This window comes from Molothrus aeneus, chromosome 2 (genome assembly GCF_037042795.1).
Source record: "Molothrus aeneus isolate 106 chromosome 2, BPBGC_Maene_1.0, whole genome shotgun sequence".
Classification (NCBI taxonomy): Eukaryota; Metazoa; Chordata; class Aves; order Passeriformes; family Icteridae; genus Molothrus; species Molothrus aeneus.
The window spans coordinates 52,007,705-52,129,600 of NC_089647.1; the positions used below are offsets into that span (position 1 = coordinate 52,007,705).

Here is a 121,896-nt window from a genome sequence, read left to right on the forward strand (position 1 = left end):
AGCATTTCTGTACACCGTGTTCCACCTGGAGCACGGGAAGAGGAGCTCACTGTGACCCTGTCACAGCATCATATTTAGGCACAATCACACTCTGCTGCCATGAAGGAGGTGAGGGAGGGAGCGGGGAGCTGAAAACTCTCGTTTAGTGCCAGCTGAAGCAGTAAGTGACAAAATTCAGGTTTCCACCCACTTCTTTCTAAATTTGACATTTTGCAGCTATCATTTTCTACAAATCTGAGGAAAACGTACTTTTAGGAATAGCAGCACAACTCTAGCCCATAAAACTCTTAGAATTCACGTCACTTTATTGATAAATGTGCCAAACAGCAATGCAGGCAGCTAAGAGAGAACATCAGTAAGAGTACAGTAAAGGTCAGTGCAACAGGACTGCAGGAGGGACAACACAGTGATTGTTATGACAACAAAAATACTCAGATGCACCTTAAAGTCTTTGTTCAAGGGTGAATCTGTTATCATTCCAAAAAATATGTGATTAACTCCATTTCAGTAAGGGATGTATACACCTCTATTTAATCTCCCCTTAAGCAGAGATAAAGAATACTTTTATTAGGTCAACTGTCTCTTTAGTGTAGCTACTACCTGGCACATGGCAAAGCAAATGCAGGAGAGACCAGAGAGCAAACTAGGCTGAGAACTTACCTGCTGTTTGTCAGTTTTGTCATGGATAGTTCTTGAATAGATAAAATCCAGTGGCAGAAAGGCAGGTAACTAATGAAACTAATGAAAATGCTGCACAGATGGAGTGACCTGCAGTCAGGTGGTGTGTGGGGTTTGAGGCTAAGACATGCTCCACAGCCCAAGGGTCCTTGGAGAGCCATGAGGGGCTGTTCCCCAGTCTCCCACTGAACTGTGGAACAGCTCAGTGCTCCATGGAAGGAAACAGGGCCCAGGGACTGACCATGCAGCAGATCATTAAAGCTGGGGCAGAGGGATCCAGACATCATTTCACTGTTCTGGTTAATCACTCTGTGCAAAGTGCAATAGCTAATCATGAGAAATAGGGAAGAAGCCATCTCAAAATGTTAAACCACCTGGCAACTGAAGGACAGGAAGGAATATTCAGGACCCATAAGAAAGCAAAGAAACACATATCCAAATCTACTAGATGAAGAGTTGCATATTGCTTCCCCATTATTTCGTGTATCTTTCTAAGGGAAGTTTTCAATCACATCTGTTCCACTAATTTAAGTTAAATTTAGTTAAATTAAATTGAAGTTAAATTAAATTGAGTTAGCTCAAAACTGCATTTCTCAATTATAAAATTATTTTTCACAAAAAAATAATACAAACAATAAGGTGAAGGGAGAGGAAATGTGTAATCCCAAACTGCAGCTCCTGGAAACAGATGGAGCTGAAGATGACTTCAAGGAGAAGAATCAGACTCTTCTGCACCTGGAGACCTCAGCAAAGTAGAGGCATTGTAGCAGTGTCCTACCACTGCTGCTTCATGTGGCAACAAGAGTTTGTGTTTCCTCTGCTCTGCTGCAGCTCCAGCTGCAAGGGTGGGTGATCCTGTGATGCACATCTGCCAGGGCTCCATCAGTGCTAACACACCTAATGGTTGTATGAAACACTTCCCATCCTGGCCAGAAGCAATTTTACGAAGGTGTAGATTGGAGTTTTGTCCTCCACTTGGCATTTATCCTGCCTCAAATGGAGTAAGATTTTTTTTTAAAGGCAAATATGTTTCCTCAGTCGAAAAAAATACTATAGTCAGAATTTTGTACAAGCTTATAGATGTTGCCAGACAAAGCCTTACCAAGATCACAAGATTTGTGTAGCAGAATTCAGAATTTTCTGTCTGGCTACATACTACTCTATGTTGCAAGGTCCCAATATATCTGGGACTTCCAGATGCTCTGAAAATAAAATAGTATACTTAAAATACTTAAAATAGCAATATTCTTCAATAAAGCTACCAGTGCTACTAATTATATTGCTATTCTATCAATACTCCAACTGGTTATTAGTACCATTACTTATGAAAGTAAAGTAATAATAAGCCAGACTGACCTAAAACTGAATTTTAAAATGGAGATTCCTGAAATCTCTTGCATTTTAAGCAGTTTGCTGAACAAATCGATGCTAGTCTGTGAAGAAGCAGCTCATTTGCTAACAAGTCATCAGAAAGGCTGACAAAATTCAGTACATGGAGCATTACTGTATTTGTAATAATTCCAAAGGACAGTATCTGGATAAACAGGTTTAAGCCTATCCTTATTGTACCCTTTTCTGAAAAATAGATCAAAATTGTCTCCTTTGGTAGCTAAAAGTAGGTGCATTCTAGGGTTTAAAAAATATAGTATTGACCTAGACAGTCCAAATGTAAGTTGAAGTCAACACTGAGAGGTGCCCAAGGCAAAACCTCAGACCTAAATAACTCCAATTTCAAGAAGTTCTAAGTCAGGTTCATATAGATGCTTCACATAAAAGGGAGGTGCTCTCTGAGCTTCCTTTGTCCTGAGGACTTCCATAGTCCTGCCAATGGTGACATGCAGGTTGCACCTATGTACCAGGCAACCCTCCCCATCATCTGCACCACCAGGATGGTTTCTGGCTTGCTTTTGGCTCTCAGCCACCAGCCCTCAGGCTGGCTCAAGAGCTGTCTGTGTTGTGGAGGTCCCTGAAAAGGAGAGTGCTGCTCTCAGGGGTGACCTTACATGGCAGGGACCTGTGTGTCCCCTGTGTCCCCCACCTGTCTGTCTCTGCAGAAATGAGTTCCATGATGTGAAGACCTGCTCAGACCTTCCCTTTTGTTGTTGCCGCTGCTTCTTTGGAGGAGTGTGGGAGAAGTCAACACTCATGTATGAAAACAGAACTCACTTTATATTACATCAGTAGCCTATTGACATGGAACAGCACAGTAAGCTTTCTTGCTGATAAATAAAAATGATTAGTTTAACTGATGGTTGTGTATTCATCATTCTTGATACCCAGTAAACATTCTGGTTGTCAAGCAGGTAATATCTGACACATCTGCCCTGTTGTTTATCTCTCAGGCTACACTAACTCAAGCACCTCATCCTTGTCTTCATTCTTTGCCCACCCTCTCAAAAGGTCTGATTGATAGTATGGCTATATTTGCATATTTGTTATGTTTGGTTTTTTAATTCCAACAGTACTAGTCTAATAGTGGAGTTCTGAAAACTTCTAAAACCCCCAGCTTACACTTAGTACCATTGTTAATTCCAACCATTTGCTACCTGCTAATATAATAAACACATGCTTAGGGTTATATTCAGACTACCTAAAATAGCCTTAACACTCCAGCTTTGGAGTCAAAGCTCAGGGAGACAGGAGCAGTTTGGCTTGGCTCCCCACAGAGCCTTTGGAGACAAATAGTCACAGTGTCCACATTAAGCACTGTGTAAGTACTGGTTAGAGAACACAGCCCCTATATCTCTGTTGGCTGGACAAAAAGCCAGCTCTGTAGCCCTGCAGAACCAGTGGCTTTTTCAGCTTTCTGTTCCCTTGAATTTAGGATTTGTATGTAAGTGCAACTCATGTGAGGCTCTCTAAAAAGCAGACAGGGTACTCCTTGAAGGGTCCCATTCAGAGCGAGTAGAATTTTAGCTAAGTTTGTATCTAGAATCATTAAAGCCTGTCTGGCACTTATAAAACCTTTTCAGAGCAATTTAGAGAATTTACTCAAGCTGCTGAGTGCCATCTTGCTACATTATTGGCATAGATTCAGAAGTCAAACAGTTCTTATGTGATCATGGCAATTTCTGATTAATTAAACTATGTTCTTTACATACAAAAGTACATGAAACCTGACTCCAACCTCAGCTTTCAGCTTTCACAATCAACAAGTACAAAACTGTGATTCTTCCCTCTTCCACCAAGATTTAATGAATTTCCTTTTGGAACTGTTAAATGCAAGAACAGCAACTGAAATATGAACCTTATAATAAGATTGCTTTATACACTCATTACTTCAGCAAAAACTGGAAGGAACACAGGCAAAAACAGAGAAGATTTTCAGTTCTGAGTCTCACTTGCAATTGGATTTCAGACTCCCAAAACTGATGCAATGCCACATGCTTTGTCTTGGAATCATTGTTTTTCCAAGCTCTCCCCTCAAAATTGCCACAAGGTATAACATTACCCCAGCCTAAACATGGAAAAGAAGAGACAGAGGAGAACACTGACACTTTTGGGTGATGAGTGGACAACCAGTAGCGTCAATTCAGAAGCAGCAGGTCTGCAGGGCAGACAGGAATAAAGAAGGATGTAGAGCCAAGAGGAAATAGATGGTCCCCACTTCTCCCTGCAGAGGGGAGGCTTTGGATAGCAGTGCAGGAGGAAGGGCATTGTAATTGGCTGAGCTTTTTCATTTAATCAGTAGCAACTCTTATGCTATGTGAGGCTTCACTGACCAAGTGGCCCCTGCCTCTGACATGGGTGATTTCTGCAGGTAGAAAATATACAGGTGTGCACAACTTTGGCTGAGCTCATGTCAGGCAGCTGCTCTGCACAAACCCCACACTAGACCAGGATCCTGGGCTCTTGCTTGCAGCTCACCCAGATGGGTTCAGATCCCAAGGAAATCAGGGAGTCTGAGTAGCATTGGAACCCATGTGTGGTGGGAAACTTACCCTCTCAAGCAAAGTGGAGCATGGATTTTTTTTTAAATTCACCTCTTGTTTTCTCCACTATAAACAGTCCTGCTATTTCCTTTCCAAGGTTCTATCAAAAGTTCCCATGTCTTGATAACTGGACAACATCAAGAGGCAGTAATTGAAAGTGTGTAGCAAAATAGGAAAGACAACTGGGAATGAGAGAATTACAAAAAAGCCTGAGTCTGGAGAAAGAGATGGGGAAAGTTCTTCACATCCCATGACTGACTATGAGACAGATTGCTGAGGGAAAGGCAATGGACAACCTGAGAAAGAGATGTGTTGTATGTGAGAACTGGGCAGATTCATACTGTGCAAAACTTTGCCATCAGACAAGCTGCCCCAGAAGGAGTTTGGCCCTTGGAGCTAATCTGGAGAGATGACCAGGAGCACAACAGAAGATGGGGAATGTCGAAAGGGAAGAAATCCTCAGCAAAGAGAAACAGATGACAAAATAAAAGTGATGCAATGCCAGGTGGGAATCATAAAATCATAGAATGGTTTGGGTTGGAAGGGACTTAAAAACAATCTAGTTCCAATCCCTCTGCCATGAACAGGGATACCTTCCACTAGACCAGGTTAGTTCCAGTCAAAACCAACTGGGGAATTTGCATTGGGAGGTCATTAGAGCACCTGCTAAATGAGGAAGCGGGAATTTGACACAGGAGAATTTACAATGAGGAAAGAAAGCTGGCTGGTCATGGAAGGAAAGATTGGGACAAGCAGCCAGATTTGGCACAGGATGAGGCAGAAGGATATGTTGATCCTGTACACTAAAGTAAGCAGTGCTTCTGAGCCCTTCATCAGGAAGTTAAAGGCTGTGCCAGGAAATAGACACAGAAAATTATTATTAAATTAAAACCCAGAAGGAGCCTTCACACTTGGCCTAATTTGGAAGGGCTGGAATTTGCAGCCTTGGAGTTCTTGTGACATGTTTGGTGCATGTATATGTTTGTACTTTGGGGCACAGGAGGGGTTCAGTCTATTCCATGCCAGAAGCCAAGAGTGCGAAACCAGGGCTTTCCTTCTTAGTGATCTACAGCTTCTGAGTCTTCAGCTGAAAAGTTCATTGGCCTGTCTTGTTTGTGCTCTACATTACAGTACCTAATCTCACATCTGATCAGTTGTCAGACAAGGTTCATCAGAGCTGTCTCATCTCCATTACCTGCCCCCATCCCAGTTTTTCAAGCTTACTAATCCACCAGTTTCTCATTTCTGTGGGAGGAGACCTTGCATCACCTCTACAGGACTGGCTTATTTTTACCTACATTGAATTTCATTGTGCTGTGTTTTCCACATATTTTGAACACTGATATATCTCTTACTTATTGTTTTTCTTTACTCAGTGACACTGGGATAATCACTTTAACTTCCTGGGGACATGTCACCATCATTCATGAGTCACCATTCAGCAGAGTCCTTAGCAGGCCACTCCTTGGGGGTGCAGCTCTGGGAGGCCACCAGATAGCCAGGTGCTGCTGAAGTGGCAGGAGAGCAGACCTGACAGCAGTATTGAGAGGAGGGCAACAGCACATACAGCCACAGCTTTCAGTCCTGCTTCACAAGCAGGACCAAGCTTCTTGTACAGCACCCAGTGGTGTGCAGACACATCCCAACCTGAGCAGAGCACTTTCCCTAGGGCTCCAAGAAATTCCACACAGATTAGGAGTAGTCAAGAAGACTCATTGTTAACACCAAAAAGCTCATGGCATATCAGCCCTTTCCTCTCTTGTTTTCCTCTCCTGTTCTGGTGGAAGCCCTTTTCTTACCCTTCTTCAAAACCCAGCTCCCCAAGCCAAGACCCCCAGCCCATACAGGTAACAGATTTCCGATTCTCATATTTCCCAAACCCCATACTGCTTCACACACAGCCTCAGTGCCTAAATGTCTGCTTTCCAGATCTTCCTACAATTACTTCACAGATGAAGCACTCAGTGCTGACCTCTTTCACAGCCCCTTTCCCTTACTTTCTGAGCCCATCCCTCTCCACATCATCTGAAAACACTGACTCCAACATTCTCTAAATTCCTCACTGAAGTGCTCCAGGGATGGCCACAGAACAGATATCAGAGCCAAACTCGCCATGTTACACAAGACCAAGTTAGCACCTCTGAGGTGATCCTTGCTCAGCCATAACAGCTCCTTTGCTCACCCACATCATTGCTGCACAGGAATGTCTTCTCTATCACTACCTTAGTGTTCCTTAAGTCCATGCAGTCCTAAGAGACTAGGCAGGAGCAGCTGATATCTTCTAGCCACCTCAGAACTAAGACATATGGACAGAATTGCTGATGAATTTTGAGATGTACTATGTGACAGGTGCTTTTGGCTCTGGTTATCTGAAATGAGGGGGAAGAGGTGGAAAGGGTCTCAGATGGAGAGTTTTCTAGTGGAGGTTTAAATATGCCTAGCCATGAATCATTCTTGTCTATGCTGACCACAGAGCATCACATCTGTTGTTTTTATGGTCAAGAAAAATAAAAAAAGAAAATGACTAATACATCCTTATATAGACAAGCCACTTGAGTCAAAAGACTCTAAAGCAGAGTCTGCTAATTGGACAAAACCATGGCTCATAATAGCATTTTAACATTTCTCCTACTTACTGTTTGTCTTTCGGTTACTTACTGAAGGGTGTTAACCTAGAAGTGGTCACCGTGAGGGTTTGAAGTTACAGTAACACCCCATTAAGCAGTACATGGCAAATTTACTTCACACCTGGCTTGTCAGTGGTAGCATTTCACACTCTGAAGGCTGCCAGCCAAGCCAAACAGCAGCAAAGGCATCCACGCAGTGACTGGCAGGTTTACAGCCAGGAAAGCAGGCAACATTGTTCCATCCCTTGAAAAAAGCACAGGGGGTTTCAGGCACAGACTGTGAATCCATCACATTTATATCTGAAACTCAGATACGTCTCCTCTGTCAGCACTCATTGTACATAAATATGTACACATGTGCTCCACGGTGGGCAAAACCACCCAGTGCATGTGACAGGAACAGCATCCGCACTGTCGGAAGCTCAGCACATGGAATCATATCCCAGCAGGGATAAAAGCACAGGATAAAAGCACACACAACACTGGAGCCCTGGAAATAGATCAAGTATTGGCTTGTAGGAGTGAACCTCACCTTCCTTTGCTGTCACTAAGCTGGAGCCTTTGAGGTTTCAGTTGTGCTCTGGGTAATACTTCTGTGCACTCCAGAGCAATCTTCATGGCTGGGTCTGTAGGTTTCAGTCCTCTTTGCCCTTATTCCCTACTGAGACACTTAACAGATTATACCACTGTGGCCTCAAATCTCCTCTGCTACCATTAGACCAGTAAAATTACAGCAAGGCAAGAAAAATATTTCAGTATTCCAGTAGTTGCCCAGTCTCAGTTCCCAAACATCTTCTGAATTTATGCCAGCTGCTTTACATAGGTGCTATTCATGTTTTTATTTATGTATGAAAATGTATTTAACCTGCAGGGTGGGGTTTGCTTCTTGTCCACCAAACAGTGCTGTCTTTAAACATGCAAATTTGATCTGTTTGCAGCATCCAAAATAGAAACATTGCACTAACAGTAATTAGATCAGAGTTTAAAAGGATGAGATCCTCATAAGGCTTTTCCTCAAAGACTTTACAAGCTTAGAGCTTGAATCTAATCTTCAATGTCAGCTGAAAGGGAAGCCGGGGGGTTGATAGAGGGGAACAACCGTATCTGGCATTGGTTGCTATTGGTGAAAAGAAACAAGGGGTTAGTGCTGCAAATAGTTAAATCCATAACATCTTTGAGGAACAGCCACATCCTGGAGGCTCTCCTAAGAATCCCTGCTTCAACAGGACTTTGGTGTATTGTAAAGAAAAAAGCTGGAGTGTTGAGTGCCCTGACATTCTCACCCTTCCTCTTCCTCCAAAGCAGATGTCACTGCAGGCACCCACATTGAGTATGTGGAACATCTTTGGAGAAAAATTTAAAACTTAGGATGTCAAACCAGCCAGATTTACTCTGGCCTGTCTTAATTCAGTCTTCCCAGAGCTTCATTCTCTCTTTTTTTTCTCTCTCTTTTTCATCTTGTTTGTTTCTTCCCTTCTTCCTGCCATACTGATGCCCCTTCTTCCACATTCTATTTCTAAATAGCCCAAATAAGTCACAAAAAACCCTGGTGAATTTGCAATGGTTTTATCATCCATGTTTTACAGGTAGAAAAGTGAGGGACAGAAATATTAGGCACCTGACCAAATCCATTCTAAGAAGTGTGTGTGTCAGGGCACAGGCCCAAGCTGCAAAACCACCTTTCCTGCCTCTATCCATTCATTCACACACAATGTGATTCTTGTTGCAACCAGCTTTCTTTTCTTGCCTCCGGTTGAAATCTTCAGTTTCATTACCCCTCTGCTCCTTAATATTCTTATTTACTTCTTGATCTTTTGTTTTGCTGCTGTCCTCACTTCCATAGGTCTTTATTGGTACCCCAAAACATCCCCTTATGAGGATTCAGTAGATTGAGTCAGAGCTTTGCACTCCCCAGGAAAGCTTTGCATTTAAAAATATGAAAGGCAGCAAGAACTTAAAAGACAATGGCAGATTTATTTCAAACTATAGGGATGGGTTTAAGATACAACTGATTCTTAGAGCCTGGGATTTAATATGGAAGATGAGATGGAAGAAGTAATCCAATTGGTCTAAGTCTTAAATATGGCCCAGATCTGCTTGTAAATTAAAAGTAATAATTATGCATTACTTTTAAAAGCATTTGATTTCATTTTAATGGCCTTTGCAAATTGCATTACTAGATCATTTGTTTACAAAAGTAACACACACATTGATTGCAACAAGTTGTACAGGACATAAAACGGAGTGGAAACACATCCACATGTTTGACAATAATGAACTTCAAATTTCCGTCACATAAGAAGAATAATTTCTTATTTTAAAACCGAAGATCTTTTTGGTCTAAATCTTACAGTTTTAAGAATTGTATTTGTACCAGATGAATGATATAAAAATGCTGGTACACAAATGAATGGATTATAAAGATTCATGAGGCAAACTGCAGTCTATAGCCAGAGGAAGCTAGTCTACTATGAAGCCAGGATCACAACACCATGCTCATGAGCCACGGAGTACATGTGATATTACCCATTGTCTTACCTCTTAACACTCCTCAAATAAGAAGGAAGAATCTGAAATATTTTTTCAGTGTTGCAACAGTGCTTCTTCTGCATTACATTTCACTTCCATTTATTAAGATGGATTATCCACTTCATGCTAAACCCTGACATCCTTTTAGTCGCTAATTAGCTAAATTCCCATCAGACCTGCTGCTACCCAGTTCTGAGATTTGTGTAATCAGTTAGGCCTGGCCTAATCAGAGTGGTTTCATTGTACAATCAACCTCAGAGGTATAAAAGTACATGAACGGATAAGAAAGAAAAAAACCAGAGTGTTACCTCATATTGATTTCAGTGACTCAATGGGAGGTCTGAAAAAAGACTGAGTAAGAGCCAAGGAAATAACCTGATAAAATATTTCTCTTAAGTGTTGGTGGCCCTCTTTTTATTTACTGGAATAGCATTTCTATAAGTTGACAATGTCATCTGTATTGTGCTAATTTCAGTGCATCCAACTTGAAGAGAAGCAACAAATAAAAAGATTAAGTATTCTGTACAGAAGACTAAGGATCTTAGATGTCAAAGCAAAAAAACCACAGTGAAGAATTCTGTTGTTCACTGGTCTTTGTAATGGAAAAGGAGGGGGAAAAAGAGCAGACTATCAAGACTTCACCCCTCACCCCTTTTTCTCCTCTTTCTAACAGCCCCCTGAGGATCATTCATAGAATCACAGAATATCATGAGCTGGAAGGGACCCACAAGGATCATTGAAGTCCATCTCCTGGCTCTGCACAGGACCATCCCCAAGAGTCACACTGGGTGCCTGAGCATTGTCCAAATGCTTCTTGAACCCTGTTAGGGCTGGTGCTGGGACCACTTCTATGTGGAGACTGTTCCAGTGCCTGACAACTCTCTGGGTGAAAAACCTTTTCCTGATACCAAACTTGAGCTTCCCCTGACACAGCTTCAGACCATTGCTGAAGTTCCTGTCACTGGTCACCCCAGAGAAGAAATCAGTGCCTGCCCCTCCTCTTCCCCTCACAAGGAAGTTGCAGACTGGGATGAGCTCTCCCCTCAGTCACCTCATCTCCAGGCTGAACAGACCAAGTGACCTCAACTGCTCCTCATACAGCTTCCTCACCATCCTCATTGTCCTTCTTTGGACGCTCTCAAATAGCTTAATGTCTTTCTTATATTGTGGTGCACAAAACAGCGCTCAAGGTGAGGTAACCCCAGTGCAGAGCAGAGAGGACAATCCTCTCCCTTGACCGGCTGGCCATGCTGTGCCTGGTGCACCCCAGGACAGGGCTGGCCCTCCTGGCTGCCAGGACACTGATAGCTCTGTTCAGCTTGTCACCAAGCAGCACCCCCAGGTACCTTTCCTCAGCACTGCTCTCCAGCCTCTCAATCCCCAGTCTGTCCATACATCCAGGTGTGCCCATCCTAGCTGCAGAATCCAGCACTTTTCCTGTTAAAATTGATATGGTTGGTGATTGCCCAGCCCTCTAAATGGTCAGGGTCTCTCTGCAGGGCCTTTCTTTGAGGAAGTCAACAGCTCCTCCCTGTTTATTGCCATTAGAATTAGCTGAGCCTTGGGGAGCCAGTGGCTTGCACAGTGTGGATGCTTGCCACAGTGTGGATGCTGCATCCAGACCCTGTACAAGTCCAATCTCCCACCCTTCTGTGGGATCTGAAGCAAGACCCCCACAGGAATTTGCCAGGATCACTGCAGCAGGAGAAGGCAGTGTGTACAGACACTGCTGACTGCTGTACTCACAGAAAGGTAGAAAGTTTGGAGGAGGGGTTAGTGAGGCAGAGTAGAGGTTAGGTTTCTGAGAAGATGAGGTCTGGAGGCAGGTAAGAGAAAGGAAGACAAATTATTGAAATGGAAATAATCCAATTAAACTATTAGTGAATTTAAATAAACTTGTGGTTGTTTCATTTTTACAACTGAAAGCTAAGGAAAGGAAAAAAGAAAACCTAACTGAGAATTGCTGTCCTGCTTTACAGATGTGCCATTATACCTGGTGAGTGAAATCAAAGGTAATAGGACCACCACCTTATTCAAGACTAAAAATTCACCCACTAAGTGAAACAGATGTCCTGTTCCCACAGGCCAGCCAGGGTTCTGGGCCCAGATCCAACCAATAACAGAAACAGTAACTTCATTTTTGCTTCTACTTCTCATTTCACTTTTAAATTACAAACAAAGTTTTATACCTTTAGTTTGGTAATTAATCGGATCCCTTAAAATAAGGCCTTTTACATTAAAAAAAAATCTGATATTTATACCAAAAAAAGAAAGCAGTGATATGAAAAAGAATAAAGAATCTAGGAGGTGAGACACTATAATCTCAGTAATGCTAAAAGAGAGAATTTTGTCCATGGCAATGAGATCATGCTCCTATCAGAACTAGGATCAGGTACTTTGTTCAAATCTTTTCTGCTTTACAAAAAAAAAAAAAGTCAACAGCAGTAAGGATGAAAGAGGTAGCGAAGTATCACATGCCAATATATGCTGTCTAAAACAAGCAATAATTCATCTGGACTTCCATCAGACTCCTAAGGGATGTTGTAGCTCAGGCTGTGGCTGCAGGTGAGTAGACATTGTACCCAACAAAAATATATCCTACAGTCAGAATGAGAAAGAAACCTTTCTGCATGTCAAAACATACTTAGTAACTGAACAGAAACATACAGCTATCATGGACTACCTTGCATTAACCATGCAGGCCCCCTCAGTGAGCATGTCAAGATATTTGAAAGAAGTCAGATTTTGCCTTTCTCTCGTCATGGAGTTTTGCCATCTTACTTTTCCAGCCACAGACACTGAATTTCATCCCTATTCTGGTTTGCTTGGCTGCAGCCACCCTGTCACCCATACATCTGTTCAGCATTCTACTGCTGTGTCCTTCACACAAAACAAGCAACAGCAGCAGCTACCTAAAATTAAAAACCAAACAAAATTTCCTCCTGAACTGTGAAGACATATGTATTACACACACAACACAAACTGCGGTATTTACTAAATGACTGTCCTTCACTTCGTCTTGTCTTTACATTTTTTTACCCATATGTCCCAACCCCAATGCCAGATTACTTCACCTGCCACATAAACAGTCTCTGCTCTATTATTCAAGATCACACTTTTGTGCCCTTAAGTTGTCAGAGCCTGCTGGGATGCAATAAAATGTTTTCTTTCTTTCACATATTTTGAAGAAGGGGCTCCTATATAGGAAGATGTGAGATAAATTTCTGTCTCCATCAAGCTCTGCCTTAAATTATGGGTCTAAGGCTCTGGAACACAAAGCCCTCTATATCTGCAAGGTCTGGGTAAGAGGTGAAGGAAAGCTGTAACTTAAATATATTTCAACAGACTATCTCAAAACACATTCTCCAATTATACATCTCTCCCTTAAGCCCTAAAAATGAAATCGTTTGACAGTAACTGAGCTTTCTCTAGTTGCTTTTTTTGATTGCTTTTTCTGGAATTCCACATCCACAGCTAAATTCCTAGGTCTGCATTTTTGAAGATGTCTTTCTAATGATTCAGATTTTTTTTTAAATGAAGCATCATATACAAAGTGTGCTTCTTTATTCTATTTGTTCATTTAATCCTTACACAAGCAAAATACTGGTTCCAATTCCCTGGTTGTAATTTCTTGTTGATTGATTCATTGTTCAGCTATAAGCTCAGTGATCAAAATATTTAGAAGGCTTTCAGGAGGTCATCTAGTAGTGCCCAAAGGCAGAATTGACTATACATCAACAGCTCTTGGCAGCTGCTCGTCCAACCGGTTTTTAAAAACCTCCAGTGATGGAGATTTCATCATTTCCCTAGGCAACCTGTGCCAGAGCATAACTACCCTTATCATTAGAAAGTTTTTCTTCCCAGAAAGTAAGATCATCTACTGGAAGACATATCAGTCACTGAGAAATGCTTTGAGATAACGCTGTGCTGTCATCCAAATCCACCAGGTGCTTACTCAGGCTTAACATTTGGTAAGGAATATGCCATCCTTGAAAGATACAGAAATGTTTTTGAGCCACTCCCTAGACAATAACTGATAGCAACCGATTAAGATTCAATTAGCCATTGGCTCCTTAGTGGCAATAAATATCTCAGTGGCTGCTCCTGGATATCTTCCACACAATGAATAAGAATGAACTGGGAACTACACTTCTCCAAAATATTTAATTCTTAAAGAATAGACATTAAGGGGGGAAAAAATTGCTTGGATCAAATACTGAAAGCATCCAGCCTGTGATGAGATCCAGATGGCATTGTGAAAGATCAGATTAGGCTGGATTAGGCCAAATATATATTCCAAGTAGTTTTGCCAATAAGCAAAAAGAAGCTTCCAAGAAGGCCTACTGAGTTTGCAATTTAAACTGGCACTCCCTGCAACATGATCAAACCACATTAGTGACAGTCAGCCTCATGAATGCATGCTTGTTTCATACATGCCTGTTTTAAAGCAAAAAACTAGAGAGTAGTTGTTTAAGGACACGAGAGAAAGGGCATTTTCAATGGTGTTATGGCTAGCAGCTCTTATTTACTCTCCACATTTCAAGAAGGGAAATGGAGGCCAGGAGAAACCAATCCATTTTGGCTAGTTCAATTTTCCGTGCCTGAGATTCTTGACTTTAAAAAGAAAGAAACAGAGATTAATCTTATTTCTTCATTAAATTTTTTAAGAAAAATATTGAAGCTGTTCTCCTGCTCTATTGAAAAAGCTTTCCATGGTAACCAGATAATGAGAGTTAAAAAAGAAAAAGAAATACAAAAAAAAGCCAAGCAGAAACTCCAAGTCGCAATCACAAACCCTCCATTAAAATTTTATTCTATTCAGTTCCTATCATTCACTTGGTCCCCATCCAAATGGTGGCTGAGCCACCTCCTTTTTTTACTTCCATTATCTGGCAAGAATATCTGCAAGCTCTGTGCTTGTGTGGAGGTTCAAACACGTGCAGAGGCTATGATGTAAAAGAAAATCCTAGAACCCCTAGAATGAAACAGATGGCACATGAAACACTGCAGATGTGAGAACAGATGAACACTGGAGTGGTTTTCAGTGGTCCCATTCTGGACTTCCAGGGGATTTGTGCATGAATTCATCACCTCTGACTCAGGCATGTGATTGAAGAGACTCTTCACCCTTGGTCACCTCATTAGTCAGTGGAAGGAGATAAATATTTCCAGTCCACTCAGGCCCTGTGTTGCTCTCAGAGAGCTCATTCTTCCACCCTTGCAGAAATTTGGAGCATCCAGATTCCTGTATTAGATATTCCCTTTAACAGGCAAATATTAGGTAAGAATGCAATCAGAGTCTACAATTTGGTGGAATGCCAACAGGCCATCTTACCTTGGCAACTTCATGCCTTGTGCAATGTGGGTATATCAGGGGCATGTGAACCTATGCAAGAGCAGGAAGACCTGTAAGTTTTTCTAAGAAATAACCTCTGAGAAAGTTTAGCGCTTGACCCCAGAGCACAAAAAGGGGTTTTCATCCCTTTTAGATTCTCTGTGGCAGGGACGACACAGGAATTCTGTCTCCTCTAGGCTCAGTTGAAAAAAGGCAATGCAAGAAACCAGAGTATTCCCTGTGGACACCAGAACCCCATGGCAAGCCCTCCTCCAGTCTGAGGGCATCTCAGACCACTTCCCCTACAGGACAGCTGTAATCACAAAGGCATGGAGCGTCCAGAGGAACTCTGTCTGATTCTGGTCATATAGTTCCCATCTTGGCAGGCCAAGTGATCAGTTCATTTCTGTAGCTGTGATTAGAATATGTCAGCAAGGTAGGTCCTAGAGCAAAACTGAATATACCAAGCTGAATGTCTGCTTTCTGGCTCTCTTTGTGTTTGTGCACACAGGCATGTCTGCATGTGTCTTTCCCTGTGAATTCCTCACCAAGAACCAAGGGCCTAAAAAGCTGAAATCAAGACTGTGCCAAAATAATGCATCCCAGATTTTAAATCAAACCTCTCATTTTCTGGCAGTAGGAACTTAGTATATTGTTAGTGTTCACACATTGCAGACATGATAATTTAAAAAGGCTTAGGGTTGTCTGCACCCCAGATTCCCTGTCATTTTGCAGCACTGAGGCTTGTGTGCTGGAAAGGCTGTGGCAGCACCCCCTAATCCTTTAAACTCAGCCCTTCCAGCCTACCAACAGCAAGCAGGGTCGATTATGGCTCAGCTTGTGGCTTTTCAGTTGCATGTTAAGCTACCTCTCTTTCACTGTCTCCAGCCTGAGGCTGATATTTTCAGCTGCAGAGTCTCTGGTGTTTACTTCAGGGAGGGGCTGCCAGAAGGACAGCTGCCCTCCTGCCCTGGGGCAGTGTGGACTGGGAGGAAGCAGGAGATCCACTCCATCCTGCAGCCCTGGAGGAGCTGCCCCTGCCTGGCTGGGGAACAAGCACCTGACTGAGCCAAAGAGCTTTCCCTGCTCAGGCTCCCAGGTCTGGGAGCACCTTACCTGTCATCTCCAGCCATTATCCCACAACAGCCACCTCTCCAAAGGATTAAAAGGAGTAGAAACAAGATGTGAATATAGAGAAAGAAGAATGTCCTCACCTCTCCACGATATATTTGCCCAAACAATTAAGTCTATAAGAAGAAAAAAAAATTATAAGAATTCCTTAATCTTAGTTTGGGCATGACTAGTAATTAAGCTAAGTGTTGTATTACCAATATGTACAATGTAATGAGATTCAGTTTATTGGTGATGAACAGAACTAGAAATTATGCTTTGACAGACATACTTAATTTTATTGATTGAAAAATCCAGCTAAATATAATATAACTAATATATAGCTATCAATTGGTCTGTTTTCATGTAACAGCAAAAATTGCCCTTGTACTGCCTGGCAAAAGAAGAAAAAGAAATTACACAAGTTGTCTGTCTCTCTTTTCCCACCATGAAGTCATGCAGAGACATGCATTTTCCTAATATGGGTTAGTTAATAACTCAATTTAGAAAGAATAAGCATGCACACTTTCATGTTGTGCCATGAAAACTTGCTAATTATAAAAATAAATCTGATCAGGCAGGAATTTTGGAGGGTTCAAAGTAGCCAAAAAAAGTCATAATTTCCCAAAAGGGTATGTTGAACAATTAACATTAAGTTATTTTCCTAAATTCTTAGGGAAAACCGTCCTAGCTGCAGGTCTGACACTTTGAGGTAGGTCAGGGCTCTATAGTCCCTTATGGGTTAAAATATATGCAAATTATAAAAAGTACATCCAAAGGGAAGCCAGACAAGTGGGAACTCAAAGATTAATTCATGGGTCTGGTAACTCTGAGCCTCCAGATTCCTCTCCTGCAGATACCAAATCTGTACAAAGCAAAAATCCACTTCATTATTCCATTCTCCCTTTGCTTCTCAAAGAAGACAGGTCAGATAAGGTTGTTCCGTGTGAGATTGCTTTGCTGTTTGATGTAAGGGGCTTGTTCTGGTACCCTTGAATCAGGGATTCATATTAAACATTCATTGCCATCATAATCTTGGCTCAACCAAAACTGCAGGGGTAGTTTATCTTTACCATTGCAATCACAAATAGAAGAGGCTTTATCCTTCTGAAAAGGATCTATCAGCAGTGAAATACAAAAAAAAACCCCAAACCTTTGATGTGTCAGGATCTTCCACCATTCCCGGCTGAGAAGTTTGAAAGGACAGTAGGTTCCTGGCAATATGATATTCAAGCTAAGATTGGCTTCAGGTAATATAAAAATTTTTATTCCTCAGTGATCAAACTGTTGTTGTGATTGGCTGGAATTTGTGTGTTTCCAAAATAAATGACTGACTGCAGGGGATGGTCTAATGGGTGGAGGCTGGTATCCAGTCACAAAGGCGTATCCATTTTTAAATAAAATTATATACTTGTAATTGCACTTTGGCTCTTATTCACAATGAACCAAACCACAATAATTCTCAATAAGACAGTCAACCATCAACTACTGAGCCCCAAACAGCTCAGATTGGGTTTGCCCTGAAGTATTAAGGTCAGGAAATCGCTTCTGCTAAGATGTGATGTTATGAAAATGTTTCAAAATACGAGCATTGGGACATAAGGTCAGCTTTGGGGCAATCTGCCAAGCAGGCTTTGCTTTCAAAGCCTTGCTTCCCACTCACCAGGCCAGGGAGGATCTGATTGGGTGTAGATGTCCCAGTTTATGCAATATCACCCAGCAGAAAACCAAAATGTACGTGTCCCACACTGACTCAGCAGAACAGGGCTACAGGGATGTGGTCCGATGAGGAGGGATCAAGCAAGAGCTCAGGCCACTGGTTCCCCTTTCATGGCCTTTCTCCTCCTAGGCAAACAAACAGTCCACAAGCAGCCATGGTATCCTGGCAGGTACTCAGGATGTTCTGTAGCCCACAGACAGGGCAGTACAGCAGATTTGGGAACACCCAGTCACTACTGACCCCAAAGTGCACCTGTGGATATGGGACCAACTGCCCAGACACGAGAGACCTCTGTGAGCTCAGGGATGCTGATGCATGGGAACCATATCATCCTCCTTCCCTCTTTCTGGGTTGCTTCTTCCCTCTCCCAAACCCACTGTCCCTCTGCCTTTCCCCTGTATCCTGCTCCCACCAGACCCACATCACGAGAGGCATTTCTTAATCTTTTCTCATAGTCCCACTTCCTGCACCTCCCTGCACCTCCTGCACCATTGCAGCTATGAGCTGCAATGTGTGAATGCCAACTTTGACATTTCTCGTTTGTTATGAATTCATGCTCCTTTTTTCTTGAACTTGAGCTCAAACTCAGCTGGTGGGAACAGCTGTCCTCTGTTTTTCCTTTTCAGTTACTTGCTGAGGGACTACCCTTCACATCTGACTCACCACCTCACAGGCAGACCCAGGGGTTGACTTCCTTGTCACCCTGCTTTGAGGTTTCCTGCTTTGATACTGCGAAGAATGAAAAAGAAAAGGCAGAGGGGGGAAAGCCTCTCTTGTTGTAACACCTGGTCACTATCTGCTTGCATGAATAAAAATTGCACTCCTCTTTCTTTTGAGTTGAAGGTGATCAGGATGCTGGATAAGCATCCAGCCAGACTGTGTGGGGAATAAGGAGCTGCAGTTCAGTGTTTGACATACAAGCTGCCATTGGGAGCAGCAGCTCTGCCTGTACACTGCAGGTGTGGGATGTGCTGACCAGCCCACATTGACAGTACTTTGGGATTATCCCTGGATGGCAGAGGGGCTCTGTTACACAGCTCATGGCCCCAGATCTCTTCCACTGGGGTCCCCTACAACAGTACCAGACTCATACAATCATAGAGTATTTCAACTTGGAAAGGACCCGTAAGGATTCAACTCCTTCATCATCCCAGGACTACCTAAAGCTAAACTGTATGACTAAAAGCATTTTTGGGATGGTCCTTGAACTCTTGACGGGTTGGTGCCATGATGCCTTCCCTGGGGAGCCTGCTCCAGTGATTGAGTATTATTAATTTTCATACATTTCTTAAATGAAATTTCTGAAGTAGTGAGGATTTGGCTCTAGCCCAGGTATAGTGCTGTGGCACTATGAGAGGGCCCCTGTTGCATATTCCTGGGGTGACAAGAGGTATGTGGGCACGGCTGAGGACACACAGCCCTCTGAGAGCACAGAGTGACTGTGCAGGGCAAAGGCATGCTGCCCTCCTGGGGGACAACAGGAGCTGCTCCCAGGACTCTGCTGGGACTGTGTCTTGGACTCAGATCACTGACAGATTTCAAAAGAGAGCCTGGGAATAAGTCAAGCTGAAGAGTACAATCATGGCTCCAGTGCCCACAATTCTTTCCTGGCCTTTTGTCTTTAACACCAGGGACATACTCTGTGGGGCCAAGGGCATGGAGAGCCATGTGAACATGCAGCCTTTCTGGGAATATCCAGAGTGGCCTGCCTGCAAGGCTCCTGTCACTGAGAGACAGGAGCCAGCAAGCGTGCAGGATTCATTTCAACCAAACGAGCTGATCCATGGCAGCTGTGTATGGGTCTGTTTTCTGTCTGCAGCAAATGCAAAGAGGGCCTGCCTAAACCACAGTATAAGAGGGGGCTAAGCTGTTCAGATTTCCTCCCATGTGCCAAAGGGTAGGAGCATGCACTCAGTCACTGTGGCCCAGCTGATACTCAATATATTTATTGTGCTACAATATGCTGATCATATGTCTGAGCCTGGAGAAATGATTAACATTTCTGGTTTGATTAAGTGAAGGTCCCTTTTGAAGCTGCAAATGATGCTGCTACGATCTATCAAGCAAATATGTATTTATGAATATTTAAAAATGCTAGTTATGCAAATGTGCACTTAGGGAATTTAAAAACACATGTAATTAATCTCTTTGGGGTTGCTGTGATCTGTTGAGTGAATACATATCCAAGGAGAATAATCAAGTCAATAAGGCAACAATGACTATTGCAGAAGGATACTCAGTTGTATCTCTCTTCTCCACAGATGATGGTAACACACAGTGGTTCTAGAGTAGACTGTCATCTTGTTCTTCAGTCATTTCTCTGTTGCAATAACTCAAGCTGGCTGACAAAGCAATCCCTGCCACAGCCACACTTAATCAGGTGTTAAGTCTCATAACAAAATCATGGCTACAAAAAAGAAAAAGAGTGTGCAGCATCTTTTCTAGGTTAAATGTTTGTGTTTACATCCTTCATTCCACCATTCACTTGGTGAATGTCCTCAAAGATACTCAAAGTCCTCAAAAATACTCAGCTCTTATTTTTTGCAATGCCTGACCCCACAGCACCCCACTCCATGGTGGAATCCTCCTCCCCAAGTGCATGCAATGCCCAGGGAGCATGGATTATCTAAAGAAAGAGATCCTGGAAACCAGCCAGGCTGGGATTCACTAAAGCTAGCAAAGATACAATGGAAAGAGATGGTGCTTAAAACATACAAGGGTTGTTTTCATTATCTAATAGCTCTGCTTCTGTGCTTACTCTGCATCTTGGTCCTCCTGCATCCACACTGCATTTCTATTTCTTCACATCTGGAATCTCTTTTGTAGAATTCAACAAGATAAAACATCAACACAGTAATAACAGGACAGACATAGCCTAAAAGTCTGAATGGATCAGCAGCATGTGTCTCCTGGCCAGTTAGCATTCCCACACTCCAGCTGCCCAGTTGCTCTCTCATGACTAGTACTGAGCCTATCAGTCTGTCCTTGTGGAGCAAACAAATGGCTCTAGGAGCTACACATCATCTCCAGGTTATACTATGTAAAGGACCATTGGGGGAATCTGGCATCTTTGAGATTTCTTTCCATTTTCTTAGTTTGATTGAAATTAGATAAAGGATTTAAAATTCACTGGGTGGGGAAAAAGCAAAAGCATGCATGCAGAATATATTCTCATCCGACTGTTGTATAATTTTCTCAGAAGACGGTATTTTAGAAACTATATTTGCACATAAATCTCCGTGGTTACTTACCTGGTAACTAAGAAAGAATCTGGAGATTGTTCTACCTGATTCATCTCCTCTTAAGCTTTCAGATATTCTGGGGTGTGCTTCTGGCTAGAGCTATTTCACTTCTTCTTCCCTTATCCATGTCAACTAGTAATTGGCTTCATTATCTTCTCAAGAGGGTTTCCATCTGAGGTACAAGAGACTGAGGATCAGATCCTCCTCATAACTCATTTCTGCAGCATTCAAAAACTGAGATTAAGAAAGCCTCACACCATAATTCTCCACAGATTCACCTTGCTACCAAGGAGAAGGATTTCAACCTGATGGAGGAAGCTTTTGACTGTCAGGGTTCCATTCTTTCTGCAGAGGATTCAGTCTGCAGCAGGTCCCCTATCTCTGGGGGCCACTGGCATCTACTGCTAGCTTGTCCATGAAGCCACCAGTCTCTCCTGCCCACGTGCTCCAGCACCTGGGCTCCAACAAAGGCACCCAAGAAACTGTACAACTATTCAATCCTTACACTCACATGGTAATATTGAGCCCCAAATATTGCACACTAACAGCTCTGTATAAGCAGCATAGCTAATTATTTATTTATTTTGCATCTCAACTAAGACAAGCAGTCAATTTCCATCTCCAGACTTGACACAGTAAAACAGAAAGCATAAAAAACCCTTAAATTTTCAGTGACAAAAGTGACAGTGCAGTACAGGTATTCAGAAATAATTCCTTCAAAATCATGGGAGCTGGGTCCATTTTTTCTGGAAGTGAAAGTATATCGGGATCCTCCAGAAGGTACTGAACAGGCCACAAAGCTGGGATAGAGGGGGAGTAAGGGCAATGTTGACCCTCTGGAGATGTCTACAGTAAATCTGGGCTGCATTGAAGCTCACAGTCCACACAGGCCTGAGTACTCTCCATCACACACACTGTAACACAAGCACTCTGCACCTAGGGCAGTCACCCCACCCAGGAACAGGGCTGGCCCCAGAGCAGGCTCAGGAAATGCAAGGGCAGCTGGGTACCAGTGCAGAGCAGCAGATGAGAGTGGGGAGGGTTACATTCACTTAGAAATTCCTTTCCAAAAGCGTGTAAACACAGCACAGACTTCCACAAAACTGATGGTGAAATCTGGACCTGGGCCAGGCTTGTGCAAAGAGGTGAAGCTCAGCCTTTAGGGAACAGTGTTATCTTCACAGACACCTTTATTAGTTACATCTGAATCCATCACTAGCACACTTGTGACCACAGGAACAGCACAGGTACCTCTAAACCCTGCCTGGGAATCTGATGGTGTGAACAGGACTGATGAACTGCAGCATAGTTCAGCAGAACTGACTACAGTTTAGGAAATGGCAGCCTGTTTCTCATTTCAGAAGTCTGTGAGAAAAGGCAAAATCAGGACTATCACGTTCAGCAGTGCACTGACTGATATTTTCATATGCTGAGTTTCAGTAACAAAACCACATCTCTAGTGGAAATATTGACACAAATATGAACAGTGGCACTAAATGCTTTTAGAAAAGCATTTTATTTCTGAGCTTAGGACTTACTGTTTCAAGCAGCCACAACTAGTAGTTCTCATAAGCAAATTAGGTCCAATTATCTGATGTCTAAATTAGAATCCTCTCCCTCCTCAGCTCCATTTGCAGCAATTTTTAGCACAAGAGCAATAACAGTTAAACACACTTACCTAATTATAGATAATGATCTTTATAAAGAGCTGCTAGAATATGCTAAGCATCTTAGCATAAACATACTCATTCATTCCTACAGGAAGATTATGGTAAAGCCTGGTGATCATGGCAAATAGTACCCCTGTGGAAGAAACCTGCTCATTGCAAGACACCATGTTAGTCAAATGACCTGCCTCCTCCCTTTCTTCCATCCCATCAGCTGCAGGTGTTCCTTTCCAGCTCAGAAAGATCTCAGCCCACCCCTAATATCAGCACTTTTGTGGAAAGCATCCTTTATTGCCTCTGATTTGTGGCACTGTCTCTTACTGCTGCCATGAGGCAGGCCAGCTTGGAGACTCATTTTGTCCCAGACCCCACAGTGCTCTCACCCTGTTTAATAAAAATAATGACCAAATTCTTCTGCCAGGGCAGATTAAAGTCACCACTTGACACAAAAGGGCCAGGTTTCCTCAGTATGACTGGGACAGTCAACACAATAAAACTCGAGTTCTGTCCAGTCCTCCTCCTTCCCTTCCTGACATTGCATCCTAGGAGCTCAGGAGCAAATGCTGCTGGCTCCCAAAAGGGACTGTGCCACACTCTCCACCCTTCCCTGCTTGACAAGACCAGTTTCATGTCACAGAGGGAAGCTACTGGAAAGACAAGCTCTCCTCCTGTGACCATGAACTCCCATTGGCATGACTCTGACAAACACCAATGCTGCTGAGAGAGAACTGCCAGGAGCTGAAACAGCCCTTGCACAGCAGAAGCAGCTGCCAAGGCCCTGGGGTGATCCTTTGGCCAGTTTTGGAGGACCCAGATCCTAACATGCTGTCTGGAGCACACACAGTTTTTATGTCTAAGGACCAGGTCTGCAAGCTCTGGGGAAGCAGCAGGCAGAGCAGCAAGAGCATTTCCTCCCTTGCTGCCAGCAAACCTGAAAAACCACAAACTGTGGGGCTGGGAGGGACTGTGGGAGCAACCTCTGCACTGCAGACTGGTCTGGCACCTGCACCTGACACAAGAGCCACCTGAGAGAGATTGTACTACCCAAAAATTTTCCTCCAGAGCGGTCTGCGCTCTTGCAGCTTTGATAGCACTGGGCTCACTCCCCTGAGATTTTATTCCTGCTTTGTATCCCTGTGAAAGAACAAGAGAGGAAGCCTAGTGCAGACCCTGGTCTGCAGTTCTGTGTTCCTGCCCTTTAAATTGCCAGCAGCCACCTCACCATTTTAGGCAATGGCAGTGGCCTGCTGCAGCAAATTAGGCTATCCTGGTCCGAGCAGAAACAGAAATTCCTTCACAGAACATTGTGAGAAGCATCATATGGGGCATGTAAAAGATGTGTTGCCATGATTTGTTGAGGGTCTGATCTCTTGTGACTACAAAAAAGTCACTTCTGTCAGGGGAAACACACAAGGAAGCACCTTTGCTGCTGTCAGGAACAAATGAAGAGGCAGCAATAATAAAAATTAGAAAATGGCCCCATTAAGGCATCAGCTGTTTGATGCTGCTAAATTACAAAGTCTAGTCAGAGAACAACACGGTACAGAAACAAAACTGCTTTGAGAGGCCAAACCCATGCTTGGGAAAAGCAGTAGAGAGAAGCTGGTTACAAAAGAAGTACATCTGGTGAAGGACCTGCTTTTACATGTGGTATACTATCTGTGTGAATATCAGCACATCTGATGCCAGCACCTATGACAAGTTACTGTGCAAAACCTTTTGTAACCCAGAGATGAGGTTGCAAGACTGCTAAGAACACCATCCCAAACCTCAATCCTCTGGGCCAACTCATCTCAGGGCTGCTGCTTGCAGCCTACAGCCAGACTGTCGCCATGTCCCTGCACTAAACTGCCATAAAAAACTGGTTTTGGGAAAGTCACATACTAATAGTGTGCAGAGCAGATGAGTATGTGGCTGGTGTGCTGGGTTCTGAAGACTTCCTGCCTCTTACCCAGGAAGGGCAGGGTCTGCAGGTGTCATCTGAAGTGAAAAATAAAGTGCAGCTCCCAGTGACTTATTCCTAGTTACTGCTTTGGCTTTCAAGGTCTGTGTTAATGAAAGAAACTGAACTGTATTTATATGGAAATACAAATGTCCAGAGGACACATGTGATAGTAGAAAAAAGAAGGACCATATGATTTTGGGCAGGCAGAGTGCAATTCCAGCTGCATGCACACAAAACCCCGTTCTTTGCAGTGATAGAAAAATGGACAGGCCTGTTTCCAGCACCTGAAGATGTGTCTGCAGTGCCTTTGCATGACTGACCAGAAAGCAGACCCCAGGGTTGAGAGATTTTGCACCTCAGCCATCTGCGTGCCACAGGAGCTCTGTGAGAATCCCCCAAGAAGGGCCTCAGCTGGGTGGATTTAACTGAGAAGAAAACAGGCATTTCCTGCTGGTATGAGCACAGCACTGATTCTCTCCTGCACAGCAATCTATTTGTCCCATTTTACATTTAAGAAACAAAGAAACAGAAAAGGGCTGGTTCCCCTGACCTGGAGTCAGGCCTAGGAGCCATCTGAACTGGTGAAGAGCTTGCACCATTTGTTCCCAGGATTCAAGGCTTTCTCTTCAGGGGAACACACCAGAAGAATCAATATTAATAGCATCAGCCAGGAGCTATTCACCTTCAGTACCTGAAACTGCAGATTTTCTGCCAAATGACCTCTGATAAGTGATCTGAAATACTCCATCCAATACAATCTTGAATAAGATGAACTCTTCCACAAAATACTGCCTCTGTATAACTAGGAAATGTGAAGGGCATGTTCTCTTCTGCATACACAGGCCTCTTGCTGCATAGGTCCAATAGGCATTAACAATCCTAGTGTTGATAACTACTTGTCATAGACCTAATCTGGAACAATAATTCTTGCAACTTCCCTGAATAGTTTCAAATTATTCATTACAAAGCTCATTCATGACTTTCAGTTGCTAATCTTTTTTTCCCCCAGCTAATCCTATACTTTTCAGAAAAGATGGTGTGCCTAATTTGTGTTATTACTGCAAGAATTTATTAAAATGGAGCTTTAATAGGATCAAGGCACAGTGGGTCAGGTTCCCACCTCCAAGGACAGAGCTCTAGACCTCAATAATGCCTGTTTTATTGTGCAAAATCTAAACTAGCAAGATGCTTTGCCAGCATTGGGAATGGGCATGAAGTGCTTTCTTTCTCTTATCCTGCCTTTTTCAAAAGAAAAGCAAACACAGCATGTTCTTCTAACTAGCTCAAAGAATAAGGAAGTTGCTCCATAGTGGAACACATCAATGGGCACCATATTTCACCCAGGGACAGATGAGAATTTGGCATTTTTTACAACACTATCAGTGGAGAGGATTAAGTCCTTTTATCTACTTCTAAGCATAGTTTTCCTCTGGTTTAGACAATTAGATTAAATGGACATAAAGGAGCAGAAGCCACAGTGATTTGCAGACTGGTGATGACATCAAATGCAATAGTTCAAACAAGAAGGTGTCCCTGGCTGTGTTGTACTTACCTGTTAAGATGGTCTCATCCTCATTCCCTCCAGGAATCATTCCCTGGCAATGACCTGCTCACCCAAGCTCTGGAGATTCCTTAGCCAGGGAGTAAGGAGCAATATGACCATTTCCATTGCTACACCAAGTGGGAAAGATTGCAAGCAGGGAGAGGAGAGGAGAGGAGAGGAGAGGACAGGACAGGACAGGACAGGACAGGACAGGAGCTGGGGCAGCCCTTGAGAACACCTTAACACCTTAACTGGGGCAGTTCATGTGTGGGCATTGTTTCTGTGATTATAGCTCAAGCATGTTGAGAGACTACATGTGTTCCTCAAGTTCTCAATTTATTTCCTAATTGTCTTGATATGTATTACTTACATGTAAGATTTACTTTTGTGCCTATGTGCAAAGCCTGTTTCCATTAGATGTTGCTACCCTCTGAGGTGCTGAGCTTCAGCCACTTTAATCCACTCAGGAGTTGAGCTGCAATTCACAATGAGCTGGAGGTGATGGTAACTGCATAAACATCAGGAAGAGTGTGTTTTCTTTGCAGCACAAATCACTTCACTCCAAGCTAGGTCTTTGCCAGCCTCACTTACAGAGGTGAAAATATTTTGCCTCTTTGGAAATCTACAAACACAAAAGCATGAGATAAGTGCTAAGTATTAGCTGAGGGATTGTAACACTTCAGAGACATTGCCACCATGATGGAATTTCCTTAGCAATGAGGAAAAGACATTGCTTAGAGTAGAGGAAGAAAATATAATTCCCTTTTGTTCACTCACTGAAAGCATAATTGTAAATCAGCCTTGACCAGATGACATGAGAGGAAGAAATGCTGTTTCCAAAGTTGCTTAGAAATCAGTGTCTAGTACTGACTGCCCCAAACAGTTGTTTTCAAACTGAGGACAGTAAAATTACAGTCCCTGTCATGCACACCAGCAGTGACAGATAATGTAACTAAACAGCTTCTATTCTGCAAATTAAATGCAAAATTAAATGCAAGTGCTCTCAAAGGGATGGGTTTACATTCATTCAGTGATCAGCCACAGGCAAGTGATTACTGAGTGTGTACACTAGAAAAATTCCCTTTCTCTGCAAGCAGGTGGTTTCAGCTGTAGATCCTGTACTGCTGTTTGGAGGTGCACATCCTAAGACCTGTGGTGTTCAGCACTTCTATGCCAATGGGAAGTCTATCCAATTATAATCAATGTGCTTATCATTGTCTGAGTCTGTAAAACACACACACACACACACACACACACACCACGGGCTGGAGGAAATTACCAGCAAGCTATTATAACGATTAAGTAACCGAGCAACCTCTTGATAAGTTCCAAGTAATTTCGTTTCCCCTGGAGCCACACTGTTGAGTCCATAGAGAGAGCAGTGCCAGCCAGACAGTGAGGGTCTGGCAGGGACAGAAGCCATCAGGCAGGTCTGCTCGTGCATGCAGAGTTTCTGGAACATTCACCTCCTTAATCACACGTCCACTGAGCTCGCTTTTTAAAGCTACAATTATGTTACACACTCCTGCCAAAAAAGCACCTGACACATGATGAAATTTTAAAGAATTCTATTTCCTCTCTGACTACAGCACTTGTCCTGCTCCACATTATTTTTCTCGATAACTTCATAGAAAGGCATTCATTTCCTGTAAATAAAGATTTAGGGAGCGAGCACCTGGATGGCAGATTCCAGGTCTGCCAACTTTCTTGTTTTAGAACACTGATTTTCAAGAAACAGGCAACACTCTTCTGAGACAGAGATGCTGACAGATTTCTTTATATTAAAAACTACTTCTTTGTCCAGTCTTGGTAATTAAGAAACCAAGTCTTAAAGATAGGTTGCAATTTAGCTAGGAGCAACCCTGCAGGAGAGCAGCATGGATATGAGCTTCCAGAAAAACCTGGCTTAGCATCTGGAAGTATCTACAGTGCAATGTTCCTCTGACACAAACCCATACAGTACCAGTGCCCAAGTAGCACTACTCCATATGCACAAAAATAACTGCACAGGACCTACATGCAGACCTCTTAGGCAACTTCAAATGCCTCTCACCACACAAAGAAATACCCAAAAGGAGCAACCAAAAGGTTGGAAGGAAGGAAATGGGTATCAAAGTACTGGAGGGGGTCCCTGCTCAGTGAAATCTGGTCCTTAGAAGCATCAGCTCCAGTATTCAAGTGCACCCTCAGGTGCCAGATACTTCTGCAACTCTGATCCTAAACAAACTTCTATTGCTGGGAAATGACATTTTCACAAGTGCTGTCCACATCTTCATCTCTAAAATAATCAGAAGCTAGTCACCCTTTTTTTGAGGGTCAAGTGTTCTACTTATAAATACCTCTTAACTTGCAGGAATATAGCAGCATCCCTGTAACTTACTTCACATTATATGGAACCGTAGCAATGACAGAGCAAAACCTTCTGATTTTAACCACAGCCCATCAGTTAATGTTGCATAGGTAAACATAGTTCAGAGGCAAATTAAGTTTTAATCAAAGGTGATGAGTGTCACTGTGTCATTTTTCTAAATGGGAGAGACGCAAACACCAAAATCCTAAGCTAATGAAATTTTCCATGTTTTCCATGAAAGAAAACATATTTGGCTGTAAAAGTAGATCAGCTCTTTCAAAGAAAGATGTGAGTGGCATTTTTTGCGATGTTATGCTGGCCCACCCACCACCATCACTAAAGCCAAAGGCATGGGGAGACAGCAGCTTATTTCAGTAGAGCAAGGTTAAACCTGGGCTGCCTGCCTTTAAAGACCCAGACCCTGCCCTGAGGGTCCTCCATGTGCAAAGGCTTGGAAAAATCAGGGTCCATATAGCAGAACTTCAAGCAGGAAGGAAGTAGGTGAAAAAGAGACTGCAGTGAGTTTGATGAAAGGGGAACTATCAATCTGTGGAGAAGCTACTAATAGAAAAACTCAGTGAGCAGCCCTGGGTCTGTCTTTAATGTTTTTGTAAGTGACCTTGATATGCAAAGCAAGTGTGCTGCTGGTATTTGCTCATAGCACAAAGGAGATGGGCCCCATTTTTCTAAGAGAGCTTGCAAAGCCAAGAACTGGAGGAGAAGGTGACAGGAGACACTAAAATGGGATGAAATTCAAAGCTACTCAACACAAGATCATATATCTGTGGAGTAACAGTGAGAACTGCCACCCTAAGCTGAGAGCTCATTAACTGGAGATGACTGAGGAGAAGAAGCAGACAGCATTAGTTAATTATAGGATGACTTAAGCTACCAGGTGATGCAACTATGAGAAAAAGCAAACGCGATCCTAGGATATGTCAGCCAAGATATTTCCAGAGAAGACAGGTAGTGGTTGTCAGGACATAAAGCAGTGGTGCAACAAGGAATGGTAATAACATTAAAATGGCTGTACTAGTTCAGGCCAAAGCTTCTCCTAGCCCATTACCCTTTCTTCAACTGTGGCCAGAGTAAGAACAGGAAGAATAAGAATAGGACAAGCACATCTAAGACTTCCTTCTGATACTCTCACAGCCTTGAAACATTTTCAGCTAAGGGGATTTCCTTCGTTAATTGTCGTTTGACTGTTAAGCAACCCACAATAGATTTTTCTTCTAAATTACTATCTATTCATGAGCAAGTGTAAATTTCTTGAATCCACTTTGTCCTTCTGCAAGGACTTCCTTATATTTACTTATCATATGAATAATCACTCCCTTTTTTAATGTTTTGAGCCCATTTTCAAGTAACTTCATAATGTTTCCCCTAATTCTTCTTCAGGATGTCACACAGAGTAGCCAATCCCCATCAACCTTTTCCCAAATTTTGTAATCTTCTGTCACAAGTTCCCAAAAGACCTCTGTTTCAGACCAAACAAGTCCCATATATTCAGTCACTTTGTACCCCTGGTCATTCCTGCTGCCCTGCTTTCATATTAAATAGACCCTTTCTAAGCTAAGGAAAGCAGGACTGCTTTCAAGGTTGGTTAAGTCACACATTATGTCATGAAGATGTGTCCTCCTTCTGCTCCTAATAGTTCCTATAGTTGATGTGGATGGGGATTTTTATTTTGCTTTCTGATGGGTAAAAATCTAGTGTTTGTACGTCTAATCCAGTCATCCATGCCCAATAAATATTATCTTCACCTTGAAGAGGAACTGAAGTACAAAATCAAACTAAGACAATGAGTGACATGAAGAGTCCATTTTTTTAGTTGAATTTAAAGGAAAAATTATGATTCTTCTCTGTACATAATTACTGGGGCTTTTCAGTAATTTTTAAGTCTATTGGGACTGTCTATTAGAACAAAGCCCAGAGACTCTGAAACAGCCTTTCAATAGAAAAGAGGGTAAAAAGCTAAATTAGTTTCAGGATGGGCCAGAGTCAGTTTGTGAAATGTTGGTTACCTGAGGTACTGGGAGATTCAAAACACAGGAAGGCCCCACCTAGGTATGCATTTAATAACAAATGAGGTGTTCTCACCAGCTCCCTCTGTGGCTCTATTTAGGCCTTCCCAAGGGCAATGCTGCTTGCTTTCCTTTTAGGACAGAGTACAATTCTTTGCATACAGGCACCCAGAGATCTACCAAAAGCATTCACAGAGAAGTAAAGGCAGAGAAAGCAAGAAAGACTGTAGAAGGTTGCAAGCCATTACGAGATGAAAAATTAGCTTGAGCAGATAGATGGGAGTAAGAAACCCACATGAATCCTGCTGCAGAGGAATGTGGTGGGAGGAGGAGCAGGCTACATAATCCCTAACCATTTAAATAATTCTATACTTATTAAATAGTTAAATCATTTAAGCAATTATTTATGGATTGACTAATCCCCTCATTTATTGGTCTTTGTGTAGGAAATCTTGGAGTAACCATTACTGCAAATACTGGAGCTTATAACAGGTCAGATAACAGAAGTCTGTAACTAGGCACTAGATAGACAAAAAAAATAACTGATTTGGTTTGGAATAAGAGGCTTTTTGGTAGTTTTTTTGGCTTTTTTTTCACCGATCTCAGCATTTATAAAACGTCAGACTACCACCACACTAAAGAGAAGAGGGAAAAAAAAAGAAGACAGAGCTGCCAGAAGTCTTCAGGATCACTGTCTTACTTATCACTGGATTTATAACTAAAACACTAGAGGATACATGCTGGAAAGCTAACTAGCCGAAGGTATTATTGTATATGCTGGCATAACACAGACACATTTCAGAGAAGCGTAAAGCAACTTTAAGGCATTTCTCTTGGGAAGTCAGAAAACTGGGAGGATCATTTCCATATGCTCTAAGAGGTCCCATCTCACAGGCAGAGAAAGTAAAAGTCTTCTTTACTAAATTGCCAGTAGAGGTGACAGCCCTAATTCAAAAGACTGGTGCAGTGAAACTCTCTTTACCACAGCTGCCAAGCTCTTTAACATTGATTGTAATGTTGTGTTTTAGTGACAAAGTCACCCAGGCAAAACCTACCATCCAGAAGGACAAAGATTAGAAGGTGACTACAGGTAGAGCTTATTAAATAATTTACAACATGAAAATATGAAATAATGTCAATTTTCGATTAGGTGCATGGAAAAATGTGTGTTAAGGTTGTTTAAAATTCTTTTTCCTTTGGTGTATGCAGGTAATGCACAAATCTTTATTTTCTCAATAAAAATATACTTTTCCCATCACAGAAGCACACAAACATGGGTCTGATAATCACTCTGTAATTTTTCTTTCAAGGCTAGATGAGGGGTGTATCACAAAGGCAGCTGCAGAGTTGCAGAGGCAAAGATTCCCACTACCCACCTATAAACACCTCGCAAATGCATAGGCATGGAGATCAGTAGAGCACAATGCAACCTCTCTAAAACACAGTCCAATAAATTAAAATGCTTGAAATCTTGTTTGGAAAAAAACAAAGAACAACAACAACAACAAAAAAACCCTCACAATTTCTGTTCTATTCCCCCTGGGGTTGTGTCATCTCATCATCAAGAATAACAATAAAATCAATTCATTATATTCCATTGAAGGCAGTCTCAGGAGAGAGATCAAAGAATAAGAGGAAATGAAAGCTGACCAACTTTATCACCTTTGGAGTCAGTCCCAAAGATCTCAAATTAATTTAGATTGGCGGGGCAGTGCATAAAAGCTGGCAAGTTCTTTTACCAGTGCACAGCCTCTATACAAACCACTGAAGTGCTGTTATCTCTGGGGCATTTCAGTAAGCCAAACGTTTTTGTGAGTGCTAAGTACTTTTTCCTTTGGCCATTTCAAGTTTATTATCATACACGGGAGGCATATTTTCATGTTTTCCTCTCGAATCCTGCAGGGAGCCATCTGTCTCTCCTGAAAGACCCAGCTGTGACATTTCTGCATGAAAACTCTTCCCCCGTGGGAGGCTGCCGGCCGTCAGCCCTTTGTGCTCCCAGCAGCAGCCCTGACACGCCAGCCACCCTGGAGCACCATCCCAAGTAGACAACAGTGCCCACAGGAGCTGGGAGCTGCCTGCAGCAAACCTGTCTCTCTGCTCAAGAGAGCAATGCAATTCCCTAGAGCTGCAAGTCACAGGGAACTTGCCAAGGTTGCTGCAGCACAGAAACTCTCTGGAAAGGGGCTGTGACCAGAGGGGGCTGCTCACATGGTGAGTGTGGATTCCCCCTCCACTGATTACAGCGTGCAGCACAAAACCTGGCTTCAGCCTCTGTTCCCTCATCCACAACAGGTCCCGGACATTCCTCACCCTGCCATTTATTTTTGTCTCTTTCCTATGAATTTGATCTCAGATGCTTGAGAGCAGCTTTCTGAGCACTAGTTTTCCCTCCGGAGTTTCCTTGCCATGCCTTATTGTATTTCATTTTCAAACCAGATCACTATTTTCCTTTTCAGCCTTTGTTTTAACACCCAGGCCCTAGACAACCAGACATGAGACTGGCTCTGTGCAACTTCTGTCTTATCTCAGGCCAAATTTCACAGCATCTGTGGCACCACATGCCAGAGAGAGAGACATTCTGATAGGCACCTTCCCTTCCGTCACTTCCTTGGCAAATAGCTGTCTCTTGGAAACACCCAGTTAGTCAGTGGATCCCATTAGCCCCAGTGATTCAAAGCTGTGTAATCTGCAGCTGCAGACAGGCACTGCCTTTTTCCTTTCCACTGTATGCAACTCACCAAATGGCATGAAGTTATTTAGCATCTCTGCCCTGGTTTCTTAGCAGCCAGCGATGTGGAGCCTGAGACTACAAGGCTGCAGCATCTCCTTTGAAAAGAGATGTGCTTGATACTTCAACACCTCCTGCGTGAGCCATAGAATGCTTTGAACTGTGTGGTTTAGAGAGGCTTCCAGGTACATAGGCACTCCTCACTGTGTGATCAAGCCCCACCACTGAAGCCAGAGCCCTATGAAAGGACTCTCTTTTCAGCTACTCACCGAAAAGAAAAAAAAAAAGAATTTTAAAAAAAAGAATTCCTCCATTCAGCCTCAGTTCTACATTCAGTAGGAGGTAACATCTCATTAAAAAATTGTATTTTATGGAATAGTTCCTGATCTTCCAATTTTACTTCTTAACTTACCACCTGAGGACTCCCACAAGGGAGTCCCACAGTACAAAGTTTACTATATACGACTATATAGGCCAATTTTGAAAGCTCAGTCATGAAAGAAAGCTGCTCTAAAGAGCTAAGAAAAGATGAATTTACTGCCATCAGAGATCTATACTCTTCATAACTAGTTTGAAAACCAATACTTTCTTTTGCTAGTGCCCCACTGGAGAGCAGCTAATATTTTTGGAGGTTCTCCTTGCCTGTCACTCAGCATAGTGGAAATAGATCATGAATAAGCTTCAGCATGAACTGTGTGCTCCAAAAAGTGAAACTCTGTCTTAAGTCTATCTATTCATCCACAAGCATTCAAATTTGTATGCAAATAAAAAATAAAATAAAGTTGGGAATTTTTTGTAACTGTCTGACCAGCTGTTCCTGGACTTGAATGCGAGGAGTCATTTGTCCCAGTGTAGCTCCTGATGGATAGATCCACATGATCAAAACCACTTTCAAAAGCAAAGTGTAGTCAGGCTGCTGGCAAGCTTAGAGGACAGAAGGAAAGAGAGACAGACGGACTTTTGAGCTGCTTTTCCTGATGGTCAGTTCAGCTGAGTGTCAAAGAACAGCCTAAAGCAGAGATGCTGTCACAGGCGCATGCCAGCCTTGCCTGTAAATAAATAAAAGGCATCATTTTCCTCTGCTATGAACCTGGCACTTTTCACCAACACTAAATTGATTTAAAACCTTCCAGAGGAAAAGCCTCAATGTTTAATTTCTCTGGCTAGCCTTAGATTCTTGGCCCTACTTTTATTTTCCATAACATCCAGTTTATTTTTTTGACATTTGTTATCCTTCAAAAATGCTGTTGTAATTAGATCATGACACTCTACTACTATCTCCAAACTTAAATATTCTCTTTCATTTAAGAGATTTTATGTGTAAATTTCATGAGGTTTTGAACAATGTTATCTTGAAAGTACACTGTGTTCAGAGCCAAGGTGAAAGGAAAATAAACTCACAGAAAATAAAAACCAATTCAAACTTCTACCCCAAAACTCAAATTAAACTCTTTTGATCCTACAGAATAACTTACTTGATTTTATTTATTTTCCCATTCTTCTTTGCTTCCTCTGTTCAGACTGGGAGGGAAGCACTGAAATACTGCATGAAAAAAAACCTCCTTTTTACTGTATTTTCAGCTCAGCAAGGACTGGAAAAATAAAGAGAAAGCAGTGTGGCCTGAAAGTAATCTCTGTTCATTCACCTTAGGAAAGTTGTCTGACTAAGGGCTGTTATGTAACAAATTATCTGAAATATGGATCTGTCTGTTTCAAACTGGTGTGATTCCACAGACTCAACCTAAGGTCACTAGTCCTGCCAAACTCATTGCTCCCCAAATTACTTTGAGTTCAGCCTCACATAGCTCACCATCAAGTAGTTCTCTCTTCTCTTTTTTCCAGAGTGGCTGTGGCTTAAACCAGAAGACTGTTTTCTTTACCCAGTGAAACTCATCTGCTGAGGAAACCTCTCCAAAAAGCAAGCAAACTAAATAGCAATTGGCTTTCAAACATGAAAATTTCATGCTCAGCCCTTGCTTGTCCCCAAGTGCATGTGACTGCCTCAGAGTTTGGCTGGAATCTCCTTCTAACTGCTGGCTACCAGCCTTGAGGGCCCCTTCCCTCACAAGCACCCAGGGACTCATCCATACATTCCCCCCAAGTTTATGTATGGGCCAGAAGCAGGTGCAGGCCTTCACTTGGCAAAACTTCATGACCAATTGCATAAACACACCTTCAAAATGCTGAGTACAAGAGCAAATGAATGCCAGGGGAGGAATCTCTGAGCTGCTCTCAAGCAAGCCCAAGGAAAGAAGAAGGAGGGGGAAAAAATGCAAGAAAAACTATTAGAACCAGATCCAATAAAGTTCACACTGCCTTCGTATACGAATGGCACAAAATTTCTGCAAACCAGGGATCCCACCAAAACAGGGTAGTGTTATACAGAGATCCCAAACAGCAAGAAACTGAGTCTCAGAGGTGGTTCCTTTTACCATAAGTCACATTATGGGGTCCAACCACAACCACCCACAGACTATTTGACCTACCTGATCCTGCTGCTACACAATAGCCCAATGTACTGGATATCACTCAGATTTTATGTTCATGCTGTGGGAGTATAATCTCCATCTAATCTGCTCAAAGTGGCATCTAAATAATGCTTGCCCTTTTGGCTGGATTTCCTTGGAGTTTCAGACCACACTCAGGCTTCCAACTCTCCCATCCCCATCTCAACCACCCCCATCTAATAACAAAACATCAAAAGTCAGCATTTCTAGATGCTAAAAGGACACCAATCATGTTTCTTAACATGCTGAGGAGAGAAGAGACTCTTTTTTACCATTGATGTACTCAACATTAAGGAGCCCAAACCGAGCTCCTGGGACTTGTAAAGCTACAGAGGGTTTAAGGCACTTGGCTTTGGATCAATTGCTAGACATCTATTAATTTGGTGATATTTTTCATGTTGATTGGTAGATTTCAAAGCAGATGGAAGTAACACACCTTTTTGCCACATTTTGTAGGTGAACAGCAGATTTCTTGGTCCTGCCTGTGAATTTGTCCCTCCCATTCCAAAGCTGACTGCCTTTAACATCCAGTCACTGGGGCTCCTTGTCCAAACCATCAGCTGCTCCTCTGAAGCTGCTTCTTCTGCCTGCTCTCTGCATTCCCCCAGTCCAACAGGCATGTTCTGGAGAGTAGCCCTGCAATGAAGAGTTAATGAAAGCCCTGGAGGGCTCACAGGATCCACATGAATGCACCCAGGCTCCCCACAGTGAAACATCTACAGAGTCCCAGTGCTCCATACAGTGATCTCCAGCAGCTCTCGCACAACAGCCTTGTTTTTAGACATGATACCTAGTGCTTATGCTCATGCTTCTTAAACACGTGGGAAATGTTGATTCAGCCTGTACTTAATGTAAAACTTCTTGGAGTATTTAAAAAAAAATCCTCGAGAATGTCATCTAATCATTAGGAAAACTATTTGAGGCAATTTGGGGTCCTTTTCTTTGAGATTTGTGTTGCCCCACAAGGCCAGTTGGCCTCAGAAATGAAGGATCAATTCAGGATCTTTAGGATAAAGCTGTAACTGAAATCCACAGACATTTTTTCTGAAGGGTCAAAAGGAGTGACCATCAAAAGGCTCTTCTGAAGGTCTCCCCTTTAAAACCTCCTTTTCTTAATCCAGTCTAGTCTCTAGAAGCAAACACATGGAAATATCATTAATACCCTTTTCTGCCAAACAGGTTTGTTTCCTTCCTCTGCTGATATCCAGTACAACTCACAGCATAAATTCACCACTGGAAGGAAAGGCTGTGAATGAGTAGGAGTTCCAGAGGTTTCAGCTCCTCTCACCATTTAGGGCACTGGAGTAATCCTTAAAACATGGTTCTACATCTCTCAGTTTGAGGGCCCATTAGAGGGAATCTGATCTCCTCTTGTACTTCTACTCTTCTGAAAAAAGGACTGGGAGGAAATTCATCCAGGCTTAATTCCCCCAGTATAAAACTTGCTGACATTTTGGGTGTTCTAGAAGCAGATCAGAGGGACTGAGTGTGCACTTTGTACAAGTCAACTGAAGTGCAATTCAGGTTTAAAAATGTGTGAAAACAATAGAAGTGCAAAGTTCCTGGGAATGAAACTGACCTCTTTCTTCTACTGTTGAGGGAATTAAAGGGGATGCTCTTTCCAATTAAGGACGGTGGTACAGTCAGTTTGTCCCAGGGTCAAAATGCTCCTCCAGTTTCCGCAAGTACAGGATGGAAAGAATTTCATGAGACATTATCAGAAAGAATTCACAGTGAGATAAACACTTACTTCTTCCATTTGTTTTCATTCAGGCTTGACTTGTCACTAGTAATTATGACAGAGGATGTGATAAATGTCCTTCCAACATTTGTAAGAACAATATACTTTACCTAAACATGAGAACACACAGGAAAAAAAGACTAATCACAAGCTAATTGCTTCTTTCACTAATTGTTACTGCTCTGAGTCACTGTTTCTACATATCGCCTCACTTTTTTTTTCCTTCAGGAGTGAAGCAAAGGGACATTTTAACCTTGCCATGTTTCTTACCTTGAATCTTTTTCTTTTAATGTTATTTATTTTATTTCTCCTTGACAAGAGTTTGTTGATGTTCCAAAACCTACACTTGAATTTCCCAGCCTTCATGAATCGATTTAATAGCTAAGAAGGGGTAAACACCAAAATGGTGTGTTTTCTTTCACCAAAAATGTCCCTCCTGGGGAGATACACATTTTTCATGGAGCTGGAAGGAGCTTGAATGACAATTTAGACCTTTAATTTAGATGCTGTACTCCTCTTTCACCTGCTACTTTTCCAGGGGGTGGAAGAGCTCTTTTCACACAGATAAGACCTGTTCTGCTTTGCTTTCTTACCTCAGAAATGGGTAAAACATCTCGAGCAGATCACCTTCTTACCATTCCTGAAGGAAAAAATAAATACGATAGTTTCAAAGTCTTGACACTTCCTGCTGCCAGGAGAATAAAAATCACACCAACAGCCCTGGAGAGCAGGTGCCATAGGTAGGTGGTGAGGAAAGTGACACAGGCTCTGTTGGAAGACTACAACTGATGAACCAGATACATTTAGAAAAGTTGACATTTCACTGAGTTGAACACTTCCATCATGAACTGCTGTGGTTCTTTCATCAAAATGTCTGTGAAAATAGCAAAACTGAACAAACATTTTGGAGTCTTGTAATTACCAAGGGAGTTTTACAGATGCAGATACTTGTGCTGCTTCTGAGCACATTCTGTAGAGCCACGTGGGCTCTCAAACCCACCATCACACTGTGCAGAAATGGATCCATGTATCATGCTGGACATCTTCAGGGGTTTGGGCTGCTAAGTACAGTTTCTACTCATCTTATTATTTAATATTAAATGACTTCAGATTCTGCAAATAACTGTGTAACTCCAGTGGTAGTGAGTGCTCTCCCATTCTCTGTGGCTTCCTAAAAAGTGCAGGATTCTCAGTGCTATGCAGTAGATTCTCATCAACCTGCTGGATTTACCCCTTGATTAAAATGTACTGTTTCTTAAGTAGGAAACTCAGGTCTGTCATTTACTTAACATTTGAGAAATGTGAGAAGTTCTGTATATTCCACAAACTCTGGGGGAAAAAAGGAAAAAACCTACCAACTACCAACAAATGAGCAGGGGCAAAATAAACAAATTGTTCTTTAGAAGCTGCACAGTCTAACAGTTACACAGCAATTTGGAGTTATTGTCAACAACCCTATTGCCTTGGAGACTGGCTGACGCTGAAGAGAAATATTAGATGGGAAATTAAGGTTAACAAAGGGTTTCCTACTGTTGTTCCTAGTAATATAAGCACTTTACACATCAGTTCTAATTCTGTTGAAGTGGGAAAAAGGAAATGGGAGAAGAAAATTTAAACACGGACCACCCATTAAAATTAGAGGTACCCTGTCCTCAATAAACTCACTTTCCCACCAGAACTGCTGCAGCCTTACTTGCCTTGGCAGACTTGTTTGGAGATAATTTTTTTGATTGCAATTGCTTTAAAGTTCGTGATTTTGCCATTAACCCAAGTTCAGTAGCTGTTTTTCAGCGAGATCTTGCTTCTGCTCAGGTAGAAACATGACATGGCAATGCCCTCAAAGACAGGATAAATTGTTTAACCAAAAGCTAAATGCTGAGAGGCAACGTGCAAGCCTGACAAGCAGGGCCATTGATGCAGTGCTGTCTCAGCACTGCTCACCCCCATGCACACCAAATGTTCCAGCTGAATATGAACTCAAAGCTCTTGATAGCAGCTGTGTTGTGCTTTGCTTTCCAGCAAGACTCTGACGTGAATCAAGTGAAAGACAAAAATTCCCAATTCTCTTACACAGATGCATCAGCAGTAATGAAAATATTTCAAGAGGTCTAGAAATTCATTTCCAGTCAAAGACTGCCTTTTCTGCTCTTTTTCCCAAGTACTGTAATGCTGCCATCTTGCACTGAGAAACCCTCAGGTGTTCATAGATCATACTGCCAAATCCACATTAATGTGAGTGGTTATGGCTCCCACATGCTTGGGAAAAAGAAGCTGGTCACATTGAAGTAGAAGCAGCACAGTATGGCTGCTTAGGGCATCTTTCATCAGGACCCTGAGAAGGAACAAACATTTCCCACGTCAGGATCCTGTCTGAAGAGAAAAGCCTCTCACCCTTCTCATTCACATGGAGAGGAACGTACCCAGCCTTGGACATTGGTCTTCACTGATTACATTTTTCCCTATTCAGTCACTCCCAGCCTCTCCTTCTCTTCAGCCACGGAGGTGACTCTAGCTGTCTTCCCATGCACCTCCCACTTTGCTAAATCCTTCATCCACTTACACTGAATTTCTCAGCCTCCATGCCACTGTTTCTCTCCCCTCTTGCCGCCTTGACCTTGACCTACTGAGCTCCATATAAACCTCCCCATATTTGATAAGACAGCTTTCTCCTCCATACTACTGTGGCATCAGGAAAACCTCATGCACAGGATAGCTGCTGTCCATTCTATTCTCACTTCCAGCAGCTGTCCAGAGCAGCTCAAGACACCACCACAGGAGATGTTTTCCAGCCCACCACAAACGCAGATGCTTTGCAGGGATGGAGTCTGTACATGAGGACATTGCCAGGGCTGGAAGTTGACCAGTGAGGAAGGGGTCTTCAGGAGATTTGAATTTTAAAAAGACCTGCAAGTTTCTACTGTGCAAATCTGTGCAAAATGCATATTTCACATCACTTGTAACTTGAACAAACTCGAAGAGATCTTCAGAGGGATGAAAAAGAGCCATGTTTTATTAAAAAAAACTATTTCCTACAGTATTTTGGATCTCTCCTACAAAGCAGAGGGAAGAATGGAAATAAGACCATTTAAAAAAATCACTAGAGTGATAGTAAATTTTAATTTGTTTTTAATTCTACCTTGAACTCTTCTTTGGGAAAAAAAAATTAAAAAGCTTTTCTGGCCTCATTCTCTTGTTACACTTACCTTGTGGCAGCACACTGCATTGAAAATTTCAGCCTGCCTGGTTGAGCCTTGAGAACGTGAGTAATAATTAAAAACATAATATTGAGCTGCCAGGTATCACAAAACTTTAATGATAACCAAAGCCACCAGCTCCACCTATAATCACATCCTTAAAAGAATAGAAATGAACCAGCCACTTCTAACCTCTTTATGTTCATTATTACTGTGCCTTTCTTTTTTTCCCACCTGCCACTCATGTCCAGCTCCTCCCATCCCAGCCTGAGTATAAAGGGAAAAGAGCAGTCACAGCCTGAGGGCTATGATTGTTTACTGGGACATGCATAGGGAAGATTTCACTACATCTGGCCATTTAATGCTACAGCACATTGTACAGTAACATCGTAATATTTTCAAGCAGCTGTGTAATGCTCTATTCTTTCTGAATCAGTCAAGAGTTTCATTATCTAAATCCATGTGAGAACACAGGAAGCTGTGTTTCCCCAACTCCTGAAATATCTGCCTCAGGAAGGAAGGTATATTGTCTTTTTGATGCCCCTGTTTTGCTTGTGAGGTGGTTCTGTGTGCCTGTTTTGCAACAGCACTATGAAAGCAAACTAATTCAAATCTTCTATGGAAATGCCATGTTTGCTAGACACAGTTTGCATCCTTTTAACTCAAGGGTGACTAGATCTTGAGCATATCTCTAACGTTATCAAAATCTCTATGATCTGAGGAGCTCCGAAGTACGATTGTTGCAGTGTGAGCTGCAGTAGGAAATTAAAAATATGAAAATGATACCCCTGCATTTCAATCACCCCATGTTTTTGTTTTAAGAAAGGGAAATACACTTCCTGAAAATCTTTGGCTAAGCCCGGGACCAGAAAAAAAAAAAAAAAAACCAACAAAAAACAACGAAACAAAAAAAAGCAACCCTAGTTTATCCTTCCTTTTAGTGTGTGAAAAATAATATCTGTGGCAAGGGATGATTTTTATGACCTCTAAAGGCATGAAAGCAGAGCTGAAATAATAATGATTATTTAGACTTCAATCTTCCTTACTCTTAGGCTACACAAATCCTACTCCAGGCACCAGGATTTTGATCTAACTAATAAAAACTAAAGATACAGAGATTCAGCACAATTAGGAAAGCAATACTAAGCAAGTGCAAGTTGCTGACACGATAAATCTCAATTTGCAAGTGTAAATCATCATATTTCTGTGAAGTTCAATTTCTTGAACTTAAAAGGAGCCTAGCTTTATAAGGCTTCAAAATAGCTTTTGGAAATTATGCTCTTTTTTCTACTCTGTGCTCTTCCTTCCCTACCAACAAGAGACACTGTTCAGAGAAGCACTCACACATACATGTACAACGAGACACCAAGTCCCACTAGAGTCAGATGGGAACTGCATTTGAATTTACACCACCCTAAACTACCCCTTCAACTGGGTTCAGACCTGGGAAAATCATCAACAGCAGGCAAAGGAGAGAATTGTCCTGCTCTGCTCTGCACTGGGGCGGCCTCACCTCAAGTGCTGGGGACAGTTTTGGATCCCACAATGTAAGAAAGATATTAAACTGTTAGAGAGAGTCCAAAGGAAGGCTACAAGGATGGTAAAGGTCCTTGAGAGGAGGACGTGTGAGGAGCAGCTGAGGTCACTTGGTGTGTTCAGCCAGGAGACAAGGAGACTGAGCTCATCCCAGTCTGCAGCTTCCTCATGAGGGGAACAGAAGGGACAGGCACCAATCTCCACCCTCACAACCAGTGACAGGACCCGAGGGAGTGGCCTGAAGTTGTGGCAGGGGAGGTTTAGGTTCGATATCAGGAAAAGGTTCTTCACCCACACGGTGGTTGGGCACTGGAACAGCTCCCCAGGGAAGTGGTCACAGCACCAGCCTGACAGAGTTCAAGAGTGTTTGGACAATTCTGTCAGGCACGTGGGGTGCTTCTTGGGGATGGTGCTGTGTAGGGCCAGGAGCTGGATTTGATGATCCTTGTGGGTCCCTTCCAACCCAGAATATTCTGTGATACAATTAATTCCCATGAGCACAGGCAGAAACAAGTGAGCTTTGGGAGAGTTGCCAGCGACTTTCCTTCTGAGCATCTTTTTGGTCACTAGGGAGTAGCAAGGAGGACAGAAAAGTGACCAAGAAACCATGCAAAGCAGATAACTCAGTCCACCAAGGAGACATCTCCCATGACAAAGAGGGATGTGGTCAGAAAAAGTCAATAGGCAGGAAGAATCTTTATACCAGGAAAAGGAACACTGGTGCAGATTGGTACTTGTTCCTGTGATAAGAACACAAGACAGCTGTAAGCAACAGCTTAGCCGAGTGCTCACCAGTAATTCGGGAAATTTTATACTCACCACATCTACTGTTCTCATATTTACTGGTGTGGGAGAGCTGGCATGTTCTAGCAAAGCTAGTGGAAAGGGAAAATGCTTGAAAAAGGTGAAAAGTGGAGTTTTCTTCTTGGGCTCATAAATAAATGCTTTTAGAAAGGCAAGATTTTACTTAAGTTTACAGGATAACTTCTCCCCCTACTACTCATTAGACTGGATAAACATTTCACAGCAACAAAATTAAGTCTAGAAACTGCCCCAGTGGTCTCTGGTAGCCCATATCACTTATTATTTCTCTCTAAACTTGAAAAGACAACTTGATTGTTTTTAAAAGTTCACATATCCATCTTTATACACAGTCAGCATTGGTCTACTGGTATGAAATAGGGAACAAAAACCCTGAAATGTTAAATATAGTGCTTTTGACCCATGTATATGATCAACACAGAAATCCCCAGCAACAATCTATGGTAAGAAATGAAGAACAAAAACACACAAAAGGGTCCTGAATAAGACAGAACAGTTGTTCAGGACTCCTTAATGTATTCTCCCATGGATATATTTGTACTTTATAATTCAGTTTCTCCACTGTCTAATTATCTACAGACAATTTAGTCTTGGGTGGATTATAATAGGTTCTGCTTCAGTTCAGCCAAGACAGAATCATAGATGGTTGGTACAAAGCCAGCAGCAAAGGAGCAGAAGATTGCTGAACTATTTTCAGGGACACTTCTTTTTCTAACCTTCCTATAGTGTGTCCAAACATAAAGTAATCTTACCTTTTTATGTTCAGCACATATCCAGGTCTGAGATAGAAGTTTTTACTTTCCTGCTTAATTCAAATATCACTGAGATGTCAATAATTACCAGTTCACCACTCGTGCAGGGTCCAGATATAGCCTGCCTTCCCACTCTCTGTCCTCCTAGTATCACTGCTTCTGTCCAAGATCAGATGAGACAGACAATGCTTTCTACTGACCAACTTATCTTATGCACAATTAAGCATAAGAGCTTGGCTTTTACTACTTTGCTTCAGCCTCTTTACTTAGGAGGACTGGAACTTGGGGAAAAATTCTCTTTAAGTGCTTTTGAAAATGACAAGTCTACGCTACACAGTTCAACCACTGTGATACTGCTTGTGCCTGGGAATATACTGAAAGAAGAATAAACTGAATTCTAGGAGACCTCCATTATTACAGTGCATTAATACCACAGACTTTAACTTCTCTGTAATTCTTACATGCAGCTTCCTGTAATGTTATAAAGTCCCTATTGTCTTGAACAGAACAGAGACTGGTACTTTCCTCCTTTTTATAACATACTTGACATTTATAATACCATCAAAAGCTTTGAGGTTTTCTGACAGAAGCTCTCAAAGCCTTGCTTCCTGTTCTGATCTACAGGCACACATAAAATTCACAGCAGAGCAATATGTGCACCAGCAAGCTCTCTGTTTCAAAAGCGTTCCTGTGCTTTAGGGTTGTATTTTTTTCACTTTGCCTCTCCCAACATTGCACTATTGGCTGACACTCTATTTAAAAATCAGCGTCAAGGTGGTCTTAAGCTCCTCTTTGGGCAAAGGTAAAATTTCAAAGTATTATCTGCCAGACATCAACTCACTTCAAAGAAGATTTTTGGAGGCCCTGTATAACCTTTCCATTGTCTGGTTTGCTTTTTCCATCACCTCTTCACCAGAGCTAAAATCTGCTTTAGGGTGTTGATGTGGCAATCAACATTCTACATTGTGAGCTGGAAGAGACCCAGGTGGTGCAAGTTTTCACTCTAAATACAAAGGCTCTCCCTGATCCCTCAGTCCTTCTGCCAAACCATGGGAAGAGTCTACCTGATTCACGTACACAGCACGAGTCCAACTTCAGTGGTTCACTCCAGACTTGGAGCCCCTGGCTGGCAAGAACATCCTGCTGCGTAGGTGTTCAGGGTGACATGAGCTTTACCTCCTGCCAGCAGAGACACGCCTGGATCCTCCCACAGAGAGCACCCAAGCTGTTCACAAACAACTATCCTGGAGAGCAAATGTTCCATTCCCTCTACAGGTTTCTCGACATTTTTGAATTTCCTATTGTTCCCAGAGAAGTAACTCCTGGATTATAGCCCTGCTTGGTGGAGCACCTTTCCCTAGAGCTAGGAATATGTTGATTGTGTGAATAATAGAAGGACCTTGGCAATAGCTTCCACCGGATAATATCCATTTCCTCCCACTAAACAACTCCATTTCCATCAAAAAATATCCTTAGAAGGATATTTTTCATTTAGATAGTTGTGCTGCCTCCAAGATCAACCAGTCAGACAGGTCTATAGGTTTATGCCTTTCTCTAATTTTGTTTTTTAGCTGGATACATCCTTATAACCCAAAAGCACAACTAAAAAGCCAATATCCTCAACATCATTAAATCCTTTGCAAAAGATTTAAATTTAAGACAATAAACTAATGTAGTCAGTGGGCTAACATAAGCTAGGTTGGTTTTCGCTATCTAGCTTCTTGCAGAGACTCTGCCAAATTTACTTGGACTGTTTACATTGTAGATGGCCCCTTAATTACCTCTACAAAAATCTAGCAGCACATCTCGGTCCACACCCTTTTTTTACAGCAAACAGCAATGCATTTCAATGCCTCTGAGTGAGTGCTCTGCAATTAAGCCTGTTTTGCAGGAGTCTCTGGGCTGCAAAGAACTAAGGACACTCAATTCTTCCCAGTTCATCCGTAGGTCCTAAGGCAACCACCAAGCAAACCTAGGTCCCTGGATGTCTTTTTTCCATGAAATATTTCAGAGTCATGAGGAGTATAGCAGCAGACTACACCATATCTGGTGGTCTGAGAAGTATTTCAGAGAAAAAAATAGTATGCTGTGATCCTGTTCCCAAGGGAAGATGGGAGATTGTAGTCAGAGGTTGAAGAAAGTGATCTACTCCCAGTTCACAGAAGTGAAGAGCTCACACTGCAAGTGGCAAACCTGATGTGCCAGTGAAACACCAGGGGTACTTACCATTGACTCAGAGATCATTAGGATCCACAAACTGAAATTTAAGTATCACCAGCTTAGGCTTTAATAATAAAGACAGTTCATATACAGCCTAATTTTTTTTGTCTAAACTTTTCATTTTTATGACTCCGCAAACAACAACTTTTCTCACAATCACTGCTCACATCTTAAAGCCAAGTTTCCAAGCTTTCCACCCAGCATTTTCAGGTTACCAAAGGAGGAAAACCTCTAACACTACAAATGTTTTTTTGAGTAGGATAATCAAGACAGTCCAAATGTTTATATTCCTGATTCATTTGTAGCATAACTTCTGTGTCACTACATTCAGAACATTAGTGCTGTGCTAGGCAAGGTACTAGGCAAGCTAAAGACAGACATGCATCAGGACTTGAAAAAGCCTCAGCACTCAAGCGTGAAAGAAAATTGCAAAAGAGGAAGAGCATGGAGAAATTGCAATGTCAAATTAGTACCCCAGGCCATTGGATAAATAAATAGGTCAACCCCTTTCTATCAGTCTGACATTGACCCTAGTAAAATATCAACACGATTGACAAAAGGATTGAGAACTATGTAGAACTACCTATAGATAATGATAATCAACATATTTGTGGAAAATAACTCCTATCAAATAAATTGATGTCCTATAATGTTTTTTTATAGCAGTAATAGGAGTGGTAGAACAGCTTAAATACATATAAAGGATTTTGATGAGCACCAACATTTGCACTGTAAAGACAGAAGATGAAGAAAGCAATGAAGTGTGTGATAAGTTTAATCAAAACTGTATTGTCAAAATATCCATTTCTATTGGCAATGACCATCAAGCAACAGTCTTAAGGGATGCTCCATAGGCAGAGAATCCCCTCAGGCATCCATGGCTCTGACCAATCATGGGTCATGATTTGATAGCAAACTTGCAGTGCTGCACTTTGGCCAAAACACAAATGCAAACTTTGGATCTTTGAGCACATCTGTTCTAAATACAGTATGGAAATCATAGGAATAATGCTGCTTCAGTGCATCTATTTCTGATGTCAAGGGGAACACTGGAAATCAGACAGGACCCCATAGAATGGCCGAGGGGTTTTAAAGATGTGCCTTATGAAGATTACAACCCATCACTCCATTTTTGTCCCCAAAAAGATAAAGAAAGAAAACTTTACCAAGGAGCAGCGATTCATCCACACTATCAAAAATACAAGGACAAGATTCACAGGTTGAAGGCAGAGGCAACTGATGCAGCACCTTCAGGAGGGTTGGTTGCTTTGGATTCCCTTGATAGCCCACAGACAAAAAAAAAGGTTCTTGCAGGATGCAGTTTATCTATCTGAGAAACCTGGTCTAGTGGAAGGTATCCCTGCCCATGTCAGAGGGGTCGGAACCTGATGATCTTTGAGGTCCTTTCCTACCCAAATCATTCCCTGATTTGGTGATTCTATGATTCACCAAGCAGACCCTTACTTTAGGCACAGCAGCAGTTTACATCTAGACAATTAGAGTGGTGAAGAGTCACCAGTTTGTTGACATAATGTTAAAAAAATTAGCAGAGTTAGTTGATACTGTTCATTGATCCCCTGTGAAGTAGTGACAATCTTCCTCAATCTAGAGCAACGGGAGCAACTGCAGAAATATATCCAAAAGGACCATTTAAATTGTTTTGCTCAGTAACTAGATATAAGGTGTTGCCACCAGTTCTTGGTTTGTCCATGCTCTGAGCAAAAATGGAGATTTTTTAAGAGGATACCTACAAATGCTGGCCTAGCATCTCTAATAAAAACATTCACAACTGCTGATTGTTTTTGTGCTCTTCAGGCACTACCTTGGTGAGAAGCAGAGGCCGAAGGAAAGGCAGGAGTTACCTGGGCCAGTTCACATCTTGTGTTGCAACTTTGTGGGAGGGAATGCTTGCTCTTGCTATTGTAAATTAGGGAGAATAATTCCCTCATCTCTGTCTGGGGTGGAGCTGCCCCTGAATTGCACACCTTTGGTTTCTGAAATCCAGCCAAGGGCTATTACAGTCCTATGTGTGGCCAAGAAGCAGACAATCAGCTTAACTTGTCCATGCTAGTTTGGTTCTGGTACTCTCACTGTCCTGGCAGCCCTAGGAACAAAGATAATAGAGCAATGGGTAAAGAAATAGAAAGTGACATGGCTATTTTCAGACTATCAAGTGAAATCTGTTCTCCAGTCCAGCAGAAAACTCAGATTTGTTGGGTCGCTGTTAAACCAATTAAGAACAGCTGCCTAGCAAGAACCCAATCCACTGACAAATGATCGAGCTGACGCATGGAGAGAGGATAGTGTTACTAAGAAAAGTTGCTTAGAGTAGAGGACGTCTGGTCACTTTCTGTAGTGCCAGGTGACAAAACAAAACCAAGAGTCCAAAACTAGAAATTAGCTTAAGCTCCTGTTGTGTTTACCAGCCTAGCTCTTCAAAAGTATCAGGGAATGGCCAAAAGGCTTTTCCAGTTTTCCTGTGCATGGCATTTGTACATACAGATCTCCATTTTATGGTGTGCACAAAGGTGAGAGGGAAGCTCTCGTCTAAGTAAACAGCCCCTATAGGAACAATGTTTAGGCATTCCTATGTGATTTCATCTGAAGAACTCAAAATATTTATAAACTGTCATTAACTAACCTCCCAACATTTCCTGTAAATTACATTTGGGGACATCGTATAGTAGCTCTGGAGTAATTGGATTTTTGTTTGTTTTTTTTTTTTTAATTTTACCAGCCCATTTCAGTTAAAAGTGAGATGGCTGGAAGCTAAACAAATGCTGAAGCTGGGACCTTAAAACTGGAACACATTTCTGGATTTAGCAGCTTAAATTTTCCAACAAATGCAGTTTTATAGCATGAAGTCTCCAAAGCTGAACATCTCAGACTTAAAGACATCAGGCTTAACTTATGCTTAAAGGTCCCTCAGCACCTGATAGTCTTTGCAGCTGCTGAATTTTATTGCTAGAACCAGACAGTTCAAACTGGGGACATCAGCCAGTTTAATAAAAGCACAGCAAAACATCTCAACTGTGACCTATTTCAAGTATCATGTGTTATGGGCATGCTCATGCCTTATCACAAAGCCATGAAAGCCAAAGTTTGGACAGAATGTTGGGCTGGAAACAGCAGCTTGCTACACCTGGTTGTGGAGCACTTGTCCATTACAAGGAGAAGCCCAACTCTCTGACAGTGAAATCCACAGTTACACCAAGCAGAGGCTCAGAAAATTCTAACACTGCACAGACCAAAACCACAGGAAAGTAAAGGCACAAGGAAAAAGTCTCAACCTTCTCCTCCAAACAGAATCTTTTCTTCAAAATTATTGTAAGGTGCTAAGAGTAAATTTGAGCACCAGACTATGGTACAGACAGTCTTACTTTGCACAGATCTACCCATGTCTAAAAGTAAAGGGCCTCCTAGAAATCTTTCTATAATACAAATAAGGCATATGTTTGTTTCTGCTAGTTTCTGTAGGGGCCTAAACTGCAGAGTAGAGCTACCAGAGGGTGGGAAGTGGCTAGAGAGGATATATCATGAATGTCAATATGTCATATGTCATGAACTCTCTCAAATAAATGGGAATGTGGTGGCTAGCATCATAAATGGGGCTAGACCTCTCAGATCAGAATTGAAAAAAGAAGCACTGGGGACTTTCCATGCCAGGAATAAGTTTAGACCCCAAGTCAGACATGCCTTACTGCATTTGTTGGAAAATTTAAGGTGCTACATTCACAGCCATGTTCCAATTTTAAGATTTTGTCTTCAGCATTTGTTTAGTTACAGCCAGGTCACTCTCAACTGAAATGGGTTGGCAACAGGATAAAAAGATGAAATTATTCCAAATTTTCTAGACCAGAAGCACTGTTTGTAGTTTTATAAATCAAATGGACCTGGCTTTGCAGAGAAAAAAAAATTGACCTGTCACAGAAGAAATAATATTTCAAGCATGATCCTCCAGGGCTTTCACAAAAGTGAAAGCTTTCTTGCTTGGTCAGTGCTCACTATCACTTGGGTTCACAGGCACAGTCAGTGGTGTAGGTCTCTACACCTGCCTTTTAGGCTGGATGGTAATGCCTGGGTTCCCCTATGCCCTGCTTTGGAGGGAGTGCTGGCCTAGCACAGCTCCATCTCTTAGCCACAGCTGCTACCTACATAATTTCCACGGCCTCTTTTCTGGCCTGTTATGTTTTGGCTTAATCAGCTCCCTGAGCCTGTTCCTGAGCAGCTCCCCTGCATGGTCAGCAGAAAGGTCAGGATAAGTACCCAGAGTCTCTGAGGCTCTGTAGTCACCAGGTGTGGAGCCACGGATGATGTTGGGTTTGGCTGGAGCTGAAAGGTGTGTCCCAGCTGTTTGTTTTTACAGTTGACTGCTGGTGAGCAGACAACTAACAGCCTCCTCCCAAAACTCAGTATTTGGCTAGATGAATCCCATTTCCAGTTTCCCTAAAGAAAACCAGCCTTGGAAACAGGTCTTTGAGGTGCACATGCACCCATCATTTTCTTGAGATTGTCTACCTACATATCACAAATTCATCTGCTTCACCTCAGCCCTGTGAGTAAATAGGTGATAGATATAGAAGCTGATATAGGAAGCAAAGATATATTTAGCAAAAACTGAGAACAGATTTGATGTCTTGGAAACTAAACCCAGGGTATGTTCCTGCTTGTAGCCCTAGGGATTGAGGAAACATTTTGTTTTTTGAAGACTGCTTTCAGTTCTGAAAAATTCCCATTGCCATCTGCCTCGTTTCGATTCCACTGGTTCCAAGCTTGCACTGACAACATCTCTACCTGACGTCAGACTCTCCCAGTGACTGAAAATGTGCTCACATTTATGGTTCACACCTGACCAGCTATACAAATTCCATTAATGACTTCTCAAGGAGCTGTTTCTCAGCAGCCTGGTGGCCAAATTCTCTCCATATGTAGTCCAGACAATTCATTTTATACAAGACTGTAAATACACTCCATGCTATGACATAGTTATTCATTTAGCTATGAATACCTCCTCCAAGCTCATTGCTTTGGCTTACTTTATCAGCCTTGGCAGAAACACCCCACACTGTCACATTGCACAAACAGGCTGAGAAGCTGCTTTGCCTGGATATGTGACTGAGAAGATGCTCTCCCAGCAATTTTGGCTGGCTCTCTGCACTATAATGACTCTCAGACCAGGTACATCTCGCCCGGCCACTGGTTCAAATGACTGGTAACTCTCCCTCTCTGTTCTGCACTGACCAGCAACTGGGTCTGTCCTTTGCCATTTCTTCATCTGGCCTTCACCTCTCCCAATCTCCTTCCATTCACCTTCCTTCCTTTCTGCAACTCATGTCCTTTTGGTTTTCCTTTGCCTTAGCTTCTTTCTTCCTAAACCTATGAAAGACTTGGATCATAACAATGATTGCCAGCATGCTATTTCATCCATTTATTTTTTTCCCCTTTTCCCAGCCTGTTTCCCTTTTCACAACAAAGACCAGAGACTGCAAAGCAGAAATTACTTCCTGGAGAAGGTTTTTCCAACACTCAGACAGGTGGGACCCCATTCTGCCACATATAGTGCTGATAAGTAGGAGTATAAAACTCTTCAAAGAGTGGAGAACCATAGGAATGTAATAAAAACAGGTACCCAGAAGCCCATCCCTCCTTGATTTCCATCATCTTTCAAAGAATATGTTTATATCTATGCTCCATAACGCTGGATTTCTTTAGGACTGTGTCATATTGAAAGCAAGTTGAGTATTTCTCCACACAAACCTAGGAACTAAGATGTGCCTTGTTCAAATGTATAGATAGATGTGTTTCAGAGTTTTCTATAAGCTAAAAGAGCATGAAGGAATAGATTTTTTTTAAATTTAAATTCACTGATCAGAGCCATATTTTTTTCTTGCCTTGGAAAAAAAGTCAAAATAAGTCATTAAATATGTTCGTATTGGTATATCAGAATCCTTCCTCAAGTGAGAAACAAGCAAATAATTTTCAAATATGGTTAGATATATCTTGACCTTAAAAGAAAACACACTTAGGAATTTTTTTAAATGCTACTGCTGCAAAAAACACAACAGTCCCCTAGAGAACTGGATCATCTTTTCAACAGATAGAGAGCACCCCTAGTAAACACAGATGCTGTTTAACTATGGTTTTCAGTGCCACTGAAGTTAGACATTGCTCTTGCAGCTGCTGAGCACAATTTATTATGTCTGCACCACTAAAGCCTCTAAGAATCTGAACACACAGAATCAGAGATCATCCTCCCTTTCATGAGTATTTTCCAACTGGGTAAACCAAACCCTTAAAAAACCCCATAAAACCAGTGCCACTGTGAGCCCCACATGCAGCCATCAGCAGGGAGGGCTGGGGGCTCTCCATGGGCAGCTCACCGGTGCTTGTGAAGCAGCAGTGACACACCTAAAGCACAGCAGCCTTCGGAGCTGGGGGCAGCCGTGGCTTTGGCAAAGGGATGGGCAAACCTTGGCTGGCCAGGGCTCACGCTCCCCCCTTGCACCGTGGGTAGGAGTCACATTCCAGCAATTAGCACGGCAGCCCCAGGAACGCAGAGCGTGCAGGGCTGGCTGGCTGAGACCCTGCTCCAGCAGATCTGCCAGCTGGATCTCATCCCCTTGGCTGCCAGAAACAGCTTTGTATCATCAATCAGTTAACTAACGCGCAGAAGGCAACTGTGATGTTGGTATGCAATTGCCTCTTAAATTATGGAATTATGAGGCCTTCCTCAGTAAAATTATGAGGAAGCACAGTAAGAGTGAATAAGGAAGCCGTCACAGTCAGCTGTGTTCTGGGTTCCCTTTACCCTGCCAAAGGTAAAAGAAGTCATAACTTCTTCACAAAGCTGCAGTAACTGACTGAGTAAACGCCAGCAGATCATTGCACATGAGGGGAAAAAAAAGCAAATAAAAATAAATTTTAAAAAATAGTTAATACACATCACTTCCAAATTAACTTTATTCAGAGGGATTAGGCTCACATGTTTTACTTTGCATTTGCAATAGCCTGAGAGTATCTGCGCAGCTTCTGGAGTGGGTGGCAGAGAACTTCCTGAAGTTCTCATAATGACCTCAACACCTCTTAACATTGCTAATGGCCAATGCAGTCAAAATAGGGTTCAGGACAAACTAGGAAAATTTTAGGAGAGATATAGAAGCTTTCAGAACCAGTCATGCAAAACTATTGCTTACTACAAACTGTCAGTTGCAAGCTTCTTAGGAAATAGGAATATTTTCATCCTGTTTGGAAAGTGCTCAATACCTTGCGAACACTGCTAATCAAAGCACACAAAAGGAGAGCTGCTAAATAACAGCTGATGCCAATACAAACAGGAAGGAACTCTGGGTGCCCCGGTGCTGACATCGCACCCATCATTTTAAGGGTGTCCCAAAACCACTGCCAAACCTATCACCAAGGAGAAGGTGGGGGAGAAAAGACAGGGAAGAGAGAATGGATCTGCTTGACAATAAAGTCATTATAAAATGCATGGTTCTCAGTTATTCAAATTGAAATACATTAAAAAGTCCAGATTTCAGTCAGTTGAGGTACCAAACATTAAGTTAAACACCTACCAGTTTGCATTAACGGAGGTTTAGGTATCTCCCTTTTCTTTTAAAAGTGGAAATTTAGAGAAAATAACCACTCAGTCTTGAAGAGGAACATACAGAGGTGACAGCTTTCTTAAAAATTCTTTTTGAATGTTTTGAGAACAGTCAGCATTGATCAGACTTCACATTTCAAAGCTTCACAGAGGAAGCAGCTTTGGACACAGATCTAAGGAAAGAAAGCTACGTTTGCAATGCATGTGGTAGTCCATTAGCATTATATTTTCAACACTTGAGTTAAGTCTGTGATTTCCTGCATGTTGACTGGTGAGCTACAGTATAAACTCACTCTCACATAGTGTTTATAGCTGCTGGCATTCAAGACTCAGTTGCAATGTCTCCTCAGCATCTCTTCACATGAAGTCCTATAATGGGTTGCTTTAGCTTCAGGCAAGGTAAGACTTACCTTTCCTTCATCTTTTAGGTCAGCGCTTCTTAATCACTTGCTGAGAGTTAACAAGCCTGCTGGCATTCTGTTAACATCCAAAGGAAAGAGCTCAAACTATAGATCTGGCAAGAAAATGCTGTTCTATCCTCCACTGGAACTCCATTCTGCATCATTAAGACCTTTAAAAAGTGGTAAAGCAGCACATTTCACACACATTTCTCTTCTGGCTGACCTTGGCTATCAGCACTGGAGAGGCCCCTGCTACTGACACACCACTGCTTCTAGACCAGTACTGCTAGGCTCACTGTCCAGCATCACTGCTGAGTATCTCTGAAAGGCTTTCAAATGTGGGCATTTGAAAGGACTTTAACTCCTTACTGGCCAAGAAAGGGAAAAGAAAAAAAAAATAGTGCTTTAGTCACGGGTGTGGGAGGGAGGAATGATTTGTAACACTGTCTTATCCCTGCTCTTAGCACAGCCTCCATAGAGCTGCTGGGGAAGAGCTGCTTGGGATGAAGAGATTTTGTTTCTCCCTGCTCTGTCTTCTTCTTTACAAATATCTGTGCATTTTTTTCTGCCCTAAAAGTTTAAAAATCTAACCAGGTATTTCATATTTGTTACATCACAGTGTATTATGTTGAGAGCATGATCTCAGCTGATGCCTCCCAGTGAGAGAGGTACCAAGCAAGACACTCAACACAATGTCCATGACCATTGACAGAGAATTGGAAAGGGACTTGTGGAGGTTTGAAACCTCCTCACAGAAGGGTGTCAGGCATCTGTTTCTGGCTTTACTTATTCTCAGCATAAATAAGACTCTGAAGACAACCCTTGGAAGGTCAGATCAAAAGGCTCACTTACAACAGTGTCCAGTCAGTAACACTGGCCAGCAGCAGATGCAGAGGAGAAAACAGCATAAGGGACAGGCCACAGACTGAGTAATCCCTTCCCTGGTACATGCTCCAAGCTTCCAGCACTGGCCATTTAGAGGCTTCCTGAGCTAAAGGCCACATCCGGACCATTGTATTTAGTAGCCACTGATGGATGTATCTTCTATTAATTTGTACAATCTTTTTTTGAATCCATTTACACTTTTGGCCTTCACCACATCCCATGGCAATGAGTTCCAAATTTTAATAATATAGTGTGTGAAGAAATACTTCCTCTTGTTTTAAACCTGCTGCCTGGTCATTTCATTGGGTGCCTCCAATTGTGTCATAAGAAATACTGATTAATCACTTCCTATTCACCTTCTCCACAGCACTCAATTTTACAAACCCCTACCACCTCACTCAACTATACCCACCCTCACTCATCCTTTCTGCTATTTAATCTCTGCTATGGACTCTGCCAGTTCCTTTTTTTCTATTATTAGAAATAATTATTTCTATTATTTTATTAATTTTATTTTATTTCTATTATTTCTATTTCTCTAGTATTACTTCTCCTGTGGGGTTTTTTTGTCCACAGTTAATTTTAAGCTGAGGCTTGCAAGAAATCCTTTCAACAACTCTTAAGATGCTTCTCATGGTGGTAACACCTCATCCACAGTTCATTATGTATCCGTATGTGCTAGACTCACTTTCCCCTTCTCCCTCTGCATTATTCCACATTTATCAACAATCATATCTGCTGGTTTATCAGCTAGTCACAAAATATGTTGAAAACTCTTGCAGTGACCATCAACATAATTTTTTTAACTTAATATACCTAGACCAATTTAAACAACAGGACCCCAGCAGTTGGAGTCCAGCATATTCAATACAATTAGTCACTACTATCCCTATTTGCCTGGCATTCTTCTCAGTCACCAGCAGGCTCTTGCCTTTCTGTACCTACCACACCAGGACCATGGAGATGGAGACAGTCAGCAGCTCAAGGAGCCTGTAGGAAAGAGTGCTATGCTGCTTATTTTAACCTGAAAATAAACTTCCAGGCAAATGTGCTTACACCAGAAGGGTTTGCCCATGGCAGAACAAGACATGGAAACCTGAACTCAGAAAGGCCCCTTGTGAAAGCCTTGCCTTGCAGACCAACAAGGGTCAGTGAGAGGCTTACAGGACACTGAGGCTGAGTGAGAGAGGGACAGCAGTGGAACAGATGCATGGCTCCAAGACAAGCCCCCTTCCTAGGGACTCCCCTGTCAGCTCCAGGCTAATTTCAATTTAGAAGCCCCCCAAGTAGGAGAGCCACAAGCAGACAAAACTTTCCACTTCAAAGGGCTCCTGGAGTCTTCCAAGAATGGATGAAGGCTCCTGGGAATGAACTTTGGCTTCGGGGGTCATTTGGGCATTGAATAGAGAGATCTGTTTTAGGGGCTGAGAGAGGAGGAGGAAAAGAACTTCCTTAGCAGAGCTCAGTCATCACTGTGGGGAAGGGGAAAGAAGGACACAGAGTCTTGCATAGTCCAGTTTCTCTGAGCAGGGTGAATTAAAAAACCCCAACCAAACAGGAACACTTCTGCTAGAAATTGGTGGCAGGGGGGTAGAAAGGAGGAAGAAAGGGAGGAGCAGGAAGTGGTAACTTATTTGGACTCCAGAAATGAAACTCCAGTACTCACAGGGTTTCACAGCTCACCACTTGTTTTCACCTGGTCAAAAAAACTGAAGCAACAATTCAGGCCAGGTTTTTGTGCTGTCTGTGGTTGCTCTTGGACACAACTTCAAAATCCAACAAAAAGAAAGCTCTTTTATTTGCAACATTAGCCCTTTCCCTAGAGAAAACCCAGTCTTCTTTGGTCTTTAAAGCAACCACTTAACAAGCTTTCTCATCCCAGAATCTCTCATCTCTCCCCCCACTTTTATATACATATAAAAGTGTATATGCATCTTTCCAATGCATATACACTTTTATTATGGGCTTTTCCGTTAACTCTGCTGACTTTACTGAAGTTGATTGAATATTTCAGAAACAATTTAAGCATTCCTGCCAAACATAGCTCCCTAGAAACCCAGCAAGGCTCTTGTGGAAGGTCTGGGCTGTTGCCTGTTCAGGTAGCATCACTCTAGGATGCTGAGAAAGAAACATAACCATAGAATCATAGAATCATTTAGGCTGGAAAAGAGCTTTAAGATCATCCAGCCCAACCATTAACTCAGCATTGCCAAGTCCACCACTAAACCATGTCCCTAAGTGACTCATCTACACGGCTTTTTAAATACCTCCAGGGATGGTGACTCAACCACTTCCCTGGACAGCCTGTTCCAATGGTTGACAACCTTATGGTGAAGAAATTTTTCCTAATATCCAAACTAAATCTCCCCTGGGGAAACTTGAGGCCATTTCCTCTTTTTTCTTGTTACTTAGGAGAAGAGACCAACACTCAACTCCTCTTTCTTGGAAAAGCCCCTTCGTTTAAGGATGGCATGAGCAACCAAAGATGAGCAGACAGGAAGGATGTAAAATGTTGAGGTTCCAAGTTATGAATGAGCTCTTTGTCTGATTCTTCCCTCAACAGCCCTATTATACCCATCAGAAGCTTCCTGCAATGCTCTTCCAGTTGTACTGCACAAAGCTCTCATCGCTTTTCCCATCGGCTCAATGATAAACATCCCCACAAGAAGTTTACTTGTAAAAAATATATGCAAAATTTCTGCATGCCCCAGGGTCCAACAGCAAGTAGAAGAACATAAAGTAAGATGGGGCGCTGTCCCTGCCTCCTCATTTTAGCTATCATTTTGGCACATGCCAGAACATTACCCCAAGCAAAACATAATCAGGTAATGAACAGAGATTTGCATGCAATTCCAGCAGTGGGCATGACCACAGGCACTGATCACTGCAAGTTATTCCTTCCAAGGATCTTCACAAATCACACCTTTGCACACCAGCTGCACAAAAAAATGGCTGCAAGACCTTTTGTCATTTGTAGTTGTAACTGGACTATCAACTGAGGTGACATAGTAGTTACCATTTCTACACAAAAACATGTTTATCACAATGATGTAGAACTGACTCAGAGCACAAAGATGCTTTGAGGTTTTCCTGCTTGATCAGCAGATTCAAATCCCTTGTTGCCAGATTGGCATAAATTGCTAGCCAGTCCCTTCCCAAGAGACAAGCTTTGACTATCTCTCCTGACAACAGTAACTAGTACCAATTAGATGTGCATCCTTTCCAAAAACAGCGTCATGAACACCCAAATAGAGTATCTTTGGATCTTACAACCTTCTCATTCCAGAAGTCAGGCTTTTGAAAATGTCAGGGAAGATATCCTCAGCTTCCCCTAACATGCAAAAACCCTTCCAAAATGTACACTGAAGGAAAAAGGTTGAAGCTAAAATAAAGATGGAACTGCAAAGTACAAGCAGAAATTATTCTTTAGCTATCTTTAAATATTTCTATTTTTACATGCAATTAGTTCTTTCATGTTCTTTACGTCTACCTCTGCTCATTTTAAGATCAAACTGCCAGCAATTTTTTTTTGCCAGCACTTCACTTAGAGCCTGCTCTCCGCCACCCCTTCCCTCCCCACCTGCAGGCAAGCAGGGATCTGGGCCTCACAAGACAACTGTGGCGTGGGTGTTATTGGCTGTCTGTTCTGGCAGCCTCTCATCCTTTCTTCCAGCTCTGTTTTGAAACACAATCTAAATTAAAAAAAAATAAAATTGAAAAAAAAAAATTAGACATTCCTGCTCTCCCTACTCACTCGCATCAGCAGCGCTCCCATCACCACAGCCTGAAGCATGGCTGCAAAAGGAGCAGCACCAGGAAGGCTGGCAAATGTTCAGCAAGGAAAAAACTTACTCTGAGAAAAGGTACAGACTTCAGGAGGGGCAGAGGCAAAAACCAGGGGAAAGTGGACCAAGAGGATTTGGGCCCGCTCTCTTCCACATTTAATAGCATTAGGTTCTAACATGTAATTTGGACTAAAAGATTAATTCTTTCCTGTGGTTTGATGGATGTTAACATCCCCTTTTTTTATTACTCTTTAATAATATATTACATAACATTCTGATACACTAATTACCATCTCATGTCATAGCAATTTTATTAAGAGCTTATACTTACAAATACCCATTCTGAAACGATTTCAGGACTTTTTGCCATTTTCTCTGAACTATGCTTGTTGAAGCACTGGCACCGCTCCGTGCACCTTCCAGTAACAACACACCTCTACACAAAGCTGTCTCCTGAGCCCTGGGAGTCAGGCATGGATTCTTCTTGCGTTTAGTCTCAAAGACTTGTAAACAAGTTACTTTTAGCACACTAGGTTGTGATTAAACACTGGTAACTCAGCCCTATTAGGTTCCTGTACCTGCTACAGTTCCAAATCCAGAAGCAGTGCGAAGAGAGAAAAATTCCTTTATACCAAGTAATGGAAAATTTGTTAACTATTGTGCAGTTAGTGTTTGCTCATTAATATGTTATCATCTCACCAGGCAAGACTTAGTACCATGAGGTATTTTTCTGTATAAAATTGCTAATGCCATTGGGATTGTCCAAATGGGATCATCATCATTAAAAAGATTACACGGTGAGGAAAGTGATTACGACAACATCTCAGTAGAAGGATTACTAATCACAAGTAGAATCCTGGTACAACTCTCATTCTCTGTATACAAGAAAGGACACAAAGTCTTTTTAACGTAATTTATATACATTTATGGCTTTATACAACAAACTGTCAGGGATTGTTCTCATGTGTCTGTAGAAGTACATCAGGCACTTTTTCTGAAAATATCCACGTATGAATTTTAATTCTGCAATGTGACTAAGTCAGAGCAGTGAAGCGTTGAAGAGCTGTCACACCACTCGCAAATAGAACTAGCAGTATGTACATGCCAATCTCTCAGATATTGCTGGTTTGTGGAACACCTTCAAAAAAGAGGCCAGTTTTCATGTTGAATAATTTGCTTTTTGCTTGCATAAACCATGCTGCATCTTATATTATGATTACCAAAATAATAATAATAATAATGAGAATACCTTATTTAAAATCAGTCATAAATTAAGAATCCTAGCAATTTCATAATGAAAATAGGAATTTCAAATCAGTAAAAAAATAAAAAAGTACTAACATACATCCAGTGGTTTAACAAGTGCAAATTTTATACTGTTTTATAATTGGTCCAATTTTAACTTCTCAGGGATGCTCTGTTGACCTAAGCCAATAATAAGCAATATGATTTTTGCTTATATATATATAGTGTAGGCAAACTGTCAGTTTATCAAAGCAGAGCTTTCCAATTAATGCATCTACTACCTAAACATATATCATATAGCTATATTATGGAAACAATACATCTTTATATTTAAAATATCTCAACAGCTCTATAATACAATAAACTTTTAATAACAGTACAAACCAGAGAAAAGTCAAAAACAAGGCTGCATAGGTAAGATCATCTGCACAATTCACAAACCAATAATTTACAACAATTCTGACAAACTAAGTTACTCCAGAAACTTGGTACTTTTACTGAAAAAGGATTTATAACTAGAGGTCACATAATGCTTGTTTTCAAGGCAGACAACATGCTCCTTCACCAACTTCACAGTATTCCAGAATTACAACTGCAAAACATTAGAATGGCACCACAAAAAAACCACCCAAAAACAGAACCAAAAAACCCCAAACAAATGAACAAAAAAAACCCCCCCTCAAAATTAAAAAAAAACAAACCCCAAAAAAAGCCAAATAGACCATGCAGCCCAAATCTCTGATTACCTACAACCGTTTCCTCACAATAATTAAAAGGGCTTTCTATAGACTGTTGTATTTAAGGTAAGGCTACATTTATGTTATTCATAGGTATAAAAGGAAAGGAATAAAATAGCTGTTTACAGGAAGTTATACAGTAGCAGTAAATAATAAACAGGAGGTATATTGTTAAATGTAGCAAGTTCAGCTGCATCCCCATGGAGCATAGCATTGATTACCATGCAGAGGTGGACTTTATGACAACTTTCGCCTATGTGTATCAGTGCCTATTTGGGAGCAAACATTTTTGCACATGCATCAGACAGAATGATCTTCAGAAACCCCTGTATGAGCCCTCCACTTGCTCCACTCTCAGGATTTACTACCATGTTTCAGAGACTAGGCATGTGATGGTGAAGATGCTACTGGAAATCTTTTACTGCCTGTAAAAGCAGGTGGCTTCATTCAGGCTTCAGCACTAAAAACATTTGATTTTGCTCAAATCAAGTTCAAAGACCAGCTTCACACTGGGGAAGATCCTGTATCACATCAGGCTCTGGAACTGCCTGACAATCGTAATAGCATATCTAAAAAAGTAGGACCAGCTGTAATTGGCAGTGATTTAAGCCCAACAGGGAGCTAAATGCTAGCACATCAATAAATACATTGCAGAGCCTTAGGAAAGTCATAACAGGATCATTAAATATATGGCTTGTTACTAAACTTCATTTACTTGGCATGTCCTGTTTCCTTCTCCACCATACACCATCACTACAGGAAAGATGAGTTTCAATTAGGACATTTTCTGGTTGTGAGCTGTTTACACAAAAGAAAAATCAGTGTAAAAATATTTCTTTCTCCCCTTATTCATAACAACCAGCCCTAGCAAAAAAACCCCAAACTGTTAATTCTGTCAGTGCATTAAAAAAAAGCTCCAAGGATTTCTGTAACACAAATGTTGTGTAGCAACCAGTGAAAAGACAGGGGAGGCCTCTTTGTCACACACCCATGAAAACTGCATCATGCAATTACAAAAAATCAGAAATCGATTCTTCTAAGATCTAGTCCTGAAAAAGCTCAGGTAGCTGTCAGTGTGCTTACTCTAGCAAGACCAGTTTTTTCCACAGAAACAAGATCTCTGTTATTAATGCTCTCCCCTATCCTAAACCTCATGCATTTGTATAACTTTGCCACTTACTTTATCTTTCTTTTGGAAAAGTAATTTTTTGTCCTGCAATAAGGTCAAAGTTTTAGCCTCCCACTCAAAAGTAGCATTTTTGCCTCTTCAAATCTACTGCTTTACAACAGAAACACTGATGAACCCTACAATAGCGCTAATTAAGACAAATGACAATTTTGTCCTTAATTTTACTACAATTACAAATTTTCCACAAAAGGTCCTGCTCTTGAGTGCACAAACATTATGAGACCTCCATGAAATAAATATAAATGTGAAGCATTGTACAAGCATCTTAACAATGAATACTTAACACTTCATGGTAGTTAAAATGGTAATAGAAGCAGATGACATTTCTAAAAATGCATATATAAAACTGATTAAATATTTCTAAACATAAAATTGTCTATATTTATATATCACACAACAAAAAAAAGGGACAGAAATGTTTTGTATTCAAGATCCTTATTAAGCTTTTCTGTTATTAGCACTCCCAAGTGCTAGGGAAATTTATAAAAACATGTACTTAATCCAGTTAAAATACTGTACAAAATGAAGAGGTTATGAATGCTGCCAGATCTCAGATTTATTTTTTGTAAAGTTGCCTATGTAACAAAAGTAGAATTTAATTATAAGAAAAATAACTTGGAAAGTATTCCAAAAATTATCTTAAGCCCAACAATAAAGTGATTAATCTGACAATGAAATCCAGATATATTCTTGCATAAATTTACACAAATACAGGTAAATTATCAAATGGCATTTAACCTACTGGTTGCTTTGAATAGTCAGTGAGTTTAGTAGGATCATATTTAACAGGCTATTCTATTCCCATATGAAATGTGTGGCAATTTTGAGTAAAATAAAGCAGTTCGTACTGCTGCAAGGCAAGTCCACAGTTATCTCAATTCATCAAAACACAGGTAACATCAACGAAGGTTAAACTTACTTAGGGCATGAGATCATCACAGTATTCTTACAAAAGTTTATAAACTTTTCTTAGACCGAAACAGATAGTCTTAAAAAACAATTCTTCTTCTACAGATCATACTGTACAAAACCGAAAGCACAACATGATGTAAGTAAGAGTCTTTGCTGTGATTATATGGTGTAGTGAATTTGGCACTTCAGAGTAACGAAATTTCCAATGGCACAGTTCTTATCTACAGCAGCACATAACCTGCAAACCTTGGGCAAACATCCTGTACAGGAAAATACTCTCTCTGCTGCCAACTCTGACGAAAGGAAGGCAAAAGGAAAAAAAAAAACCAAAAAAGTTAGTGCATGCGCACAGCTTTGTCAAGAAAATTAAAAAGAAAGGTGAAGGACATCTTTGTACTGCTTTTCTCAGTTCCTGCTGTCAGACAAGTCTGGAGAATTTAACCATAGCCTAGGAAGAAAGAAAAAAACAACAAAAAAGAACAAATTAACATTCACAACAGATGAATAAATCTATTAAAATATGCTCAAGCTAGCTTTAAGATATTTAAATGGGGGGAAAAATATTCATTACTGGCAAGTAACCAGCAAGTTTTTTGTTTAGAACATCGATGACAAAACATCAGCGTTTCACATGAAGTAAGAGAAGTTGGTACTTGACAGTCCCAATGCACCAGTGCAAACCTGACTCTCAAACTAATAAAGGACTGGAAAGTGACTGACTGTTACGGAGGGAGTTCACATCCCAACACAGAAGAACTCCCAGATTTTAAGCATCTTGACATTTCTTTCTTTTCCCTTTAGCTGTTTTGCAGATTTATTATGAAAAGCACAGCTTACCTCCTACTACATCCTAGCCTGACACCCAACTGTGTGTGGTTGTCTTTACGCTGTGCTGAAAACTTTGGTTAGGCAATACACTGTCAAAGTTAAAATCTAACGTTTCTCCATCCATAAGGTCATTACGGATAATCGACTCCATGTCACAGTCCAACCGTTCAATTAACATGTCATCTAAGTCACTGGGAAGCTTCTCCTGGTGGAGGGAAACAATTCCCACCCTCCCGTAGCCATTGCAACTGTTAACAGGGGCATATGGATTCATGGCATTCATCTGCATCGGGTGACTCATAGGCACTTGTAGCGAAGTCTTCACCGTCGACAGGCGGTTTAGCCCCGACGTGTGCGACATGGTGTTCACTGTGTGTGACAAGGCACGGCCATTGACTGCTGGCTGGTTATGCCCCTGGTGAGGGCGGGCGTTGGGGTTCATCATTTTGTTGTGGGGTGGCTGGCTGCCGTAGTTGGGCACCACCGAGTTGGCGACCATCAGCACGCTTTGGCCCAGCGCCCTGCCGCCAGCCTGGGAAACACCAGTGTCCACCGATGCCAGGATATCATTGTGCGGCGGAGAGTCGGAGGTCAGTAACTCCTTCAGAAGTCCCGCAGGACAGTTGTATTGGCTCATCGATCCGTAGCTTGACTTACTGTCTTGGAGAGTCTGCATAGGAATCTGGGACAAGGAGCTCATGCTAGCTTGAGCGTAAGTGAATTTCCTGTAGTCAGGATTTGGTGAACCTATACTTGTGGTTGAGGATGCAAATGAGTAACCTGGTGTTTGCTGCATCAGGGTGGCAGATGAAGACTGGGTTGACACAGTCATTGATGTATTAGGTGATAAGAGATTGAGATTATCCAAAAGATTTTCCATATTCTCAGAATTACTCATCTCTGAAAGGCTTGGTAGAGTAGAAGTCATTTTGGTGGTTGATGATGGGTATACCATGGAGTGCACATCCCCATCTCCAAGGTCATCTTGCTCTGGCAAAATAGGAGAAAGTCTTCCACTAATTGTGCTAGCATTAGAGCTCGTTCTAGGTCGAAATGTACTCCAGTTATCAAAGTCATCGTTACTGTGAGAGCTGGGACTTGCAGGCCACTTTGAGAACTGTGATCCGGGGCTGTCACCATTTCCTTCTTGACCAGACTGAAGGGATGCTTTTTTCTTGGCAGCTCTGCCTCTGCTTTTGGCAAACTTGCTGTTGTTATCCATGGATGCTGCTCGCCTCCTAGGAGATTTGCCACTCTTCCCTCCTTCAGGATTGAGCATCCACCAGGAACTCTTCCCTGTTCCTTCATTCTGCACTCTGATGAACTTGCTGTGCAGAGACAGGTTGTGACGGATTGAATTCTGAAAAACAGAATAGCATGTAAGAAATGGAGAAGACATGCATCTTTTATGGCATACTAACACCTGCTTTTGTAAGCATACTCTCATTTTGTTAGAAAACACAGGGGTAATCATTAAATAAGAAAGCATGCCAGCCTGGAAACCTCTTTTATCTCCTCATCGCTCTGAACTGGCTGAAACAAGCTTGCAAAGAGTCGCCATGTCAATTTGTCTGTCATCTGCCTCCATCGCATCTGACATTATAAAAGGTTCAATAAAACTGCAGGAACCGTTCTGAAATAAAAATTCCACATAAAGGAGAAAAAATAAGCCAGAAGATCAAGAAGATGACTGAAGTGAGTCATCTAATGAGTGAACTTAACTGTATTTATGGATTTTTTTTAAATTATTATTTTATGCAAAGTTCAGGAATGTTAGATCCTGTTGTATGGTCCTTGTAATGGATTTTCATCCTGCACATCCCGAAACCCTACAGACATGAAACACACAAACTGTTACTATTGCCACTGAGCATTAGTGAGGTTTATATAGCTTGTGTTATATAGGAAAATACATATAGAAAACCAGTTGAGGATTAAGTTCTAATTTTTATAAGTAAACATCATTAATTACCTAAGAAATCATAGAAGATAAAGGCATGTAAAGAACATAGACAAATTTGTAATGAAACCCTTAGTCTTAAAATCATCGTTCTCTTTCAAAATCAACATTTTAATATGGAAAATTGACTCTTCAAATACCTGAGGGCACCAGATATCTTGCGCCAAGAATGGCTGGAGGTACTGGACCTTTTTTTGACCTCCTCAGCCATGAGTAATGTTTCATGTTTTGTTCTTAAATACAGACAAATAAAATTTAAAAAAATCCAAAATGGAAGGCCACAGGCTGACCTGTTAACAAGAGACTAATCTTTGCACTACCAAGCTGTAAAAAAACCTATTTTGCTCCTATAATTTTCTGCTGAGCACATGTAAAAAACATTGTATCAACAGAAAAGTTTTCCTGCATCTTGACACAATTGCTAACAAAAGGCCACAAGTTCAAAGAGTGCTGAAATAGGCAGCCATAGATGTTAATAGAAGGGTAAGACAGTACCATGGTCTATGCAAGGACTGCAATTCATCCAGAACAAGGAGAAGGGAACCACAAAACAACACATGAAATAAATGTTTAAAACCAGAATAGACCTCAATGGTAGAGAAATCAGTAATTCACTATCTGCCTTCCATTCAGAGTAATTTTCAGCAACTTGTCTAAAGATCTTAAGTAGGCATTTCATGCACGAACAGTCATCTCACGGCTTAAACCAGAGACAACAGGTCAAATTCCCTGCAAGAGCCATGATATGCTTTGGACCATGGAAAGCAGAACAGACAAAGCAGGACTGGCTTTCTGCTGAGCTCAGCAGAAGTGGTTACTCTGGGATCACAGAGGAGACTTTCAGTAGATGAGGGCAGCAAGGAGGTGTTACAGTCCTCCAACACCTTACAGATGCTACTGATTTGAGACTATGCCCCCATAGCACAGCTTCACCCCAAACAGGGGCACAAGTCACTCCCTAACACCAGAAGATGGCAGAGCATGGCCTCAAGGCACTGACTGTTCAACCAGCACAGCGCTGAGTCAAACTACATGCCTGAACTCAGAAGCCTTTCCAACCTCTCCTCCAAAGAACCATCTTTACAAGTTATCCCAGTTAAACAGACACCATCAAAAACTCCCCATCCCTGGCAGTATTTGAGGCCAGGCTGGATGGGACTTGGAGCCAGCTGGTCTAGTAGAAGGTACCCTGCCCATGGCAGGAGGGTTGGAATTAGATGGTCTTTAAGGCCTCCTTCAACCCAAAGCATTCTATGACGACTCTGATTTGAGTGTTTCCTTACTCAATTTCAAAAGGAAGCCCTTCTAGAAACTGTAAAGACCATATTTCTTCACTTCAGGTCATCTTACAACCAAAATACTATCTCTGATCTAGCAACAGGGTACTAGGGAAGGCCTTGGAATTTTATTTGCACCAGGTGCAGCTAACACATAGGGAGGGAAAGCCTGAAAGTCCATCTTTGGACTTGCCCGCACCCCAGGGGCTGGCCGGGAAGCCTTGTGAGGCCGGCCTGGCGCAGCCCCTTGTTTTCACTCAAGGGCCACAGACCAATCTGTGGCTGACACAAGTCCAGCTCTACAAATGTCGCAAGAAAGTTGCTCTGTTGATTAAAAAACCTCCTGCACCAGTTCATTTTTTTTTACTGTATTTTGTAAACATACCCAGTTGGCTCAGGATCACTGTTTACTATCAAAATAGTCATACCAAACACACAAAACATCGGGCAGGGAAAACACCGTGATAAGTCTCAGTTCCCTCTTCTCTGCTACACAAGTGTTAAATATTTAAGAAATCGCTGCTATTCCTTAGTCATCAAAAATGTTATAATCTGGTATTATTATACCGAGGACATTTGAGGTCGCTCTTTGAGTAACAGAGCTGTCTCCTAACTCTGCCAGCAATGAAAAAAAAATTTTCCTAACAGGAAAAGGTTTGCGGCCCAGAGCTTGTTACATAAATTCCTGTTTTTCACGCAGCCAGCAGGACATTAAAGAAGCTATGATTTACTAACTTGGAAAAAGTGTTGAAGAGGTAATTCTTGTGAAAATATGCACTGCTGTTAATGATGTTGTGTCTACAAATCCTTGCCAGATGCAAACATGACCTGATAAAAAAGTATAGTTTCAGCAGTGGATCTTGGCTGCTGGAGGAATGGCGCAGCTGTTAGTGGCTGGGGCATGTGGCGGCACCACCAGCTCCAGCACGCAGGGGAGATGCCTTCAGCCATGGGCTTCACCTGGACGTTGAAGCAAAGCCTCCCAAAACCTGGCCTGAATGACTTCAAAAGCAAGTGTCTGCATTTTGAAGCGGGTCTTTGCGCAGCAGCAGTTCACGCCAGATCGCGCTGAGCGTAACTGCACTGGAATTTTATCAAAATCTGGGTCAGGATGGCAGCAGGGCTGCTGCCACCTGTGGAGAGCTTCCTGGGATTGAGTTTTTGCCTCTGAGACAAAGTAAACTTACTTCAGCATTCAGACCAGGAACTGTGGATATGCTTATTGCTACTTTCTGATTTAAGACTCAAAATATGCAAAACCAGTATCAGCTACATGCCATGTGAAGAGCACATCCCAGCTAATAAAACTCATGAAGCCCAAGATAATTATTCCCTTGAATCTACATATTTATATAATTCAGCTGTACTTCTGACATTTCCAACAGCACTACCAATATCCAATACTGCATTTAAACACAAGATATAAATAGCAAAACATGCAACTTAAGTTAAACTTGACTAATTGCTGAGAAAAATTATGTCCCTATCCCAACTGAAGTTGAGGTATTTAATTAAATTTTTCAGTAAATTGTGTTTTTTGTTTCACTAAATACCTGAAAACTCAGTTGCTCTGTTAAACTTGACAACATTGTGCTTACTGAAGTGAGATCATATAGTGACTATTGGCCATCTTTCTTCCACCCCAGACCTTGGAGCACCAAAAGCAGAGGGAAGCAGAGCTCCTCTTTAACCCAGCTGCAAACCTCTGCAAGCAGGACCTAGCTGTGGATTTGTGATTATCTGGGGTGCTTCAAGACCCCAAATTTGTAAAAGCACCTACAAGTGATCATGGTCTCTCCCGCCCTCATACTTTCATCCATGGGCACAGGCAGCTCACATCCCACCAGAGTGCCATGAGAGCGACCAAAAGGGAGAGTGAGGAATGGAGAGTCAATACACTTTACAAAAACAAGCGCATTGGCTATCAAAGTGCATATGCTGACAGCACTGCGACAAGGCATGACATGGCATCTCAGGGAGATGTAACAACATGCAACAAAGGGAGGAAGGAGTTGGCCTCTGGAAGATGCAGTCATAACAAACTGGGAGGCCACAGGAGCAGCACTGCTTCTATCACACATAGGTCTAGGATTTCCATTAAAATTAACAGTCTAATGACTGCCCACTAAGTTTTCATTCAGATGACATCCCAGGAGTCCACTGCTTTCTACACTTCTTCCAAGGGGATGGTCTGCACCAGTTGCCAGCTTGTTCTACCATCAGCTGTGGTACCACATCCTATTAATGACAGCTTACAGCAGGTTTCTGAGCCAGCACAATCTCCTTGTGGTGACAACACCACAGCAAAAGTTTTGCAGCAAAGAAGTGGAGAACCCCTCCCCCCAGGATTTCCATATGCTTTTACAGAAGACATTCAACCTGTCTCTCTAGGTCTTTGTATAGGAGCTCTACAGCAGGTCCAGATGTTCACATCACCCTCCTCCCGGAGACTCAGTGGCAAGCGCCACTCTAGGAAGAAGTCATTAACTCTCCTACAAAAGTGTGCAGAGGCCAGGAAGTTCTCCAGCACACTTGCTCACAGCTCAGCCAGCATTAACAGCTGGACAGCAGCAGCAGGGGCTGACCATGGCAAGTGGCACCATGTGGCATCTCTCCAAGGCTAAGTTAGATCATGCCTGGCAAAACAGGCAGGTTTGCCTGCAATAGCTACACCACCTGCACCCATTTTTCTGTGGTTTCCAACCGCGCTGCCAGGCTTATGGCACTTGGATGAAGAGCCCAAGGAGGAAAGAAAACATTGGTAACTCCAGACCTACCAGAATTTCCTTTGGTACAACAGTCTGGTGTAAGGCAATCCTGTTTGTCTTACCTAGTAACTATGAGATACACAAAGTTCAGATGACGATGCTACACATGGAGCTTGGATTTGCCTCAAGAGCTAGCGCTGGACAGTCTTAAGCACTTGGTCTACAGACAGCAGACATTTTCTGACCCTACAATGTTCACCAACACAACCACACTGCAGTGTCAGAGGCCTCAAACACTAATGAAACAGCTAATTTTGCCACCCAATTGTGGTATTTTTTTTATTACAGCTCAGAAACCTTTTCTGGTGTCCAATAAAAGTACGGACAGAAAGCATGTCACTTAGCCTCAGGTCAAAGAGTCATATTTAGAAGATGCTGGAAACTTGCCACCTGCAGCTGCATGAAGGTGGAAGGGCAGGATTTCCTCCCAAACAGGTTATGCTTTTTTGGATCCTTTGTTCCTGGGGAGGTGCTTTTGTTTGACTTCATTTTTCCTCCTGCACTGTTAAACAGTTAAGAAATATCAGCTGGAAAAAGTGAGGAAATACTTCTCTCTTCCTAGGGGGACCTTGCACTGTTTCTCTGTGCTTTCCATTACATGTGGTGGCATAGTGAGAGTCTTTCCCAGACCCCTACCTATGAAAAACACCACCTCCAAACACGGAGACACTTCCATAAACTGTTCCATGTGGTAAGATTTCAGCAATGCATCCCTTTTTCCATGAATGAATGTACAAGAACAGGAGGGAGTGTGTGTTACTGCTATATGGTTGTTATCCATGTGTCCTGAACACAAAGGGGCTTCCTGTGACCACATGTCAGTGGCATTAATCTGTCCTGCACATTCTTCATTCAAGTTCACAGATTTATACTATCCTGTGATTCCTTCTCATAGCTGTCAACGACTAAAAAACTTTGAACACTGAAGGTGGTTGCATCCTGCTGCCACCGAGGACTGGAGGGGATTACTCAACCACTAGAGTGTTCTTCTCTGGATCATGGTAACATGTAGGAACAGAAAATGCATACCCAGCTTCAGACATTGATGTTTAAGACTCGGCTGTCCATGCCTACATGTCAGAGCAGGCAACTCTGTTGACACATATTTGAGTATTTCCCAATACACCCTATATCCTCTTCCTCATCCTAGGTAGACTCCTTGAAAGCACTTTACCATAATGGCAGCTTGGACATTTATAATGAGGTGATAACACTGCCTACTCTCCCTACACAGGCATTTAGGAAGAATGAACGTAAAAACCACAAGCAAGGTTCACATTATGCCAAGTGTGCACACAGGGCAAGCACACACCTGGATACTGTTCCACACATGATGACCCCAACCAAAACTTTTAATCACTCCTATGTTTTCTGTACCTCCAAGAGAGAGAAAAGTACAGAAAATGAGATTTTAAAATGAATTTTATTGAATGCACCTTCATCCCTCTGGTAAAATCAGCTGGGGAACCAAGACAGCCGACAGGTTTGTCTAAAATCTATCCACTTTCAAAGATGAAAGAAAAGCAACAATAAGAAGGCACCACAGTGTCATTACAAAAAAAAAAAAAAAAGCAAATAGCCATCAGGATAAATGATGGCTTCATTTATCAATTTCATTTATCATAGCATTAAAAGTTGTGAAGTGTAGAAAAATAAATATCAGATTAAAAAATGCAAAGATAGCAAGGATAACTATTTTTCGTGATTCAGACAAATTCTAATACTGCCTTTACAAAACTGATGCTGCAAGCTTTCTATTCCAACAGATGGAAAACAAGTGTTTGACAAATATAAGGGTTCCATATTTGTAAATAAACATTTCTATTTTTCCACAAATATGAAACATATATATGGATATATACAGCTCATGATGAAGCAAGTTCACCAGTGAGACAGGAGGCCAACAAGGAGACCTCACTGAAGAGGAATATTTCAAAGTCAGAATGCCCATTAAACTAGAGCTTCTTCTCTGCTCTCCTTAAGCACTCTCAGGCCTTCACAAGCAGCCTGTGCAATTACATCAGTAACACAAAACCAGCAAAGCAGGAGGACTTGTGAATAACCCGAGAGACCAGGCTCTATCACACAAAAGCTGGTAAAGGACTCAATAAAACATCAGAGGTCAGGGAAATAATCAGTCTTTCAAACCAGTCCCACAAAATATTGCCATTGCACGTACAAAAGCCTGCATCTTTTGTTCAGGAAAGGTGAGGGAACGAACACCTGCATTATGCCAACACCAGATGGAATGAACAACAGTGCAGTCTAGGTGAGCACCATGCACCACTGCTAAGGTGTGCCCTGCCCTTCAAAGGGGTTAAAAGCATTGGAATCACCTGTAGTCCATCAAGCCCTGAGGAAGGCTGCTGTGATCCGTGGTGGGCAGATAGCCCTTTCACAATTATTCACTGTGGGCTCTAATGCAGTGACCAGGAATGTGACTCTGCAGGGACACAGGCAACACACAGCCATAGCGATCTGAGGAAAAGCTGTCCTCAAATGCAGAGTAAAAGCAGGTTATTGAAAGGCAAACATGAAATCACAGTTATAGGCAAAGTTCACTGAACTGAAAAAAAAAAAAAAAGTAATAATGTAGTAGTTCATCCATACAATGTCAGAATGACTAACAGCTCAAAATTTTGATCTGCAGCTATAGTAAAGAGAGACTAAGCAGTATTTATTTTTTTTTCAGCCAGTGGGAATAATTATGATCAGTAGGACAAAAAATGTTAATCACTCGTTTCCTGTTTAACAGACAGCCTGTTTCACCTCTGCCACTCTCCACTGTTATACCCAATTCATCACAAAGACTACAGCACTCTTTATAGAAATCTTTCCCCCCAGCTCTTTTTCTTTCTCAAACTAAAGTGTCTTTTATTGACATTTGTTAGCTCTAATGAAGAGGTACAAAAGTGTATACATGCTAAATATATCAATGCTAATTAGACTAGCAGATCATCTTAAAAGCAACACTGGAAATATGCTCTCACCAATTAGAAGCAATAAGGTCAGAAGTAGGCCAAGGTCTTAAATGCAAACCACAGAGGTGAAAACACGTTGTAGTAGAAAATAGGGTTGATTTTTTGCATTGGCCTTTGAGAGGACACAGAGAACTTCCAAGAAAAAAAGCACAGTCAAAAACCCCAGATAGGACTACTCAAAGAGCTTTAACTGGTTAAGTGAAACAACTGTAAAGATCCCTGCTTGAGAAGCCACATAAGTTTTACAGACTAAAATCTCTTCATTATTAAAGCAGATCTCTGCCAGTTGTCTAGGTAAAGGCACAAGCAAACCTAGACCTGTATGTTTGGTTTCAGCTGGATACTTTGCTAGGGAGCCACAGATCTTCATTTTCATTAATTAAGGCTATTTGCTTCCACAAAACCACTGAGAGCCTAAAAGGTTGGAATTATTGTCAAGACCTGATGGATTTACAAGCAAACAGTTGAAAATGTGTTAAAATTGAGGCAGGTAACACAAAGCAGGATGTACTGGGGACACGGGCTAAGTTCAGGACATTTGCCCCATCCACAGTGCTGCCCATGGGCTGGCCATGCCTGGAGAAGCTCGAGGGCTGTCTGTATTTCTTACCTTGAGAAGCAACATATTAAAGGGATGTAGAGATCCAAGAGTATAAAAAGTTCTGTTGACTGAGCCTTTGCGTAGAATACAAAAAATTAAATATATCTCCTAATTATACTTGCATTAGCATAGCAGAGGCAGTCTTTTCATTTAGCAAGCAAAGGACTACAGGACTCACATTCTGTGGTCATGGATGTCACTGAGTATCAGTTTTTCAGAAACAGAGTCAATGAAAGCAGCAAGCTTCCTCTGCAGCAGGGTTAGCTGTGCCCCACAGGAAATCCCTGGCTTGAGGAAGCTGCAAGGCTTGTGAAAAGAAGGGCAAAACCTTTTATTTACAGGCTGAATGATATCTTAGGCTACATCGCACCATGCATTTGATCTTTATTTTGACTATAACAAGTGCAAGGATATACTAGCAAAATTTTATACAGTCCCTATACAGACTTATACAGTCCCTTACAGACTACTAAAAGAAAACTAAAACAAAGTTAAGTGGAATTTTTTGTTTGGCTTAGGTCATCTTTAGAAACTATTTAGTGCATCTAATGGTTAAGATGCTGAATTTGTAAGGGGACAGTGTCAGCTTAAAAACAGCAACCACACCATGAATTTCACCTAGTGCTGTAAATATCTGATGCTGATGTAGTAAACAGGAGAAACTGAGGAAAGAAGAAAGTGACATTTATCTTTCCCTTAGTTTCTTTTGCATCTGAATGCAGTCAAGTACATAGTCACTGTTTTACTATTTATGTTTCCTCTAGTCAATTTACCCTTTATCTGTCTTATACATGAAAATATAATACAAGTTTCCTGATAACAAAGCAGTAGCAGAAAAGAATTGATTTCTTACATTTTTGTTAAAATAGCTTAAATAGGATCATATTTAAGTTCTCTTTAAACTCCAGCATATCTGCAAATATGTAAAGGATATTGCTTTATACAGTCAATATTTGTTCATTTCTCTTTGTGTTTTTATACCCCAAATACACAAGAAGCAATTATATATCTTCAACTACTCCTCTTTCTACATCCCAAAGAGGCACCATATGAACTAGGTATTATGTTTCTCCTCAGCTTCTTAGAACACAGTTTGCCTTGATACTTATTTTCCCCCACCACAGAAGCAGGTCAGACCACCAGCACACTCTCTACAGGAGAGCTATTTCCAATTGAAGTTTGCTCCCACAGCCTAGCAGATTTTATATAACACAATTTACTACTCCAAAGCCAGCAAAACGCTCTCATCCGAATTTCAGGGCAGCCTTTTGGCTATAATCCAGCGTGCACTACCCCCCTCCACTGTCTGGCCACTTGCAGCCACCCTCTTGCAAAAGGTGAGGTTAATACTTCAAAGAGATTTTAGCTGATTTCCTTGGGACACAGAGGACTCCTGCTGGGTGGCTGCACTGTTCATGCCAGTGTCTTCCTCTCAGATGCTGCTTTCTGTGATGTTCTTCGGGCTGCAGTTCAAGAATCGCTGGCACTCCTCACTGGGTTTTATGACATCTGCTCAGTATTATAAAGCCAGAGTCGTCCAATCTTGCAAAACATGTACCACCAACTCTGAAGAGTTACCCCCAGACAGGCTCAAAATTTTCAGTGGGCTATGGGAGAGCAGTATTTCTCAGACAAGATGGGCACTCAGAGGAGAGAAATCTAAAGGCCAATTTCTTCCCTCACACCCATTTTGGAAGCATTCCTAGTCCCTCACTACAGTAGGCTGTGCTCTGTACTTAAGAGACCCTTATTAAATCAAAGAACTATTTACAATCTACATACTGGCAAGTCCACATTCCCATAGAATGTCATCTGGCAACAGTGACTTAAATCATCAGCTCTGTATTTATTTGCCTTCCTCCTTCACAAACAAGAAAAGTAAAAAGGCTAAGAAAAAGCCATGTTTTAAATGACAAGAATAGAATTAACAGAGTAAAGCCCAAGAGCTCTGAAGCACCAGCACTCATCGCTATACCCAAACATCCTTTCTTTCTTTTTTTTTTAAGCAGTAAAATATTACAGTGAGGACAATGAAAAGGAAGATTAGCAGCACCATTGTGGCTTGAGATCTTTTACATACATACCTGCTGCTAGAGGTGCAGGACCCCAAATAAGAGGTGGACACAAAATAAGACAGCTTCCAGAGTGGGACACTTGTGCAAAAACGAGCTTTGTTAGACATTTTGGGTGCTAGATTTCTACTACCAACTAGGTCTAATAAATTACCCCTCATTACTATATCTTTCCATTTGAAATACACAAGGAAACTGGCCTTACCACAGCTGCTCAGAGATGAGACCTCATTCAGTCTCCCATTCCCCTGGACAGAGCCTGACACAGGGCAGCTCTGGGCACAAGGTGCCTTTTACCAGGTGGAACAGGAGATGTCCCAGGGAGGACATTGTATCACTCTTATCAGTTCAGAAAAGAAAACATTAAGCCTCCTCTCCTCTGTGGTAATCCCTCAAACCCAAAAAGCTCTTATCAACTTCCAGATTAAGCTTCCTTCTCCTAGAGGTCACAGTCTTCACATGGTGCAAGCTTCACCATCATCACCACAATCACCCTCAAAGAAAAGCCCACGTGTAACTGGGCGGCCCGAGCCTGCCAGCCTCGATATTCAGATTTAAGGACTGCAACAGTCACATTCCCAATCACACAGCCTGCCAGGGGCCTCCCATCCTTTTGCCCAAAGATGAAGAAAGCAGTGGAACTTCCCTCCAGCTTTCCCCACACATGTGTTGAAGCATATTAAGGCAAAAGCACAGCTGACCCTGGGAGCTAAAACGCCATAAATCAATTCAAAGGGGTGCAAGAAAGAAGTTTTAAGTTACTCTAGAGGGACTTGCTCAGTATTTGTATCCTGACAGCTTTTGCTTCTTTCAAGTACTTCTGCCTCTTGCAGACAGAGAAGCAACACAGCCCCCTGTGCAGCTCCAAAGATGTGCAAACTCTTTAACTGAGCTCGTCAGAATGGGACACTTGTTTCAAATAAATAAATAAATAAATAAATAAATAAATAAATAAATAAATAAATAAATAAATAAATAAAATTTACAGGACATTAACTTACATCTGATTAAAAATAGCAGGAATGTCAGCAGAAGGAGCTGTCATTTGTAATAGCTATCAAGAAACAGGAAGTTATTTATTCTGCAGGTCACAAAATGCCCTCTTTAAAAACAAGGATGAAACAAGAAAAAAAGAAAACATGTTTACTGAAGCCTGTTTTCCAATATTAGCTAGCCAACGTTGTTTATGAAATTTTATAATGATTTGTCATTGATATATATCTGGGTTTATGTCCACAGATCTGTTAAACTGCTGGCCACTGCAGGAAACACTGAAGCTCTTGCTGCTCATGCTTAATTTTTGGATATTTTTCAGTTTTGAAGATATTGCAGGGAATTTTTGCACATTTTCATTTGGTTTTAAAAAGAAATTAAGGTCTTCCCCCAGAAAGTCAGGCGTTATCAAGTATTCTGTTCATTGATTATTCATGCAATCATAAATTACGCAGAGTATTTGGCAGGCCATGCCTTTCTCTGTTAAAACATTTGTTTTTACTTTTTCAGTTGTTGTTTAGATCCCGGTCATAACATGCTCCAGGTTGTTTTGAACAGCAAAGAGGAAATAAGCAATATTTTAACTTATATCACACTGTAACAACATTAAATGCCTACGCAGCAATATGCTGCCTATTCAGTATTTTCCACTTTCTTCCTGTCCGCTGCCGCCTTACAACAGCAAGATAATTCACAATTTTACAGTTTTGCAACCTGTAAAACACAAGGCTCACAAGCATGCTCAGAGCAAAACACAAAAAGGAGCAAGAAATAGGACGTAAAGAAAAGAAAAAAAGAAAAAGAAAAAAAGAGGGGCAGAATATAAAGCAAACATATTTGCTGAAGGCTGGTTTTGAAATCATAGGAAAGCCAACAAAGCTCTTCTGAAGTCAGCTCACATGTACCCAGGTGACACAGTTGGACGAGGCAGAGCCCCAGCAAGGCACTGTTTGCCTACATTCACCCTGACACCAAGGCAGAGAGTTGGGAAAGAGACTTTGAACTACGTGCCATCACTGCTGCTCAGCAGGATCACGGCCCGCAGTGGATGTGATTACCAAACCCATCGTGACCCCTAGAAAATGCCCTATGGATTAGAAAAGAGAGAGGCAACGTTCCAAACACCACACAGTTCACACAAAACAGTCTATGTGACAAAGTAGAAATAACAGAGCTACATATCAAAAGTTTCTCAAGGATTTTTTTCTATGGGTTTAAGTTGAACATTGTATTTCAAGTAGTCAGTTATCATGGAGAAGATTTCCATCTCTCCTCTGTTAGCTAAGTCTTAAGAATTTGTCGTTTACCTAAGAAGGAGAGGGAGATGAAGAACAGAACATTTCTTCCAAGACTGGCTTTGTAAAAAATACTTCAAAACTCAGTTTTGGAGCAATGAGTGAAGGATCTGGATGTAGTACCTTGAAGATATCTACATACCAAGTACAACTTTAAGAAAGTTTATCAGCTCTTGGACACTCTTTTTAATACAATTCTCAAGGCATCAGAGAAGTTTAGGACCTACCATTTCAAAACACATTCCTCAAATAATGGAATCCGGCGAAGCAGCCATGGGCTTAATCCTCCTTTTTCCTCCTCTGTCAATTATTCAAGGACCCCACATTCACTCATCCACTGCTGTCTACTTCCTTCACTGCCAAGCATTTCTGGGGCATCTGATAAGGAAGTGCAGCATTATCTTGCTCAAAGTTTTTGTAACAACAGCAGCTATCCCACACACACACATTAATATATTCAACATATTTGACTCATTTTTCAAGGAGAGTAGTAGCTAATTTTGACAAGAAAAAGTAAAAATCTCTGTGTTCCACAGCTCCTTAAAAAAAAGAAGTAATATTTCAAACTTGAAAGATTGGGGCTTTTCCTAATTCTTACCTCTTTCTATTTTTGTGTTAAGTTTTTAAGCATGAAAACATTCAAGAAAAAACATTATCAAGCAAAATATTAAGATACATATTCACCTCTAAGGAGAACTGAAGAGAAGCCTGTGATTTGTACAAATCCCCTGGCTGCAGTGTTTTCTGTGCAGTATAGTTGGCTAACAAACACCAGAGAAATCTGTGAAAAGCAGATTTAAAGGCATTTTTACCTTAAGAAAGAACTTGCCAGAGAGCAGCAGTGAGTGACAAGGCACTTGCTTCCTGGCACAGCTAAGGGCACACCACAACTTTTGCATCAGCTTGCTTGATTCCTCTACACTGCCACAGAGGCTGCCCACAACTCAAATAGCCCTAACCATGTGGATTTCTAATTTTTTTTAATCAAAGTCTATTGATAAACTCACAGCCTTTCTATTGTAGCTGTTTTCAGCTTGTAGCCCACATACTCTTAGGGGCTCCAAAATACTTCGAAAATCCCTCAGAAGGCAGCCAGGGGAGGTAGTCAAATGTCCTCTGTCTGTTTGCACTGGGCTTTCCTGTAATCCTGGCTTAAACACACGTGCACCACAGGAAGAAAACAGACAATTTTAAGTTGCTGACTCTAGAAAAAAGAGCAAGAACCATCTAAGATTAAACCTGGCCCCCAGACTTCGTCAAAAGGCTGACTTAAAGGATAAGGCTAAAGAAGATTAACTCAAGTACGATGTCAAAGTACACTCAAATAGCAACAACTTCTTGACAAACACTGAGGGGTTGTAAAAACCAGAACATTTAAGAGGAGGATTCATAACCCTGCAGTCTGTGCCTGAAGGAAAGTTCTCCCAGTCCAAGTTCTGCCTCCTGGTAAACTCCAGCAAATGGTTCTGGCTGTAATGATGCAGCACAACTCACTGAGTCCATAACCAGAAATACAGACAACCCAGACTACTTCAGAGTACAAAAATCCTCTGAAAGAGACACACTGTCCAAGGGAGAAGGTGACACTGCCATTCTTCCCGGCCCTATGGGACCAGCCAGTTTTCCTTTCATCTGACAGCAGTCAGTGAGAGATGCAGTAGCAAAGAAGTGCACAGTTCTTCCATTAGCAATATTAGCAAGGTACAGGGGAAAGAGACAGATGCTTTGGCTGCCTCCTCTCACTCCTGCTATGAGGGGCAAAAGGCTTTTGGAATTACTTCTATAAAAAACCTATCAGCTCCTCACACTGAGGGACAAAACAAGAACAGTCACAAGAAGCTCTACCAGTTTGTGGTTGTCTTTCCAAAAGACTGAAAAGACATGATGAAAATAGTCTCCACTAACACTGTCAACAGAGAAGAGCAGGACTTTAAAGACCATGGCTTGTGTTGTGCAGCGGTTTCACCACAGCTGCTTGACAAGCCACAGCAGATACCAGTCACTCTTGCTGGGAAGGAGTATTGGCTGCCAGACCTGGAAATGCTTCCCTGAGCACTCTGGGTCATCCAGCTCCTCTGAGGCAGTCATAGGTTTACAGGATGATAGGAGCACCTGCCTCTAGTAGGGGGTCTGTTGCTCAAGTTAAGCTGCTTCTGCTCCAGATGCAATAAGGAACTTGTAACCTCAGGAGTTGCTTGAAAATAGGAAAGCTACAGCTTCCAACAGATGACCAGAGAGTAGCCCGTGAGTACTTCAGCCCTACACAACCCCAATTCCCAAGCACCACCCACTAAGGAACTCAGCCAATGCAAGGACAGTTTCCCCATACACAAGATACTGCCCCACACCACAGAGGCCATCCCCTGAATCTGCACACTACTTGACTCAATCTCATCACTGACAAAAATTTTCCTCCTCTTTCTCCTCCTGCCCATACCAAATTTACCTTATTTCTACTGGAATGATGACAGCCCCAACATGAAGAGTGAACACTGGCACTTTCCTCAGTGAAAGAACAAATTTCCCACACCAAAAAGCTACCAGTAAACAGGTTTCAATGACACAATATACAGACAAAACTTCCCCGACTCAAGTCAAAAGAAACTTAACATTTCTGTATGTTTGACACACATTTTTCTATTGATGGCATTAAAATACTAAAATTACACTGTTAGTTAGAAAAGGCTCTAGGGAGGCCTCACTGAAGCCTTTTAGTACTTAAAGGGAGCTTTTAAAAAAATGTGGAGAGTGACATTCTACGCAAGCAGATAGTGGTAAAACAAGGGGGAACAGTTTTAAACTAAGAGGAGAGATTTAGATTAGATGTTAGGAAGAAATTCTTTACCCAGAGGGTGGTAAGGCTCTAGAACAGGTAGCTCAGGAAAATTGTGGATGCCCATCCCTGAAGTGTTCAAGGCCAGACTGAATGGTGTCCTGGGCAACCTGATCCAGTGAGAAGCACTCCTGCTGATGGCAGGGGTGGCTGGAACTATAGGATCATTAAGGTCCCTGCCAACCATTCTATGACAGCTCTTCCATACGAAGATCTTCTCTGCTTTGGTGCAATTTTTCCTTTGTCTACATTAAGTTGAAATCTTCTTGTTTCCTTTTTTTTTCCTGAAAATTAGTTTATTATCCATTCTACAAACCCCAAGGTAAGAGAAAAGGCAGTAAAAGCAATATAAAGAGTACCTGTGAAGATTAAAGACCATAATGACAATGGGAAGTCACACACACAGAGGAGGCTGACACCCTCACTGGTGTTTTGGTTTCCCTCCCAGCTGCAGCTCACCACGATGAGTCGAAACACAAAAACCTGTGAGACAAAGTAAGTTGCCCTCTCTTATCTACAGCACCAGTAGAAACAGGCAGTCCCACCAGCCTGGTGCCTGCTTGAGGCTGGAAAGCTTGAAGGAGAAGAGGAGGGAGACAGTGGTGCATGGCACCTTCGTTTGAGGTTGGGAAAGCCCCGTTTTCTCTGGGGCAGAGAAGGAAGCAAACAGCAAGCGCCATCCCTCAGCCATGGCAGCACGCACGCACATGCACACGCATTTCCTGCGGCTTGGCGAAAACAATGAAGTGTGGGGAGCCTGGCTCTCATATGAAGCACACACTGGCTATATATAAAGTAAGGAAAGCAGCTGCTTCAAAAGCTCAGTCACGCTTTTATCAACAAGGCTTTAATTAGTACCCATCTGCTTCCTGTTTTATACTACAGAACTGACTTTCACCTGTTTCAGCAAAACACCCCTTCCCCCAAATGGAAGTGTGCACACACACACACATGAACACACACAAAAAGTTCACAAACACTTTATGCTTAAGTAGTTAACATCTGAAATCCTTGTTCTGAGTGTGTGGGCTATGTAATTGCTTTTAAAAAAAATTAGGCTTTGTCAGAGCTATCAGATTTCACAGTCAACACCTTTAAATCACACACCTTACCAATGTTTCACCATTGATTTCACTGGCACTTGGGGACCAAAGAACTCTGGAGCCCTGTTGTACTGGCACTGCACTACAGAGAGGCTGCCCAGAGGGCTCACAGTGGAAGTGTGGGCTTTTCCTGAGGTCCGTCACACACATGAAAGGCTTTAAATAAACAATGGCAAGGCTGATAGTTTGAATCCATTCTTAACTCACCCCATTGTTTGAAGAGAAGAAACAACACGTAGAAGAAAAATATTACTGAGGGAGGAAATAGCTTCACCTTTGAATTTCCTGACATTTTTCCTCCCACGCTTTTCCCGTTCACTCGTCAATTATTTATTTCTTTTGCAAGGAGAAGACAAGTGAAAGTTAAGCACACCAGCAGAGCTACGTGCGGTCAGACCTGCCCACCTCTCCTGCACAAAGGAGCTACAAGCACTTGAAAGCTCGCCAGGAGCAAGGTATCCAGAGAGCAAAACAAGAGGAAGCAAAGCACTAGGAGAATTAATTTCTTGCCAGTGACTGCGACAGGAGCACCACTTGCCTGCTCCTAGGCAGAGTTAGAGGAATGGGAAGAGGGGCAAGTGCCAAAAGGAGCACTGTTCATAAGGTCTCCACGTGAATTTTTTTGGTTATGCAAAGCCTTCTCAAGCTCAAAGTTGCTCATCACAGGAAAGTGCTTTTCTTAACACACCTTTAGCATCAGCCACCACCTACAATGCTTATTTTGCCAAAATAAACCTGGCAACCACACGACTCATGCTCCAGTTTTGGAGTGGGAGGAGATTATTCTCTCTTTACAGTTAGAAGCCTCATCTGCAACAGCTTTCCCAGGTGCACAAAGCTGACCTAACTCAATTACAGTTTTCTCCCATAGTATCTTGGAGCTGCTTCCAGTTTTTGGATCCATCTGTAAGCAGGGTTCATGAGATTCACCAAAGACTGAAAAGCAAGACAAAAAGTAATTCCAGTAAACGGAATTACAGCAGTTACCCCTTTGATGTAGTTACTCATGGTGGTAGCAAGAGCAACCAGTCTACAACATCCTCCTGTGCCTCCTATATCATCACCCACAGGGATATCACAGTGCTGGCAACACCAGAAGGGGAAAATACCAACACCAAACACTTGACTGTAAGACTCAGTATTCATGGGAGCCTACAAGAAAGATGGGGAAAGTTGATTTACAAGGCTATGTAGTGACAGGACAAAGGGGAACAGCTTCAAATTGACTAAAAGTAGGTTTACATTAGTTATTAGGAAGAAATTCCTTACTGTGATGGTGGTGTGGCACTGGAACACATTGCTCAGAGAAGTTGTAGAAGCCTCATCCCTGGCAGTGCTCAAGGCCAGGTTGGATGAGGCTCTCAGCAACTTGGTCTTGTGGAAAGTGTCCATGACCATGGCAAGTGCTTTGGAACTGGATGATCTTTATGGTCCTTCCAACGCAAACCATTCTATGACTCTGAATGGGTAACCTAGGAAACATGTGTAGCATACTGCCATTTGTTATTGACACAGCACACCAAAGTACCATCTATCTCTGTATACATTAAGAGATTTGTGCAGCATCACACAAATTTGATAAAGAATAAGAACTGCCATTAAAAAGTAAAGATCAAACTTTGTTTTCAAATCTCCAACATCTAGAAGTTCCAACAACTCTTCTGCTATCTCACTGTCTAGCGAAAAGCAGGATTTTTTACACACACTAAAGGAGATATTAGTGAAGGGAAGGAGCTCTGTTGCTAGAGGAAAAAAATCAAATGAAAACACACAGGCATCCAAGCACAATGAATGCTCTGAGTATGTGAAATAGGTGAGAAGGGATGGAGCCAAATGAGCCTCAAATGTGAGAACGCCAAATATTTCTCAGAAAAGTAAAGATGGCTCACTTCTAACTCAATCGCTTCATAGACAGAAAAAATAGATGCACTAATCTCTTGGGTTGTGTTTTATTTTGTTGTTTCATTTACAGACTTTATGAATTGATAAACCTGAATAATCAATTTTTTCCTTAAAAAAGGAAAAAATTCTTAACCTTGTGTTTTCACCTAGAAGATTACACCACCACTTAGATATTTTTCCATGGTATCTCAAGCAACATATTACAAAACTTCATCCAGGACTGAAACAACAGATTGTCTCAAGAGCAAATGACAAAATATTTGTACCAGAAATCCTGGCAATGTTGCATGCAGATGGGTTTCTGAAAAATGGGGTTCCAAGAATAAGTCACCCATGGTTCCAAAAATAAGAGTTAAATTCAAACAAAAACTGGATGTTCACTTTGCAGGGTACTGCAGGCCCTCTCCAGGGTCCCACCCTTGCCACACACTAGACACTTGTTAACCACAAGCCTCTGAAGTCTGAACTTCAGCTAAACACACGAGGCTGGGGAAACGCAACCAAGGCCAACGTCCTGGATGCACAACCCAGAAATTACACGGTCAGCCACCCCACGGCCAAAGGACTTTGACCAGAGTACTGGGGCAGCCCCGAAATCCATGGCCACCATCCGTGGGTGTCTTGAGCTACAGCAGGAGAAGGATCATCTGATCATGCAGGGCCAGGAACATCTCTGCCTGCAGCTGGAATGTGGGCACGCTGGTTGGGTCTCTCGGGCTGCCAAGGCACAGCTCAGACGTGACCCTCCCCGGGGGGAGCCCATGTGTGCGGAGGCACAGAGACGCGACAAGCTTCAGCGGGGGGCACCGGAGCATGACCATACCACAGCAGAAACAGATGTCTGACACTGCTCCCATAAACAGCGATGGAGAAACTTGAAACCTGCACGCTATTGCTCCACCTCGCCTTTTATAAGGGGAATCAAAAGCAAAGTTCATTGGACGGTAGTGACCTTTTTTAAAGTGATTCCTGGGCTTTGGGACACACTGCTTCCACACTGCTTTTTTTTTTTTATTTTGATAATCTTACTCAGCTAGACATCCGTGTTTACTGTATTTTTTTGTTGTTTTTATGGTCAATACATACTGACCTGACAGGGAATCCCAGGATATTCTGCACTGAGAAAGAAAACAGGTCCTTGATTTAAAAGACATATTTAGTCAATATATTTCCAATCCCTGCAATCTAGAGCCTTCAACAAACTTTTCACCATAACTCATCTTCCCTAGCAATGGCCAACTTCATACAGATTAACTGCTGTTCATAAAGGCTATGCAAAACTAGTGGTGTTTGGCAGGAGACAGGCACACATTAACAGTTCTAGCCTGAGAAGAAAAAGCTAATATAATTTTTTTGAAATTTGGCACTCATCTGAGACCAAACTTTTCCGTTAAGGTGACTAAATAACTGGTTTGAAGTGATTTGCATAAAAGGCTTTAAAAAATGTAATATGGATATGGGGGAAGGAGAAGTGAAACAAGAATGGGATAATGACATTTCATGATAACAGAGAGCATTACAGTCCAGTGCATGTAAGAAAACAGTGTCCTTCCTTTCCTTTCTTCCCTTCCGCATTTCTCTCTATGTATGAAATTAACGAAACTTTCTTTAAGCATAAAAATCAGAGCTTAAACTTAAAGCTCAGTCAATCACAATAGTCCAAAGGAATAGAAAACAAACTCAGAACCTCATAACATCAGCAGATACAGTACACATATATATTTTTAATAATTACAAAGCCACACATTGAACTTTGTTCATTCTCTGACATAGCATAAACTTCCAACTGACAATCTTGAGTTTTCCAGAAAAATCAAAGCTGGTGATGTTACCAGAGCAGCTATATAGAGTATACACAGTTCTCAACCTATAATTAGTTGAAATGGCAATTACACCAAAACTTGTTTGCTTTTTGGGGTTCAGAAAGTAAGCCATCAAGCTGATGACTTTCGAAATTCAATCACTTTCCCGCATTTAACTTGCTCTCCATCATATTCGTCTTACTTCAACTAAATACGTTTACTTGTGTTGGACAGTCATGTGCCATTTTTGTTGCTTCAACACATTTAAGACTTTTCTAAGCCATGGTGAAAATGTGTCTTTAAAAAAGACACACACAAGAAGGCTTGAATTAATACTCATCCAATATATATTTGTTTTGAGTAGGCCAAATCATGGGGCACCTAGGCATTGTAATAAGAATAAAAAAGAATAAGAACAAACACAGTTCTCAGAAATTCCAGCTTTTTAAAAATACTAAATATATTAAAACTAGAATTTCAGAGCCATCAGTGTAACAGTAATCTCAATTATGAAATACTACTAATTGTCAGTTCAGTTATTCCATTTTGGAGAACACCCCTTAAAAAAGGGCTCAGATATTCAAAGCCAGCATTTAACTGTCGCTGTGTCCCTATGACTGCTAATGTATCCAAAAGTTTGATTTACTGTTTGTAAAAATCAAGCACAGCTGTGATGAGACAACTTTCTGCATCCAATTATAAAGATAAGATTATTTTTAAATGGATTCATTTAACTTCGGTGTCATTTACTTCTCTACTGTCTCAATCGTGGCAAAAACATGCTTCTGCTTTAGGCCACAGACAGATGTCACATTATAAGAATGAAAAGTAATCTTCTGTATTAATGCATCAAGACCTCTCACTTTTTTCTATGTAGTGATGTTACCTATATAACATATATAACATCTCAAAAGGGGGAAAAAGCATGTTCTAGAAACTTTATAACAGCAGTCACTGGACTTACAGCCACCAAATCTTGCCCACTGGTGGCTTCTTTGCATTACAAACACAACCACAAACAGGACAGGGTAACAGCAGTGGTGCCCAGATTAGGCTGGTCATGTCACCAAAGCCAACAGGACCACACCAACCCACCAGCAACTACATCACTTCTCTCTGCCTCCAACCCAACCACCAGCAGCTTCTTGCCACCACAAGCACAAGGATGATTTGGGCAGTGTATTGCCCAAAAACCAGGGATGGAGTACACTGGAATAGAGACACGGGGAGTTACGCCAAAATTCTCAGGAACCAAACTTGTTCCAGTTTATTTTCTTTGGGCTTCATCTGGTGCTGATCTTTCTCAATAACCCTGCCTAAAGTGATGCACAGCAGCTTTGCAAAAAAGAAATTGCCACCCAATCATTATCCCCACACACAAACCAAGCCCAAGCTATTTAAGAGTTCAGACCTCTTCATCTAACAAAGCTCATCTTACAAGACTACTTAAGATTTTTCTGTTATCTCCTTTTATGTTTTCATTTTAGTACTTAAACCTGACTGCACCTTTTGGACCACAGAGTTCCCTGTACAAGGGAGCTGTTCATCCAAGTTCACCCACATAACAAATCAGATCTCAACCTCATAGATCCACTATCATTTTCTTGTGTTGTGGATTATCCTGTCAACCCAGGGATTGCATCCCATTCTAGTAGGCCTTCTGCAGAGGGGGAAAACCAGCAGCCTCTCAGTCATGATGCTACAATCTAACAGAGCAGAATAAAGGAACAGACAAGCAGTGATATGGGAGAAGTATAACACTGAACCAGTAAGGGAACATCCATCTGCAATGGAATAGCTTGAGCACATAAGCAGCCCTGCCCATCACCAAGGTCTTTAAAACACTACAAAGAGCTGAAATAGGCTTTTGAATGAGGATAATGAAGCAGTGTTGTAGAAGGTTTCTCTCCAACAGGAGACCACTGAAATAGGTTTTGTACAGGTGCATCAAGTAGGCAATGGAAACGGATAATTGCAGGCACACTAGAGGCTGGTGTGAACATTACAGGAGTGAGTAAAAGTGGAAAGGAAAACAACAGTAGGTTTAATGAGGCCCTGAAAGTGAATATGAACCATTGAGATCAGATGTGACAGGGGAGGGTGGAGGAGGTGGTTACGAAGGATGTGGCCCAGTTAGGGATATGGGGTGTTAACTCTGCAACCACACTGTGAATGGATACAAGCATGGTGCTTTTCTCATGGTCAGAGGCAGAGTTCAAACAAAAAACAGCTTCTTACTTCTCAACAGTGATCTCCAATTTGATTGAAATATGCTTCATATCCCTTAGCAAAATAGAAAGCAGTCATCTGCTTTCATAACAGCACCTCACCAGGTCTCCAGCAGTATCTCCAATTTTCCCTAGGGGATGATCATTTCCATGCTGTAAGAAACACCTTTACTGTGATGGTGGTCAAGCAGTGGCAAAAGTTGCTCAGAGAGGCTGTGGAGCCTCCACCCTTGGAGATATTCAGAACCCAGCTGGATCTGGTCCTGAGCACAGCCTTGGCAGATCCAGTTGTGGACAAGGGCCTGAACTAGACAATCTTCCAGAGGTACCTTCCTGCCTCCACTACCCTTTAATTCTTTGCTCTCTCTCTTAGCCTGTTTCCACTGCTGGTCATCTTATACAGCCTGGAGGCCCTACACTGCCACAGGAGGGAGGGCCATTTCCCCTGTCTTACACATCACTTGGATCCACACTGCCTTTCTGCTCTTTTGACAACTTGGTCCACAGCAATTCCAAAGGAATTGCACTCAATATGCACTCAAAAGCATAAAATATTTTCAAATATTAAATGGAAGATTACAAGCAGCCTCATGTTCCCAAACCACCTTGGACACTGACTCATCACTGCTGGAGGTTTCCAAAACCATGTCACTGTTACTCCAATGTACTCTATCCATCCCTTGAAACAGAGCTGGCACAGCAAAACTTTGGTTTACACTGCTCTGGAGCAGTGGAGATTTTGGTGAGACAGTGGAATTTCCCTGTAGAATATAGTATAGAAATAATGATTTCTCTTCATTATAGAAATAAAGAAATAGAAATAATGAATGTCTCTCTAGAGAACAGGATGGATGGAAGAACAGATGGATTAAGGAGATATCAGTGCTTCTCTGCTTTGGAGAACAAAGTTCAGACGCAGTCACTGCAAGCTGTATTTCAGCTGCTGTATGTTTAAATCACCCTTAGCACGCCCAGAGCACGCATCTGAGGAGCTCTGCTCCAACCAGCAGCAAGCCTCTCCTCACTGCCTTGGTGCCCCAGGGATAGCCATCAGCTCTAAGGCTACTCTGAAAGGATCTGTGGCGTCCAACTCTTCCAGCTTCAGCCTGCAAGAATGGTGTTGGGAGGTACCTGGAGGCTGGGTGACAATGCTCATGGTACTCTGGAGCTGCAGGGCAGCTTTATGGTCAGAGGCTCTCATTCTGGCAAAAAAAGGCTGCAGAGAAAGGAATACTCAGGTCAAAGAGATTTTTAAGTCATTGGCAAAGCAACTAGTGCTTTGAGTAAGGGAAGGTCACCTTAAACTGCATCAAAGATTGCAAGTATTAATTTTCTTGATATCTATACTTTTAAACTTCTATTGGCCTGTGAAATTCTCTCTCCTGAAAAAATTACACAGGCAGAACAAACACAATTATTACAAAGTAATATCCATCAATAAAGACAGCTAAGCAGTTTTCTTGAAATTTATTTGCAATAAGCATTCCAAAAGCATTTCTTTTACTGAAGAAAATGTTCAGTATAAATTCTAATTCATTTTCAGCTCATTACCTCCTGATGCATCCAAATGCCATCGACAAATAAAGACGTAAGAGAAGAAATATCATCTCTCTCTTCTCTCATTTATCATTATGGAAGTTTGGTACAAAGTCTGTCCTTACAGAAATAAAAAAAAAAAGGAGGGGGGAAGAAAAAAGGGGAATCAAACTCCACAAGCTGTAGCAGTCCCCCAGAACATAATACAATTCTTAATGAAAAGAATACAAATAGCTGCCCTAGTGGACAGCTTTCACAGGGGACTAATTTATTAATTTATTCTTAAAACAAGAGCATAGGAGAGGAAAAAAATTCAGCCATGAAATGAATCTATATATCATTTTGATGAACCACGGCTAAGACTGTGCAGTATTGCTGCAGATATTCTGAAATAAAATTCCAAGCATGTACACAAAAATCAGACTATTTTGATTTTTTGCCAAACAGGCTACCTTCCAAGAATAAAAGTCTGGGAAAAAATGCTAGTACAGTAATAGAAAAACATCCTTACTTCTCATTCCCGAAAAAGAGACAATCTGAAGACAAAATGAAAAGATTGACAACTACTTGGTGGATCTTAAAGCTCAAGTATTCCAGGAACCAAGGTGTGATAGTAAGTGATGTCATCTGGAGAAAGAGGACGAAAAGATGAAAAACAATGCCTAAAAAAGCACCAGGATTTTCCTGAGTGTGTATCAGTGGCAAATACTAGAAGTAGTCAAATTTATTGGTAAAGGCATTTTTCTGTTAATTACTGAGAGAAAAAGTACTGATAAACTTTAAACCATCGTTTTGTTGCCAAGCATTTTTTTTTTGTTGTGGGGAGGCTCTGATAAGTTTACTTCTCCCATATTGTTTTTTCCCCATGGTCAATGCAGAGACATCTTTAATATGCAAACTATGCAGGTTCCACTGACCTACACGAAACGTTTTTAAGTGTAATCAAATTAACACGGTCTCAAGCATATCAAGTCCATAAATTTTGATTCTGCTATAAAGCAAGAGGCACTTAATGCAAGTTTCTGTTTGTAAGGAACCGGGCAGTGCTCGATGGTGCAAACACAGCCACCTGTCTCTCCCCAGAGCCTTCATGCACCGCGCGAGAGCCAGCGCGAACATTTGTTCGCCTAAAACGCTCGGCATATGGTTGAGCTGACAATTTAATAATATCTTGATAAGGACACTGCCAGATTTTTGGCGGGAGATAAGCATGTTTTATCATTAAATATTTGTACTGCAGTAGCACCCGGAGACCTTGAGCAGAAAGGGCCTCATTGTGCCAGGAGCAGAGGTAACCGAGTCAGTGACCCACAGAGCTGACAACCCAGCACAACCAGGCTGCAAAAAGAGACTGAGCAGAGCATGTGCCACATGCACTACGCTGGAAACAAGTCCTCCCAAATTCACCTACACCTCCTTGCTAATGCTTCTCCCACAAGTCATAATTGAGCCTCCTCAAATTGGGAAGATCTTCTCTGCAGCAACTTCCCACCATGCTGGGAAACCACAGTGACATTCATAGGGGAGAGGACTTGTTTATATGCAAAAACCAGGATTTTGAGGCAAAATCCAAGTGTGCATTAGTTTTCTGGACATAACAGCTAAAGACTTCATTAACAGCACTGCACACTGAAGTTTTGCTCCCCACATAGTTTCCTTCAAAGAGCAGCAGGTAAACATTGCTGTCCTATTGCAGATGATTCCATCTGCAAAATTTATAGCTTACTCTTACCTGTCATCCAGCTAAAATCCTCTTCCTACCTACAATTCCATGTATGCTTTTTTTGTTGTTTTCAGAATATCTTCTATCCTTAACAACCAAGTGAATAGAGGAAATGGATTATGCACAAAATCAGGTCTTGGGGTACCTTCACTCCATTCACTGCTAAAGTTGAGATAGTTATGCAGACATTACCAGAAGAAGTTTCTGCAGGGTGCACATTAAACCTAGTGGTAAAAACAAAAGAAATCCCCTGTATGCCACAGCTGTTTAAATCTTATCCTTCAACCAATATTTCCTATGCAGTTACTTCCTATACTAAATGGGCTTTATGTGCCATGTATGTGCTGGGAGAATCAAAATGACTATGACCTGTGGTACAGAGAAAATGAGAGAAACAGAAGTTTCTTTTAAAAAATAAACTGTATATAGAAACCAAGCAGGCCAATTCAAGTAAGACTACAACAATGGAAGACCTCATTACAATCAGAAATGTCTCATGTCTGAGTCACCCTAATCTTTGGACAATGGCACAACACATTTGCTTCAGCTTCCAAACCACCTCATGAAAACAACTGCTGCAGAAATAGGATTTGAGCACATAGGTGCATCTTCCTTTGCAGCAGCACCATTATTTGTGTTTTGGCCATTTTACATGGTTCTGTTTTTTTAAATATAGACACATCATACATAAGACAGCAACAGAAACACTACTTTTAAAATAGCTAATTTTATAGGTAAGTATAATATATATATATATATATATATATATATATATATATATATTCATATATTTATAATCCTTACATGTTAAGATGAGGCAACCCTCATGTAAATGTAATGTAAGATGAGGCAGTCTTACGTTGCACAACAGCTGGTAACACCTCCTTTTCCACAGCTCCACTCCCAAAGGAATAAGCGAGGCAGGCTCACATAACTTTCATTCAAGGCTCATACCAACACACAGATTCTTGAATATTTTTGCTGGGCATGTGTTTTCAATTGCTTTTTGTGTATCACATTTGCCCTGACTTCAGATTTAACCAGAGGTTTAACTTAAATAACCCCTAGTATTTTAATGTGTCTTTACAAGCCCCATTCACAGCTGACAGTGAACTCTGTCCTAACTGCTATTTTCAGACATGTCTGTACATGCCAGGCAGCCTCACTCTGCCTTCTTACTTCTAGGACTTGGGGTAGTATGCAAAAGACATTTCCAAGAAGGCTCACAATTATTTTAATGAAAGTTGTTCAAAAAGACCAGAGAGTCTCACTACATTTTTCTAGGGCAGTCAATAGGATTCACATTTTTATTTAGTAACTTTTTTGTTTCTGTCTCCTAGCACGAAATATGACCAAAAACTTCAACAGTAAGTACCTTCTTGATGACAATTCTGAGCTTGCAAAATTTAACAAGTATTTTATGCACACAATTAACAGTAATACTACATCGTATTTTAGGAGCTGATGTGACAACAACAACATTATTTCTTTATAATTTAACATGACAAATTAAAAAAATAAAAATGTACTGTTTATGAAGATATATGCACAACTTGAAAATTCAGTGTTCCAGTTATCAATCTACTTTAAGTCACAGCTACACGCTTTCAACAAAATTAATTCAAAACCCTTGCTTGAACTGGATGGATACATGCCTTCTTGCACTTCAATTAGAATAGATCCCAGGCAGAAAAAAGACTGGAGCAGAAGGATCTTGGGCCTTACTCCCAAAAGGCCACTTTTATATTCTGAAATTTGCTTTTAAAACAACATTTGACTGCGGCCGGGTAATGAAAAGAGCCTGCAGGCAGTGCTAAGCACATTCATATTAATTGGTTTTAATCCTGACATTAGGCCTGACAGGTCAAATATCCCCTGTTCTTGCCAGCTACATCTCATGGATCCCCTGCCATGGGGTACTGCCTGCTTCCTCCCAGTCCATCCTCCTTCCACAGAGGGTAAGAACGCACAGATTTCCCTGGACAGATAGCAACACTAAGGGGGGAGAAATCCTTTTACAACTGGAGCTCCTCCCCACTCCTTCCTCCCTGCCTTCACTATCATTGTGCTGTAAAACAAACTGGAAGGGAGATGTCGGGATAACAATCACAGGAAGAGGGTTTGTGACAGCCTGGCCGCAGAGTTATGGTGCCCCGAGACGGGAGGGCAAAGGTTCAAGCAGGAAACGATGCCGAGACCAGGACCCTGCCCCAGCTGCCAACAGGCCTCCCAGGGCTAGCTCTGGGAGAAGGAAATGTATTTTGCTCTTTACCATTTTAAAGTGCCACTGTACAGTACAGGCTGCAGGATGTTTGCATTTACAGAAGATCTCAAGGATTTGCACTTAGGGAAGCCCGCTCTGCACTGCAGCACACGCCGCAGCATTTGAGCACCATGCAAGGAATTCAAGCATCTCTCTCACTCAAGTTGGGAAAAATTTCAGCATCTCCTCCCAGAGAAGAAGGATTTCTCTGGATCCCAAGATGCCTTCCAACAGTGGCAACAAGTTATTCTGTTAAAGAAAAGCATCTGCCAAACCAAAGCACAGACTTGAGGCTTCCAAGGGACTCGGGTGCATTTGAGAGCTGCTGCAGCTTCCATTAAACACTGACTACAACAGAAATTACGTGTTAAGGAGCTAAAACATGTCTTTGAAAAATATTTTAGATGATTCAGAGTATTGTGTGCTCTAAGTTAAAAAACTCCCTGTGAAAGGACTTCAGATTACACTAAACCAAGTTATACTCCCTTCTTTCTAGCGGCTCCCCCCTCACCTTCTGATGGAGTGGAAACAACATCACATGCTGCACTGCAGGTCTGGGACAGGATAGATGTTCATAAACACTCGGTCATGTGTCTATCCTGTTTTCCATGTTTGTAACTTCATGCCATTTATTTATGTTTTGAAATTCCAATATAAACACAAGTTTAAGATCCCCTAAAAGCTGCCTGTTCTGGCAATAGCAGATTTTCTAATTTGTTTACCTAGATATATATACTGAATAAAAATAAAACTTCCACTTGTGTTTCTCTACCCCATTTCAGTCAAAATTCCCATTTGGCCATTCACAGCAGAAACACTGGGCTTCGGCTGTGCATATTCTCATACAGCTTCCCTTATATTTCACAGCCCCACTAGTGTGTTACTGCAGCCAGTGACTCCAGGGCTGTTTTTTGAACTCAGCCTCCCCACATAAATGCCTCTTTTAGAAGCTCTAGCCTGGCACCAGTTTCATGCTGATGCATGTGATAGAGGCCAAAGTCTCAGAGCTATAAAACCCGGCAAGTTCAATCACCCACGGGAGCATGAGGCACAGCATTCTGCCCACACACTGCTGGAGAAAAAAGCATACCCAGACGTCCTGATCCGATTAGCAATTCTGGCACCAAATCCTCACCCAGACAAAATACGTGTGACTGATACTTGCCTAGGACCAGCTCAAGGTTTCTCAACAGCGTAGGCAAAACTGAATCTGGTGGCATTACCAGGTTTGTAAGTGGGAAGCTGAGAACAGCCCCAAAAAGTTGTTTCCCACTCCCTGCAGCGTGACCTCCTCCATCCATCTACCTCATACACACTCCCACTGCAGCACACCCATCCTCTATCTTCTCAAACTCAGACTCAACTAACCAGATCCATCCAAGCCTCATTCCTTCTACAAAAGCTATTAATCCTCCACCTTGTTGTGCTGCAATCCTTAATCATGGTCAGGCAAATTCCAGGCTGCTGCAAAAGGGAAGAAACCAGGTAGGGGTTTTCTTTGCCTTGGGGAGAGGCAGTGGAATGGGGCAAAAGTACACAGAAGGAGAGTTGGGCTTTCTTCTTTCACCACAGTCCTACAAAGCTAGAGTGATGACTGATGCTGCTGAAGGGGCTTCCCTCCCACAAAAATGTGGACTGCTCCTCCCAGTGCAGCAGAGAGCTGTATGAAGGGGAAGCCATGTGGGTACCACATCAGTCCTCGCAGCCTCTGGTCCAAGCAGCACTGGCAGCCATCACCCTGACAGCTTCACACACACCATAAAATTCCTCAACACCTTCACGTGACATGCACAAAGGCTGGAGCTCAAGGATGCAGGGAGATGTGCTCACCGCAGCTCTACAGAAACCATCCTCAGAAGGTCTGTTCCCCATAGGTGTAAAGAAAAAGCCACTAGACGCCATGCAGAACACCTTTCTGGGAGCAGCTATTTTGTAATAGAGGGAACTGTAAAAAGGAAGAATAAACCATTTTAAAATGTAAAAACCAAAAGGCATGGGACCCAGTTGTACAAACCAATGGAGAGCAAGAAACTGTGTGTGCAGGTAATGGACTTTAAAAAAAGCATTGTTTCCACCTCTCAGAAACTAAAAAGACTCAAAACCACACCTAAATACTTCCGACAATGCAACAGCTTAAAACTTCTTTGTTGCCTTCTCTGATTTTCCATGGTTATTACCTTGGGACACAGAGGCTTCTTGGCCAGATACTTAGTGGTAGGGTCACAAAGGCAGCAACAGCTCAAAGAAATGAGATGAGCAGAGACCCAGAGGCATAAGGATCACACCATGGTTTCTGACATGCTATGGAATAGGTTTTCTCTGCACTGTGAGCTTACTATCATCTTTTAAATGAAATAACATGCTTCCTAGAAAGACCCCTGCTATTAAATATTTGGGTTAACTACCACAAATAGGCTCTAGCAGAATACTTCTCACAAAAGTTTTTTAGTGTCTATGTATGTAGAGCAAATTTAGAAGTTGTCCAATTATAAGTACTTGGTCTTCAAGAAAAAACTCAAATTTTTACCAGTGCATGTTCTCAATTTTTTCTCAGAAATTTAGAATAAAATATACACATATATCCAGCTGCAGTTCTTCAACAAAAATTCTCATTGTAGAGCAAATGATGAGGGAGGCACACATACTTGAGCTTAATAGAAATCTAGCTTGATAAATTGATGGAAATAGGGAGTTAGTAGGATTTAATTCATTCTTAGCCTTAAACCATTCTTTGATAATAAGTGTGAAGCTAATAATACTAAATAAGTGTAGTAGAAAGATGCTTAACACGTGTAGAGTTAATCACCTGTACATTCCTGGCTTATGATTACAAAGATGCTCATTATCCAGCATTGTGCATCAAAGGGGACATGCAACAACTCTATGTTTCTTTACTAACCTGGATGTAAGTACCTAGAATTTAGTCCTGCCACTCTCACTTTTATTTCATCACTTTTTCTCCCATGTGCAGCTATATCTTTTCTATTCCATAAATAATTATTTGCCTGAGACTTTTTAAGTTTAAAGGAAAGGATGAAGCAGAAAACTCTCTCAGCTGGAGACCTGGCTTGCCTAGAAAAAGGCTTGTGTTAACTACAACCTAATGCAGTGCTACCACCAGACCAAGTAACGACAGCAGAGAAAGTACACAGCACTTTGACAACACAAAAATCTCACTTTAAAAAGCCACCTTCTAACTCCCAAGGAACAGCTACTTATACCTTCTCTGTTCATAGACATATAAAGGCAATTTCTACTTTAAATTACCAGGCAGCTTATCCTACTTACACAGTCACATGGCCCCAGTGAAAGCAGCGATCGACTACACTCCTATCTCCAAACCTGCTACCCATCTCGCCCCAGGAGCTCCAGGGCCATTCACACGCTAAGCCTGTTCTGGGAGAAGCTCTCTGGTTCTGCAAACAACATAGTCAAAGTCTGTTCAAAACCTGTGCCTTCCAGTTTTCCTTTGAACACAAGTTCAGGCCAGATTGAAAACAAAAACAAAACAAAAACCAGTCATTAAAGGAACATGGTCTATATGATAAATAAGGGGTTCATAATACAAATTTACCCTTGGACTTACATTGTCTTTTAACTTCCATATTTTGCACAACTTTTTTACCTACTGTTACTTTTCAGATTAGATATCTCTGTATTTAGCCCAAAATCTTTTATTTCCTCTGCATCTTGGAAGAGCTGTGCAGACCTATGAGAGCTGACAAGCCTACAGAAAACTAGGTACAATTCTGAATCCTTGAACGATTTAAGGAGAACTACTTAATTCAACTTTGGTTGAATACTTTAGTTTTTTCTAAATGCAAATATGCAAAGATTTATGAAGATGCAGGTTAACATATAGACAGCAAGTTACAAAGCCTGGCATTAACATTTACTTATTAACAAAACTGCATGTGCACCATCAGGTTTTTTTCCCAGAAGGTCTATGCCTTCAGCCATCATACATTCTGTGCACACCCTGGAGCTTCAGCACAGCTGGTGAAGTTCCTGGGCTCCTACAATGAACCACTTGTAAGCCAAATTTTGCCATTTCCAAAGAGCCTGAAGCCATGAGACTCTCTCTACTAAGTTTTAAACCGTGCTTTCTTACATCCTGACTATGACAACACATTAAGCAACACACGCTCCCTAAAGGTGATAAAAAAAAAAAAAACCAAGCAAAATTTGCTATGCAAACAGTTTTTAGAAACAGTTTTTGTGATCCCTTGCTCAAATCACTCTGCACAGCTAAGTCAGCAACCTGCACTGGGGTAAAGAAACCGATTATTCCAACTCTTATCAAGTATCAGATTTTGAAAAGATGCAATATTGCAAGACAGAAATGACACAACACTGGTGTACTTTCTGAGCAACCAGGGAGAAATGAAAACAATGAAATATATGTTGAATAGAGGAGCAAGCTTCAAGAAGACAATGATGAGTAGTCCCCTTAGCAAGAAGAGGTGGGTATTTGAATCTAAAGGGCAGTTTAAGATTAAGGATCATGCTAACTTCTTTGGGAGTATAAATGGCAAAAAGCTAGCTCTTGTATGAATAGGAAGAGTAATGGAATCTTGACTTAGTATTTGTACTTAAATATGTACTCAGTATCTGGCAACAAAAAGATTATATATATTATACAAAAGATTAACTCAACAGCAAACCTCAGCATAAGCTTAACTCTGAGGTTAACTTCTCCATCTTCCTCATAAAAAAGCAATTCAACTCTTTTGCACCCCACAGAAAATCAAGAGACCAAGATCTTCAGCTGTTCTGCCCTTGATTCTTCCAAGTAACTTTTGCGTGTGTTAAATGTGAAGGGGCACATCTGAATCACACTCCATTTGTCACCCTCTGACAAAAATCAAGTCAACACAAGGGTCTATCAGTTATGCAGCTGGTAAGTAAGAGTTATGCAGCTCTATTTAGCCAGATTTCAGAATAAACCAAATCACCAGCACAAACCAACCTACAGAATCACCAGTGACCTCCACTCTCAGGAGCACAAGACCTCTGCTGTTGGAGGAAAGAGCAATGAAATACTGTCAGAGCTCCTGTGTGTGGAAGGAGCTGCAGTCCTCACCTGCAAGCAGGACTGGCCCCTCTCACTGAGTAAGCCAGCTTTCCTCCCAGAGTGGGGAGATAAGGCCATCAGAACACCAATGTCCCAGAGAGCAGGGCACTGCCTACGCTCCTATTTTTAAAGACTGTCAAAGCAGACATGATTTTCTGACCTAGCTTTCTGCTTCTCTGATTTACTCTGATTTACTCTGTACATTTGTGGGTTTGAGCAGACTGGAGACATCCAGCCATGGGTTGCCTTCTGTGTTGCTTATCAAAGAGCAAGAGACCATTGTGCTTAAATAGCTACATGGGAGGAGTCTCAGCTCATCCACTAAAGAAGATCTCAATATTCCCTTCCCAGTCATTTTTCAACACCCAGCTACCTTACATGGCTCTGAATTTCACAGATGCCCTCATTTATCAGTAAATGCAATAAATAGGCTCTTACTGAAAAAGTAGAGTACAAGATGATGTCACACATCATAGTAAAAGGAGAATTGTAGGAGTTGGCTTGGCCAATCAAACACCCAAATTCTGGTTGTTTTTATTCTCCGGCCATACACAAGCATCAAAGACAAAGAATATTTACAAATGCAAAGAATGAAAGCCAGGACTTACCACCCAAAAATGAACCCAAGCATTTCTCAGGCTATGCACAAGTGCAAGGTTAAAGCCGCTCACCCCATGGCAAAATACAGTTACCTCTAAGGTGTGATGAAGCAGCGACTTCACTTCAACACCACAAGATTGCTTACAAGAAGGGAAATGAAGTCAACTTCTCCAGGTGAAGCTGCAGAGGAATTCAAGGCGGCCAGAAAGTAATTATTCAGCTGGAGTTTAGCCAGGACGCTGGAGTTAGCACTGCTGCTCTCAAAGACTGTGTCAGGGGAGTGTGCAGTGACCACCAGCACTGTCTATTGTCATCAATGCTGCTTCCCACAGAACCCAGGTTCTCCTTGGAAAGCTCCCATTTCTGGATTGAACAAGCCCAGCCCGAGTCAGTTTGGGAACAACGTAGGACAAGGAGGAAGGGTGAGAAGTGTAACTATTAGTGTCACTTTCAAGAGCAGTAAATTTTACATGGATTAAAGGGATGAAATCTTTATATATAGCAAAAAGGATAATTATAATGAAGGCATCTGTCTAGCTGGCACCACCTACAGCAAGACCTGCAAGCAGTAATTGTACAATAACAACGTGATGTTTAGTGTGAGGTTTAGGAGATTCTGCCAGAAAACTTAAAGTATCCAGGTTGTAAAACAGTGTAATAAGTAGGTAATCCCCAGCCTGGCGTCCAAGTTACTGCCCTAACCTGTTCCTTATGATTATAAAACGTCTCGGTGTCAGCAGGTTCACTGTGAGTCAGAGCTGAAATAATAAATGGCTTATTCTCCATCCTGATGGAGGAAATACATCATGGCTCATTGTGGCTCACTAACTGAGGCATTTTTTTTTCAAACAGGAAAATGTAAAAATAACCAACTCATTCTGCCTTATTGCACTTATTTTTGATTAACAAGGCCCTTATTACAATCAAATTAGAAAAGAAAAAACAGTGTGTTTTCAATATGGCCTGCAAAAACAATACCTTAGGAAAAAATACCGATGAAAAATACTGCACAAACAACTGAAGAACACAAAATTTGTGACAAATAGTCTCTTTGCCAAAGTGATTCCAGCACTTGGCTCTTGTAAACAACAGGTTGCCTGAGCTGAGGTGAAGGTCTAGGCTGTAACCCTGAGGCACTTCTGCTCCCAAAAAGCTGTCTTTAGTCAGGTCCCCGTGTTCACAACATGATGACAACTCAACTCCTGAGTGTTTGCACACTCAGGACCTCTAGCTGTGAGCTCCAGAAGAAAGGTGCCATCTCTTGCTTCGCACATTGCTGGCAAGCAAACAGTGCCCCACTTCTGTCATGTCTGCCCCAACACCACACATAAACCACACAAAATGTCCTCCTTGGAAGCTCTTAAGAGACCCATGAAACCCCAGCAACTCAAAAAAACTCATCCTTTACTTAGCACAGATATATATAACAGAAGGATCATTGTAAGCAAGGTGCAGTCAGTCCTCCACACTGTTTGCAAACTGAAAGAACAGTAACAAGTGGAAGAAAATAAGCATCATTAGTTTATGGACTTGGACAAAAAGTACAGATATATTAAGATGATTATTTCAAGCTCAAATTTGGAGGACATGTATTTTTATACACACACAGAGTGGCCTAAATATGTAGATTACTTTAAAAAACAGAGTAATATATAAAATCCAGAACAATACAGAAAAATGTATAAGCAAATTTTTAAATTTTTAATAACATCCATTCTCAAAAAAAGAAATGAAAGTACCTAAAACAGTAGAAAATACAAATAGAGAGCATTTTCAGAAATAATCAAGGAAAAAAAAAAGTGAGTAAATATCACAAAGACAGCCCCAGTTGTTTTCAGAGAAATATCTGTCCAAAAGGATTTCAAGTTCTATGACTCTGCATATTTGAAAGACACAATAATTTATATTAGACTTACAAAGAATACAAAATTCTTTGAATTAAAATAACATGCACAAAGAAAATAAAATTTCTCCAATATTTTATTGTAGGAAAAAAAATATCCTCACATTTTTCTGCATTATATGTTGAATAAAAAATTATAAATTAATAATTTGGACTGGAGTATGAAAAAACAAATGTTAATTCCCAGAGTACTACTGCTAATAAGCTGGTAATCGATAACTAAGTTATTTATGATCAACAAATAACGATGTTATTTATTGATATGTTTTATGATATCCATTTATTTATATGGTTTATATCCATAATATACCAAAAATGCAAATTAAAGTACAAAATTAATGTTAGAGTAGTGTCCCTTTACTGAAAGTTTTTTAAATGTACAGTTTAAGTGTACAGATGAACTATTTCTTGCATATCCTTTCTGCTGCTTCTTGTGCACACTTTGGCAACTCGATTTTATGATGACCTTTAAAACATCAGCATCCTATGGGCAGTAGCAGTGGCCAGGGCTCAGAGCTATGACTGCAGCAGGGCAGGCATTTTCACCCTGCGCACGTTTTGCCACGCCAGAGCTCGCCTGTGAGACACTGCCGTGCTGGGTTCCACCCCGCGCTGTTTTCTAGCTGAAAACCCCGAATAATTTGAGTTCTGTTCTGGTGCTATCCATCAGCCCTAATTCTTGGCAGCTACTTAAAAGGGCTAATGATCTTGCAACGGAGTCATGGGACTTTGAGTCATGGTCCCAGCCCCAGCTCCAGGTTCCACCACCAGCCCCCACAGGGCTCCAGGCCCGTGCTCCTTCTCAGCTGCCCCACCATGGCCAGCGAGGACACAGGAATGTCTCTTTCTCTTCCTGGGCCTGTCTCTAGGCTCCACAGGATTTTGTGACAGCTTCTGATACATTCAAGGTTGTTCCCCTTGCATCCTCTGTCTCCTCTCCACTGCCATCAACAAAAATGCATGCCAAAGTGAGTGAAAATACTGGCGTGTGAAAGGTGGATACACTGAAGCTATGCAAGCACAACAAATCATGTCACGCTCTCCTGCAAATTAACCCACACTGTCACCTCCCCTACCACATATTCCACAACTTCCCATGGGCAGAATCTGAATCCCACAATCTGCACCCCCTCTCCAACTTCACTACTTTCACTCCTTTATCTTTAGCAGCCCCCAAATACCACAAGCCCCAGTGAAAGGCCTTCAAACTCCACAGCATCCTTCAGCTCCTCCTAAACAACCCTCCTTAGAGCATCCACCAGGTCCATAAAAGAGCTTGGACTGGCCAGCAAGCTGCTACCCACCAGGAAGAAAATGGCAGTCCCAAGCATGGTTACTTAACTCTTGAACTGAACCTTTTTTTTTAAATAATGTTTTATGATATCCATAATAATGAATATTCCAGTGATGAGCTGGACTCATTATTGCCTTGTGACTCATTAAGGGTTTTTTCTAAACTGAGCAAAGTTTCCATATTTTTTGGGCCACATCTCACATGAGAGGTACACTGCAAGAAGTGTTACAAATCAAAACAACTTCAATGACAACACTACAAAGAAGAACAAAACACTCAGCATTTGGAATGGCAAGAAATTGGGATTTATATATATCCCCCAGATAAATTTAGATTTATTAATCCCTTTCACCCTTTGGACTACAACCCTTTAAAATGCAGGAAGAATGGTTCATTTTAAGCCTCTGGACTTTTTTCCTTTAATTGCATTTCTGTTTTGGCTTGTGATGTGAACAGATCTGTTCCATGACATTATACAGCAGTGCTTTAGAAAGCAAAAGTCTGCTCTTTTCTATCCTACATCAGTAAGAGAGAAAAAATTTCGTCCTTCTGACCCAAAAATCACAGAAAATAATATATTTGTCTAAAGACAAGATTTGCAGACAGTTGTCATACCTTGCACTGAACAGCAAGGTTGGACAAAGCACACAAGGTTTGTATTACACAAGCTCTTCCTTTAACTCTTTTTATTAATTTTTTGAATGGGTATATTTACTTCCTAACGTACAACTCATAGCACGTTATCTTCCTTATTAATTGCAGCTTGTTTTTGACACTCATTTAATTTTGTATCTTTTTCTTTTATTCTCATCTGTATTTACAATGTTAATGAACAGTTCATGCTTCCAGGTAAAGATTGTTTTTTTTAACTGATAGGAAACCCTATAAGGTCTTACGGTTGCAGTTTTTCTCCATAACAAACCCTTCCATTACGTTGGAGATTTCATACCTTAAAGATATTCCTTTTCTTTGTGACACATATTGTCTTCTCTTTAGAAAGTAAAACTTTCCTAACTAAGCCTCAATGACAGAAAGTAGGATTTTACAGAGAAAAAAACCATAAAAACACAACAACTCATTGTACTCGCGATTTAACTCACATTTCAAAGACTTTCTCATTTCCTCTCTTGCCTTTTCTTACAAACACCACAACCAAAACAATTTGTTTGCTTTGATTTTCAAAACTCTACTGTTTCCAAAGACAAGAAAATTTCTCTGCAACCCGCTGAGCTTACCAGCATGTTACAGCTTTTGTTCCTATATGAAGACCATGCAGCCTTTGCAGACTTTCTAGAAAGCACAGAACAACTTGTAGTTCAGACATGCCCTACATCTGTCCTGGGAGGGGGCAAGCCCCCTGACTGATGGATGTCATGGCCATCTCTGGCTCAAAGAACATATCTCATCATATGCAACTCAGACACATCACACTGCTGAGTACCCCTGGTCTTTTTCAAAAGAGAAAAGGGTGACAATCCTCTTGGACTGCACATACATGGAAGTCATGCTGTTTATCTGAAAAGAGATACCTCTTCTGTGTGTAAATTGTGTGGTTGTGCTCAGTATTTAGGAGACCAGAGTTAAGACTTCCCAGCGCTGGAGGGCAGGGAGTTAGGTGTGGGCTAAACCCATGTATGGCTGTCACCTTTCTAACTCCTTGGAGGAGCAGGTAGTTACTACCACAACTGAAATCTGTGATTTCTCTACAGACTTGAAAATACTTGCTTGTTTTACTCCTTCTTACAGAACCTTTTTTCCAGTCCTTTAGCGGCCACTGTGGTATGGGCAAGAAGATACTCAGATCTTGGTTTCCAAATCACTTGGCCAAACTATAGCCTGTACAGAAAAAACCTCAGAGGTTCCTGAACTCTCAGTGTCTGGAAAACATGGCAAATTGGGCCAGTCCCCTGTGGAGTCAAAATGCGAAGTCTTCACATGAGGTAGAAACAACATGGTCCAAGATGATCATCTTAGTTCCATGCACTTGGAACTACAGGCCTGAATTTGATGAGGTTATTTTGTCAACACTTGAAGCTGTCCCTTGGCCTCTCCCCTAAACTAATAATTTGAGTCTAAAAAGACCTCTATGGAAGGTCACAAGGGCTGCCTCCTTTCTCAGGAATTACTGTGCCTGATGAAGTTCTTCCTTGTGAACTGATGAAGTTTTTCCTTGTGAACACTTAGAACAGGAACCTATTCCTCTCCACCAACTACCAATCCCATACAGACCAGCCTTCTAAGCTAAAAGCACTCTAGGTAACCCTCTTCATATCTATCTTCTTTCCCTTATACAGCTACCCAAGGGCTTTCCCTGCAACATCAACAGGTTCTTTGAATCACAAAAGTCAACAAATGGATAGGAACCACCAGGCTTGAATAAAGGTTCCTCTGAGGTAGGAAGGAACCTGCAGGAAACCTCACACAATTTCAGAAGAAGACTGTGCTTTCCACACCAGCTAATCAGCCAGGGAAGCTTTGCTGCTGCAGGGAAACTTCAGAACCTTACTGGACTCTCTCACAACTGGTTTGCATCAGCAGTTACACACCTGACATTTAGGTTACCAGTACAAGATGAAGTAAAACCTTAAACAATAAGCAAGATCTATTTTTCTTACTGGTGTTGCCTGTGTGAACATTAACACAGGATTTACATGGCAGAGGAAAACAGGTGTTAATGAGGAGAGGGAATATTAAGTAGAGATATTCTTTGCTACTCTATTTCTCTTCCTCATGTAACAAAATTTAGTATAAGTGGTACTCAAGCAAGTCATCAGCATTAGCAATAAACCTGGTCAGAAGTTTCTGACTATAAAAGCATTCCAGCCTCTAGGTTTTTTCCTTAAATTTGGAAGGTTCAATATTTCAGTATAATTCAGTCCATGTTCAAGACATTTCTAGGAAAAGGCACATATCCTACAGCAAAGGTAATTTAACAGTCACTTACCAGCAACAAACTTAAAGCCTTTATTGGCAATTTCAGCTTCTGCTCTGCATGATTCATTTATCCCTGGGATAAGCCTGAGCAAGGGATTCCTCCAGCAAAAGACAGACTAATCAAATTATTTCAAGTCAGTCAGGTATTCACTTTATGCCATCCGGCCCCGATGGCAAAATTGCTTGCAATAGCAGATCTCCCAACGTTAGAGGAAAAAATACTTTCACTGGCTTAATCAAAGCCAAAAGACAAAGCTCCTACAGTCTGAAACACATAAATGTTACCACTGTCTCCTTCTCGCTCGTAACCTTTCACGCTGTGCTGGGAAGTGGCTTCTATACAGATTCATAAAGGTCTTTTCCAGCCGAACAATTCTGTGTTTCTATGGCACGCACCCTCATTTCAGACACGCATTAGACAGAACACAAAATTACCCTCACAAGGCAGCACTGCTACATTGCATCCCAGTGGCTGGCATAGAGAGGACTGATCTTTGCAAGATGCTGAAAGATCTCAGTACTGAGAAACAAACTTGAAAAGGCTTGAGGTTTTCCATCCCACTTTCTGGGGGAGTTGTATGCCATGCATCCAGCAGGTGCTGGTACTTTCACACATCATGCCTAGCTAAAGATGCCTAACCTGGTAAGATTTTTGGTGTCAGTTATTTCTTACCTCTGTCTCACCCTGGATGATAACTTGATAACTTGATAATTAAGAGGTTTGGTGCACTTTCATTCCAGGCTGGTTACTGAAGGACAGGCTGCAGCACCTACACAGCACAGCATGGCAGCTAGCTGGCAATGGAAAGTACAGGAAATACCAGCTCTTGTCCCAGGAGTAGACAGGAAACATGGGTAAAAGATAAGCAATTATACCAGTAACTATGCAGGTTTTTCTTTTCCTCTGCTTCTACCAACCTCCCTAAACTCCAACAGCTTTCATCCCTCTCACTTAGGAGAGCCATTCAGGCTCCTACCCTCCTGGTGCCCCTGCTCTACACCTGCCAATGATGTTCTTGCTCTCATCATCTTTGAAAATGGAACTATTTCTTCTGAACCATACAGTTTTTGATGTTGACAGCTTTTATTTCACACAGGAAGAGCTTCCTGCACACCTGAAAGTTTGCCAGTCTTTTTCCCATGGCTCTAAGAAAAGGCACTGCCTCCTTGAAGAGCATCATCAGGCCACCACCACCACCCCTATTCCTTATGTTCTCAAATCCAACACAGAGGGCAGTCACATGCTTCTGTTTATATATCCCATAATACAAGGCTGCAATTTATCAATAAATGCCTTGAGGTGCAGAGGAAAGCCCAAGCTAATAAAAATCTGCTGGGATTATCTGCTGGTGTTTCACATCAGCAGCACAGGGGCCAGGGAAAACTGAAGGGGAATTAAGGATGTGGCAGAGAGCATATTAAGAGCAAAAGAAAAGGGATGCTGCAGGTATTTGAAGAGTTGGGGATTAAAGATGGAAGGAAGACAACAGAAGTAGAGGCCCAACCTTTTTTCTTTTTCTTTTCCTTTTTTATTTTAAACTTGAATCCAAGGCATTCAAGAATGACTTAAGTATATGGGCAAACAGATATTCACTATGTTTTGCTCAATAAATAACTAACCATTGGAACCCATGCCTGCAGGATAACTGTTGGAAAAATGACTAGCAGTGATTAAAAAAGGATTAAATGGGTTTTATAAGCAACAGTATCTGTTGTTAAACATACTAAAATAAAATTACAAGAGTTAATAATCTGTTTGCTTCAGGGCATAAACTAATCCTCATCTAAGGGTAGCAGAGATCTGCTTGCATGTCAGCTCGATATCTGGTGCAACAACTCCTCTCCATTGGCAAGCAGTCCTTGCTTTTGATTCCTGGCATTTTAAAATTGTCTTTCTTGCCTGAAAAAGAGAGCATGCTATTGCTCAAGCCTTCAACTGACCTCACATAATTAAGAGGAGTTTACCAGACGTATCATTCCCTTGAGGAGCGGGGGTGAAATGTTTGAAAAGGGAAGAAAACAGTTTAATTGCTCCACATTTCAATATTCTGCTCTCAGTTTCTTTAAATACAGTTGTCAGGGCACTAATACCAAGCACATGAGTTGAAACTGTTGGAAAAAGCTTAAAGACATGAACAAAGCACGCAATCTATTAGTACTTTGCAAATGGTTCATCAGCCAAATCATTTTATGAGAAAATAAGATCTTTGGGACTGCCAGCAAGGGAAGATTTTTAACATATTAGAACAGAAGAATTTACTCTGCCTGGTAATAGTTAAAGCATTATCTAATATCACAGCCTGGTTCTCAAAGATGGAATAGAGTTGACACACAAACTCCTCAAGATTATGATCCCAGCCCTCTCCAAACCCAAACCCATGAACCTTACTAACAGATTGGCTAGTGTCCCAAATAATTGCTTCTGGACAAAACACAACACAGAACACAGTGACACATCCAATGTGGTTATGAACTTTTCGTTTCAAGCACCAGTTTGCACATTCTCACAGGTAGGACAGCTGCCTGTGAGAATGTGCAAACTGGGACAATCCTCCACTGGCTCAGGACAGCTCCTACAGAAGAAATCTTGAACACGAGCCATACAGAACTCATTCCACAAGCAATCTTTCCTTCCAAACTCTCAGGCTAAACCCCCCAGTTCTACTGCTCTACAGATTTTATATTATTATCTTTTATTTTAAGAGGGGTGCAAATTCCAGCTGGTCCAGTTTGGCAACCCAAATGCTCAACATTTAAGCTGTGTTTTCAGAGAAGGACTTTGCAATGGTCCACATTAACTCACTAGCAATTCAGATCATGTCCAGAGTGCTTCTGCAAAGTTTAGCAGAGAGCACCCAACAGATCAGTATCAGTGCTAGAGCCCAATGTTAAACTCATAGCCAAAGCAAGAAATATAGAATGCCTGGTAGGGAAAAAAAAAAAAAACACAACCAAAAAATCCAAATAAATAATTTAAAAGAAAGGAAAAAAAAAAAAAAAAGAAAAAAACCTCTGAAACTTAAATGAGTTTTACAGAGAATACAAACATACTGTTTCAAACCACTGTATGTATGTATTCCCTCTCCTCCCCTACTGCTGAAACAGCAAAGTATGCATGGCAGATGGCATGATTCATCTGAAAATTACTCTAGCAGCACTCTATTAGCCTCTAAGGAGTAAACTAGGATAAAAATATACTGAATGTTAACTAAAAGTAAGCAGTTGTCATGAGGAGTCGTCAGGTCAGTCTACTTGCTTAGTTTGCAGAATTTTCCTTTCAATCAGCAAGAAGCACTACACATGAAGATAACATCACTTACTTGTTCTACCTACAAGGAATTATTGCAGAAGAGAAGCAACTGGGACACAAAAAGGTTTATTTTCCCACACCTGAGTAAAAATGTAGCAGCCACAGTCAGGCCAAGAGTGACAGGACATCACATTAACAATGGCCTCAGCTACTTCGGGTGAGATGGGAGAGATTCAGCTTCTTAGAGACTGCACATCTTAGCTGGAAGAACAACTTTCCACATGCCCAGTAGCTGAATGCAAATCTGCTCAGTGGAAAACACAGAAGAAGGGACCTCAGGAAGTCTGTCCTTGCCCCAAGATATCAGTAATTACACCCATCAGCCCACATGGCACACAGAGTAACTTGCCAGGGAAGTGACAAAATGAATGCCTGCATCACATTCAGCATTAGGGCAGCCTTACCAAGCAGCCTGACTCAAAAATGCAGGAAAAGCACCATGCCATGAGTCCCCCTGCTTCACATAAAAGACAGGAGTCAGCAGTGCAGCATGTCTTCTTCCAGAGAAATTAAAAAGTATAGGAAGCAAGGAATTGGGTTGCCAGATGTAAGCAATGCTGAGCACTCGCTCAGTGACCTCCTGGACTACCACAGGATGCCTCCAAGTGAAACACCATCACTCATTTGAAAATAAGAAATGAAACACATTCTTAGATGGTTCAGATTATGCTGACAGTAAAAAACTCACTACAGTGCAGCCCACTGCCCCAGGCCCAAGTAGTCTAATTGCCCCGGTTATGTGCCCCAAGCTAAAAAATTCCTTCCCAAATAAACAGTCCACAAGAACTGACTTTTTTGCTCCATCAACAATAATCCTCAGTCAAGAGAAGCTGAGTATTTGGTGTGTGTTATATATGCAGGTTAACCAGGTGAAGCCAGTAATGCAGTTACCCTCATCTTTGGGGAGAAGGTGGTGAAACTGTGCTCAATGTAGTATCTTCAAAAAGGCACTTTCTACATATGTATACGCTACCACGTCAGCCTCGTTGCATAACCAGGTTGTGCAATCATTGCAAATTCATTTACATCTTCTGTTCCAGCACTCCAGAAGTGGGAAGGAGGGATTGCTGTCAAGGGAAAATGTTGATTTTGCAGGAGTGGTCTCCTTGGCCACAGGAGGATGGTCTGAAGAGAGGTCACTGGTAGTGGGGAGGGCAGCAGGACTCCATCCCTAATGCCTCTACTGCTCACTAGAGCAGACATTTGGAACAGAGTTTTAGTTGGAAACCTCAAAGCAAAGAATGACTTCATAGCATCAGGGGATGACTAGCGTTGGCTTGGGCTGCAAGCAGGGAAGATTATGGTTTCTCCTTTAAATGCTTATGACTATGTCATTGCCACAGAACTGTAAAGAAGAAATCAGCAAGAGTGCAGTATCAGGTTTTCATAGACTGTACAAACTGGATTATTCAAGAGTGACTCAAGTTCCTAACAAGCATAGAGAAGTCTGCATTAAGATAGCATCTCTTGATTTTTCCCAAAATCAATTGCAACAGGCTGTACTTAAAAATACCACTTTAAACTCCCGTCCTTGTTTGTATTTCAAGGCAGCATTGAGTGAATTTAGTACATTTCTGCATAAGGAGGGCACAAAACACAAACACTACTGGGGACCAGACATTAGATCAGCATTAAAAGCCCACGAGCCAGAATATACACTCACACAATCTCAGGAGAGATGCTCAGCTCTTGCCACAAAGGTAAGCTCTCAGCCATAAAAACCTGACACCATAGCTTTACTCGGAGGCTGCACATATTGATCAAGGAAAAAGGAGAAAAAGGCAATAAAATTACTCCCCCAATTTAAGCCAAAAGAGAAAGCTCCTGGTTCAGCCCTCTCCATCCATCTCTGAGGTTTCCAAGCATTTAAAACACTGAACTGCCTTCCAGGTCTGCCTTAATACCATCCCAATGATGCCAGGGCCAAGATACCATAAAAACTATGAAAAATTAAAGCTGCTCTAAGTTAAACATGGAGCCACTCTGGGTTTTCACATAGGGAAAAAAAAAAAGAAAAAGTTGTGAGGTTTTTTTTGTTCTTCTCCACTATAGATTTCTAGATATTAATCAAAATCTAAATATGTCTAGCTACATAGAAGTGTGTAGAGCATTTTTATTTATGTTTAACTTATGTACTACAATTTGATTAGATCACACATGAGGCTGCATCCTCATCCTGAATTTCAAATAGCTTCTGGTTTGAGCTGCAGATCCATCAGCTCATCTCAAAGAAGCAGGGGTGAAGCAGGACAAGTATAGCAGCAACTGCAAATATCTAAGCCTGACCCGATTCTGGTAACTTAACCTCCTTTAACACCACATCATTTAAAAATATCAGTAGTAGTAATAATCAATCTAAAAAAAATTAGTAGTAAAAATAATTAATCTAATCAATAAACATTATATACCTTGAAACAACATCTCATAGATTCATAAAATGGTTTGGGTTGGAAGGGACCTTCAAAATAATCAGGTTCCAACCCCACCACCACAGGCAGGGACACTTTCCACTCGACCATGTCGCTCAAAGTCCCTGGCCTTGAACACTTCCAAGGATGGGGCACCCACGACTTCTCTTGGCAAACTGTGCCAGTGCCTCACCATCCTCACAGTACAAAATTTCTTCCCAGTTATCTGATCTAAATGTTATCTCACTTATCTCTTTCAGTTTAAATCTTCCAAGTTAGCACAAGCATTTCTTCCCTCACCTGCACCTGCAGAGACATTGAAAGATCTTACTGAGGAGCAAAGGCAGCAGCATGGTATCCTCTGGAGATGCCAAGGGACGTACCTTAACTGATCTAAGTAGTGACAAATCTACTCAGTGAATCACTGCAGACTTCCCTGGGAACTGCAAAGAAGAGAGAGGATTCCTTTCCCTGACCTCTCTGCACACCTGAGCAGTAAGCAGCAGAGTACCCACACAGGGGCAGACAAAGCATTTTGGCAGGACTGCGCCGGTGGGCTCTGCTCCTGCGCCAGGCAGCTGCCCGGTCACGGCTGGAACACTCCCTGAAATGCGCACAGCAGCACCCTGCCAGCACTGGGGCAAAGCCAGGCTCCAGGCTCTCCCACGCAGCCCTGTGCTCACACCTCCCCACACCCGTACCCACAGCCAGGGGCACTGGGAGCAGCCCTCAGCCCCACAGTGCTGGGACACTGGAGCCTGGCAGCGCAGTCCTGCAGGGGAACAGAGCCAAGGGGCGAGGAAAGAGAGGGTCCAACCAAACAGGCCTGAATTACACCTGCGTACTGCACTTTCCCACGTGTAGACAACAACAGCACATATAATCTCTCTTGCCCCAGAGCACCACCAGCATGCCTTCAGAGAGCCAGGTTTTCTGGGAGAAGGGGTTGGGGGCTGGCAAATAATTACATTTAATCTGAAGGTTCAGATTTGAGGAGCGTATTTTTGGAAAGAGAAATCAACACGTTTAACAGTGAGCAGGAGCACAGAGCACAATCCTTTCACATCCTGACAGGGTAGAACTGCGGAGGCCTGCTATGAAGCATGTCTGAATAACAGCATCTTAATTTTTTGAATATCTAATTAGGAGTTTCTATATATTGCAAAGCATTGCTATAAGATATAATTTAGTTGGCAAACACTAAAGATCTCAGTCTGTAAGTATGCTTTTGGCAATCAAAATTCAAATCTGGATATATATCCAAGATATGTATGGCACCGGTACCTTTTTTTTTAATTCTAACAATTACAATCAAATTAGCAGTTAACTCATATCAGTTTTAAGCAAATGCAAGCTACAAGCAAATGAGCCTACACCACCACCACCACAACAGTGTATTTTTGGATTGCTAGTATCCTCACTGCCATTAGCGACTTCACATATATTTAACACATATTAAAGGGCAGTAAAAATCTAAGAAGGCTACGGATGCCAGAACTTAGCACTGACTTAGAACTCACATATGCCAAAAAACATTTGCAACTGTGCTAATTCCCACTGTGGGAACTGAAAGGCAGATTCATATAACACAATGGGCAACAAATCTATTCCTTTAATTTCAGTCGCCAAATTTTAATTAATTTCCATCCAAGCAAACACCAAGCATTTCTGCTGATCTTGCAGGATGTAAGCTCATTTGCACAATAAATGCGGTTTAACAAGTCACCACATTTATAGCAAGTTGCTTCAGTCTTATCTAACTGCACAGTTTGAAAAGTCAGTGATGGGTAAGTGAAACCCCACCCACGTCGCAGTTTCTGGAGTTAAGCACAAGAAAACTGAAGAAGTTGCCACCTTGCCATTGCAAGTGAGACTGCCAACAGTAAATTGACAGTTAGAGTCCACATTCTGAATTATGTGTATACCCCTTATTCAGGAAGGGAAAAATTAATGGCTATACTCTAGTGCTCCAGAGTTCCCCTTCCAAAAAAGTGCAAAGACCTTCTCTGCTGTGTAAATTTGAACAGGTCACATATAAACAAATAAATCCTGGGAGGCACAAAGCACTGCAGCACTAAAGCAGCCTTATGCACTTTCAACTTTCTCCAGAACCACAGTTTCCATGGACAGCACAAAGGCTGCTCACACGCATCACTCCTACACATATGCACACCACTTATTTCATTAAAAAAAGGGTTTAATTTCCTGATTTCTGTATGTGATGAAATTTCATTCTGGTAGCAGCTAAATTAAAGGAGGGGCATATCTAAAATTTTCTAAAGAGAGACACCAACATGCAAGAAGCAGAGCCCTCCCAGCTTCATCATTTTACATCATGGTGCAGAAGCACCACGGAGGCCTGGCACTAAGTGGCCTCTGAGAAACAAAAACCAAAAAAAAAATTAAGATGCTAATAAAATAAGAATTCTCACATATTACAGAGCACAGACAGAAGATATAATTTAGTAGCAAGTATTATGGTTAAGGGCACCTCTACTTGCAAGCACGTTTCTGGTACTCAGTCCAAATTTAAATCTGAATATAAACTATTTCAGAGACCATGTTCCCAGCACATTCTCTCAACTACACATGTGCCAGGCCCCAGAAGCTACACCCCACAGACCTACATAGGAATAGCCCTGAAAAAGCTATAAAGGAGTCCCACATTCTCACATCGACATGAGCCTACATTGGACACACCAGCAAAGCACTTGGAGAAACACAGGCTGCTTAGAAATGCAATCACAGCCATCCCTGGCACGCTCTCTTGAAGCAGCAACAGAACTGAACACACTTCCAACTGCATGGATTCTCAGAATTCCCAAAAACTAGGTTTCTAAGACTAGAACAAAAGACGATGTGTACCTTTAAGTTTAATTAACTCTAGAATAAGACATATGTTCAAACAGAACTAGATCATTGATACTGATGCAAGGTGCCTTTAACAGCTCAGTAAGTCATCTGAGCAAACTGAGTGCTACCCTCCACTCCTCCAGTAATTCCTAATCTCTGTCTGATGCAGAAGCTGTCAGAGTCCCAGGAGGTTTTGAGTGACTACATTTATAAAGGCAGAGCCACTTCTGGTCCCATCTACCACAAACCAAAGCATTGCTAAGCCTTCACCATTCATTACAGAAGTGTTTCAAAACTTAACACGTGCCTCTGTAGGCATCATTTTAAGCAATCTAGTAAAGACCAGCGTCCACTATCAAAATCTAGAGCAAGAATGAGGCTTAATGAAGATCTTAGAAGATGATAACCAATCCTGTAAAAGTACCTTAATTCTTTTTATCTCTCCTCCGTTAGGAATGGAGACCTACCAAGAAACCTCATGATGCTACACTGCTCACTTAAGACATCTGCATATCACAAATGACAGTGCAGGAATGATGCACCTCTGTTTGATAAACACACATGATTAACGTTTACTAAGTATATTTAGAAATAATACTTAAACATGAATAGCACTTATCTTCACAGATCAATTCAACTCATGCTGAAGCTCACTATGGAGCAGCAGAAATGCTGTTCTTCAAAATGTGACTCTTTCCAATGCACTTAATTTCTAAAGCACAACCTATCATCACCAAGAGCAGTGTTTCCCCAATATTTAAAACCCATTTTAGCAACCAGACTGACAAACAAAATGCTACAAAATTCATTAAAATATTAGTATGCACTACCATATGCTTAACTATAAGTATCTGCAGCCAGCACCAGCAAATTTGAAGTTCCTTTCTCACAAGATTTGACAATGAAGTAAATATATCCATCTTTTACATATTTCTGAAAGAGGAAAACAGTAAACTGTATTTCAGGTTATCTTCACTTAGTTTATTATTCATTACTCAAGGTTTTAAAATCATTTCCATCAGAAATCCTTGTTTCATATATGAATTTCTTCCCAAAACAGAAGGGGCTGAGAATTGAATTTCTGTAGCCACAACCCTACATATTTCACAAATCTGTGGCTGCAAAATATATCTGCATTTTTATTCCAGAAGCCAAGCACTTATTTTACAAAATGATTCACCAGTTGAGTAAACAGAGACGCGCGTATTTAGGCAGCATCATGCTTTGGAAACCAAAAAGATATGAGCAGACATCTCAGGACTACACAATTCCTGGTGCCTTACTGAAAAACCCAACCACCAAAAGTATTGCCTATTTGATTAAAAAGAAATAAGGAAAAAGAGAAAAAGAAAACAACCTCACATACCTCACCTAAAAATCTTTATCTCCTTGCACCACACTGCTTCCCCTTTCCATCACAAGCAGCAAAGGCTCCAGTTCCCCAAACAATTTCACCAACTACTTGTAAAACCATGTGATACAAAAATAATGATAATAAGGAAGCAGCTGAGGGTGTCATAAAAAATACAGTGGCAGAGAGCTGTTACTTTGTCTTTGTATTGAAGTTCTTTAAAGGCACTTAAGGAAAATTTAGTTCATTATGTCACTACACAAAGCCACTCACACATTTCACTTTGGTGTTTAGTCTTACCTGTAATCATACAAGTAACTGAACAGATACCACAGCAAACAGAAAACGGGCAAAGAAAATTAAGAGAAAATTAAAGCATTATTCAAGGCCCTGATGGGAAGCTCAAAAGCACTGACACCACTCAGCCAGGAGTTATTCAGACACAGGTGAGGAGAGCACCTTGCACTTGCAAAAATTAAGCTGAACTTTCACACCTGGAACTAAGCAAAATGCAAGCTGGGGACTGACAGACAATAGGCTGCTACACGAGGCACTGCAGTGGCAGTGAGCAGGTATGCGAGACACCAAAGAGTTTTCTCACAACAGGGTGGGCTGAGGCCAGGTGTCATGGCAGAGCAGACCCAACTGCAGCTGCCAGCTCTTGAGGCTATTTGCCACATGTATTGTAAAAGGTGTGACTGTATAGCATTGACCTTGACAGAATCCACAAACAGAAAGCCAAACATACACACCTCTCCCTGCATATGCCTGTGTGTGCTCAATTAATGTACATCACACTGCGGGGGGGGCACAGATCACCTGGGGAAGCATCTTAAGGGACAGAGGTAAAAGCCCACAGTACTGAGGGAATACACAGCCTGAGTTAAAGGCAATCTTCAATTGTGATTTTTCCCACAAAAAAAAATCATAAGAAAAACCTCACAAAAATGATCTTTAAGGTCCCTTCCAATCCAAACTATTCTGTGACTCTATGATTCTATGTACTCAATTTAAATAAATCATCTAAATGTCAACAATTTAAACTGTTTGCTGATCTAGGTTCAAAAGCTTTGAAAAAATTCAGTGAAAATTATTCTTGATTTTTCAGTCTTTCTAATATTTTTTACTCCCTGTGATTTACAAACCAAATACGACAGAACCAGAACAACCCAGAATTCATTTTGCATGGAGACCAAATCACTACAGAATAGTGCTGACCGTAGAGAGCTCCTATGATAAGGCCACCCAAAGCACCTGTCCCATGCCTGTTTGGTCCTCAGGCTTTCAGGCTTACAACCATTCATCCCTCTGCAGCTAGATATCTATCCTCATTCCTTCAACAATGGCAGCAAATGAATTTAGGTGAACAAGCTCCCTTGGGACTAGAAGTCAAGAAGGTGTATGTGCCTGTGGGACCTTAACACTTGCCACCAAGAAAAATCAAGAACACAACCACCTCCAGATGAGCGAACCAAAATTCCATGTTTCCTGTTCAAAAACATTACAGGGTTTTATTTGAACCCATTTTCAAAAGCAGACTGAAGGGATGAGACCATTCAAGGAAGCTTAACTGTGACAGCTCCTTTACAATAAATCTCAACACTTGCCATAAAGCAAAGACATGAAATATGCACATCACAGAGATTTTTTTTATATTTTATGTATGATGATTAGCCAAAAAGCTATCATATTTGTGTCAAAAAATAGTTATCTACAGCTGCAGTACAATTCTTGCCTCTTCTGTTTTAAGCCTTGTGTCTTCCACTCTCACAGGCAAGGCATAATGTTGCTTTTACTCAAGTACTACACTAGGAGAAAAGTCTCCTTCTTCCATGTAACTTTCACAACAATTTCTTTGTTATCTCTGCAGCAGATCTTGTTCTTGCTTCGCTTTCTCTGAGCAACACAGGTCACTATCAGCACACATTCACAACCAACAATGCAGCAAGTCTGGCAGAGCACATCCCAAGTGCTTCATTCAAGGCAGCCACCCCATGAAGACTTTGCTCCCTTAGAGCTCAACAGGGATTTGTTTATAAAGCAGAGTTTATGACAAGAAAATCAGGAATAAACTACTGTGTATGTATAATGGAGAACAATTTACCTACTTAAATAATTTTATGTTACTGATAATTTTATGTTAATATATTATTTTGGCTTATACCCCCTTATTTAAAAAGGCATTTTTATTTTAATGTTTTTATTCAGAAGAGCCTGGATGCTGTTTTGAGCTGCTACCAGATAATGTTGACACCTCTGAACTTTCCTCAGTGAAAAACTGAGAAGAAGCTGGACATCATGTATTAAATCGGGGCAGTACATATTCACAAGCACTAGAGCAGTCAGCCTCCAACTTCTGCCTGAGAAACACCACCTTGCCTCTATGCAGAAAGTGCACATTCTTTTTCGGTTCTTGTGTGTTCATACACTTTGTGAAGAATTTGAAAGGTGCTTTAGTGCACTCACAGACACTCAAACCCCAACAAGACAAAGCATCTCGAAGTTTTACTTAAGGGGGGAAAAAAAACCACCCCCCATTTCCCAGCCTGCGTCAGCAGTGCACAATGTACTCCCAGCCCTCGGTCAGTGCCAGGCTCTGAGGCGAACCCGCGCTCCCTCTGTCAGCAGAAAAGTCAGTCGCTAATCTGTGCTCATCTCTGGAGCGATGCTCCTCCTCTGCAGGGCCTCGGCTGAGTCAGGCTCCGCTCCCAGCCCCACGCCTACAGCAGGTCCCCAGACCACGGGCAAACCAACGGCTCCCAAAGTGGAAAAACATAAAAGTAATCCTCAGTCACGCTGAGCCGTGGAGAATTGGTGATAAACAAGGCAAACGAGCTGCACGCCTCAGCCAGGCCAGTTACAGAGTTGACACCCAGTGGCTGCTGGTAACTCAACTTGAAAGTGTGCTTAAGAAACTCTGCATTTCCTTGGCTTAAGTGGTAAAACCTGCAAGCATGCAACTTTCAGAGCAGCCTGGCAGTTATACAGCCAAAGGGATGGGGGCAACACGTGTCCCATGCATAACACGGTGACTATTTAACTATAGAAGGAGAGCCCATGTGTATTTACCCACCAGCAGTGGCAGGCTATATACTGCACTCTACCAGAGGGTACTGCAGCCAAAAATCCTACCAGGAGCAGCTTTCCCTGTCACAGCAGAGGTATGTGGGCATAGGATGTGCTCAATCTGTTAGAGGGAGGTGTGTGAGACTTCTTCCCTGCTGGAGCACCACGGGACAAGCAGCAATAAAATAGGAAGCGCCGAGTAAGTTACACAGCTATCAGTGTTTCTTACTTGCTCGCCTGAACTTGGGAGCTATTTGGTTTTATTTTGGTTTGTTTGGCTTTTAGTTCTCTTCTACTCAATTCTGAAAAGGCACTTAAGGAGACTAAAATACCACTGGAAAAAAAAAGCAGCACTTTCAAGTGACAAGTTACCTTATTTAAAAGCTGTCAACTATCAATCACTTCACTCCTATTAAAGTTTTTCATGACAGATGTCTTCAGACAATTATCCTTTAAATTTTTTAGTCAAACACATCAATAGAAACTAACAAACTACTTTCAAAAGCCCTAAAAACTTTCAGCTAAAACTGAATTACAGATTAATCTGCATTTCCTTAGCAGGAAACTTACTGCTAAAAACTAGAAATTTACGAAAAGCTTACTTCTAAAAAATAGAAATTTACGAAAAGCCGATGTAACAAACATTCCTAGCGGCGCAATTAAAAATACATAAATGCAGGATTTGAGTTGACACTTTTTTAAAAAAAAGAGATAGATAATACAAATACTAGAAAGTGAAGCAGAGAGCTTGATTGGCCCTAGGTGGAACTAAGTCCCGAACACACCAGAGTGCGCTGATGCCGTGCTAGGTGCTCGCACCTCACACATAAATTTTCTGCCATCATTTAATCCCTCGCAGGGCGGAGAAGGCTCTGCCCGTACGCAGACGGCACAAGCTCGTCCTGACAAGGCTCCCAACGCAACAGTGTCACAAAACTCGGCGCTGCCTCCGCCGCGCACGGGGACACGGGTGGGTGACACTTTCTCGACGGAAGCCCCGGAGAGGGAGGATTCACTGGCAGCAGCGCTAAGCCTTTATCACCCACGGGGAGGCAAAGCTGGAGGGTACCATGCGCCTGGCGCTGCCACCGGGGCCGCACAGCCCCAAGCGCAGCTTCGCTGGCTCGCCCCGCAGCTGTCCGGGGGCCAGCCGGTGCCCGAGGGTCCCGCGGAACCTGGCGAGCGGGTCCCTCGGAGATCCCACCGTGGGATGCGGGCAGCACCGGCTGCGGCGCCGGCCGGCGCGGGGCTGAGCACAAATCCCAACAGGTTGCTCCCAGCGCTCCGCTCAGACGGCAGGGACTGCGCTGCGGGAGAGAGGGAAGGAGGGAGCTCCGTCCCACCACGTAACACAAGAAAAGCGCTCCCGCAACTCAAGTTTAACAAAGCCATCAGGTCAAATACTGCGGTTTACTCATTAAACACACGGTATTTCTGCAACTCTTGTTCTGCCGCCGCTCTTCCCCCATCCCTGTTTGCCTCTGTCCCCGCTCCACCGCCCGACGGCAAAGCCCTGCAGCGCCAGGGCGGACGGCGGCACGGACCGGCCGCGTCCCGGGGCTGGGCAGCGCCGGAGCTGCCGCGGCACCCCTGGCACACGGGGGCTCTCCCCGGGCCCCCCCGGCCGCCCCCGGGCAGCAGGAGGCGGCGCCGCTCCTGCCGGCTTTGCCCGGGGACGGCGCCGTGACACCGCGTGAACTTTTGCTTTCGGCGGGGCAGGGCTGGGGGAGGCGGAGAGCGGGGGGGCGGCCCCGGTCCCTCCAGCGTCCCAGCGCCCGCGTTCTAGCGGGAGGGCTGGAACGCTTTTCTCCCTCAGGAGTTCTCCCTTTGGAAAGGTGAAAAAAAGTAGAAATGTGAGGTCAAACTGAAAGCGCGGAGCCGGAGCACTGCAGGCTGCGCAGCGGGCATCGTGCAGCCGGGGAGGGCGGCGTGCCCAGCCCCCTGCAGCGCCGCGGCTGTGCCCGGGGGCGGCGGAGCCTCCCGGGACCCCCCTCCGACGGGGCGTCCCCCACCACCCGCCGCTTACCTTCCAGCCGGCCGAGCTGTTGCTGTCGCCCTTATCCTTGAAATAGGGGACGCTCTTGACCATCCACTCGTAGATCTGGGAGAGGGTGAGCCGCTTCTCGGGGGAGCTCTCAATGGCCTTGGTGATGAGGTCTGCGTAGGACAGGTTGCCCCACGCGTTGCGCCGCGACGAGCTGCTCTTGCGGGGCTGTCCGGGCACGGGGCCCGGTGACAGACCGGCCACAGGCGGGGGCACCGGAGGGACCGGCGGCGGTCCCGGCGGGTGGAGGCGGCAGCCGGCCTCGGGCGCCGGGAAGTCCCCGCAGCGGCAGGCGGCAGCCTCCGGCGGGGCGGCGGCGGGGGGCAGCGGCGCGAAGTCCTCGCTCTCCTCTAGCAGGCTGAGGTTGCTGATGAAGTCGGCGCTCAGCGCTCCCGAGGCGGCGGCCCCGGCCCCGGCCGCGGCTCCGGCCGCCCCATCGGGCTGCCCGCCGCACGACGGTGCCGGGCTAGAAGTGGCCGAGCTGGGGGGGTTGAACTCCGGCCGCGGCAGAGGCCAGGTGCAGGAGCGGGGCCGCGGCAGCGGCTCGAAGTCGGGGTCGATGTCCACCAGCTGCGGTGCTTCGGCCATGGCGGGGCCGGGGCGGGAGCGCGGCGGGAGCGGGATGGCTTGGGCTCAGCGCCGCCGCCCCATGCAGGCTCCGGACGCGGATCGGCGCGGCACCGACGGCGCGATCGCCAACTCTCCTGGCCCCGCCGCCCTAGACCTCCGGCCTGACCTCCCGGCCCCGCCGCCCTAAACCCTGCCCCTGCCCGGCTCCCTGATCCCTGCCCTCCGCGGCAACTGCAACAGCAGCGACCCAGCCGCCCGGCGCGCACCGACTGGAGCGACCGCCCCGCGCGGGCCCGCCTCCAGCCTCCCTCCTCCTCCTCCTCCTCCTCCTCCCGGCGGGGAGGGACGGCCCCGCCGCGCCAATGGCAGCGCCGCGCCGCCGCCCGCCTCCCGCCGCGGGGCTGCTCCGGCAGGAGGGTGCCCGTGCCCCCCGTGCTGCTTCTGGGTGGTTTTTGTTTCCCGGCGGCGCAGCGGGGAGAGAAGGGGCGAGCGGGCAGGCGGCGGTGCCTCCCGCGGCCGGGGCTGCCCGAAGACAGTAAGTGCTCGCACGGCGAGCCGCGGGGGGGTGGCCACGCAAAATTCCCCCGCGAGTGTTTCTGCCTCAGTCGCTGCCGGCGGGGTCCTGCCTCCCGCATCGACGGGCCCGGTGCCGGGGATGAGCGGGGAGCCGGGAGCATCCCTCGGCTGCAGCGGGGCGGCTGCGGGAGCGGGGGGCGTCTCCCCGCTCCCACCGGCATCCCGGCAGCGCCGGCTCCGTGCGGGCGCTGCTGCCGCCGGCTGCCCCTGGCAGCCCCGCACGCCGGACCGGGGGTGCGACAGCTGCCCTGCCTCGCTCCCCCCGCCCTCCTCCTTCCCTGGCCGGCTCCTCGCCAAAAAGTGTCTGCACCTCCCGAAGTGATGAATCTCCCCTTCGGCTGAGCATGTTTTTGATACAGTGAGCGTGTGTTTTATTCCGTGAGCGTGCACGGAGCACGGGATGATTTCATCCTAAATCAACTATTGAACATACTTTATATTTTTCCCGGCAAACCCTAGGGCTACTCAATTCATTAAGGTTTGTATTCTCCCCTTTCAATGAGGCAGCAGTCACAGGACACATCGCCTCTGCCTCCCCTGCCCATCAACATACAAAGATACATACATACACACACACACACACACACATATATATATATATATATATGTTTGACTTAACACAGAAGTGTTATTCTGTTTAAATCTAAAAAGAGGACATTTGCTTAAGCTAGGGAAATAATCCCAAGAATGAGACATGACTCAATACCTTGCTCAAACTGGCAAACCCTGCATTTTAGAAAATCTGTTTTGTTTTCAGTAGGAGGAGTGCTTTTAAAAAACATACTT

The 121,896-nt window shown here is 42.3% G+C and overlaps 1 protein-coding gene across 1 annotated transcript; it reads right to left on the reverse strand.

The window, feature by feature from the left end:
• Positions 1-59,778: 59,778 nt before the first annotated feature.
• FOXO1 (forkhead box O1) lies at positions 59,779-120,661 on the reverse strand. Its single transcript, XM_066544936.1, has 3 exons — positions 119,947-120,661; positions 63,800-65,150; positions 59,779-63,410 (listed from the first exon to the last, which is right to left on the reverse strand). Exons 1-2 carry the CDS (start codon positions 120,550-120,552, stop codon positions 63,813-63,815), a joined length of 1,944 nt encoding a protein of 647 aa, XP_066401033.1. The 5' UTR covers positions 120,553-120,661; the 3' UTR covers positions 59,779-63,410; positions 63,800-63,812.
• Positions 120,662-121,896: the final 1,235 nt, after the last annotated feature.

Bases quoted from the DNA above. Each gene is read 5' to 3' on its own strand.
- FOXO1 (XM_066544936.1), bottom strand. From the start codon at position 120,552: ATGGCCGAAGCACCGCAGCTGGTGGACATCGACCCCGACTTCGAGCCG. The intron at 65,151-119,946 runs GTAAGCGGCGGG...TCTGTTTTTCAG, and splicing joins ACAGCTCGGCCGGCTGGAAG to AATTCAATCCGTCACAACCT.